This window comes from Adiantum capillus-veneris, chromosome 17 (assembly GCF_014529385.1).
Source record: "Adiantum capillus-veneris isolate H3 chromosome 17, ASM1452938v2, whole genome shotgun sequence".
NCBI classification, from domain to species: Eukaryota; Viridiplantae; Streptophyta; class Polypodiopsida; order Polypodiales; family Pteridaceae; genus Adiantum; species Adiantum capillus-veneris.
Genome location: NC_140947.1, coordinates 81,540,274 through 81,684,452, shown reverse-complemented (window position 1 = coordinate 81,684,452; position 144,179 = coordinate 81,540,274). Strand labels below are relative to the sequence as shown.

General features: G+C 43.2%; 2 protein-coding genes across 2 annotated transcripts; both read left to right on the top strand.

Moving 5' to 3' along the window:
• The first annotated feature begins 38,522 nt into the window (after positions 1–38,522).
• ELO1 (Paxneb protein-like protein) lies at positions 38,523–111,883 on the top strand. Its single transcript, XM_086487087.1, has 9 exons — positions 38,523–38,657; positions 38,738–38,969; positions 68,828–68,933; positions 69,010–69,166; positions 70,515–70,584; positions 103,476–103,635; positions 110,667–110,758; positions 110,848–111,082; positions 111,243–111,883. Exons 1-8 carry the CDS (start codon positions 38,530–38,532, stop codon positions 111,025–111,027), a joined length of 1,125 nt encoding a protein of 374 aa, XP_086343213.1. The 5' UTR covers positions 38,523–38,529; the 3' UTR covers positions 111,028–111,082; positions 111,243–111,883.
• An 8,368-nt stretch (positions 111,884–120,251) lies between these two features.
• LOC147437568 (galactinol synthase 1-like) lies at positions 120,252–124,231 on the top strand. The gene is made up of 6 exons (XM_086487085.1): positions 120,252–120,983; positions 121,959–122,279; positions 122,854–122,991; positions 123,340–123,499; positions 123,598–123,645; positions 123,781–124,231. Exons 1-6 carry the CDS (start codon positions 120,678–120,680, stop codon positions 123,864–123,866), a joined length of 1,059 nt encoding a protein of 352 aa, XP_086343211.1. The 5' UTR covers positions 120,252–120,677; the 3' UTR covers positions 123,867–124,231.
• Positions 124,232–144,179: the final 19,948 nt, after the last annotated feature.

The following is a 144,179-nucleotide window of genomic DNA, read 5'->3' as shown; positions in this document are numbered from 1 at the left end:
ACAAGAAACATGTACATTTGCTTACTCTAATGTAGCATTGTAAGGATTGATAAGGTTCATACTATCATTAAGTTGTACTCCTTGCATCCATCTAGCATCTTCAAAAGGATAATTTTTTAACATAATAAGATATCGTCGGATAATCTTACTAGGTTGCAGCCCTGGGGAATTCACCATGGAAAACTTACTGCACCACGTAAGTGCAAGGGAGGGGGGTTTTTTTACAAGTTACATAAGCGTATAAGTTAGGGGCAGGCCCCCAATAATCTATCTCCCAAGCTTAAAAATAAGGGAGGGGGGTATCATATTTGTTTTTCTTTGGGGGGGGAGGGGGAGGAGTGAGAAAAGGGAGAATGAGAGGAAGTTTTTGTATTTCAAAATCATGGCTTCCCAAAAGATTCTAACCTCAAACTTGTGAGTCAATAGCTACAAAATACATGCAAAAACTAACAATGCTTTGTATCAATTGCTTGTTTTGTGATTATAGTACATTTCTTGAGGGATGAAAGCTATAAAGAGTTTGTATAGATGCAAATTTACACAGAGAGCCTAACACAACTTTAGAACCATGTTTTTTGAGTAATTTAGATGGGTTAGAATTGGACAAGTAGCAAAAGTGTAGGCTGATCGGGCACATAGTTTGAAAGTCAAACTAAGACACATTGAGGGTACATCTAGTTATCAAAAGAAGTGGTTCCTTAGTACGTTGCCAGTCACTATGCTAGACACTCTTTAACTAGTTTTACTTAGTTAGATCATGTGAGACCTAAATTTTATATGTAAGATAGGGGTATCATACTTTTCTTCATTGATTGTCGTATAAGCGTAGAAAGGAGGGTCATATTTTCTAGTATGGGTCGTATATAGGGGTTTTATCCAAGTTGTCTGCTCGCAGGTGGCGTCCCGTTTTGTATATAGAGTGAATCCCCCGCGGTTGTAGCACCTTGTCCTCATGTCAAAGGATAGCTTCGGGTTGTAGCACCTCTTCTTGGTCTTAATTTTTGGGGGGTCTTCAATAATTGGTTCTCTTGGTGGCTCTCCTTTTTAGGGCTTAAGTAGGCTCACATGAAAAGCATTGTGCATGAGCCAATGGTTGGGCAACTTGAGTTGATAATCCATGTCATTGATTGGCTTCAAGATTTGAAAAGGGCCATAGTATCTTTTTGTTAGTTTAGCATAATACTTTTGGTAGCCCATAGGACTTCAATGCCCGTCGTTTGCCTTAATCGAGCCTTGGGAAACTTGAGTAAGACCCAATAATTTTCTTTGAATGTTAAGGCCCTTCTGTGCTTATCAGCAGCAGCCTTCTGCCTTTGTTGAGAGATGGATATGGCCTCCTTAATCTTTTGGAAAGGTTCTTGTAGGTCACGGCTATACTCATCAGCAAACAACGAAGATCTTCCCATGTAATTTTATTAGCAAGAGACTTTTAGATCTTCACTCTATGATCTCAAAAGTTGCCTTTCCCGTAGTAGTGTGAACAGTATTATTGTACGCATACTCTACAAGGGGATAGTACTTCTCCCATTGTGAGTGTTGATCTACTTCTGTAACATAAGTCTTTAGTAGGTCGAGAATCGTAAAATTGGCTATCTCACTTTGGCCATCCGTTTGTAGGTGATAGGACGAAGATAAATTCAATCTTGTACCTATATTTTCAAAGAGACCTTTCTAGAAATTACCGGTCATCCTAGGATCTCTATCTGACACAATGGATGTTGGCAATCCATGTGTTTTAAACTCTGTAATATGTAGAGGGTTGGCATTTGTGTGCCTTAATAGTCTTTTTGATAGGAATAAAGTATGCTTGCTTGCTAAACCTATCGACTATTGTCCATATTCCCGTATTCCCATGGATAGACTTGGGTAATCCAAAGCTAAAATCCATGGATATACTCTCCCATGGCGAATTAGGGATTGCCAATGGCTAGAGTAAACCAAGTTGTTTCCCTCTATCATACTTTGTCTTTTGGCATATCACACATTTTGAAATATACTATTGTATGTCTACTTTCATGGTAGGCCAATAGAAGTACGTCTCTACTCCTCGAAGAGTAGGTTGAATGCCTCTATGCCCCGCAAGAAAGGAGCATGGGATTCATACATGACTTTCTCACAAAGAGAGTGGGTAACACATAGCCTATTGCCATGGAGAAGATAACCATCCTGCAATGTGAATGGTTCTTCTTTCTTCGTTAATGCAAGGGCTGACATTATATCTTTAAAGTTAGGGTCAGTAGCATACTCATCTATCATAGAAGATAGATCATTGTGAGTTGCTATAGACACCGCTTTGACTCTTGGTCGTTTTGAAAGAGCATCGGTCATTTGATTATGCTTACCAACAATCTAAGCAATATGGAAATAAAATTGCGAAAGAAATTTTCCCACCTCATTTGTTTGTCGGAAAGCTTGGTTTGCGTCATGAAGTACTTGAGACTTTGGTGATCCATTCACAAAATAAATGGAGTCCCCCCAGTAGATAGTGCTTCCATGTGTCTAGGGCATATAGAACATCTTAAAGCTCTTCTTCATATATGCCCAAGACTTGTTCATCGGTATTAAGTCTTTGGCTCTCATATGCTATGGCATGCCCTTCTTGAAGCAAGACTAGTCCAAGGCAATCACCACAAGCATAACATTGGACCTCAAATGGCTTTGAGAGATCCGGAAGCATAAGTATTGGTTGGGAGGTAAGCTTCTCTTTGAGCTTGTCCAAAGCATTGTTCTCTTTAGGAGTCCATGAGTACTTAACATTCTTCTTTGTTAATTCATGTAATGGTCCTACTATTTGAGAGAATTTTGCTATGATGCATCTATAGTATGCACAGATCCCAATAAAGCTTCATAGCTCATGTAGACTCCTTTGATTAGGCCATGCCTTATTACCTCTAACTTAGATGGATATTGATGTTTGTGGACCTATGAAAACTCCATCCCTAGGCAATTACCTGCACTTCATGACTTTCATTGATGATTACTCCAGGCATGCATGGGTATCCGCTTAAGCCTAAGTCTGAAGTGTTCATGTGTTTCAAGAAATTTGTGGCTATGGCTAAAAATGTCTCTAAATGTACTATGGGAACCCTTTGTTTAGATCAGGTGGGGAGGGGGGGGGGGAGTATATGTCTCATGAGTTTAATGCATTTTTGGCTAATCGACACCAATTTAAAGTGCCATATACACCTCAGCAAAATGGAGTTGCTGAAAGAAAAAACAAGTTGCTTACAACATTGGCATGATGTATGGTCAAGAATCAAGCTTTGCCACATTTGTTTTTGCTTGAGGCTATCATGTGTCTACTTATGTACTTAACAGGTGCCCTACAAAAGCTTTGTAGTCTATGACTCCTATGAAGCATGGCATGATAAGAAGCCATATATAGATCACATGCGTGTTTTTGGTTGTTTAGCTTATACTATGGTGCCACCAACACAACATAGAAAATTGGATGATGATTCTATTAAATGCATTTTTGTTGGTTACAAGACTGAAAGCAAAGAGTATAGGTTCTACCGTTTGCAGACATAATGTATCTTGGTTTCATGAGATATTATGTGTGGGACGCATGTCTAACCTCACCATCCTATCTAATTGCGGTATTAGCGAGAACCACGATTAATTTGTCAAACCATGAGATGAAGCTGACTCGACTAGTGCATGGAGGCTACAAGAGGGTGTCAATCTCTTGGAAAACAACTAACAACTCGCATCTAACTCAAGCTACACTCAAGTGACTGAAATCACCAAAAGCCAATCGCACATCGGCAAGCAATTCACATCCGTTACAGCATCAACGACATCTAAACGTAACAAAACTTATAGGACCAGTTTATAAGATCTAAGCACACATGCCTATGGCCTCAAACCTTACTAGGTCAAGTTTCAAAATTGCGATTATTAACAGCAGTGTATTTTTGACCTAGTGTTTTTGACCCAGAATGCATCTAAATGCTTAGCAATGATGCCCCCATACCCCGCCTATGCTTAGTTTTTAATTTAAGCATGTAAATTCCTAGTCATGATGAGATTAGGCCACCGTTCGGCGATGCCAAAAGCTACGGAATACAGTGAATGGCTTACGTCAATGCGTAGTGCTCTTACCTGCGGTTGCAGTGCAACAAACGCGAATGCAATGTGACAACCGGGGAGGGAGTAGGAAGCACGAGAAGAAGAGGAGTGAGCGCCGTTAGCTCACGCTGTGTTTCTATTATCCAAAACTTGTAAAAAACTTACAAAAATTGGCTTTTATACTTTAGCCAAGGTTTTTGGGTGGTCAAAACTAATAATCTCGAGTTCTACCAAAGCTGGGAAATGACTGGCTGATACAATCTGGGAGCTTGTAGCCCCGGCTCATTAATTACAGAGTTTATCCGAGAAAATAAGAGTTACAATATTCTCGATTTATCAAAATAATAAATGTTTTACAAAGAGAACTCCAAAAAATGGTGTCCGTATTAGCTTGCTGCTAACATTCCCCCCTCCTCGCCTGTGTCGTCCGTTGACACAACTTTATGGGCTGAAATAGTCTTTGGGTTGACGGCTGGCGAGGTGGTCTTTAAGCGCATCCAGTGCCTTCTGGTATCTATTTTCTTTCTTTGTCTGGCACTTGCAGAAATCTCATTGTCACTCTATTCTTCAGCTCCACCGCTGAGTAGCCTACAAATCTGGACGTGAGGTTGCTCACCGGTGCAAATATCTTCATTCGCCAGGTGAAGAATCCAGTGTAGAAAGCTTCCTCAAATGCCAACATATTGCTTGATGGTAAGAACATACGTCTGGCATAGAAGGCGTAAAGGACTTCTTCTGAAGGTTGACGACTGAGGTCATAGCATAAGCCTTTGTTACCTTCTAGAAATGACATCCAGGGGGCTCCTACTTGCTCAGGCTCATTAAAAACTTGGATGCATGTGAGAAACATTCTGCAGATTTTATATAACATGGCGCGGGATAGGTCTGGTAGACTCTTGAAGAAAGACATGGTGCCCGTTAGGGTTTTAACCATGTATTCCTTTGTTGCTTGTCCTTTCTCTGGAGCTCGAAGTCTTGGGTAGTTAAGCCAGGTTGGCCTCTTCTTTGTCAGTGCCTCATGCTCTTGCCATGTCCTTACTCTAGGTACATGACAGAAAGTTGGATCTCTTTGAAGGGTTGCAGGTGCTCTTGTGAACAGAATCAGATATCTCGGATTCTTGTTCAACCACCTTAATCTCCACTTTGGGTGGTCTTTATCTGCGCCATCTTCTTGCATATCTTTGTACAGCCTCTCTTTTACTTGTAATAGTTTCACTTTTATGAGAGGGTATGGCAGGGATTGTGTATGCCATTGCGCATTTATCCGATTGGGAGTGAGTTGAGTGACATTGACAGAGTGTAAAACTCTCAACTCCCAATCCATTGCGGCTTTCCCCTGCTCATCCACATCTTGGGTGATCTTCTCTTTCAGTGCGTCCTCAGCTTTTGATAGTTGGACCATAGGCACTGTGTCTGCATCTGTGATGTTAATCTGAAAATCCTCTTCACCACTCGGCTCTATTGTGGACTATGTCTCAAACTCAGCAAATGAGACCGAGGGTATGTCTATCTGCAGCGGCTCTGAAGTGCCTGCCTCATCCTGCGTTTTGGCTTTCCATCTCTAAGGAGCTGATTAACTCTCTTGAGCTTAGCTATTTCTATGAGGAGCTCTTCTTCTCTCTGGACCCGCATCAAAGCAAGGTCCCTGCGCTATGATTGCTCTAGTTTTAACTCTAACTCAAGGTCCTTGTTCTTTTTTTCTAGTGCCTTGTACACTTCATCAGTCCCTTTGATCGAGGCCACGGTTGGATTTTCTCTTATTTTTCGTAAGAAGATTGCCTGATCATTGATTCGTTGCACAAAGTACTGTAAAGAGGCATTTGCAATATCCAATTGCACTTGAATTTTTTGCGCTCACAGAGATGTCGTAAGAAGTTCATTTGTAACTTCTGTCAACTGCTCGTCTTTCGCTTTGCAAGCATCAGATAACTTGGTGAGCAGATCACCTAATTCCTCCATTTCCTTCTGTTGTCTATCTCTAGCTAGCTGATGCTGTTCAGCTTCTGCTCTCATCTCCTGCACTTTCCTCTCAAGATCAGTGATGACAGTCATCCTGTCTTCTAACTCTCCTTGGAGAGCGTCAATGTCATAATAATCAATATCTAATTCTCCTAAATGATTTTCTCATATTAAACTGATCATTTAATGTGGGAAAGTGCCAGGGGAGAAAAAGCTAGAATATTGGTTAAGCTAGCAGACCGGCCACAGTAGGGATCCAAAGGGGGGGCCATCTGCAAAAGAGCCATGTGCAACAATGGGCTAAAAAGACCCTAAGGTTCAGCCCATTAAGACTTCCAAAATGCTAAGGTTCCAAAATTCAAAGGTTGTGTCCAAAGGTCAAACCTAGGGGAAATTGGATGCTTTGTGTGTACCAAAAAAATTCTTTGCAATCCCTACATGGGAGGGGGCGAGCCCTTCTTCTAGGGGATGAGAGAGAAAGTCACACACACACACACACACACACACACACACACACACACAGGGTCCCTTTACACAAAGGGAATTAGGGACACATGTCAGCTCCCTAGCCCAGATGCCCACAAGGTGTGCCCAATTCCTATTGGATGGCCTTGGAGGTGGACCAATGAAATTTAAACTAGAGTAAATCTAGTTTAATTAATTTAAAAAAACACTTAATAAAAGAAGCAATGAGAATTAAGTCTCCTAGAAGACTATTGGGCAGTCTCCCAAGGGGTCCAATGAGCATTCAGGAGCCCAATGGCTTGCATGATTCCTATTGGCCAGGAGGCAAAGGGGTCCAATGAGAGTTTAGTTTAATTATTTAATTACCTAAAGCTCTCACAAAAGGGGACAGGGGGACACATGTTAAAAGGCTATCACTTATGCTGCTTAATGGTGATAGGCTAGCCCTGGGGAGGGCCAATGAGGCTGCAGGAAGAGCAAATAGCAAGGGGGCTCGCCCAAGAGAGAGAGGGGGCTGATTTTTGCAAGGCATTATCACACACACACTCACACACAGTCTATGTGTGAAGCAAAGAAGACTATCTCTTCCCAAGCTTTAATGGAGAGCTCATCACCTACTCCAAGCTTGTGAGATAGAAGCCTACATCAACACTCTCTTGGCATGTGGATGCAAATCCAACCAAGAGTCAAGCTTCAATGCATGCTCATCTCCTCTACCAAGATAATTACAAAGCTAAGCTATGCTAATATGAGTGATTATGTGAGGAGATGTACATCTTTCTCGTAAGATACTCCTTCTTTCTCTCAATCTACTCTCATACCCTGCTAACTCTCACCATCTTTGAAGGTGTGTGAGGTCTTGGGTCTGAGAACGGGGATAATTAAATTTGTGTTTGTTAAGTGTTTTGCTTAGTGCATGAAGCTTTCATCTTCATTGCACTAGCTAGTCTTGAAGGAACACAAAGAATTGTATTGTACAATGTCTCTCTTGATGGGAGAAACCATAATACAAAGCCTTTTGGAGGGGGGACCGGCTCCATGCAAATCCGGTCCTCAACTGTTGTCATTAGCTTAATTTCTCTCTCTTTTGAAAGTATTGTCGATGCTATCTAACTAGGTGTTATGATTTTTTGTTGCTCTCTCCACCCAAGCACTCTTGTAATTCTCATTAGGAATCTATTCTAATGAAATGCCCACTATGTTCATGTTAATTTCCGCTACACATAAGTTATTAGGCCATTAAATGTTACAGTCAATCACCATCTCAAGCTCTTTAGCTTTTGTACTACAGCTAAGTGCTGCTGAATGGAGTCTCTCCGTCATGTCTTGCATCTGCCTTGCATATTCATTTACTTGCAAAATTACCTCGTTGTTTGACCGCCAATCCTCCTATCTTGTCAGCTAAGATCTGCCTGCAGCCTCATGTGTGTCTTTCTGCTGTGTCGTAGCTGCTGGTTCTTCTTGCGTGGAGGTAGAGGGCTGGTCTTTTTCTTTGTCATCATGAGTCCTTGTTGCTTCGGTGGTTTATTGCTGAGTGGAAGTAGAGGGTGCTCGCCCAGACTGTGTAGTCTCTTCAGGTGCAGGGCTCACTTCCTTCTCTCGCTCTGGTTCTTTCTGTTGTTGTTGCTCTTGTGTAGCAGTGGCCTCTTTTGCAGTGGTAGTCTCTTGTTATGGCTCTACATCTTTATCTTTTTCTTTCTCTTGCTGGTCCGTCTCTTGTGCAGATTTTGCCTCTTTGGTGGACTCAGATTCTGTGGCTTTTTCTTTCTCAGGTTCAGCTTCTTTTGTTGGTGATGGTGGTGGGCTTGGCATTGGATGGTCCTGTTGCTCCGTAGGCGGTGAGGTGGGTCTGGGAGACTTGTAACCTTGTTCTTGTGCTTCTTCTCTAGCCGTCTCCTCGGCTTGTCTCTATTCCTCCACCTCTTTGGCCTTCCTAGCCGCTTCTTCAGCTTCCTTAAGCTTGAGGGCTTCGGCTTCTTGGTACATTTTCTCCAAACTCTCTGTCAAATCTTCAACCTCTTTTCTTATGTGATGCTTCGTTCTTGGGCCTTTAAGTCCACTTGGTACCCATTTCTCTAGATCCTTCCCTTGTGCTTGTCTACTGCACTGGTAGGCGTGTTTTTCTCTTTCAAAGCACACTTGTTTTTGTATTGGCTCCTTCTAGTGGAATGACATAGCTTTTCTTTTCATTTCTTTAATTCTTTGTCTCCTCTCTTCGTTATCAGAGTTGTTGTTGTTGTGCCTTTCCGGTGAGCTGTCAGCTGATTCTTCATCGGATTTATAAGATCTTTTTCCTCACCTTGTAGCTCTCGGAGACGGTTGTGCTGCCAATATCCATGTGTTCTAGTCAGGAGCAGGTGGCAGATTGTCAGCCATGCCAATGGCATGGTACGCAATTCTCGTCAAGACTTTCAGCGCACCCAAGTAAGTGATCTTGCCTTCTTTCTTGGTGCCCTTCAAGGTGGTCAGGACATATTGGGCGTGGTCCACCGGTTTCCTGGTTGTTGACTTTAGAACTTGGGTGAATGTGGTGGCAACCGCGTGATTTGGTGTAGTGTACCTTGGTGGCCTTTTTGCCAAGAAGTGGAAGTGCTGATGGTACAATCTGGCTAGCTCCTCCACCTGTTTGTGAATCAAATCCGCAAAGGTAGCCGCGGCTGTCTCTTTGGTAAAGGTTCCTGCTATTTTCCGGTCCCTTGCTCTCATGGTCATACCTTCTGTAGGCAGTCTGAGTGCCTCTGCCACTATATCGATAGTGATGACCACCTCGACCTTGTTTCCTTGAGGGTCAGTGATCTGTGCGGTCCCATCTTCTTTGATTGTGGATAGAAGCTCGTAAGATTTCTAAAAGTCCACTCCGCAAGGATCTTGTCCGTAGAAGTCTCTAAGTCCTAACCTACGGTTGGCTTCTTTGGTCTTTGGCTTCGCAGCAACATCGTATACTTCTTAGGTAGGAGTTTCAACTCCACCTAATGTCCCTCTTCACTCTTGAATCTGCCGGTGAAGACTGTAGTGTGATGTTCTTCTAACTGTTCTCTGGAGAGGTATGCTGCCTTGGCTACTTTAACTGAATCAGGGTCTAGTTGATAAGCTGGCAGTTCTTGCAACTTCTCCTTTTGGTTGAGCTTCTTCTTGGCCTTCTCTGCAATTTGCATGGCTCCTGTTCAATGAATAGAGTGCAAAGTTTAGCAGATTTGTTGGAATTCTCTCTGAAATGTCCTTTAGTCTGAAATGCTGAAAATTTTGGTCCAATTTGCTTCAAATCAATTTCTTAACAAGCATATATGCATAAAAACATGCAAGGAACAAAGCTGTGAAGTCAAAATAAATTTTTACAACCAAAGTAAATAATCGTGATTATTTACAGCTGAGCAAATTTTTCAACTTTTTGCAAACTTGGCTTCATAGGCTTGAAGTATATACCAATTACATGCTCTAAGTGAAATATGGGCTCATTTGGATGCATAGGGTGAAAATGGTACCAAATTCTAGCTTTAGGTCTTTGAAACAGTAGATATAAAGGAAATTTGAGATTTTGAGCTTCAAATTGGTTCAAACTTGGCTAGTGGGCTTAACACATTGAGGCAAGCTTTTCCATGCATGGGAACCCCCCCATATATTTTTACCCTTTTACCAAAATATTTCCCATTATATAAGTTACTTTTGATTTTTTCTTCCTTTTTCACAAACGTTTTAGCCTTTATTAAATAAATAAAACTTATGCTAATCAATCACGATGTAGCATAAATAAGTAAGCTTTCTTTGTTGATCTCTCTTTTGACCTTAAATATTAAATATATATAAATTACATTATATATTTTAGTATTTTCTAATATATTTTTCATGTATGTATATTATTCCACCCTACCAAATATTTTATCCATTAGTTTTCATTTTCAAACCTCAATCCCACTTTCAAATTTCAATAATACCTCCATCTAGATGATTGCCAATCTTTTCAAAACTCTAGGTCATGTTTTCATACACATGAAGGAGCTTACACTTGAAGGCAAGAGAGAAGTCCACTCAAAGGGGACCACCAAAAGACTTTTCCAGCCACAAATAATACATTATTTGGCTGAATTTTTTAAGTAAAGAAGAACCCCGAATCTGAAGGAGTGTTCAACATGAAAGATGTAGCTCGTGATCTCAACTTTTAGCTCAAATTTTTTCAAAATTTTTGGAGTTATGAACGCGGAGCTATGATTTTTGTAGTGGACCCCAGTTTTCTCATGTAATGGTGACACAAGCCATCCCTAGTTTTCTTCCCTCTAGAATGGCTATGGTTCTACAAGTCTTCAAGCATGATTACAAGAGACAAGGCTCTTTTAATGAGGTCCTGGCAAGTCTAGAGTGATTATATCACCATTTTTGGAGGATCCATCCTCATCAACAAATATCCACCTTCGACAACCTCTCTTATAATTTTCTTACCTCTCTCTTCTCTCCCTAATAAGCTTATGTCTAGCCAAAGCTAAACTATTGTAAATATTTCCTATCCTCTACATCCTACCCACATTCTCTCTTCTTCTCTCTCTATTGACTCTGGTATTTTAAATAATGAGGAGACAAGATGGGAGCCACAGTCACATGCACCCCATTTTCCTAGTCACCAGAGTGGGACACTCACTTCAATTAGAAATAGAGTGAGGAATCGCCACCTAGTCTTGTGTTTGGAGTGAGCTTGTGTATGTGTGAAGGGTGTGCGGATTCGCCATCCTTCTGTGGTGCCTAAGTACTAAGCCGCAATACCCCCTCCCTCACTCTCTCTCTCTCTCTCTCTCTCTCTCTCTCTCTCTCTCTCTCACTTAATCTCATCTCCCTTCCTCTTCATCATTACTCCCAAGCATCCATCTCTCTTGGATGAAAACTTTGTTATGGTGGTGTGTTGTTTGCGTCCTAGCCGTTGAAGCTAGGTGGTGCCCCCTGTTTGCTTTACCATGACAGGCTCGAGGCGCGCCATTCGGTCCCCGGTGTTTTAGAGGCCGCCGGGGTTCGGGGTTCGCTTTGCTCCCTTCAACATCATGTACTTTGGATGTATGATGGCAAAATATCCAAACTTCCCAATTTTGGCTAGAAAGTAAGTAATCGCGATTATTAACTTTTCTTCCAAAATTAACATTTTTTGGTACAAACTGGTCCTAAGCATTGTATAGACCCTGTATATGAGATATAAGGTGATTTGGATATATAAAAGTTGTCCATAACCAAGAAATTGGCTTGCAAAGACTTCTTTGCGTTTTTTGACAATTTTCCAAGTAATGGGTGGTCATTTTGGCTCATACTTGATTTTTTGGCATGTAATAGGTGTGTACACATGATAGGTGAGGTAAGGTGACAATTTCCAAGCAAAAACGATGCAAAACTAAATAATCGTGATTATTTACTACATTGACAAATTCTTTGCAAAACTTACCAATTTTGACGTAGACAAAACAAGTCCTAAATTGAATATGGTCAAGTTTGATCATGCCGACATCTTTTGTGCTTTGTCGACTCTGAAATCACCGTATTTTGTGACTACACTGTCGGTTGAATTGGTCGGTCAACTTTGAGGCTTTGGACTTGTCCCCAACATAGTCGTGAAGCAACCTGTCCAATTCTGGCTCATTTGGAGTCAGTTTGACCCCGCATGTTGAATTTGACGCATTGTAACCTTCAAGCCGTTTTCTGCTTTTCGAGGGCTTTGCTTGATTGATTCACCAAACCAATGTAAAGTGTGAGATTTGTCTTAAGGTGTGAGTCAAGGAGAGGAGAGTGGATTTATCCCACATACTGTGGAGCAAGGCTGTAGAGCTACTTAAAGCTCATCTCTTGAATAAGTAAACAACAACTCATTTTGCACTACATGCTTGTCTATGGTGAGCTTGTACTAAGCTAAGGCAATACTCAAGATTGTGTTTATGAGTCCAAGCTAATCTATCTTGGAACCTAATTCACTTGAGTGATAACCTTGCTTACACACACTCACACACTTGCACCATGTTTCTCTTTCATCCACCATAGCTAGCACGATCCAAATCCTAACATTTGGTATCAGAGCTATGGTGTGCTAGCTAGGATTGTCATTATGCATTAGTGTGTGTTAATCATTAGCATCTCCATTAGATTGATTAGCGTTCCATAATTGTTGTCACGGCCCATTAACAGTTTCATAGTTAAGTTGCATATCTCACTAATCAAGCACTAATCTAGCTATGTGTGGGCATGTCCTTGACACACCCAAGAGGCCACTACCCCCCATGGCTAGGTAGACTTGATTAGGGAGAGAATTAGCATTAGATTGCATTCAATTTCCATCAAGAGCTTGCATTTTGCATTCAACGGCTACTCCTTATTTTAGTAGAATTGGCATTTACGATCTATGTGTGTGCGAAGGGCTTTCCGACGCCTTTCCATAGAGCCATTGATTGCTTAAATCGCACCTCATTTGGCTTCTCAATTAATCTCACCAAAATCAAGCTTTGTAACCTTTAACCCACTGTTTTGCAAGCTTGAATTCCACCCAATCAGATTTCTATGTGTGTGTGTGTGTGTGTGTGTGTGTGTGTGTGTGTGTGTGTGTGTGTGTGTGTGTGTGTGTGCCTCAAAGAGCATTTAATGTTCACCCCACCCTTGTGGACAAACAAGCCCAAAAAAGGCCTCAAAATTGCCTTGCACGTGGTGGGAACACCTTGCTTAAAAGGGGCCTTTCACCACTATTAAAGGGCGGCCACATTCAAATCGGGCGCCCACTGGGCGGACCTCAAAAACGCGCTCAATTTATTTGAAAGCCAAAGTCGGGTCCGAACGACTGCAGCTACCGGCCGACCGCGCACAGCCTACGACGCGTCCGTTCCTGCTCCGCCGGCGCCCGCACCTGATTCAATCGGCCACGAATGACTGCCTAGAAACCTCCCCTTTGCCTGCCCGATCAGCTTCAGTCACTTGCCCAGGCCATCCGGTCATGGGCCTGACCTCCGCGCGCTCAGCTGCCTTTAAAGAAAATTTGGGATCCGCCCCTACGGGGCCCCCCTTCCCACAGTGATGCCTCAAAGCCTCAAGGGCCTCAAGTTTCCAAGGGTTCCTATGCTGACCCCCGGCCTCAAATCTCCAAGGTCTTCAAAACTTTTGTAAGCCGCCCTTCCCACGCTGCTGAAGCTTGACCAAGCCACTGCTTGGGACCGCTTCCCGTGCTGCTCCAAGGCAAATTTCTGAGGGCCAACTTCCAATTCCCACAAGGGGATGCTCCCACCCTACAAGCAAACGGGGACTCCAAGGCAACCTCAATATCCAAGTTTATCCTTCGAGCATCAAGGCAAAAGCTTCAAAAGGATTCATTGAAGATTGCTCAAAGGCATCAAAGTCTGTGTGGAGTGGGCAAGTGGATAGTCTCTCTCCTCTCACTCCAGAGGTGTGTTCCCTGTCTCGGCCAGGTGTGTTGTGAAAGCCGAGTGGTGCCCCCTAGTGTGTGTGTGTATCTTTCCAAGAGTGTGTGTCGGGTCGTTATAGAGGCGCTGTGTGTGTTTTCATCCCGCTCACATTCGTTTGGCGCCCCCACGGAGGATCTTCTTCGAGTACCTTCTGCTTCGAGCTTCGAGCTTCAGGATTACAGGTTACAGGTTACAGGTTACAGGGACAGGGACAGGTACACGTACAGGTGATTCACACAGGTACAGGTAGCTGGAGTACAGTGATATACTAGCAGTGATGTCACTTGCAGTTGTTGTGGGAATGCATCACTTGGCGCCTATTTGAGCGCATTGTCTGTTGGATTGTACGTTACTTGTGGAAACTGCCATTGTACGCATTTGTGGAGCCATACTTGGTTGTATTTGGCAGTCCCAGCCATTTCTGAGACTTGGTCTGGAAGATAGTCATTTCTGAGACTTGACTATATGCGATTTGCATTAGCCTTCGTGTGAGGGTCGATAGCGTGAGGTTTTTATTGAGCTGGGGGATTCTCAAATGTGGAGATCCTTTCGGTGATACAGGTAGCTAGAGCACCCTTTTCGTGACCTCGCCATAGGCTATGTACTAGTGAGTCCTACTTGATGCTCGGGTTCTATTGTTGACAGTTTATGCATACATAGACTGTCTATATTTTGGGTTCCTACTGCTCTACTTCTGGGGAAACTCGGTCGAAATTTTCCCAAGTTATGATGGCTGGTTTTTTGGTATTTTGAGCCATTTATGCTGTTATGCTGCTGAAATTTTGGCAAAATCAGAGGTTGAGTCAGGTGTGCCTTCTTGGGAGCTTCATGGTTGGCTTTAATGGATGATCAAAATGGCCCTCAGTTCACTCCTTTTCATTTAACTCAAAGAATTCAGATTAATGTTCATGTGTCCAGGAAGATCTTTTTCCAGCAGCGCATAGTCTTTATGTTTGGGCCAAGAAGATTGAGAGAGATCCTGGAATGTCCTTTGCCTGTTGTCATTCCGATGATTAACTATGAAAACTCATTTGATGTGCATGTGTTTGTCCTTATCTAAAGTTGAGCTCCATTGAAGTTTCTGGGGATTGGGTAGTGAAAAGTTTTGGGTTCTTGCACGTGTGTTCGAAGGGGTTCTCAAAGCATCATAATTTGGGTAGCCATGGCTTTCTCTTATCCCGAGTTTCATGGAAGAAGTGATGAAGATGTGGAAGAATTTTTGGAAAAGATGGAGGTTGCCTGCATTAGCAACCAGATTCATGACCCTACGCAAATGTTACGCCTTCTCCAAATTTGTTTGAAGAGTGATGCACGAGTTTGGTCTAAAGCATTTGAAGAGGAGTTGCGTGTGGCTGATCCACCTGTAAGGTTGAGTTGGGACAATCTACGACATGGGTTGGAAGTGGAGTTTGTGAAGATAGAAGATCCTGACAAGGTGTGGCAAGAAGTACAGGCTTTGGTGCAAAAGGAAGGTGAGCCAGTAGATGCGTACATACGTAAGTTTTCATTGGCATGGGAGCGAATGTGCAAGGCTTTAGCACCACAGGTACCCCCGCCTGACATGATGAAGAAGGACAGGTTCTTGGCTGGTCTTTGGGAGAATATACGTTGGAGAGTGGAGCTAAAGAAGCCTAGGACATATGAGGATGCACTAGAGGTAGCAAGGAACAAAGAGTGGAAGCTGAGGAAAATGAGTCAGTTAGGGGTGGAGTCTTTGCCAATGAGGTCTGAATTTCAGCCTATAGAGTCTTTACAAGGGCGCATGTCAGGGATTCATCATGAACCAGTGGTTCCTGTTACTACTCAGTTTATGCCAGCAGTGGTCACTACAGCAGTGCAAGATGATGGGCTAAGGCAAGACATGAGGCAAATGGTAGATTTGATGAAGAATCTCAGCCTAAACATGCTAGGTCAAGTGGGAAATAATCGAGGTCGAGGGAGGTTTGCAAGTCAGCCAGGAGGTGAAGAAAGGCCTAGGAATGGTGTTGGACAAAGCAATGGTAGGTTTTGGAGGCAGACGCCCACATGTTATAATTGCGGAGAGTTGGGCCACATCAGCCCGCAATGTGATAAGCCACCAAGGATGGGGGGAGACATGTATCCATTGCCAAAACAGGTGCTAACTAGGTCGCATGATTATGGCATCGAAATTAAGGGAGACGAAGGAACCAGTGGACTGACCCAGGAGGAAAAAGGGAAGACAAAAGTGCTAAGTGTAGTCACCTTGGAGAAGGCATCAAAGCTAGAGGATACATTAGTGATGCCTATTGGGAAGAGGACCACAGAGGAAAAGGAAGGAAGAAGTGCCCCAGGTCCTAGTAAGAAGAAAGGAAAGAGCCATGAAGGCGAGGATGTCAAGGCCAAGAGGAAAAGGAGAGCTCGTCGAAAGTTTCATGTTTCAGATTTTCCACTAGGGGATGGGCAATTAAGCTATGACTTGAAGGAGGATCTGACGAGTAGGAAGGCAGATGTTACTTTTGGGCAGCTTATAGAGATGGTGCCTAAGCTAAAGCGACAGTGGAAGAGGATGGTTAACCCAATGGAGAAAGAGCCAGAGAGAGGTTCAGTGAAGGTGTTGGCAATGGACGAGCTACCAGACATTTGTCCAATAGTAGATGTGTGGCATAAAAGGAAAAATTTGGGACAAGGTTATGTGGATGGCGGAGCCCAAATATGCGTCATAACGCACTCATGTGTTGGGAAGATGGGTCTCACAGTGGCTGGGGTGTCAGGTTTTTGGATCAGATTGGCAAACCATCAAAAAGTAAAATGCTTGGGTGTTGTAAAGAGCTTAGAAGTGGAGGCATATGATGCAAAGGCAGTGGTTGATTTTCATGTGATGCCAGCAGGGTTGGGAGCATATCCTATTATACTGGGCAGACCATGGTTACGTGCAGTGGGAGCTGTTCAAGATTGGCAACATGGTACGATTAGCCTCTATGGAAAGACAGGTACCAAGAAGCTTTATAATATGGACACAAGGAAACAATTAGAGGAGATTTATGAAGATGAGGATGAGTCTAGTGATGAAGACTATTCCACGGTGACAGATGAGGACAGTGATAGCACTACCAGCAGTGATGAGGATGATGATGTTGCATTTCTTTTGATGGACAAAGGAATCCATGAGTCTGGTTTAGTCGCATTTTCAAATGAGGTTGAAGATGAAAATGAAGGGCCTTATGAAGCGATTGAAGGGTTGATGCAGACCAAGGTTGAATCGTCAAAGAAGCACGAATTGATGACACAAATGATCGGTGGAGACCTCTCAGCTATGGAAAAGAAGATATATTTGCACATGCCGGTCTATGCCAAAGTAATTGATGGTTTTCTTGATGCAAGGTTGATGTATGGTTTTCCTTGGGAACCAGGTGAAACCTTGATTAATCTTTTGATGCAGGGAATGCAAAGTGTTTTTGTATGGGATCCAGGTGGCACGAATATCTCTTTTTGCTGCTGCTGATCATGAATGATCTAGCAGGCTAGGGGATGGGCAAATTATGTCAGGAGTTTTTTGGAGCAAGGGATTGCGCATATGTACATATACATGCATGGTGCATCAAATAAAGGATTACCCAATTTCCATAGCCAGGTGGTTACGTGGGGCCCACATGTGTACAGGTAGGACAACATGTACATAGTGCACCGATTTTCACTATTATCAATACTAGTGTGTTTTTTCTACTATAAGGAGGAGTTGGTAGCGCGTAAAACTTCTCCAGGAAGCTATCCGCGGGCCGACGACATGAGGTAAGCAGGTGCGTCAGATGGCATCTAGTGGCATCAGGAGGTCGAACGGGGTCAATACTTGCACGCGGATGAGTACGGACACAACGTGGATGTTTTCTTGTGATAATTATGCAGAGAGGTCATCATGAAGACCATATTTTGGGGCCACTTCATGTGGTGGCGGGATGCATTATTGAAAAAAGTCGAGTGACAGGTGTGCGTATGGATGCAAAAAGGTGACAACTATGCACTACGAGGTCAGTTTTTGGCCTGTTCGGGGTCCATTTGAGGTCATCTAAAAGGCCAAGGGTGCCCAAATAATAAAGCTAAGTGTGGGAACTGAAAAAAGAGAGAGAAGACCAGAAAAAACGTGGAGAAGAGAGGAGGAACAGCCGCAGGTGTGTTTTTGCTCATTTTGGAGCCTGTTTTGGCCGTAAACTGCTCATCCGAGGTCGGATTTGAGCACTTTGACATTGTAGACTGGGGTTTTGGGCCATTCCGGACGCGATGGCGCTGTCCATTTTGCCAAATTCCTCACTCTTTTTCTGCTGTTTTTCTGTGTAATCTTCTCCGGTGAGTGAAGCTTCTTCTCCAATTTGTGATTGTATATGGTATCTTTTACCCATATTGTGTGAGTTGTTTGCCCCATTGGTGTTGGCCCAAGCTCATTTGTATCTAAACATAAGAAATTCTCCTCTTTTGAGCTGAGTTTTTTGGGTGTGTGTGTGTGTGTGTGTGTGTGTGTGTGTGTGTGTGTGTGGAGTGGGCAAGTGGATAGTCTCTCTCCTCTCACTCCAGAGGTGTGTTCCCTGTCTCGGTCAGGTGTGTTGTGAAAGCCGAGTGGTGCCCCCTAGTGCGTGTGTGTATCTTTCTAAGAGTGTGTGTCGGGTCGTTATAGAGGCGCTGTGTGTGTTTTCATCCCGCTCACAACGTCAATGCGTAGAGCTCTTACCTGCGGTTGCAATGCAACAAACGCGACTACAATGTGACAACCGGGGAAGGAGTAGGAAGCACGAGAAGGAGAGGAGAGAGCGCCGTTAGCTCATGCTGCGTTTCTATTATCCAAAACTTGTAAAAAACTTACAAAAATTGGCTTTTATACCTCAGCCAAGGTTTTTGGGTGGTCAAAACTAATAATCTGAAGTTCTACCAAAGCTGGGAAATGACTGGCTGATACAATCTGGAAGCTTGTAGCACCAACTCATTAATTACAGAGTTAATCACAGAAAATAGGAGTTACAAATATCCCGATTTATTAAAATAATAAATGTTTTACAAAGAGAACTCCGAAAAATGGTGTCTGTGTTAGCTTGCTGCTAACATTATGTTTGTGGAATATTTATTTCAACCTTTGTTATCATGTACCAGAGACAATAATGTAAACTCACATAAGATTTATGACACTTTATTGCCTCTTTTTCATGGTGGAAGCTTGAATGCAAAGTCCAATGATGCAAATGTACAGTCTATGGGGATTTTTAAAATGTTACGGATGAGCCTATTACTGATGCAGATGTACATGATGTACTTGATGTGGAAAGGGCTGAGAATGAGGAGGCTAGAGGTATGCCAAAATGGCTAGTGCATACCTTGTGTCACATTAAATTGGATGCATCTATGTCTAGTTGTACCCGTTCAGGATCTTGCCATGCACCTTAGGTGTCAGATTGTCATGCAATCAGAATATGATGCACTTATAGAAAATGACACATGAAATTTATGTGATTTACCTCTTGGCAAAAAGGCCATTGGTACAAAGTGGGTTTACAAGTTGAAACATAACACGGGATGTGAGATTGATCACCAAAAGGCTCGACTTGTTGAAAAAGGTTATGCACACAAAAAAGACATAGAATATGAAGAGAGCTTTGCTTTCACTTGTTGTATGACTATTGTTTGTTTTCTATGTGCATTGGCATCTCACTTTGGATGGGATATCAATCAAACATTGTTACTGCTTTCTTGAATGGTGATATATTTGATGAAGTTTATTTAACGCAATATTGCAATTTTGTTAAGAAAGGACAAGAAGCTAAAGTGTGCAAATGTAAGAAAGCTTTGTATGGGTTGAAGCAGACTCTTGGAGCTTGGTATGAGAAATCATGCTCTTGTTTGGTTAAACGAGGCTTTTGTAACACTCCAACAGAAAGCACTTTGTATTTAAAGTGTGAGGATGATGTATTCCTCATCGTCGTTCTCTATGTAGATGATTTACTAGTTATTGGTCCAAATAAGACACACATTGATGAATTCAAGGCTGATTTGAATTTTACTTTCAAGATGAAAGACTTGGGGATTTTGCATCACTACTTGGGAATACACTTTAAGTAGTGTGATGGTGGTATTGCCTTATGTCAAACAAGCTACATAGAGACATTACTATGTAAGTTTTACCTTGAGGATTGCAAACCTATTGCTACTCCAATGGAAATAGGTTTGAAATTAAGTCTTTATGATGCTGGTGATCTTGCCAATGTCACTCTTTACCAAAACTGTTGTTAGTTGCCTTATTTATGTATGCATTACAAACCTAGATATTTAATTTTTAGTCTCACAAGTTAGTAGACTTATGCATAACCCAGGGTCTAAGCATTGTTAGACTATTAAGAGGATTTTTTGCTACTTGAGTGGCACTTTACATCTTGGATTATTTTATTCCAAGGGGGGATCATTGTCACTAGATTTGCAAGCTTTTTTGGACTTACATTGGGCTGGTTGTTATTACACGCGAGTGTCCACAAGTGGTTTTTGTTTCATGCTTGATAGTTCATGCATATCATGGTTGAGCAAAGAGCAACCTACTATGGCCACTTCCAATTGTGAAACTAAGTACAGGGTAGTCTTCACAGCTACGGTTGAGTGTATATGGCTTAGACACCTTATCATTGATTTGGGTGTTGGACAGGACACTACCAACATCATCTATGCTTACAATCAGAGCGCATTCATGGTTGTGAGAAACCCAGTATTTCATGCTTGCTCAAAGCACATTGAGGTGCATGATCACTTTGTTAGAGAGAGAATCTCATCAGGAGAGATCGGCTTGGCATATGTGCCGACATAGGACAACATTACAAATATGTTCACAAAGGCATTGCCTCGTGAAAAGTTTGAAGCTTTACGCAAAGCTTTGGTATTGCTTCCCTTTGTGGATTGATCATCTCCTCAGGGCATGGCACTTCATTATACACTAGGTGCCAACTCTCATTCATCACATCATTCCCAGGGGGATGTTTGTTATCATATATGTGGTAGTGATGTGTGTGAACACTCTTAGGACTGTTGGGGCATTTTTTCCCTCACTAGGAGGTTTTCCCCCCGTGCATTGTATTTACGCCCATCATTCTAGGGAAAACTTATCTTTCCATTGTGCACTAAGCAATACACTCTCTCTTGTGTGCCTTGAGCTTCTTCCAACGCTCAAGAGCTCTCGCTTCACCTTGATGACCATGTTGGCTTGCTTAAGTTGTGGTGACTTTCAACTCCTTTGGCCCCCTCGTGGTGCCCCTTGCTTGTATATGGGTTGAATGGCCACTTGAGTTGGCCTTAGGGATTCCATGGGCACCCAAGGTTCACCAAATGTGAAAGGAATCCAAGCTTCAATGCCGACAATGCAATAGGTAGCAGCAAGTGGGAGAAGATACTTATAAGATTGCCAATGATGTCATTGTTGCTAAGTCAAAGATTGCTTCCCACAGGCTGATGATCCCATCAATTTCATTTGCGGTTGAACTAAGCTAAACATAGAAAATGCTTGAATTACGTCTAAAGGGCATCCAATGTGAACAACAACGTTATTGTCTCCAATTGAAAGGATGCGGAAATATCCACAAGCAATTGTAAGGTCCTTTAATTACTTGGATGTGATTTAAAATAAGTAAAGGGCGTTTTAAATAATGATATCAGGCGGCTCCAAAAGATGGAATATGATGAGGAATCCCAACTCTACAAGATAGCCCTCAAAAGGAGAGGACAATCAAAATGAGAGAAACACAGGTGGAAGGGAGCCATTTTCACCAAAAAGCAAGAGAATCTTCTTGATAGGGAGCCTCCTCAACAATTTAGTGTCATGCTAATACTATTCTAGGTACGACAAGAAGATACGCGGCATCCGAAAAGTGATTCAGAGAATTTATGCACAAAAGCACTTAAAGAAATGATCCTTTTTGGCATGTTTGATGTTATTTTTTCATAATTGATCATTTTATAAGGGATAAATTCACATATCACAACCCTCATTATGGAATTGGTGTCTCATGTTGTTATGTACCATGCTTTATGACAGCCTTTACGACTTCATTTTATAAGGGATAACTTCACCTATCACAGCCCTAATTGGGGGATTGGTGTCTCATGTTGTTATGTACCATAGTTTATGACAACCTTTACAACTTTTCGAATATTTTGTGATTAAAGGTTAGCTTTCCATGTGACGATTGATCCAGTAGAGATTCCTTTTATGTACCATTTGTCAATTGTACTTGCAACTGTTGTTTATTAACCATTGCGAAATATGGCTCACTAGTAGATCAAATATGTCAAGAGAAAAATGACAAAGAAACACACCATTAAGGTATATCCTCCTAGAATCAAAATAAGAGGGACTTGGTTTAGGAGTTCCTCTTATCCTATCGATGCCATCTAGTAAGTATGTCTTCCCATACACCCTAAAGTAATTGTTTGAATTAGGTTTGCAGGAAGGCACACACAGTGTGGAGATGAGATAAGAAGCTCAAGGCACACAATCAAGAATGCAATACTAAAAGTGCGTATACAAGATAAGATAGCCCTAGGGTGATGGACATATATACAAAGCAGGGGGGGGGGGGGGGGGGGGGGGGGGGGGGGAGAGAACCTCCTAGCGAGGTGAAAAGTGCCCAGACGGTCCTAAGCGATTCCACACACAATGCTACCATATACATGGTAACAAACCTCCCTCTAGGAGTGATGTAGTGAACGAGAACTAGCACATAGAGTATAGGCAAGTGCCATGTCCTATAGATGTGATTAATCCACAAAGGGAAGCCAACACAAAGCTTTGCCTAAGTTTCAAACTTCTAACAAGGCGATGCCTTTATGAATAGATTTACAAGTTTGTCATGTGTCAACACATAAGCCAAGTTGATATCTATAGTTGAGAATCTCTCCCTATCATAGGGGATAATACACCTCAATGTGCCATGTGCGAGCATGAAAGATTGGGTTTCTTGCAGTTGCCACTAGGCTTTGACTATCAGTGTAGATTCTTGTGCTAGGCTCCCATCCAACTCCCAAATCATCCAGAAGGGGTCTGAGCTACACACACGCAACCATACCTGTGAAAGTTGCCCTCTTGTACTCAACCTCACAATTAGAGGTGGCTAAAATAGGTTTCTTCTTGCTCAACTATGATATGCATGAACTACTGAGCATGAAACAAAAACAACTCGTAGACATTTGTGTGTCATAGAAACTAGCCCAATTCAAGTCAAAAAAAGAATGTAAAGCAGATAGGAATGATCCCCCCCGGGATAAAACAACCCAATATATATAGTGTCATGTAAGTAGCGAAAGCTCCTCTTAGGAGCCTATGAATGCTCAGACCTTGGGCTATACATAAATCTACTTGTGAGATTGGAATTCTTGGCCTTGTAATGCATACATAAATAAGGCAACCAATAGTTGTTTGGTAGAGGATAACATATGCGTGATCTCTAGCATCACGTAGACTTAACTTTGAACCTAATTCAACTCTAGTATCCGTAGCAGTGGCAATTGCTTTGCAATCATCAAGTCCAAGTCTGCTTAGCAAGTTTTCACATACTTTGTACGGGATAATGCAATACCCTCATCACACTACTTAAACTGAATGCCTAAATAATGATGCAAATTCCCAAATTTGATGTCTCAAATGCGACATTCAAATCACCCTTAAATTTAAAAAATCATCCGCACATTTTACATACAAAGTGCTCTCAGTTGAACTATTTGAGAAGCTACATGTAGTCAAATGATTATCCATTTTCTCATACCAAACTCGAGAAGATTTCTTTAAACCATACAATACTTTAATACATTTGCACAATTTCTTCTCCTATCCTTTCTCGACAAAACCATGAGACTCCAATACATACACTTTAGTAACCATTCAAGAAAATAGTTTTAATGTCTGAGGATGTACATCCCATCCAAAATAAGCTACCAATGCACAAATGAAATGATGAGTAGTCATACGACAAGTGGGAGCAATTTTTTTTCATAATCAATGCCCCTTCGCTAAGCATAATATTTTGCAAGAAGCCTTTCTTTGTAGCGATCAATGCTACCATCCCAACTTATGTTTGACCCACTTTGTACCAATGGTCTTCTTGCCAGGAAGAAAGTCACATAAAGACCAAGTATTTTTCTTCACAAGTGCATCATATTCATCTTGCACAACAACCATGCAATTCTTTGAATTTTGTGCTTCATCAAACATAAGAGCTTCATCTTCATCACACATACTTGACACAATCAAAGCATAAAAATCTAATGCACAAGAAGCAACAAGATAAGAATACTAATGAGTACGATTGGACAAAGATGCATCCAATTTATTGTCACGCAAAGTATACACTAGCCTATTTTGCATACCTCTAGCTTCGTGATTTTCAGCCTTGTCCTCATGAAGTGCATCATTTACATCTGCATCAAAAATAGGTTGATATGTGACATTACTTGAAATCTAAGTGCATTGAATATTTAACTCATTTGGAGTTACATTTGCATTCCCACCATTAACACAAGGTATCAAAACTGTCATGTGAGTTTATACCTATGTCTTTAGTACATGACAAAAGGGCTGATAGAAACAACATCTTGGGAAGTCAAGATACATTTCAACTGTGGATGATGTAGCTTTTAGACCTTGCTCTCGGCACTCTGACCAACAAAAATGCATTTGACAGCCTTATCATCTAGTTTCTTGTGTTGTTTTTGTGGCACTAAAGCATAAGCCAAGCAGCCAAAAACACGCAAGTGATCACTAATGGTTTCTTATCATACCATGCCTCATATGGACTCATATACTAGAAAACTTTGGTGGAACACGTGTTATGTAGGCAACACATGTAATCGGTTGTAGCCAAAAACCATGTAGCAAAGCTTGGCTTTTGACCATGCATTGTGCCATCTCCATAGGTGACCTGCTCTTCCTTTCAACAACACCATTTTGTTGAGGTGTATAAAGCACTGTACATTGGTGTTTTATCCCATGAACAACCAAAAATGCATCAAATTGTTTTAACATATACTCCCCCCCCTATCAAAATAGAGAGTGCCCACAATACAACTAAATACGTTTTCAATCAATAGCAAAAACTGTTTGAAGCACATAAATACTTGAGACTTAGCCTTAAGTGGATATAACCATGTGTGCCATGACTAATCAATAATGAAAGTCACGTTGCGAGTGTGCATTGAGTCGCAAACATCAATGTGAACAAGCTACAACTTGCCAGTAGCCCACATTGAACCATCTTTCAAAAACCTAAAATGTTGCATTTCCCCCAAAATAGAGCCTTTGCAAACATGCTTAGATGGTGCCTACGGAGGGGGCAATGAGACAAACCATATCGGATTTTTGCAAAGGCATCAAACTAGCAAAATTTAGATGTCCAAAATGTGGATGTCATAGTTTACCATCTAAAATAGCTTTAGAATATGTAACTACTCTGCAAAGTTTTCCACATACTTGTCATAAGAATTGAGCTTGTATAGCCCATGAGACTAGGTACCTAATACCACAATGATATCCTTTAAAGTGAAATCGTGAACAGAACACATGTCATCCACAAACTTTACAATAAGACCGAATCTTGCTAATGTAGAAATAGACAACAGATTCCTTTTTATGCCATGCACAAAAAGTACATTAGATAACATGAAGAAACTGCCATTAACTATAGCCAATACAATAATTTTGACTCCCTCAACTGAGAAGAGGCACTGATGGCACAAATGATAATATTGCCATTGGGGACAACATCAAGAGAAGCGAACAAGCCACGATGAGATGTAACATGCTTCTATAGCACCACTATCAAAACACCTCACATCTGAATATGAAGCCTCCATCATGCACACATCATGGTCCATAGAAGGGTCATATTGAGACTGCACACTAAAAGCCCATTTTGCATCAACAACAAAATTTGCATGTTTTGTAGTGGTTGCATTTGAAGAATATTTAGTTTCTTTCTTATGTGCCTCTCTAGCATTTAGCTTAGAACATTGCTTTATTATATATCAACAACTCTACAATAGCTACAATGCAAATTTTTATTTTCTCTCTCAACAAACTAACTAGATGCATTGCTGTTATGGAAGGAATTTTTCACAGCTGGTTTGCTACCTGAAGAAGGAACATTGGAAGTAGTAGCATTGTTATTGCTACCTCTTCTTTATGCATCAACAAAAGCTTGATCAATAACATGTTGCTTAGTCCTTTTTTTTTTGGCATAGCCTCTTGTAATAGCAAAGTGACCAACCCATCAAACTTAACAATTTTCTCATTGCCCTATGCAACAAGCCTCAAAATAGAAGAAAAAATTTATTACATATGTGGTAATGCATTCAAGACAATTTGCATAAGGGAAAGTTCAAGAATGACTTCACTTGTAGCAATAGGTTTCTCAATGATATCTTTGATTTCAATAAGAAAAATATCAATTTCATATTCCTCATACATGATCTTTGATGCTATTTTTGCCTCATTGCCACGTCGTGCCGCATTGTGGGCACCATTGGAAAATCACAAAATTAGAGTCTTTTGTATACTTTCTCAGGTTTGGTTCAATTTGAAGACTACAATGTTTGCTAGACATGGTCAGAGATGATTAACCAGCTGCTTTGTTTAGGATAACATTGTGTTCGGCACTGTTGTAGTCAAAAAATATACCAAATGTGGTACTCACAGGAAAGAAATGCTCCATGGGATTTCCATCCGGGATGTCATCAATGCATACATTGATCGTAGATAAACCCAGTATAGCTATGGTAGGAAAGTTTCAAGCTATTTTAATCAGATGCCATGAGAGGGATTTTCTCCATATGATTTCAATTATGTTTGGGAGAGTTAATGGCGATTAGAGAAAATTGTTGTGCTAGGCAATGCTTTGGACGATATGGGGAATTTAGAGATGGGATTGACCGCCCAAGAAGGGAATGCAAGAGGTGGCAACCCACAATGGAATGCAAGAGATCGCCATCCAAATGATGTGGGGACGATGCTAAGCAAAAAGCTTTTTTTAAATGGTGAAGCTTAATTTTTTCTAGCTATTATTCTTTTTCAACTTAAGGTGGCAATAGCCATGCAGAAAAAAGTTCTATCTGCAGCGTTACATGGTCAGAGATGATGAACCAGATGCTTTGTTCAGGATAACATTGTGTTTGGCACTGCTGTAGGTACCAAATGTGGTACTCACAAGAAAGAAATGCTCCATGGATTTTCCATCCAGGATGTCATCAATGCATACATTGATTGTAGATAAACTCAGTATAGCTATGGTAGGAAAGCTTCAAGCTACTTTAATTAGATTCCACGAGAGGGATTTCTCCATATGATTTCAATTATGTTTGGGAGAGTTAATGGCGATTGGAGAAACATGTTGTGCTAGGCAATGCTTTGGACGATATGGGGAATTTAGAGATGGGATTGACCGCCCAAGAAGGGAATGCAAGAGGTGGCCACCCACAATGGAATGCAAGAGATTGCCATCCAAATGATGTGGGGACGATGCTAAGCAAAAAGCTTTTTTTTAATGGTGAAGCTTAATTTTTTCCAGCTATTATTCTTTTTCAACTTAAGGTAGCAATAGCCATGCAGAAAAAGGTGCTATCTGCAGAGTTACTGGGTGCATGCAAAGGAGAAAGGAACAGTTGATGGTGCATGGGGGCGGCGCTATTGGTTGTAAGCATGATGAGTTTGAGGCGGCATGGGAAGTCCGAGTGGGGGAATGCAAGTACTGCATGAGGAGGTCAAGGACCATGATAAAAAAAGAGGGGGCGGCAGAGGTTTAGAGGATATACTGTATAGGTAGCACTACAGAAGAAAGGAGAGGGAGGTTGTCAAGGGGGCATAAGGAAAGCATTGCAGGGGGAGAGCACCAATTTTGTGTGTAAGGCATTTGGATGTTGAGCAAGAGGGCTCAAGTGATGCACACAACATTACAGAGGGTCTCAAATTTTATGCAACGATTGTTTGCAAGATGACTGGTGCTCCATGGAAGCGTATGCTCAATGTCTTTGAGTTCGCGTTTGGATGCAAGCCGCAAAGTACGGAGTGAACTCCCATCAGCAAGAGGGATCCAAAGTGTAGCACTGTTTGGAGGGAATGGAGGCCTTTGGGCACTTTAAAAAGGGTCACCAGTTGAAGGGAAACCTGCAAGGTGCAGCATGAGTATACTAGAGAGGCCACTTGGTAGCGCAAGGACTTGTTGTGGCTAAAAATCGAGCTGAGGAGAAACTTTTCAATGGCAGCCCCAACATGCAACGATGGAAAGCTTATATCTACAGAGATGCTGAAGCAAAAGCTCCCCAATAAAGGATTAGGGGTATGAGGGCTAACATCAAGTGGAAGGGGGTGCAAAAGAGTTTATGAGCAAAAGTAAATGGTGGGGTGTCATGAGAGGGGAGCGACCGGCCATGGAAGTGGCTGCCAAGAGTATTGCAGACGGCCAGCCTATAAGCTAATTGGGAAGGGGAGATAAAGTTGAAGGTTTGTAAATTGCAAGGGCAAGGCAAGAGCCCTGCAAGGGTTTAGGGTATAGCCTCTCACACTGGGGAATCTCCCGCCGCTCATTTTCATTAAGCCATGTGCTAATTAATCTCTCATGCTCCCCAAAAAGCTTGGGCTAATAACTCCATGATCCCAAACTCTGAGAGCTTGATCGTCATTAAGCCGTGTCTAATTGCTCCTTCTTTCCCTAATATGTAATCCTTATCTCTATCAAGCTACCATAATCTGATTATCGCTCTTAATCGAGCACCATAACCCAATTTTTGCCCTCAATTGAATCAAATTTTCCTCTATTTCTCTCTTTTAGCTTGATCACTCTCAATTAAGCCCGCAAATTCCTTGTCGCCCTAAATTAAATCGTTTATTTCTCTAAGTATCTCAATTAAACCCGATTACAACCTGTTTATGTCTCATAGCTTGACCTATCTCACAATTAAGCCCGCTCATAGCTGGATTATCTCTCTCTCAAGCTACCATAGCCCGATTATCTTAAGCATCATAAGCCCCGTAGAGCTCTCTCTCCCTCGTGCTCAAGAAGCATAGTTTTTCGACCTATAGCTTGAATTATGATCTTGTAACTAGAAAATCGGATGGGGATACCTCCTACGGATATAAGTTGCATGTGTGAGCTATGCAATGTTGCGAGTCTATTGGGGTTCACTAGAGTGCGTCGCCTATAGAGCACACTTAATGAAAATATTTTCTTTGTACAAGCTATAGGGTTTTGTCAAATTGTGTGCCCCAAGCATATTTATTTATGGTGAATCTTGTCTCTCTCAGCAAGGAGCCCTATGCTCAGCCTGTCCCACTCCAAGAACTTCTTAATTCCCGACAACTTGGTGAATGTGACGTGAAACTTGGGATGAGGTGAGAGGGTGCAAGGATAAGAACAACTCGAACTAGGTGAGAGTAATGAAGATGGAAAACCAAAAAGATGGGATGATTGTAACTCGAAACTATGCAAAGATGCTAGAGCTGGTACAAGGGTATCTCAAGGAGATGAAATCCAAGAAAACACAACAGAAAAGGATAGACGAAGCTATTGACATGGCACTAGATGCTATGTATGAAGAATGGAATGTTTTTTCAGGGTATGATCCCAAAGGTTACCTTGCATGTTACAAAGCAAAGATGACAAGTTGAGGTGTACCCGAGGACCAAATGATTTTGACTTTTGGGCAATTTGTTGCTTCAAATTTCAAAGAACTGTACCAAGAAATAACAAAGTATTTTTCTAGCAATGGAGTGAATTTGCAAACACTTTGATCCATGCAAGTTTTGCGGAACTTGAACTTGAAATTGATTAGCTTACATCCAACAAACCAAGATAATGTGATGATGACTTAATGGATAAATTGAGTGTCTCCACAACGGTGTGGACCCAGCTAGAAGCTCTTCTAGATTTGAGTGATTTGGGGGATGACCAATTGTTGGACAGTGAACACATGGGCATAGTTGGAACTGGGTATAGTAGCTTCGGATTGTATGATGGAAGTAGTGAGCCTAAAAGCTTTCAAAGTAGTGGCCAAAACTCTTTCATGCAACCCAAGGAGATTTTCAAAGACGAATCATGTGAGTATGGATTAACTTGGTTATTTGAAGCTTAGGATGAAGCTGATGTGAAAGATGTCAAAGATCCACCACATGATGTGTGTGAGAAGATGTCTCTGCATGAGAATGTTGAAGAATACATGGTTACAGATGAAAATGTTTTAGGTTAAAAAAAAACTTTTAAGCTTAATTGTGATAGCATTGAAGCTTGTTCACAAATGCTTAATGCTATAGATGTTTTAGTGAGAAATTCAATTGATGTTAGGATCCAAGTTGATTGTTACTGCGTGGTGGGTATAAAAGTGATATCATGCACATGGACTGTCACCCATTTTTTGATTATGACTCATATCTGTGTGACTTTCTATTGGAGGATGGGTATGACTTTGAACAAGCGGGAGTTCGGGTTCCTATGTAAACTCTTGATATTTCAAGTGACGATGATGATCTAAACAGGTAAATAAAAACCATCTTTTGATGCATGGTAATGGAGGGTGTCATGGATGGAGAGTTGCTAGCAAACACAAGACTTCTTATATACATCTTACTGGTGATGATGCTTCTACTGATGAGCTTATAGGGGATTCACAGGTTTCTTTAGATCCTCAAGAGTGCAATCCGCAAGAACCTTGGCTAGAGCAGGCAGATGTAGAGCTTATGAGTCTTTTGGATGATTCCTTTGTGGAGTACGCATGAGTTTGGATGCGTATATGCATAGGTGCGTAGGTGCACTAGCAAGGGAGAGTGTGTAAGGGGGAATTGGGGAAGAAGGAGAAGTTGCACAACACAGTGGGTTAGTGAAGAGGAAAAGTGAGAGAGTGGTCAACTCTCTCACTTTCTCTCCCTATATTGATTAGGAAGAAAATAGTGTAAGGGTGGTTTCCAATGGCCACCTGGCCTACATCCCAACAACCTCCCACTTGAAGGTCATGGTGGCCAATAGTGGCATCAATATAGTTAGTCTATGCAAAGTTGATGAAGCATCACCTAGGCTTCATCCTACACCCATAAGTTCTATGCAATCTGTAAATTGCTCCGAGGCTAGGCTCTTTGTGAAAGCATCTACGGGGTTGTCGTCAGTGTGAACCTTGACAAGCTCAATGTGCTTGCCAGCCAATGCATCTTGTGTGACATGGTATCTGACCTATATGTGTTTCGACTTTAAGTGAAACATCGGATTCTTTGTCAAAGCAATGGTACTCTGACTATCATAATGTAGTATTGGAACCTTGTGAACGCCCAAATCTCCCACTAGACGAGCTAACCATATGGCTTTCTTACTTGCGTCAGACGCAGCAACATATTCTTTGTCAAAGCAATGGTACTCTGACTATCACAATGTAGTACTGGAACCTCGTGAACGCCCAAATCTCCCACTAGACGAGCTAACCATATGGCTTCCTTGCTTGCGTCAGATGCATCAACATATTCTGCCTCAGTGGTAGATGAAGACGTACAGTCTTGGAGACATGATCTCCAAGAGATAGCTGCAACCAGATGTGGATCTTCTACGATCCACACAACCCGCATAATCCGCATCCATGTAACCTACAATAGATGCATCGCTATTTCCAAAGCGTAAACACTTGCTAGTTGTACCCTTCAAGTATCTGAGGATTTTCTTCACTACTTCCCAATGCTTCTTGCTAGGGCTTTCCATGTACCTACTAACTACTCCCACTGCATGTGCAATGTCTGATCTTGTGGCTACCATAGCGTACATTAAACTATCAACTACTGAAGAATATGGCACTTTTGCCATTTCCTCTTTCTCAGCAACTGTCTTGGGAGAATCTTCCTTGCTAAGTTTGGAGTATTCTTTCATTGGGGTACTCAGTGACTTCCCCCCTTGCATACTAAAATGTTGCAAGACTTTGTGGATGTACTTTTCTTGAGATAATTCAAGAATTCTACATTGCCTATCTCTCTTTATTTGCATACCAAGAAAGTGATTGACATTTCCCAAATCTTTCATGGAAAACTAAGTGTTTAGCATCTTTTGCAACTGATTGATCTCATCAATTGATTTGCCTGCGATAAGCATATCATCTACATACAAGATCAAGATGATTAAAGAACCATCGTTCAATCTCTTTGTGTATAAGCAGTGATCCTCTTGACTTCTTATGTAACCCTGAGACTGCATGAATTTGTCACATTTTTATAAGACTCTCTTTTTCTTTATTGTGCACAAATGTGAAGTAGTATGCATACTTAGAATCAAGTTTGTGGAGACGACGTCTTCCAAACACCAAGTAGAGCTTGTCACTATTCTATGGAAGATTGATAGGACTAATGCGTAGACATGCTTGAGGCATCTTAGGCTCTCAAGCGCCAAATGGATTAGTCATCCATTCTAGAACGATGTTGTAGGGTAAGATAGGGATCCTCTACCCGCTAGAAAAAGGACTAATGAATACGCTTTATCTTCTCTACCCCATAGTCAAGGACAACTATGATTTCAAGAGAGAGGTAATGTCATAATAACTAATATCTAATCCTCCTAAATGATTTTCTCATGTTAAACTGATCATTTAATTTGGGGAAGTACCAAGGGAGAAAAAGCTAGAATATTGGTTAAACTGGTAGACCGGCCACAGTAGGGATCCAAAGGGGGGGGCCATCTGCAAAATAGCAATGTGCAACAATGGGCTTCAAAGACTCTAAGGTTCAACCCATTAAGACTTCCACAATGCTAAGGTTCCAAAATTCAAAGGTTATGTCCAATGGTCCAACCCTAGGGAAAATTGGATGCTTTGTAGTGTGCCAAAAAGTCTTTGCAAGCTCCTACATAGGAGGGGGCGAGCCCTTTTAGTAGGGGATGAGAGAGAAACACACACACACACACACACACACTCATGCAAGCCCCTTTACACAAAGGGCATAGTGGATACATGTCAGCTCCCTAAGCCAATTGCCCACAAGGTGCACTCAAATCCTATTGGATGGCCATAGAGGTGGACCAATGAGAATTAGGCTAGAGTAAATCTAGTTTAATTCATTTAAAAACACTTAATAAAAGAACCAATAAGAATTAAGCTCTCTAGAAAACTATTGGCTAGTCTCCCAAGCGGTCCAAAGAGCATTCAACAGCCCAATGGCTTGCTTGATTCCTATTGGCCAGAAGACAAAGGGGTCCAATGAGAGTTTAATTGCATTATTTATTTACCTAAAGCTCTCACAAAAGGGGAAAGGGGGACACATGTCACAAGGTATCACTTATGCTTCTCAATTCCCATTGGCTAAGCTTTACAGGGTCCAATGGGGTGCCAGCATGAGTATTTTGCAAGAGGGGTCGACCAAGAGAGAGAGGGGGCTGATTTTGGCAAGGCATTATCACAAGATCCCTCTCAAAGAGAAGGGTTATACACACGGGGATGCACCGAAGCTCGAGATCCGTCGATGCCGCTAATCCTTGCACCGTGAAGCTCAAGTTTGGTCTCCGAGTTCCACCATAGTCGGTGAGCTCACCGTCGCCGCTACAATCATAGCTCTAATACCAATTGTGGAGTACGCGTGAGTTCGGATGCGTATGTGCATAGGTGCGTAGGTGCACTAGCAAGGGAGAATGTGTACGGGGGAATTGGGGAAGAAGGAGAAGCTGCACATCACAATGGGTTAGTGGAGAGGAAAAGTGAGAGAGTGGTCAACTCTCTCACTTTCTCTCCCTACATTGATTAGGAAGAAAATAGTGTAAGGGTGGTTTCTCACGGCCAATTAGCTTACATCTTAGCAGCGTTAGATGGCTTTGTTGTCTCATATGCACATGACAGCCAATAACTTGCTCTACCATGCAAATCAATGCAAGAAGAAGTGGAAGTTGATGAAGAACTTCTATTAATTCTTGACGATGCTTTAGAGGATTTTGTGCACAATATGGACAATGTTCATGTCTCAAATGTTGATGAAGTTGTTGAAGCACAAGACGTGCACTATCAGCATGCTTTGACCTCCCATATTAGAGGAGGTGATGAAAGTTTAGTCTTATCTATGCTAGTGGAAATTGTTTCTAGATATCTATACACATTAATGATCCAAGGAGATCATGTGACCATCAGATGTTACCTTATGCTTATGGTTTGCAACCAAATTTTGACCAAGGAGGGATTTCAATTAGTTATGAGTTCATGCAATTATGTGAACACGTGTTAGGGTTTTTCTATGGCTATTTGAGACCATTTGATCCATAAGGATATTGTGTTGCACGTGTGTGGGGATGGCTTGGATTTTGTGATTTCTTTAAGTGGACCTACATGCCGTTTACGTTACGATGCAAATACTGGGTGGAATCACAATCTTTATTTGTCTTGTGCTTCATCAAGAGATTGTCATGTTTGTACAAGGTTGTAGTGTTTCTATCGGGTGTGGGATGCAGGTGGATATGGAGATCCATGTGAGCAATGCCATAGGAAGTTCATACCTTGGGATCCAGGAAGATGTTGTGATAATGATAAGGATGGAATTTCAATTGCTATTTGAAGTTGGTGGATGGCTAGTGTATGAATGCTTTTGGGTTGAATACTTCATGCCGATGACTATGATGGCATAGAACATTGGTTGGCATAGACTGGAGGTTGTGTAGGTTCAGAGGGGGTGGATGTCGCATTGTGGGAACGATTGGAAAATCACAAAATTAGAATCTTTTGTATACTTTCTCAAGTTTGTTTCAATTTGAAAACTATAGTGTTTGCTAGACATGGTCAGAGATGATGAACCATAACATAGTGTTCGACACTACTGTAGTAAAAAACTACACCAAATGTGGTACTCGCAGGAAAGCAATGCTCCATGGGATTTCCATCCAAGATTTCATCACTGCATGCATTGCTTGCAGGTAAACCCAGTATAGCTATGGTAGGGAAGCTTCAAGCTATTTTAATCGGATGCGATTGGAAGGATTTTCTCCATATGATTTCAATTATGTTTGGGAGATTTAATGGCGATTGGAGAAACATGTTGTGCTAGGCGATGCTTTGGACGATAAGGGGATTTAGAGATGAAATCAACCGCCCAAGAACGAAATGCAAGAGGTGGCCACCCACAATGGAATACAAGAGATCGCTATCCAAACGATGTGGGAACGAGGCTAAGCAAAAAGCTTTTTTTTATAAATTATAGTGAAGCTTAATTTTTTCTAGTTATTATTCTTTTTCAGTTTAAGGCGGCAATAGACATGTAGAAAAAAGGTGCTATCTGTAGGGTTACTGGGTGCATGTAATAGTCGTTGGTGCATGGGGGGGGCGGCACTACTGGTTGTAAGCATGAGGAGTTTGAGATAGCATGGGATGTCCGAGCGAGGGAATGCAGGTACTGCATGAGGAGGTCAGGGACCAACATAAAAAAAGGGGGGGCGGTAGAGGTTGAGAAAATACACACTACTGGGTAGTTGTACAGAGGAAAGAGAGGGAGGTAATCAAGGTGGCATGGGGAAAGCGCTTTAGGGGGAGAGCACTGATTTGGTGTCTAAGGCTTTTGGATGCTGAGCAAGAGGGTTCAAGTGCTGCACAAAACATTATAGAGGGATCCAAATTTCATGCAACGATTTTTTGCAAGATGTCTCGCGCTCCACGGAAGCGTATGCTCAATGTCTTTGAGTTTGGTTTGGATGCAAGCCACAAAGTACGGAGTGAACTCCCATCATCAAGAGGGATCCAAAGTGTAGTGTTGTTTGGAGGGAATGGAGGGCCTTCATACAACTATCCATTTTGGGCATAGTGGAGAGGCCACTTGGTAGTGCAAGGACTTGTTGTGGGTGAAAGTGAGCTTCGAGGGAGCTGAGGAGAAACTTTTCATTGGAGGCCCCAACATGCAACGATGGAAAGCTTATATCTATAGAGATGCTGAAGCCAAAACTCCCCAATAAAGAATTAGGAGTATGAGGGCTAACATGAGGTGGAAGGGCATGTAGAAGAGGCCGTGAGCAGGACTAAATGGCGGGGTGTGCATGAGAGGGGAGCGACCAACCATGGAAGTGGTTGCCAAGAGTATTTTAGACGGCCAGGCTGTAAGCTGATTGGGAATGGGTGTTAAAGTTGAAGGGTCATAAATTGCAAGGGAAAGGCAAGAGACCTTTGATTATTGCAAGGGCGAGCTCCCATAGCCTCTCACGTTGGGGAATCCTGAGCTCATTTTCATTAAGCCATGTGTTAATTAATCTCTCACGCTCTCCCAAAAAGGTTGGGCCTGTAACTTCATGAGCCCAAGCTTCGAAAGCGTGATCGTCATTAAGCCATGTCTAATTACTCCTTCTCTCCCTAATACATAAGCCTTATCGCTATCAAGCTACCATAATCCAATTATTGCTCTTAATAGAGCATTTTAACTTGATTGTTGCCCTCAATTGAGCCAAATTTCCCTCTATCTCTCTCAATTTGACCTGATCGCTCTCAATTAAGCCTGCATATCTCTATATTGCCCTAGATTAGCCCTTTACTTCTCGAATTATCTCAATTAAACCCGATTATAGCCCATTTATGTCTCATAGCTCGATTTATCTCACAATAAAGTTCGCTCATAACCGGATTATCTCTCTCTCAAGCTACCATAGCCCGATCATCTTAAGCATCATAAGCCCCATAAACTCTCTCTCCTCATGCTCAAGGAGCATATTTTCTCAACCTATATCTCGAATTATGCTCTTGTAACTAGAAAATGGAGGGATACCTCTGCATGGGTGTAAGGAGCATGTTGTGAGCTACATAGCGTTGCGGTCTATTGGGGTTCACTAGAGTGCGTCACCTACAGAGGCACTTAGTGAAAATCTTTTCTTTGTAATCAGGTTCTGTGAATTAAACAAGCTACAAGGTTTTTTTAGATTGTTTGCCCCAAGTGTATCTATTGAGTGGGAATCTCATCTCTCTCTCTCTCTCTCTCTCTCTCTCTCTCTCTCTCTCTCTCTCTCTCTCTCTCTCTCTCTCCTCTCATAACAAGGAGCCCCGTGCTCAGCCAGTCCCACTCCAAGGACTGCTTAATCCCAGACAACGACATGCATACAATCTAGCTAGAATGTCCCAAGCCTATTTTGTTGTTTGGTCAAAATGAATGTAACGAATTAAGGTGCGCTTGACAAACAACACAATCAATGCATGCACCCATGCATCTCTATCCCCAATGAGCCTGTTTAGATGTAGGTAAGACAACACTTACAGTGGGAGCATAACTGCTAGAACCTGTAATGTCCACCACGAACATGGATCCACAAAACCTGGATGTAGATCAAAACCTTTAATAATGTTCCACACACCCTTAGAAACAATTACATGCTACATCATGTAAGCCCAAAATGGATAGTTGTCTCCATCCACTTTGTCATCAATTAACAACATCTTGAAAATATCATTGCTCTTAGCCAGAATGAAAAACTAAAGCTGACGTAGAAACTGCCCAAACCGAGTAGAAATTGTATGTGCTATAGCACAAAGCACAATAGACCATCGAATATGTGTTATGTAGGAATTTGCAAGGGACAAAATTCTACACTAAAGGACAAATTGCCTACACAATACCTGTAGTAGTGGAAACGGAGGCCAAAACGTGTCTTAATCAAAATTCTGAGCACACACAACTCTAGAAGTTATCCCAAAGTATTTATCAACTTGTTGAGCTTGTCAAAGCTCACCAAAATTGGAGAAAGTGAGCAGGGCGTGCTGACGATGTTGGCAACTATGCTTGGGAGGATGCAACCTACTATGATACTCAATTGTTGGAGTTAGGATTGCAGGAATACACATGTAGCTTGGAGATGGAGCAGAAACACACAATTGAGAATGTATGACTCAGTGTAAAAATACAAGATAACATAGCCCTAAAGTGATGGACATATAAACAAAGCACGAGAAAAAACACCTCTTAAAAAAGTGCCTTGACGGTCCTCAATGTGTTCACACACATCACTGCCATATACATGGTACATTGCCGTATACATGATAAGAGCAACAAGCCCATGTTACCTTGACGTAGCATGGCACCTAATTGTGCTGCGTTTGATTTTCATCGAGCCAAATGTCCCAAATCAGCTATGACCCTCTTTCATGCATTTAAATATTTCCAAGAACATATTTTGTTTGATTCAAAATAAACTCAATCAATGAGACATCCCACACATCAGTCTATGCTAAACATGCATTTTTAAATTTAGTTTGATTCTATTTTCGTTTGAGGGATAGAAAGATACTACTACTTTACCTTTTGTCCAAGGAGCTAGCTTGATCGTTGAGCACTCAACCGCTGTGACCCGGGTCATGGGTTTGAGTGCGGCCAAGCGACCCTGGTCGCGCTCATGGACGATTTGTGACACCCTGAGCGGGAATGCTACAAAAAAGAAAGACAATTAACAATAATAGGGGCCATTAACAAGTGGAAAATGATACATTACATCCAAAGATTCTAAATAGATCTCCCTTGGGCCTTCATCCATGTGTTGTTTTGCTTGGAAGTTTTCAATGAACACGCTTACACTATCAGTAAGATTTTTTGAAATTTTGACCTTTTAATGATTATGTGCACCAGGCTATTTTTTGGGATTTTCATAGAAACTTGATTAAAATTATAAATATTATTTCGAGCCTAAGTTCTGCATATTCAGCAATGGCGTTGCGGGGCAGCTCAAGTTTTACAAGAAGAGGAAGTATACCGGGCGCGTTGCCCTCTCCTTTTATCAGACTAGGTCCGCATGGAACCTCTTTAGTTTCCTCGGGATTTTCCGATCTTGACAATATCCTTACCTGCCTATGTAGTTTTTGCAGAAGAGGGCAGCGTTGTATACATGTTTTATTGTTTTCTTGACATGGACACAGATTCTAGGTGGCGGTATTCCCGTCGGAAGCTTGGTGATGGTAATGGAAGACATGGACTCCCCTCATCACTTGCTGTTGATGAGGTACTTCATGGCACAAGGTTTGGTGCATGGCCAACCCCTTCTCTTTGGGTGTCCTCTGCCTTCTCCGGAATCATTTCTCGGTACCCTTCCTGGACTTTCCAAACCAAAAGAGGGTCTTGATGATAGCACTAGCGGCAAGAGTTCTGAGGTGAGTGACCCACTGAATGTATTTAATTATTCCATTTTTGACTCACGCAGGATGGTAGTGTTTATGTTCAGTGAGTTCCTGCAATCAGTCTTTTTCTTTTTGGTTTTTATATACGGAATATTTGTTGGCTCTTAATGGATCAGAGGTGCTGCACATGCAGAACAACTTCCTTGTTCAATCCCTATTTTGTTCACTTTACTGACTCAACGTAGCCATGTGATTGAAGTACATTCAGAAAGCATGCACTAGCACATTCTAATCCACACAATCAACAATCACATGTTCCACACAATGGAGGGGGAGAGATTGGCAAGATCAGCAAAGGTATGCACCCAAGTGGTAGCGCTGCCCCCTCTCCAAACAAAAACACGGCAGCTCCATGAAAAGGCAAGGACTAGCCAAAGACATTAGGAAACGTAGGTGTATGGAGGGGGTTTCCGAAGAGCCATCAGGCCAAAGAGGCCAGCACTAGGAAAGGGGAGAGAGATCACAGCTTTCTGATGCAAAAAGGCAAGAGGGGAGAGAGGGTTGCTGCTGCAGACTCCTCCCAAATGTCATGGGGTTCTTGGTATGCAAAATGCACCGATCGGAGCACAACCTTGGGTGATAGAAAATACTTGAACTTCAGAGAGTTGGAGCTGAGACATGGAGTGACAGACTCCACTCCCCGCGGCATTGGCCCTAAGTCAAGCACCCCTTACGGTTGTGGCCTAAAAGCAACACTGCTAACAACTGTTGCTCCCAAAAGCTTTGGTGCCTGAAAAGTCAATTGCTATCTTTGGCTAAATAGCAAGTGCCACATCAGCACCCGCAATTTGCGGCACAAATCGTGGCACGTTTTGCAGCGAGACATTTGGCAAAATTTCTGGTGCTTTTTTGGCCACCTATCTACTTTCTCTTTCAGTCAAGTATTGCCGTGTTTGACATACCCCCCCCTTAAGAGAAAAGATACCGCCCTTGATTATGCCTGAAAAGTAGACAATAAATAGTCAACAACTCAATAGACACTGAGTCTATGTAGACATGCAGTTTGACCACTCAAACCATGCACTAGCACAAAGAGCACTTGTCATTTAGTATAATGTAATGCCTTCGAATCAGCCTTTGTAAGTGGGAAGCCCCCCACATGGGCCTAGGGCAGCAAAAAAAGAATGCGTAGAGAAAATTCTAGAGAGAGGAGAGAGAAAACACTAGAAAAGAGAGCGATCCCAAAAACGTTGGCTCATTGGTATGCATCATTAGAATTTGAACAAGAGCTCCGGGGGGGGGGGGGGGGGGGGGGGCAAGGATTCCTATATAGATACTCCCTCAACTTGCCCGACCCACCTCCAAGAAACCCCACGAGTGGTGCTTGGAATAAAATGCCTCATCACCAAAATTGCAAGTACATGGCATACTTATGCCAGTTATTGTGACAAACTGCTGACGTGTCGAAACTCTAATTCTGCTGAAACCCTAACCCTAAAATAAAAAACCCTAATTTTGCCCGAAACCCTAATTCTGTTGAAACCCTAACCCTAAAATAAAAAACCCTAATTCTGCTAAACCCTAACCCTAAAATCAAAAACCCTAATTTTGCCCAAAACCCTAATTTTGCTGAAACCCTAACCCTAAAATCAAAAACCTAATTCTGCCCGAAACCCTAATTTTGCTGAAAGCCTAATCCTAAAATCAAAAACCCTAATTTTGCCCAAAACCCTAACCCTAAAATCAAAAACCCTAACCCTAACCCTAACCCTAACCTTGACTGCTGACGTGGCGGGCTGACACGTGGCTTGTTGTATGGACACCAGCGCGATTTACGAAAAGCTGGCAGCTTTTGGCATTGCTTTTTAGACCGGGAGCTTTTGAGTTTTGAAGGCTTTTCACTGTAATTGCTTTTTAGGCCAAGGGCCTTTAAATATGAGGTTAGGGCTCATTCTCTGGCATGCTTCCTGGAGAAGGTGCAGAGTTTGGAGTACCGGCTTGTACTGTGTTGATGCAATATAAAGAAATACCGAAAGGGACGCCAAGGTTTGGGGCCAATACTCTCTGGGATGGAATTCCGTCACTCCGTGTTGCATGTTGTCTCTCTCTCTCTCTCTTAGTTCAATTGTTAATGAAGTGCTAAAAGTCTGTTCAGTCTGTTCTTTTCTATTGGTACGTGGTGCCCGTCTTGTGACAGTGGTATCAGAGCATCGGGCGTGTGCTTTTCTGAAAGCATACCGGTCCTACAAAAGAGCAGACAGAGCTATTGGAATTTTATTTGAGGTATCTTCGTCCTCCAACCTAGACGTATTAGCCACTACCATCCTCACTTCATCGCGCATCGGGCACGCTCCCGTCTTCACCGCTCATGTCTTACAGGGCATAAGCCATAAAGATCACTTGCAAGAGAAGGATCCAGATTTGTTTCAAGTCATTGTTTTTCTTAGAAGCAGTGCCATGCAGATGTTGATGTCTATAGCTACCAAGCCGGACACTCCAAGAACTTGGCAAGCTTTCAAGAAAAATTTTGTCCGAAGTTATATGGTTTCTGACATCTTCCTTCGGAGTGTAACTTCTGGCAGAGTGGGGTATCCTAAAATGCTTGCCATGGAAACCCTAGCAGATTATAACTTGAAGTTTCTCGACATCTCCCAGTAGATGTCTCTTCACGATCAGATGACCTTGGAGGTCCAGTGCGATTGCTATCTTGGGACTACCATCGCCGCCAAAGAAACAATGTTTGTCCAAGAGCTGATGGACCATGCTGTGGTTCTCTACAACCTTATGGAAGGAACCTAACCCTAATTTTTTATGCAAGTTTCAGGATGGAAAGTCATTCGACTTTTCGAGCTTGACTAATGTCGAGATTGCTTTTTAAGTTTGAGTTTTGTTTGATCTTGTTTAGTGATCCTGTTTGGAATTTGTGGTATCTGTTTTGAACCTGTTGTGGTGCCGATTTGAAATATTTGACTCTGGTTTTAATACTGGTTTCAATAATTGCGAGAAATACTTTTTTGGTATTGTTTGAACCTCGCAACGACGCAGGCCGATGCTTGGGGAGCGTTTCATTGTATGTTTGAGAACCTCGGAACGACGCAGGTCGATGCTTGGGGAGTGTTCCGTTGTATGCTAGAAAACCATCGAACGACGCAGGCCGATGCCTAGGGAGCGTTTGGTTGTATGCTTGAACCTCCAAGCGACGCAGATTGCGGTCTGCGGAGCGTTTGGTTGTACAGTCCTCTGAGCGCCCGAACCTTTTTAGATTATTTGCGGGGGGAGTGACGAGGTAGTTTTTGAGTAGCTTCATACCGCAGACCGTTTGTCTCAGGGGAGTGCTCAGCGGCGCTGTTTGTTGTGTTTTGTAACATGCATATGTAAGCATTTGTGTTTCATTGTGATGTGCCAATTATTGAATATTCATAATTGGATGAGATTGCCTTGGTATGTAATTTTAGTGCATCAAGACACCCGTGGAAGATCAGTACGGTTTGGGTGTGATGGCTAATTTTACTACACTGGAATATCAAGAGTTCCGATCTGGACGAAAGGAGAAGCTAACTCCTTGATCAAAACAACAGAAAGGAGAAGCTAACTCCTTGATCAAAAGAGCAGAAAGGAGAAGCTATCTCCTTAATAAAAAGAGCAAACTGATTGTCCCTCGGAATGACCCTCGGAAATTTTTGAGCTAACTTGAGTTGTTTTGCAGATATGCTGTAATCATGGATGATTACTCTCTTTCAAGAAGGGGAGATGTAACAAACTGCTGACGTGTCGAAACCCTAATTCTGATGAAACCCTAACCCTAAAATAAAAAACCCTAATTTTGTCCGAAGTCTAACCCTAAAATCAAAAACCCTAACCCTAACCCTAACCCTGATTGCTGACATGGTGGGCTGACACGTGGCGTGCTGTACGGACACCAGCGCGATTTACGAAAAGCTGGCAGCTTTTGGCATTGCTTTTTGGACCAGGAGCTTTTGAGTTTTGAAGGCTTTTCACTGTAATTGCTTTTTAGGCCAAGAGACTTTAAATATGAGGTTAGGGCTCATTCTCTGGCATGCTTCCTGGAGAAGGTGCAGAGTTTGGAGTACCGGCTTGTACTGTGTTGATGCAATATAAAGAAATACCGAAAGGGCCGCCAAGGTTTGGGGCCAATACTCTCTGGGGTGGAATTCCGCCACTCCGTGTCGCGTGTTGTCTCTCTCTCTCTCTCTCAATTCAATTGTTAATGAAGTGCTAAAAGTTTGTTTAGTCTGTTCTTTTCTATTGGCACGTGGTGCCCATCTTGTGATAGTTCTCCGCCATTTGATAACCTAACGATCAACTGTAACCGTAAAGGGTGCATCATCATAATTGGTATAATTGAGCTAGTTGGCACAGCTATGCCACCACTAGATAACCCAATGGTCAAATGTAACCAAACAGGGCACCACATGTGCACTGGAAAGAACAAAACTAGGACAAAGTTCAACACTTCTAGAGAGAGAGAATCCACACAAAAGACGGGGAGTGGTAGAGTTTCACTCTCAGATGCATTCAAAACTTTGGTGCCCCTTTTGGCATATCTTTGATATTGCTATGACAAATGTGTAGTTGTAGAGGAGCACCTCCTTTGCAATTTGCACACGCTAGAATGCCAGAGGTCTGCCAAGGTTGGTTCAGAGGCTATCAAACAACATTGAATCCAATATTACAACTAGAATCAAACAAGTTCAATAGGCACCAAAGCTTGATCAAAGAGGTACAAACAAGATTTAATCTTGTTCAAACAATTTCCATATCTGAGTCGACCTCAAACAAGTAGTTCTTCTTGGTGCTTCTTCATCTCCCACGCTCTCAAATGCGTGTAACTCCATCTTCCTCCATCGTGCTACTTTTGTCCGCAAAAGGCACCCAAAACATATTTTTGATACATGTTGCAAAAACCCTAATTTGTTGCTGGAAGCCCTAATTTTTTGAAATTGTCAGTATCAAAATCTGCTTGCATCAATGTGTAGGGCTTGTCGAGAGGATCACCTTTGACTTCTGCCATAGATATCAATTTTCATCTGTTGAAAAGATTTTTAGAGGTCTTTGCAACACAGGAAAGCGTCAAAAAGCATGTTTTTAGATCTTTTTAGGACAAAAAGGAACTCCCGGTTTTATCTCCTCTTTTTGTTGTTGTTTCTTCCTCTTCCAACTCCATAACTTTTCACTCTAAGTTGGTAGGGCCAGTTTGCTTGTTAGACAACAAACGACTAACGCTCTTATACCATTGTAACCATAGAGGACACTAGGTGCTAACTGAAAAGAACAAAGTCGGAACAAATTTTAGCCCTTCAACGCAACTAGAGAGAGAGAGAGAGAGAGTTTACACAATAGACACGGAGTGGACAAAGTTCCACTCCTATATGCAGTGGCCCCAAAACCCTGGTGTCCCTTTCAATATTTCTTTTATATTGCTTTGACAAAGGTACAAGTGTCGGGGAGTACCTTCTTTGTCAATCTGCCCAGGCTAGAATGCCAGAGAGGTTCCCCAAGGCTCATATTCAAAGGCCCCTGACCCGGAAAGCATCAGATACAAAAGTTGGCTCTGAGAGAGCAATTTTTGTGATTTCCGTATAATTTTGCCATTGGTGGTACAATTTTTGGGATCTCCGTACAATAGCCTCGCCATTACTTTTTACGTGTCCTAACTTGGCCTCTTCGATTTGGCCATGTCATCACTTTGTGATATGAAAATTGTAATATACAAAGATTTTGACCCCGAGAAACATAGGAACAAGGCTAGTGCCCCCCTCCAGAGAGGGAGCGAGTGTTGCTTTTATAAGTTCCGAGGACCGACAGGAATAGTTGGTCCGAACCCGTGGCCAAAGGTAGGAGAGAGAGAGAGAGAGAGAGAGAGAGAGAGAGAGAGAGAGAGAGAGAGAGAGAGAGAGGAAACCTAGGCTGGCTGTTTTTTCAGCCGTACAGAGAAAAAACAGCCGTACAGAGATCGCTGGTGCTTCTTTTACGAGCTCTTGCTTTATTTTTAATGGGCTGCCCACTTATTAAGTGGACGATCGGTTACTTTTAATAAAAAATGTGAACTTGTACAAAACTCCATAAACCTCAGTGAGCTGAAAATTGATGCTTTGCACTTACATTCGAGGTGTCCCCGGGTGCAATTCTTAGGCACATATGCAATGCAAACACAGATTCCTCGCGGGAAAGCGTTTGCTTTTCTCGGAAAACACTTAAAATATTCCGCTTTTAAGAAAAAGGTTCTCAGAACCCATCTTTATCCTTGTGCTTGCATCTTTACGCGTATTCTTTTTCCAATTCGGGTTTCCTGCTAGACCAATGGAATATTCCCTTTTCGATGCTCCCGTCACCCATCACATGATGCATTAGGAATATCCGTTTTCCCGACCTCTCCTATTGAACTAACGGTACAACCCCTTCGCGATGCTCAAGGTAGGACCGATACGTACGTACAGTACGGATCTGTATGGACGTTCCGTACACATTGTACTGTGTACGTACGGATCGTACCGTACGTGCATCAAATTTTTTTTTTTCTTTTGGGATTTTTAAAGCCGGTTGTCTTCGCTTGGGGCCCATATGTTCATGCGTGGCCTAAATTTGCCTGCCTTAGGCCCGAATCCCAAAACGCCTAAATTTTGATGTCATGACTCATGATAGCAGTCTATAAGTGATGAGTCTAATAGGTAAACAGGTACACCGTACAAGTTCAAACTTCAGTGCCCGTAGGCGCATATCGCACGTCAAGTATGCGATTCTCGAGTCTCTAGCTGTGGTATATAGAATTTAGACATAATCAAAGTTGTAAAACATCAAATTGACAAATTCTATAGCTTTGTCTCTGAAATCGACAGTTATTTTTGTGGTTTCTATTCTTTTTTACCAATGCCACGTATTTTTCCGTACATAAAAAATTTACCCATACGGGACTACATACAATACGTACTTCCACGTACCGTACAACACGTATGGTTCCACCTTGGTGATGCTTAATGTCACCCATCATATGACACATCAAGGTTGTTCGTTCCTGATGGCTTTTTAATAATTCCAATAGATCTACAGTTCCCAACCTTACGGTTCAAGTGCACACATTTAAATATCTTAATTTCAATAAAAAGAAATTACTCGAGAAAATAAGAAAATAGTCCATTTAGCAACAGACTGTGTCACGTCAACAATCCTTTTAGAGTTTTTTCATCTTTAGGTTTTAGGCTCCTCGGCCATATTCTCCAAGTTGGGGGTTTATGAATAAAAACTTTAACCAATCTAGTGCCACGTCACTAACGAGAGAGAGAGAGAGAGAGAGAGAGAGAGAGAGAGAGAGAGAGAGAGAGAGAGAGACGAACGGCTCCCCACCTTAAGCAATCACTGTACTTCTAACTACGATGGTCGCTTAAGGTTTATAGAACCGCAGGCACTCTACTTGGCCGGCTTCATGAGTTATCTGTTCCTCTCTTATGTCACTTGTGCTGCTTGCAATGGGTCGTTTTGTTTACTGTTCTTATGCAGGTATTTTTATTTGTTTCTCATGGTTTTTGTTTGTTTAGCTTGCTTGCTTGTATGTGCCTTATTTCTTTTCTGTGTTATGCTTGTGCTTGTGGATCTGCATGTGCTTGGGGTGTGTGTGTTCTGCATGTCTTTGCAGTTGAGGTGTGTGTGCGTGTATGTTTGCTTGTTTTGCTTGTTTATTGCTTGTTCTTTTTTGTTTCTTCTCCTGTTTGATGGGCGATTTAGGTTTGGAATAGGTTTGGTGGGTGTGTTGGGTGGTTCCCGTCTCCCCTTCAGATTTGCACCATATATTGCTTTTGCTTGCCGGTTGAAGAATGTCATAGCCCTGGTAATGATTGCCAGGGATAGCGTGAGGCTATCTCTCTTGGATTTTTGTGCAGAGTCTTCTTGTGCAGGTATTTTTCTTTGTTTCTCATGGTTTTCTTTTGTTTAGCTTGCTTGCTTGTATGTGCCTTATTTCTTTTGTGTGTGATGCTTGTGCTTGTGGATTTGCATGTGCTTGGGGTGTGTGTTCTGCAAGACTTTGCGGTTGAGGTGTGTGTGCGTGTATGTTTGCCTGCTCTGCTTGTTTATTGCTTGTTCTTTTTTGTTTTTTCTTCTGTTTGATGGGTGATTTAGGATTGGAATTGGTTTGGTGGGTGTCTTGGTCGGTTCCTGTCTCCCCTTCAGATTTGCACCATATATTGCTTTTGCTTGCTGGTTGAAGAATGTCATAGCCCTGTTAATGATTGCCAGGGATAGCGTGAGGCTCTCTCTCTCGTGGATTTTTGTGCAGAGTCTTCTTGTGGCGGTGATGTCTTGTCTGTTGGGATGCGCCATTGTATATGGCCTTGGAGATTCTGAGTTGACTATCAGAGATTCTTTGTTGGAGTTTTCGGCCTCCTCTCAATTTAAGGTGGCTTGCTTTTGCTTCAGCTCTCTGCTACTTTCTTTCCTCATTCCCCTGCTCCTAGCTTTTGTTGTATCACCCATCTTTTGTAGCTTTGCATCATTGGTAGTTTTTCTCCCATGGTTTGTAATCATTGTATATTTATGGGTTTTTTTCACTCTCAGATTGGTTATGTGTGTTGCCTACGAGGTACCAAGCCCCACTTTTTTGCATGAGAGAGAGAGAGAGAGAGAGAGAGAGAGAGAGAGAGAGAGAGAGAGAGATGAAATGAATGAAATGAATGAAATGCATATTAAATGTCTTCAAATGGCTGAAACGACCGATGAGACCAAAAGTTAATCCCATTAGAATCTGATAGTTTGTGTAGACAGCTATGAAAATAGAAAATGAACAGAAAATCAATGTAGGTCTATCATACATGGATGGGTAGGTGGGAGGGGTAACAGAGTAAACATAGTGAACAGGGTAGGGAAGATGAAAGCTAGAGACTATCGTATACATGAGATCATATACATGAGTATATCATTACATGGGAGGAGTGGGGGAATAGGAGGTAGAGGCTCAAGGTGTACAACAGCTCATTTCAAGAGATCGAGCATTTGTCTATGTTGTAGGGTGTCAATGTCCATCATGTCACGAAGCCGGAGAAGTCGTGCTGGATGTCGATCAATGATGATCCTGCTCTGCCTATGTATGTGTGTCCAATCATCAATGATGTGAGAATCCTCGTAGCCTGGGGCATCTAGCTTGTCCTAGTTGGACAACTCTACCAAGTGATGTCCCTTGTCTAGTCCTCTCTGTCGTCCTGTTGCTGAGCGGGGGCTCTAAAGAAATTCGTGATGTGTCTTTGTGTAGACCCTCTCTCAGTGGGGTGTCCATTTCTTAGGAGTCTCTCTGAATCTATCACAAGTTGGTGACGTGGCATGGCCCCTAGGTGGATAGGACACTTAAAGCCCAACATGGCCAAGAAACCGAGCATTAGAAAGTGTTGACATGGACGCCCATACAGACTGGCCCACAAATCGTAGAAATTGCTGACGTGGCAATATTGTATGGAAGAGCTCGCAAAACGCGGAATAGCCCTCTGTGCGCTTGTTTTTGGATAGGAAACCTGTTGGGGAGCTCTACCTTTGCTTTTGCACACGCAAGAATCTTAGAGTGAGGCCCCAAGGCACATATTTGGTCCCAAAAGCATCATACATGAAAAGTTTCTCCTCCAAAAGCTTCCTGTTCAAAAGCAAGCACCCAAAGGGCTTTTCCACGTTTTGTGGGCTTTTCTGTACAATATTTGCCATGTCAGGAATTTCCGCGATTTGCAGGCAAGTTCGCACGAGACTCGAGTGTCCATGCCAACACTTTCTAATGCTTGGTTTCTCGACCGGATGTCCCATGTTTGACTTTAAGTGTCTTATCCCCCCTAGGGGCCATGCCACGTCACCAACTTGCGACAATTTGCGTAGCTCTAAGAGGTACAACCCCAAACATCTCTGGGCACAGTAATCCATGACATTGGCCAATGGTCCAAAGCCCTCTCTGAACAATTAGTGGAAACGTCTTCTAAACTCATAAATTATAATAGAGACATTCACATATATAGTGCTCCTTTATCTCTGGCTCATGCTGGTATGCCTGACAAATCCTCTCCTCTGGTGATACTCTCTTGGATTTGCCTATCTCTATCTCAGGCTGGTGTGAAAAAGTACAGATCTGGCCATCGACTTATGTAGTGCTTCTCTGCCTGTGGCTCATTTTATTATACCTAACAGATCCTCCCCTGGCTTTGCCTATCCCTATCTCGAGCTGGTGTGAAGAAGTGCGGATCTGGCCAATGGCACATCTTAGGTCATGTGATAGGTGTGTGTCCATGTAGCTGGGTCGTACTATGAAACCATCATCTATAGTATGAAGAAAATGTTCCTGGTAGAAGCCATCTGCGTATGTAACACGTGTGAGGGCTCTAGCCATATTTTCCTAGTGTCCAGCTGGATGAGGTCTTGTCTAATGACTAGTAATCTCTTGATGTGTCAGAGTGAGGGAGGGTGCATTCAAAGAGTATTGAAAGGGGGGTAGTTTGTCTATGCTGAACCCGTGAAGCTCAAACTATGATGTCATCTGCGCATACCAGCATGATGCGTCTCCCTCCATGGTAAGCTGCCTAGAAGACTCGAGAGTAAGTCAGGCATATCTATCTCGGGGCAGCGCCCATATATTGTGGAGAAACGATACTGATCTAGCTGAGCCCTCAACCACGATCAGTATTGTTGCCATTCTGCTCTTATTATCTCATGCATGACTGAGGCCTTAGCCCTAGTCATCCTAGAAATCATGGATATCAATGGTCTCTGCATCAATCTCCATCCCTCATATGTGCATCCTGATCTGTTGTGATGATCTAAGCTGGGCCACCATATTTGTCCACCATTAGAGTATGGCTGCTGTGACGAGAGTGTCAAAAGGCCATAGCTTAGTCCGTGGCTTCTGGAACTGCACCTGTGCACACATCCTCTCTAGTCCACTCGATGTTGCATATCCTTAGTTAGCCCCCTCGAGGAGAAAACTAGCCCACTAAAGACCACTCCAAGGTAGGTATTTGAATCCACATATAGCATCTCTCTAGATTGGTCCAATCCGTCTCGATATCTCCCAGGGACATGTAGTAGGGAGTGGGGGTTGTTTTGTGGTTATGCCCGGCTAGAGAGGTAGTTTAATCATGTCAGGATGTGTTTAGCCATATGTAGTTCAGGGGGTTTTGGCTTGTTTCTATGGCCAGTAGGCTCTTGCCGGCTGAGAGTTTCTCCCAGCCTTGTCGGTATTTTCCCCATAGCCCTAGAGGAATTGTTTGCTTCTTTTCCCTATTTTCCCCCATTATTAGGTCGTAAGGGCTGCCTCAGATTTGGCTGACTAGCATCCTATAGGGTATTTAGGAGTGGGCTGCTGCCCTAGGTAGGTAGTGGGCAGATGCTTGCATTTTTGAGCAGCCTCTTTAGGCCAGCCCATATATTGTCACATGACACATCCAACCCTACGTGTCTGTGGACAAGCTACAACATGACTAGGGTTCAATTCAGTCAAGTCAGCCTAGAATAGGAAGTGATCTGACACTTTTGTGAGTCTGTTCCCAGACCGTGCATGTCCAGACACTTAGATCAGATGCATATCCTCTGGTTGCATACAACATGATCATCAGATTCCCATCAGAACCCATCAGGAGCATTTTTACAGTGCATAGACCTATTTTCCCTATTTTTGACATTTTTCACTTATTATTTTTAAGTGACTTTTTTGTTGGAAACTAGGTAGGGCAATTTTGCTAAGTTTGTATATATATAACCCTAGTGCTAGCACTTTCTGGCAGAAGAGGTAGCAGGAACTTTGCGTTCCACAGGCACCTTCTTAGCAAGACCCCCTACATCAGCAGAGCTAGCATTTTTGCATCTGCAAGGACCTAGCGTTTTCATCCACAGGCAGCTTGGCGTTTTGTGCATAGCAGATCAGTCCCGGTAGCAGCAAGACAGATCAAGAAGCCTAGCATTTTGCATTTGCAGGACAACCGGCAGCAATAGGATAGTTTTCAGCCCTAGCGTTTTTGCATCAGCATGACCCTTTAGCGTTTTGTAGATTCATCGCAACCGAACACCAAGAAGCATCAACATTTTCAATTTTCAGTAGTCAGACATCGTAGTAGAACCCTCGAACTTCGCAAATCTCATCTTCTCGCAACAGATCCTCGCCGCACGGTCAGATCTAGCGAAGTTTGCAGTTTCAGCCCGGAAAACGCAGATTTCAACATCTGCGTTTTCAGCGTCGTCACATCGTCGCCACCGACATCGTCACCGACATAGAGTCATAATTCAACAGATAAAGATTTGCAGATTTCAGCCCTTAGCGTTTTCAGATTTCAGCCCGTCTCGTCGTCGTCCTCATCGTCACCGACATCGACATTATCGGCAAGTCCAAGTATTGTAGAGATTTGTGTAATCAATAGTAGACCGCTCTCTCCATAGAGGGTGGGGCCTTCGGAGGAGGGTTTCGACGACATTCTAGTGTTGTATTCTTCTCTCCCTATCTCTCAGTCTCAACACCTTCATTCACATTGTTTATCCACTTTGTTTGTGTTCATTGCACTCTCTCACTAAAGGAAAGGAAGGCTCTCCCTTCCGTAAGTAAAAGGAACCTTGAGCACAGTTCGGAGCACTCATCTTGAGCAAAGTTCAACATTCACTTCCGTTCCACCTTACATTGGTATCAGAGCTTTGGCAGTGTTCTGTATCACTCAAGGAAAGAATCACAAGAACCACAAGAATTTTTTTGCTTGTTGCGGTCGCATGTAACTCAAGACCTCTTGGGCGTGTCGATTCCTAATCGTGTTTTTGAAGAGTGATAGGAAACCCAAGAAGAAGGGCTTGTCCAGCCTCCCCTTGTTTCTCTTTTCACTCATTGAGAGCGGACTGTGCACTTAGCGGCCGGCCAATCGACGTGAGGTGGAAAAAAGCAACCTTGGTGTGAGCGCAAGGCCGCCAAGGGGTGCGCTCGCGGAAAAGAGTAGAACTCAGGTGAAGAGAAGATCCTTCTCTAACACAGATTGCAAGCGAAAGAAGAACCTCAAGAACCTCAAGACCCTCAAGTACCTCAAGACCTTAAGACCCCCAAGAACCCAAGAACTCAAGACCCGCAAGTACCCAAGTTCCTCGTGAACTTTAGAACCCATGACTTTAGTGGATGGTTATCACCCGAAGCGGAATGGATACTTTGCATGAGAGTCGTGAGCATAAAAGTGGCAAAGAAGAATTTCCCCACCAAGGAGGTTTTTCTAACCCTCTCCCTTTTCCATCTACGACAAGGATTGCACTAACTCCTATGGAGGAGTTGAAGCAGTTGTTTATGGAAAGGAAGTTAGAACGCGAAGAAAGAAAAGCAGAGAGAGAAGCAGAAAGGAAGGCCTACGAAGAAAGGAGGGCAGCCATAGATCGTTAATACAAAGAAAGAGTGGCAGCCATAGAGCGTGAGCATGAGCAAGCACGCTTGGAAGCCAAAGAAAGAAAAGGAGAATTTGATCGCGAGAACAAAGCACAAAAAGACAAGAGTGACCAACACATGAAAGAGTTCTTGCGACTCTTTTCAATTGTGCAAGCGCCGTTTGAACAGAATTTGGAGAAGGAGACTCTTTCCGTCTCTTCTTTTCCAAAGCATGACACACAGGATTTGCATGTTGATTTGAATGACAATGATTTGCATGATGATTTGGATGATAATGATAAGCATGAGGATTTGGGTGACAATGACAAGCATGATGATCAAGATGTGATTTCTCACGAACATGATGACTTGCATGATCAAGATGTGATTTCTCACAAGCATGATGATTTGCATGAAGATGATGTGATTGTTCACAAGGATGATGTGTTTGTTGATACTTTTTCTAGTGAAGCTAATCTCATTACAGATTCGATCAATCACGAAGAACCGATCTTGGCTCTCGAGCTTAGGTCCAAAGAACCCACACAGGAAGTATTATGTGTTCGCATGATTAGTCAGCACGCATTGTTTGAGTGTTCATTCGTGATCGTTTCCTGTATTTTAGTCAGCGTCTTTATGTGATCCCTTTTCCTAGGCATGCCATATTGTATATTGAGCACGATTCACTCATGAATGAGCACGGATGTATGCAGATGATTCATGAAAAGATGAAATGTTTGCATTCAAGGAAGTCACATTCCATGTCTCTTACTTGGCACGACCAAGTCGTAGAAAGAGCACAAGAAGGATTGAGCATCAAGCATGGGCATTTCCATTGTGCTTTGCCACATTTAATTAATTTAGATCAGAAAGACAAGTTTCGATCTCATTGTTTGCGTGTCTGATGAACGGTTTGGCACTCGGTCTCTATGTTCATCTACATTGCATGCATAATCTTAAAGGAAGACTAGAATTTTTCCAGTCACTTTACATGGAATGGGTATGTTCATGTTTTTGTGTTGGAAGTGGTTTCAAGAATTTTCATCCTCGGAGATTCTTGAAGAAGATAGACGCATCACTATAGACGAAGTTGAAGCATTGAAGGAGCCACATATGACTTTGTGTTGCGTTCGGTGTGGCCCAAAGAAGAAGACTTTGCAGACCTTTATGAAAGTTCAAGTATCGCATGACCCACACATCAGAGTGGGCCAGGGAAGAGTCCTTTCGAGGATTCCGGATGTTGTTGGCGATCTCCCTCGACGCCATAATGTTCACTTTGAAAAGGAGGGGATGTCACGTGACACATCCAACCCTATGTGTCCGTGGACAAGCTACAATATGACCAGGGTTCAGTTCAGTCAAGTCAGTCTAAAATAGAAAGTGATCTGACACTTTTGTAAGTCTGTTCCCAGACCGTGTATGTCTGGACACTTAGATCAGATGCATATCCTTTCGTTGCACACAACATGATCATCAGATTCCCATCAGAACCCATCAGGAGCATTTTTATAGTGCATAGACCTATTTTCCCTATTTTTGACATTTTTCACTTATTATTTTTAAGTGACTTTTGTTGGAAACTAGGTAGGTTAATTTTGCTAAGTTTGTATATATAGAAACCTAGCGCTAGCACTTTCTGGCAGAAGAGGTAGTAGGAATTTTGCGTTCAACAGGCACCTTCTCAGCAAGACCCCCCAAGCAAATGACCTAGCGTTTTCATTTACAGGCAGCCTGGTGTTTGTGCATAGCAGATCAGCCCCGGCAGCAGCAAGACAGATCAAGAAGATTTTCAGCCCTAGCGTTTTTACATCTGCAGGACACCTTAGCGTTTTTGCAGATCTTCGCGAGACAGATTCAGCCCTAGAACCAGTGTTTTCAGTTTTCAGCAGTCAAGCATCACAGTAGAACCATAGTTACCGGGGAACGCCCCCTAGTCCCCGTTCCGGCGTTCCGGGGGGGCAGTTCCCTTCCCGAACGTTCCGAAACGTCCCGAAACGTTTGACGTTCCGGGTGGCCAGTGCAAACCGGAACGGCCGTTCCGGAACGTTCCGAACGCCCCCAAAACGTTTCGGAATGCCCCTGGAACGGCCAACGGCTACAAACAAATTTGGCAAAAATTGAAAAAATTGAAGTAAATGTTTTGGCTTCTTTTTGAAGTGTGCAAGGCCTCAAGGACTCATAAAATGCACCCCCCTCCCCCTTTCTCTCCACAAGCTAATCCTCAAGGCTCAAGCTCTCTCCCTCTCACACTCTCAAGATCTCTCCCTCTCAAGACTCACTCTCTCAAGGCTCAAGGCTTTAAGCCTTCAAGCTCTCTTCCTCTCCCTCCCACTCTCTCAAATCTCTCCCTCTCCCTCTCACTCTCTCGAGTCTCTCCCTCTCTCTCTCTCTCTCTCTCTCTCTCTCTCACATCATCTAGTCATAGCAAGATTGAATGGTCTTCAAAACGAGTTTTTTGTGAGTATTAGAGTCATAGCACTCTAATACTCCTTGTATTTAAACACAAGAAGCTAAAAAATGCACTATTTGGGTGTTTTTTATACCTCCCGTTCCGCGCCGTTCCCGTTCCGAACCCCCAGCCGTTCCCCCGTTCCGCGGGGATCCCGTCGCCGTTCCCGTTCCGCGTTCCGGGTAACTATGAGTAGAACTCCCAAACCTCGCAGATCTCACCTTCCCGCAGCAGATCCTCTTAGCACGGTGAGATTCATCAAGGTTTACAGTTTCAGCCCGGAAAACACAGATTTCAGCATCTGCGTTTTCAGCGCGCTGTCGTCACTTCGTAGCCATCGACGTCATCACCGACATAGAGTCAGAATTCAGCAGATAAAGATTTGCAGATTTCAGCCATTAGCATTTTCAGATTTCAGCCCGTCTCGTCGTTGTCCTCATCGTCGTCGACACCGTCGGCAAGTCCAAGCATTGTAGAGATTTGTGCAATCATAAGTAGATCGCTCTTGCCATAGAGAGTGGGGCCTTCGGAGGAGGGTTTGATAACATTCTGGTGTCGTATTCTCTTCTCTCTATCTCTCAGTCTCAACACCTTCATTCACAGTGTTTATCCACTTTGTTTGTGATCACTTGCACTCTCTCATCAAAGAACGGAAGGCTCTCCCTTCCCTAGGTAAAAGGAACCTTGAGCACAGTTCGGAGCACTCATCTTGAGCAAAGTTCAACATTCACTTCCGCTGCACCTTCTCAGCAAGATCCCCCATATCAGCAGAGCTAATGTTTTTGCATCTGCAAGGACCTAGCGTTTTCATCCACAGGCAGCCTGGCGTTTTGTGCACAACAGATCAGCCCTGGCAGCAGCAAGACAGATCAAGAAGCCTAGCGTTTTGCATTTGCAGGACAACCGGCAGCAGTAGGACAGTTTTCAGCCCTTGTGTTTTTGCATCAGCATGACCCTTTAGCGTTTTGCAGATTCATCACGACGGAACACCAAGAAGCATCAGCGTTTTCAGTTTTCAGCAGTCAGACATCGCAGTAGAACCCCCGAACCTCGCAGATCTCACCTTCCCGCAGCAAATCCTCTCCGCACGGTCAGATTTAGCGAAGTTTGTAGTTTCAGCCCGGAAAACGCAGATTTCAGCATCTGCATTGTCAGCGCGTCGTCGTCGCATCGTCGCCACCGACATCGTCACTGACATAGAGTCATAATTCAGCAGATAAAGATTTGCAGATTTCAGCCCTTAGCGTTTTCAGATTTCAGCCAGTCTCGTCGTCGTCCTCATCGTCGTCGACATCGTCAGCAAGTCCAAGCATTGTAGAGATTTGTGCAATCAATAGTAGACCGCTCTTGCCATAGAGAGTGGGGCCTTCGGAGGAGGGTTTCGACAACATTTGGGTGTCGTATTCTTCTCTCTATCTCTCAGGCTCAGCACCTTCATTCACAGTGTTTATCCACTTTGTTTGTGTTCATTGCACTCTCTCACTAAAGGAAAGGAAGGCTCTCCCTTCCGTAAGTAAAAGGAACCTTGAGCATAGTTCGGAGCACTCATCTTGAGCAAAGTTCAACATTCACTTCCGTTCCACCTTACATATATTGTTGTAGGCTTCGACAACTCCGAGGGAGAAATCGAGAGCAACACACGAATAGAAACCACAAAATCCTTGAACTACACTTCAGTCAAGTTTGATACTTTTGACGAAAGCGAAGATGCCCTGAAAGCTACCGCTTTTATTTGACAGTTTGAAGTTGCCTTTGCAAACTGCAATTTCTCAGAAAGGTCGAAGGTGAGGCATGTGACCAAACACCTCAAGGGGATTGCAAGTAGTTGGTGGTATACCAAAGCTCTACAAGGAACTTATAACAAGACTTGGATTCAATTCAAGGCTGCATTTTTCTACAAATTTTTTTCCTCAACGCTTTGAGGAAGGCATCCAAAAAGATTGGGATCGGTTTACCCAATAGGAACACGAGCGAGTCAAAGCAAGTAGTGGCTCACTCTTGCCAAGGTAGCTCCACTCTTGACCCTCTCTGAGGAAGGAACGATGGAGAAATTCGGGCAAAGGACTTTTGCCCGAATTTTGTAGACGCATCTGCAAGATACTTTGCAGTAGATGGTGGAGTCAGCAATAAAACCTGAAAGTGCACATCTTAGTGTACATAGAATATAATCCCCGTAGTGGGACGGGAACCATTGAACACAGAAACAACGAATTTTTGTTACCTCTCCTCGAAGGATACGTTGCTATCCAGAGAAAGTTTGGAGTAAGGGAATTCAATCTGACTTCTAAGTTTTTGAGACCCTCAAACTTTAAGTGAGAGGGCAGGTCTTTGATCAAAGTAAAATCTTTGAGGAACTCATAAACTGCGTATTGCTTTTATGCACGAGATATGTATGTGTCTAACCAGGACAATCACTCTCGAGTATTTATGAGAGTAGGATCAAGTTGCAACATTATTCTATGAGATGAATTGGTTTGCTAACCATCCAGAAGGTCAATACTTGATCTGGTATTCGGTAGTTCTGCCACAGATTACCTGCTATTGCAAGTAGGACATTATGAAGGAACCATTCCAAGATTTCAAGCAGAATAAAAGCTTTGGCTAAGCTTGAAGCCTAAACCAATTAATGGAAGCTACGGTAGTGCTTTCGTACAAGTGAATGAACACTCTCTTTACGAGGGAAGGAACAAGTGACGGCTACGGCTTGTGCTCAAGGAATTCAAGGATTGAAATTCTAGTTTATCTGATGAACGGGTTTTGCTCTAAGATCGAGCCAAGGGATCGTCAAGTTGAGCGTCTTCGCTCTTAAGGATCTTACGAAGGGAAGGTGATTCCCCAGGTTCACCAAAACTCTTAACACAGCTTAAGAATTATGTACACCTTTGGATACATGGATAGCACACGAAGATGCAGACCTATGCTGTTATGTCCCGCTCACAGGAGAGGGGATCTAGCGCAGATGTTGTCGGGATGGGCGTCTAGTGTCCGGGCGGACGTAGTGCGAACCCGGCCAGTGTGGCCGGCCATTATTATAAAAGGGAGGCCAAGGCCTCATTTGCAGTTATCGACCTCACTGACAGAGTGCCAGTGGTTAGACCGCGAGGCTAGGAGTGCGCGAGGTCACCTCGAGGAGGTGAGGCCGGGTGGTATGGGACGCCCGGTATTACAGGTGCACGCCTACGTCTTCGGACGCTGGCCCCAGCACGGGGGAGTTGCCGGATGGTGGCTATGGTCGGGTGGTTCGTCCGACACGCATCTGTAGGCGGTCCGTGTGGTCAAGAGATCCTTTCTCCTCGTTCGTTTCATGGTATCAAAGCCGGCTTGGTTGCACGAAGGACTGTGTGCACACCTACGGATCGGTTCGATTCGGGGAACCTCGAGTTTGCGTAATTTTTAGTGATTAAATTACTAAAATTACTTACTTTTCTTCTCTAAAGCATGTTTGCAGGTAAACAATAAAGTTCGATTGCTGATTTTTGATAAAATTCAGCAATTTGACAAATGGGAGTGCTGAAAATCAGAGGATTTTTCTCGAATTTACTGGTTTTCGATGAAAATCGGTGTATTTACCTTTAATTTGCTGTTTTTGTATTGAAATTCAGCATATGACATCTCTCTGTAAGTCCTTCTCTCTATAAGTTCGCACAAAAAGAGAGAGAGAGAGAGAGAGAGAGAGAGAGAGAGAGAGAGAGAGAGAGAGAGAGAGAGAGAGAGAGAGAGAGAGAGAGAGAGAGTGCTACCTCTCTCTTTGCTTGGGGGTGACCACCTGCAGAACGAAGGGCAAGGCCTGCGTTAACCCTCCAGATCATTTTGCCAGGGCTGCGTTAATTCTCCAACGTGGAGAAGTTGGTATGCGCTAGCTCCAATGTGGCACTCATGGCGTGTGCGGGGTACGGATACCCACGCGCTTGGGGGGGGGGGGGATTTTTTTCCTCCACGCGTCACGAGCGCTGCCTTCGAAGATGAACCCACGCTGCTGGCTTTCATTTTTTTTAATGCTGGCCCTTTTATTAAGTGACCACTTTGATTAATTTAAAGTGGCCAGGCCCTTTTAAGTTTCGACTTTTAAAAAAAAAGGTTTGAAGCTTGAGTTTATTAAAAAACTCACTTACAGAGACCTGTAAGTTGCAGAGAAATGAGTTTTTAGACTCCTGCTTCTCTCCCCACCCTGCTCTCTCTCACCTGCTGGTGCTCCCGCGCTCCCGCCATCACCTGCTCGCGTTCCGACGCTCACGCCGACGCGTAGAGCTCTCCAACCTTCGACTTTTTGCGACCGAAAAGTGCAGAAAAGGCTTGATTTCGTGTGAATTTTCATGTTTTTCACACACTTCGCTATGGATTCCTCTAGCTCGGATGTACAACGTGACTACGCGCCAGGTAACATTCAAATTCCATTCACGCATGCTCTCTACACATGGATTACAAGCACTTTCCAGAGCTTCGACCAGCGTGTTACCGCTCTGGAAAACGCGAATGTTCAGACGAACCTTCGCTTGGCCTCTCTCGAAGGGGTCGTACAGGGGCTCAGTTCCTGACTTTCTACTCTCGAAAATATGGCTCAGTCGACGACTGCGCGTATTTCCGAGGGCGAAACCCATCTCCAGCATTTGTGGACGCAGATTGCTGCTTTTGGGCGTTCGCAGGGTGGTCCGACTTCCACAATTCCGTACAAAACTACAAGTTTCTCAGGTGAAGAGAAGGAGTGTACGGAATTGGCTGTAAATAACTGGCTGCACCAGTGGACCACATACTTTGATCTCCATGGGGAGCATGATGAACGGAGGATTCAGACGATTCCTCTTTGTCTGCGCAGTAAGGCGCTTACCTGGTGGCGTGACATGACAAAAAAGCCTACGACGTGGGCTGACTTTTGTGTGAAATTCAAGAGGGATTTCGCCAAAATGGACCCTTTGAAAGCCTATGCCAAATTGCAGAGTCTTTCGATGAAAACTCTGTCTTTTGATAAGTATACGACAGCTTTCAAAGAGGCGCTCACCTTCTGCAAGGTGGATTCTACGCACGCCGTGCACATGTACTTACTGGGGTTACATGAAGATTACCGTTGGGCCTTGATCAAGGATAAAGCCCCGACTGACGTCGAGGATGCAGTGGCAAAGGCCAGGACGTTCCATTTGATAAGTGGAGCGAATTATGAGAAGAAAAGAACTGCAGACCATCAATCCGGTGAGGGTGCTTCGAGGAAGCGGCCCCGATTCCAGCATAAGTCCAAATCGCTGCCGAGATCTTCTCAGGAAAAGAAGAAAGCCAGAAATGCTTCAGTTGTGCTGATGCAGTGAAGAAAGGGGCTTGCTTCGGATGTGGCCAGACGGGTCACCAAATCAAGGATTGTCCTAAAAAGAAAAAGACGCAGAAACCGCAAGGCCGTCCTTCGGTTTAGATTCACGAGATCTCAGGTAACTCTGATGTTGTTCAAGTTGAAATCCATCATTTAGCGCACAGTTCATGCACTAATTGTACTTTTAGCACCAAAGTGTTTGATAAGCATGATCTTCTCCGTTTCCTCGGGAAGATCAATGGTCACGACGTGACCGTACTCCTTGATAATGGAAGCTCATACAATTTTGTGGATGCAAAATTGGTGCAGAAACTGAATCTGCGGACGCAGGACAGTGACCATGAGTATCGCGTGAAGATGGCTCGTGGCGTGGATACGGATGTGCGGAATCGGATGGTTCAAGACTTGTCGCTCGAGCTGGCTGATTACAAAGAGAACCTGGACTTCCACATCATGCGCCTGGACAGAGCAGATGTTATTTTAGGAATTCCATGGTTTTATGATAAACAAGACTCATTGTATATAGACTATGTACATCACTCTCTTGTTTTTGTTAAGCAGAACATGCCTCATGTATCTGTGTCGCTTTGTAATCAGAAGTCTGTAAATACATGCCTCATGTATCTGTGTCGCTTTGTAATCAGAAGTCTGTAAATAATGGTTTTGCAATACCAGTTGTTACTGCTTTGGAAATGTATAAAGAAATAAAGTCTTCTGATGTTGACTTTTATCAATGTGTACCGTCTGCTTGGTTTGATTCATTAGTGCTTGGTACTTCTGTCACTGAATTTCGTAAAAATGTTTCATGTTCTTCTGTTGAACTTGGGGATTCCGATGAATCCAACCTTACCCGAGAAATCATGACTGATTTCAAGGATGTTTTTCCTGATGATCTACCTCCTGGCTTGCCGCCTTCGAGAGGAGTAGATCATGGCATTGAGTGGTGGCTGGTAGTCAACCCTTCTCAAAGCAACCCTATCGGTTTAGTAAAAGCGAGGAGGACGAGATTCAGTGACAGCTGAAGGATTATCTCGACAGGTGTTTTGTTCGGCCTAGCAAATCCCCGTGGGGAGCGCCACTGCTGATAACACTATGCGCTTCTGTGTGGATTACAAGGGGTTGAATAAACTCACTGTCAAGAACAAGTATCCGCTCCCGCACATGGACGATCTGATAGATCGGCTCCATGGAGCGTTGTATTTTACGAAGATAGACCTGCGATCAGGCTATCATCAAATACGTATCAAATTGGAAGATGTTCCTAAGACAGGCTTCCATACACGTTATGGTCACTACGAGTTTTTGGTCTTGCCTTTTGGTTTGACCAATGCTCCAGCTACGTTTCAACAGATGATGAATGATCTGTTGAGACTATTTTCAGGCAACTTCATTGTTGTATTTCTCGATGATATCTTGATCTACAGTCGAAGTTTGCCTGAGCACCTAGCGCATATACGCGCCATTCTCGAAGTACTGAGAATTGAGAAGCTTTACGCTCGGGCTTCTAAGTGTGAATTCTTTAAGAAAGAGCTTTTGTACTTGGGTCACATATTTACTCGCGATGGAATTCGCGTCGACCTTGAAAAGTTGGATAAAGTGCGAAATTGGCCCATTCTGAAGAATGTACGCCAAGGAAAGTCCTTTTTAGGCTTTACTTGATTCTTTCGCAAGTTTATCAAGGATTACTCTAAAGTTGTTGCTCCGCTTATGCAACTTTTAAAAGGAGGGGTGAAAGGGCCGAAGACTTCGGGTCCTCATCGTAAAGGTAATCCCTCTGTTGTTTGGAATGAGCGTCTCGACGAGAGCTTTCGGACACTAAAGCACTTGGTGACTACTGCGCCAATATTGTACATTGTGGATCCTAGCAATCTGTTTGTGGTTGAAACGGATGCTAGCGATTATGCTATTGGTGCGGCATTATACCAGGATGGACGTCCTGTTGCGTTTGAAAGTAAGAAGCTTTCTGACGTTGAGATGCGTTATCCAACGTATGAAAAGGAGCTTTACGCCGTAGTCCACGCCCTGAGGAAATGGCGGCACTACTTGTATGCCTCTACGTTTGTTGCATGGACAGATCATCAATCCTTGCGCTATATCTGTGATCAGGGTGATCTCAGAGGCCGGAAGGCTAGATGGGTTGAGCTTATGCAAGAGTTTGACTTTTGAGATCCGTTATAGAAAAGGATCCAGTAATCGAGTTGCCGATGCGCTCAGCAGGATTCCTGAGGTCAATGCCTTGTCTATGGCTGATCTCGACGGATTTCTCTCTCTCTCTCCAAGGGCTATGTTGTTCCGATGGCCATTTTGGCAAGATATGGAACAAGGTCGAAGCGGGGCATGACTCGCATATAGGCTTGGGTGGTCCGGAGACCCAAGTGAGTCGTGCTGGAGAGATGAGATAGCGACAATATTCCATTAGAGGGGACTATTGTTTAGAAATGGTAAAGTCTGCGTGCCGGAAATTGATGAGATTCGACAAAAGATTTTGTGCGAATGCCATGATGTTCCTAGCGCTGGGCACCCTGGCATCCAGAGAACTTTAGCTTTGGTCAAGCGATATTTCTATTGGCCAAGAATGCGCTCTTACATAGAGACCTATGTGAAGAGATGCGCTCAGTGTTAGGTCAATAAGGCAGAGCGCCTTAAGAAAGCTAGCCTGCTACACCCATTGGAAATTCCAGATGCCAAGTGGCAAAGTATTTCCATGGACTTCATTGTTGGTTTGCCAAATACTAGTCGGGGCAATGACGCTATTTGGGTTGTGGTCGATAGACTCACAAAAATGGCAAAGTTTATACCAACGAAGTCGACAGTAAAAAGCCATGAGTTGGCGGTTTTATTTGTCGATCAGCTTTATAAGCTGTATGGTCTCCCAGAAGATATCGTCAGTGATCATGATACTAAGTTCACTGGCCGATTTTGGCGAGATGTGTTTGCTCATCTTCCGACAAAGTTGAGTATGTCGTCTTCTGACCATCTTGAGTCCGACGGACAAACTGAGAGGATGAATCAGACGTTAGAGGACATGTTGAGAGCCTATGTCTCTCATAGGCAATCTGACTGGGAAAGGTATCTTCCACAGTTAGAGTTTGTCTATAATAGTAGCAAGCACTCTGCTACTGGATTTAGCCCGTTCATGCTGATGTATGGATTTGAGCCTAAATCCCCAATTGCTATTGGCTTAGAGAAAGTCAAGGAACGCCAAGCTCGCGATTTCCTGTATGACATGCAGGAAATGCTCGAATTGGCTAAGGATAGTATAAGAACGGCTCGTGACCGAGTTACTACTTATGCTAATCAAAAGAGATCTCCAAGGACTCTAGATGTGGGACAATGGGTCTATCTGAAGATACCAAAGGATTCCAAGACTATGCGAACAGGAAAGCATTATAAGCTTTCAGCTCGATATTGTGGTCCGTTCTTGATCACAAAGAAAATTGGCCAAGTTGCCTACAAACTAGCTCTTCCTTCGGATGTTAGTATACATCCAGTGTTTCATGTCAGCCGCCTTAAAGAGAAATTGGGCGAAGCCGACGTTGTGGTGCCTATTGAGGAAAATGTATGGCAAGATATGCAAACTGAGTATATTCCTCGAGAACCAGAAGCAGTTTTAGATCATCGTACACGTCATTCGCGCCAAAAGGCTTATGACGAATACTTAATTAAATGGAAGGGTCAATCTGAAAGGTTTGCTACTTGGGAACCTGTTAGAGCTTTGAAGGCTCAGTATCCCCACTTCATTGATGAGGACATCAATGGTTCTTAAGGGGGGAAGTATGTTATGTCCCGCTCACAGGAGAGGGGATCTAGCCCAGATGCCGTCAGGATGGGCGTCCAGTGTCCGGGCGGACGTAGTGCGAACCCAGCTAGTGTGGCCGGCCATTATTATAAAAGGGAGGCCAAGGCCTCATTTGCAGTTATCGACCCCACTGACAGAGTGCCAGTGGTTAGCCCGCGAGGCTAGGAGTGCGCGAGGTCACCTCGAGGAGGTGAGGCCGGATGGTATGGGATGTCCGGTCTTACAGGTGCATGCCTATATCCTCGGACGTTGGCCCCAGCATGGGGGAGCTGCCGGATGGTGGCTATGGTCGGGTGGTTCGTTCGACACGCATCTGTAGGCGGTCCGTGTGGTCAGGAGATCCTTTCTCCTCGTTCGTTTCATATGCCAAGGTAGGTCATCTATTAGTTGAATTTTTTTCTGATGAACGGAATGAGATGAACCACAGGAACTGGATGGGAGTTTGTTATACTCTTTTGAGCCCCTTTTTGCGCGCAAGGATATTCCGACACGAGAATCTCTATTTGAGGTGTGTTCGGTAAAAGAAATTTGACGGAGAAGAGGTTTTTTGATGGTCGTTGATCATTGAGTACGCTATGTGCTTTACCAATACAATAGCAACTTTTGGTTGCGGTATATGTTTCTCCATGAGCAGGTCAAGTAGCATTTACACGCTGCTAGAATAAATTCGAACTATTATGTTGTAAGAGTATAACTCGCCAACCGCTTTAAAATGGTAAGAATTACCTTATCCCCATATGGAAGAACATCATTGAGATCTACAGCGGGTTCGCCCTTAAGTGGGCTGAGTTTGAACTTATGTTCACAGAATGGTCTAGCTAGAATTTTATCTGCTTAAGATTTTGCGAGCAGTCCTAGGATCTGTTGGAAAGACACGAATGACGAGTTCTTTCATCTCTCATAAGTTTGATAATTAGTGAAGGATATCCTCGAGGTACTAGAGGAAGGACATGAACCGGTAAGGTAAGTTTTGAATTACTGAATTTTTGTTTAATTTAATTTTTAAGTTCTCTTTTGAGAAAGGACTAGCTCAATTCATCATTGAGCAAGATTTGGAATTTTTTCGGTTTCTCCCCGGCAGTTCAGTTGGACCTCTATAATTGAGGACAACTGTTTATAAGTGAAGAGGGATGTTACTAAATTGGCTTTATCTGACAGGAAAATAATTTTAAATGAATTATTGGATTTATAAGTGAGAGGGTTTTCTCGCTTGGAACACCAAGAAAAATAATTATAAATGAATTATTGAATTTTAAGTGAGAGGGTTTTTCTCACTGGAGACATCCAAGTACAGAGTATTCCTAGTACATCATTCAAAGTAATGACGGGAGCACTGTGAATGGGAATATCTGTAAGGCCACTATGAACGGGTACTTTTGATGCGTCACATCGGATGGGTGACAGGGAGCATCCGGAAGAAGTATGCGACCGTCTGGGAATGGACATATCTGATGCGTCATAGGATGGGTGACATAGAGCATCGCGAAGGGGATTGTACCGTAAGTTCGGTAGGAAAGAACTAGGTGATGGGTATTCCTGATGCGTCACAAGGTGGGTGAGGGGTGCATCGGAAAGGGGATATCCATAGTCGAGAGGAAATTCCGAACCGTGTTAGAATTGTGCACAAGGAAAAACAAGCACTTGAATGAAGATGGGTTCATAGAAAACTTTAAGGAAAAACAGATGCTTTTTGAGAAAGTGGGTTTGCTTTGCGGGAAAGCAGATGCTTTCCCGCGAGGAAGTCTATGTTTGCATTGCAACCGTGCATGTGATTGCATCCAGGGACGCCTAGGAAGTGCTGTGAAAGCATTGTTTTTAACTTACAAGGTTTTATTGAGTTTTTGGACATATTCAGACCATTTTTAAAAGGTGACCGGCCGCCCACTTAATAAGTAGGCAGCCTATGATTAAATAAAGCAGTAAAAACCAGCCAGCGATTTTTCTCTCTCTTTTTTTGGCAAAAGAGCCCCCCCCCCCCCCCCAAAAAAAAAAAAACCGGGCTGCGATCTCTACGTGGGCAATTGTGCTCTGCTATCTTTGCCGTGGCGACGGAGCTATAAAAGCATCACACACCCTCTCCCAAAGGGAAGACCAGTTTTTGCAAGGAGAAGATGCTGCTACAGATTTCAGCCGCAAAGAAGACGTTGCCCATGGCTGCCCCAAGTGTACCAGATGTGGCCAAGACCAAGTGCGCGAGTTCCCTCGGAAAGAAGTGCCTATGGAGCGTGTTTCCATCGCGACAAGCTGCTGTTTTTTCTCTGTTTCTAGCCCATAAACGTCGTAGACGGGGCTGATTTACGAGAAGGAACCCGGGAACACACCTCTTATGTGTGTAGGATTGGAAGAGAGGATTTTCTATGTAGAAATCTCTTCCGGGGAATTGCTTTTTGAGAACCGAGTTGCGTTTCAAGCGTCGAGACTTTGAAGGTAACGATTTTCATGTTATGATCTCTAAGTATTTGTTTGCATGTGTACTTCCTCTTAGTGAGGGAATAGGAGCTGAGGAAGGCATGAGCCTCTGCAGGAGAAAGCGCTCTGAGGAATTAGAGCTAGATCAGCCCAAGGGTTTTGTACCCGAGTTTGGGAAGTAGATCCACGAATCCAAGAGTGGTAGACTTTCGAGATGTGATCCGGAAGTTGAAATTCCCAAGGGAAGGACTCCGTGTCCACGAAAGCAGAGTTATTCTGCAGGAAGAGGACTCTGGAAACAGAGTCGGAAAAGAGTTGCAGGGATGCCATGCCGTGAGTCTGGAAGGTGAGATCCAGAGGCGAGACCCTTGATTCTCGAGGATTTGGATTAAGGAACGGAAGTTCCTTTGGAATAGGGTTTTGCCCTAGGAATAGGAAGTCGAAGCTTCCAGGAACCAAGTCTTATTCTAGAACGAACGTGGTAATATGTTCGCCTCAAGTGGTTGTATAGACTTCTCCTCAATAATAAAGATACTATTACGTGGGGGGACCAACCCATCTTCTGGTCCCTAGTACTGTGGCGATCTTCTCACTCTCTCTCCCTCTCTCTATCTATTTCTCTCTATATCCTCTGGCTTCAGTTAACTGATAAGTTCTATTTATCCAAATATATTCTATATTGCTATGCGCTTCCGTTTATGACAAAGACTCCTACAGCCTTTACCTATTCCTGATCGATCTTGGGAAAGTATAACGATGGACTTCATTTATTGATCTTCCAAAGACTCAGAGTGGGCATGATGGTATTTGGACCACAATCAACAGATTCAACAAGCAGGTTCTTGTTACCAATAAAGAAGATAGTGAAAGCCAACCACTCGGCGAAACTATTTCTCACAGATTTTTAGACTACATGGCATGCCTACTTCTATAGTGTCAGATAGAGACCCTAGATTCACGAGTTTGTTTTGGAGAGCAGTGTGGGAGAATATAGGTACTTAACTTAAATTCTCATCGTCGTTTCATCCATAGATGGTTGGGCAATCAAAGATAGCCAATTCAATGGTTTTGGACTTGTTGAATTCGTACTTCTCTGACAACAAGACTGAGTGGGAGAAGTATTTGCCTCTGTTGGAGTTGGCTTACAACGACATTGTTCACACGTCTACAGGGAAGGCGCCATTTGAGGTTGTTGAGGGTGGTAGAAAGGTTTAGTGCACCAAGGACAAGATTTTTGAAGCAGATCAATGCACACAAGATATGGAGATTGCTTTTGCCAAGGTAAAGGAGGGTTTGCAGCCACTAATGTCTCCATGAGATTTGTGAGTCTACTGACAGGCGGATAGTATTCTGTGGAATAACTTTACGAAAAGATGTACATTGAAATGGGAATTCGTGAAATGAACTTCTTACATGAGCTCTTTAATGTGTGTATAGTTTGAGTATGCGTCAAAACGATGAAGTGATTGCAGCATTTTATTTGTTTCACCTGACGCGTGATGTGAATGTGATAGTAACGAGATCAAGACATCCGTGAAAAGATAAACGCGGTCTGGATGTGATTGCTAAATTAGTTACAATGATCACAATTCGTATACGAGATCTCGATGGGGAGAATGATCATTGATGTGATTGTGATGTGACTTTAGTGATGGTCGTCTTTGGGCAAGTGCTAGATGTGTGTAGTCTAGTGCATGGGTACATAGGCTCAATGTCTACTGAGCTAGTTTCTATACTTTGTTTGTTTTACAAGCGTAATTGACGGCGATTATGCCCTTCAAGAGGGGGTTTTGTCACAAGTGTGATGGTGGACCTTAAATGGACCTTAAAGGGCCCATTCAAAGAGGCTGAACGATTTAAAATAAAGTGAGGCTCAAAAATTGCGTGGGCAAGGGCTGGTGGCAGCCTTTGTAAAATGCACGTTAAAATACGGACTGCCATGTGGCAGTCCGTACGGCCAGGCAGGGGAGTTTTTCGCGTGAGGTTTTGGACGCCCAGCTTTTGGCTGTGAAAAGCAACTAAGGGGCACCCAGTTTAGGGGCCCCTTGTACTCTTTATAAGTGTGGTTAGGGCTCTTCCTCCGACGGATAAGCTTGGGAGCATCGCAGAGAACAGACTTTCAGCTATTGTACTTTGTGAACCATCGATCAAGAAAGAAATACCGAGAGGGGCGCCAATGCATCTGGAAGGCAGAACTCCGTTTTGTGTTGATTTCTTGCTTGGGTATCCAAGCCTCTTACAGAAGGGCTTTGCCTGAACTGCTAAATTTGAAAGAGTTTGGATTTATTCAGACAAGATGCATCATTTCCCTGATCTATTATAACCTTTATCTATTTCTGTTTAGAAGTATTTTGCTTCCTTCATTTGTAGTATTGTTCGTGCAAGGGTTAATAACTTGGATGGGAAAACTTGTTGGTCTCGTATTGCCCTTGTTAACGTTCGACTTAAGTCCTATTGATAGCTCGGCTCTTTTAGTCTTGTGAGAGGTGTTAAGAGTTCAAAGGTTGTATTATGGTCCGGTAATTCATGTTGTAAGTTTTGCGTTTCCTTGTTCTTTCTTATGATAATGATCAATTAGGTAGGAGGTTTGAGGATTGCTTGGCAATATCGCAAGTTTATCAATGAGCAGCAGTCTCTAGAAGACCGCCGACTTCAGCAGCAGAAGTTGCTCAATCAGTCACTTGGTAATTGTTGTGTTTGTTTCTCCATTTATAATATAGAACAGATATTTTTTTAAGGATATAATAATTCTATGAACAGGGGTGAAGCAGGAGTATTGCGATTCATTTGACGTGAGGAAGCAAGTGGAGAGGGCACTTTTAACATCTGGGCATGTCGAATGCGTAAATTTTCAGTCAGAGATGACATTGACACAGCTGCAAGAACGGTGCCAAAACTTTTGCACAAGATTATTAAGGTATGCTGTGTATAGTTGTGTGAGATGGCTGTCATGGTTTTGCAGTGCAATTGTTTGAGTGCTACCAAGCTTTATTTAAATTAAAGCGCTTTGATGATGGGTGATAAGATCACATTTTCAACTGTTTCTGTGGTGAGTACAATCAATTTCGTTCTTATTGATGGTTCAAGCAGATAGCTGAATCCAAGTCAATAAGAACATACTAATTATCTTAAAAGTCAACAATCCAGCTTTGTGGGAGGGTTTCCATTTTTATCCTGGTAGATTGTCTAATTGTCCAAGGCTGGGAGTAAACTTTGTAATGGTTAGACATTGTTGTTTGTGCTGACGATGTGTCAATATTAGGAAATTTTAGGCAAAATTAGATTGATTGTTATTTTTGGTCTATGGGTTGTATAATGAATATTCAAGGTCTTCTATTCAACCTTTCAAGCTTGGAGCTTTTCTTCGTCTGTTTCAAGGTTTGACACTGAGAAGTTTCTCTTACAAGACGAGTACACAAGCTTATTTTGCATCTTTTGATGAGGTTTCTTCTTCCCTGCATTGTTTATTGGAGCATGCTGTTTCTTGTGCAAATACTGGAAGTATACAGGTTGTGAAATTTGGAAAGGTGGAGTAGTTTCTGACGAAACAAAATGGCAGGTTGGCCTGAACTAGTACGAACTAGTACAAGATGTAATAGTATTAGCAGGAAATTTCTCATATTCTAGCTTAATTTATTAGCTCTGCGTGGATTTTTATTGGACAATGATGTGCCTCAATCATCATAATATGAAACAGTCCCTTAGTTATTACAATCCTTGGTTTCTTTGAATCCTACCTATGTGGCTAGTTTTTCCTCCTTGAATATGTCTGAAGCTCTGTATTGTGGTTCTCAATGCTGCTTCTCCTTAAAATGTCGAGAGGCCTATGGTGTGGTTGTTGATGGATGAAATGTTTTTCTTGTTACGATTCTTCTGTCTTTTTATTTTTTGCATTTTGGAATTCATATCTTTTGTTTCAACATGCTCTATTTGGACCTAGTATTTCTCGAAATTGGTGTTACTGGGTCTATCTGCTCGACGCTCTGTGAATTGAGGCCCTTAATCTTTGTTGCTATTATCTCTTTTGATTCATCCTGTTATTCATAGAGCGAATGTTTTGGTGTTGACTGACCTGCTAGCTGCATGGTTTGTGTAGTAGGAGAATAAACTGGGATAGCTCATTAAGTTTCCTTGCAATATATTGTAGTAGATATACTTTTATCTTGTTGTTGATGTTTGGAATGGCTTGTGCTCTTGAGTTTGATATTCGACGTTCGGAATGGCTTGTGTTCTTGTGTTTGATGTTGCAATTATCCTGTTTCCAGGCCTCAGCAACAAATGGGCCGTATCGTTTTACAATCTTTGTGCGCTCCTCAAGGATTATTCTTTGACAAGGTAAAATGGCTAGTCACCCTTTTTTGAATGTTCATTTTGCTGTACATACATTAGATGGTATATGCTTTTCTAGGTTAAGTGAGGAACTTGACTGTTGTTATGTTGAGGGGCATATTCCTACAACATGCCATGGCATTTGCGTAATGGTGTGCACATATATTCTTGTCAAGGCTTTTGAATCTTGGCCCTTCTCATGCCTCTCTCTCTCTCTCTCTCTCTCTCTCTCTCTCTCTCTCTCCACTAGACAATCAGAGGAGCAGCCACTAGTGCAAAGCTCAGCTCATACTCACACTTGCAGTACTCTCATTGAAATCGAGCATCGGAGCTAGGGAGATGGTCCAATCAGTAGCACCTCTAGTTTCACTTAAAAATCCCCCCTCTTTTTTGTACCTAGACATGGTATCAGATTCTCCTGTCTGTATTGGTTTGGTCTCATAGGTCATTTTGGCCTTTTTCAAAGACGTTAATATATCATGTCATTTCTGTGTGTGTGTGTGTGTGTGTGTGTGCGTGCGCGCGCGCTTCATGAGTGCCCCATGTTGAGGTCATCTCATGATTCATAACTGATCTACCCTTTCTCTTGGTGTGACACATTGCCCACTACATTTGTCACATCATGTCTAGTTTGTACGTCAAAGGCTTTTTCATATTTATCTATCTTGAAGATGTTGAACTTAACTCTCTCTCTCTCTCTCTCTCTCTCTCCACCCCCCATGTCGTGCCCTCCTGTCTGTCGAAATTTTGATTTTTTTTTTGGGAAATTCTGAAATTCAAGAATTTTGCAGAAATTTTGCGAAATTCAGAAATTCAGAAATTTAGGAATTTTTCAGAAGCAGAAACAGAAACTCGAAAATGGTGTTCTGAATTGCAGAGATCGTAGACAGGTGTGGAATAATCATGTATGCATGATGTGGGAACACCTATATGCATAGTATGGTTCATAATTGTTGAGATTCTAAACAAATGTGGAATAATCTTGTATGCATAATGTGGAAACACCTATATACATGTTACTCAAGAAGGATGCAAAAGTACGATCATGAAACACACTTGAAGAGGGAGAGCTTCAATCCTCAGTAATTGAAGAACTCAACATGATTAAAGAACAAGTGCGGGCCATCAAAGAAGGGGAGAAGCAACACAAAGAATGACGATTTTTGGGGTGGATGTTATTACAAAGACCCAAGAGAAAGCGAACGAGGCCAAGAAATGGATCAAGATCGCCAAGAAAGGAAAAGACAAGGAAACAACCCCCACACCCCCTATCATTAACTTGACACTAGAAGAGGAGCAAAGGAGACGTGTGCGTGCCTTACATGGGGCCAAGATAATGTTGATGAATAGGTAAAAAGAACACATGACTATGATGGGGGTTAATGAGCCGACGTATATGAGGGCTTGGGAGAGTGGGAAATAAGTAAACTGGAAGCAAGGGGGAAACCTCAAAGGAAAGGGTACTTATCCTTCGTTTCCCCTTCATGGAAGCGAAGGGCTTTGAAGAAGAGACAAACTCTTAAGAAGATTGGTATCTTTCTTGGAGATGACTTCACGCTCTCGTAGATTGCTCAAATGCAAGAGGTAATACCGGGTATTGGAGTGGCAAGGGAAAAAGGTAAGATTGCTTTTTACCCGGTGCAAGACCTATGGGATGTAACAGACTTGGACACTCCAAGTCATGTCTATCACGACAGCACCAATAACCACTTCAAAACAGTTCACAGTTCACAATTTATTCGACACTGGCCCGGCGGAGCTCTGTGCCTAGAGATATTGGCCCCAAAGACTGGTGCCCCTTTCGGTATTTCTTTTTGTATTAATCTGTGTTCAAAGTATAAGAGTGCGGGCAGGCGCTCACACTCAGACTCTGCGTCCAGATGCTCTGAGTTGTGAGAGGCCTACCCGTGTATTTAAAGGTTACAAGGGTTGCCAAAAGCAGAGCCCCAAAAGTTGAAAATCAAAAGCTTAAAGCTTGTAAAAATAAAGCAGTATTTTCTCTCTCTCTCTCTCTCTCTTGCAAAATAGAGCAAAGAGGCTTTCTCTCTCTCTCTTGCTAAAAACAAAGCAAGAGACTCTCTCTCTCTCTCTCTCTCTCTCTCTCTCTCTCTCTCTCTCTCTCTCCCCCCCAAAGCGTAGGAAAAAGCAATGCCAAAATCTGTCAAGAGCTGCCAGCGCAATCTGCGCCGCAAAACGCGGGCTGCCATGTCAGCAGTGTCACCGCCAGCCAAATCAGCAGGTTAGGGTTAGGGTTAGGGCAGAATTATGGTTAGGGTTTCTGCAGAGCGGGCAGCCACGTCATCACTTTGTGACATACCCCCCTCTTGAAAGCATTGTAATCGCCCTCGATTACGCCTGCAAAACAGATAGAGGCCATAAACCATCTTAGCAGACACTGATTGTTAGTACCTACGTACTAGGAACACACATCTAGCACATGTACCAATCGACAGTCACATCACACGACATCATAGGACATCACCAGACATCACATGACATTCAACATTCATTCGGATCTTAGACCATGATTTATCGGCAATGTAGCTAGCAATCGCATCTAGATCTAGTTGGGACCTCATAGATGTCCGATTGACTAACCCCTATTGCAACCATGTCTGTTCGAGATCATTTAGACCAAAATGCTGCAGTCATTTTGTCTATCAGTTCCTGCACTTAAAAACAAGTCAAGAACAAATCAGTTTCATTTTTAGGAATTCCGTTTCATAAAGTCATACAGCAGAATACTATCAGCTCTCAGTATCCCTGAAGCTCAAAGAGACATCAGTGACTCTAGTATCAAAATCGAGGCATCTATTGACAAAGGAGCTTTCCCCTCTTGTGCATCCCACTGCACCAGATCTTCGGCCAAGCTGAATTCTGGGTTCCATTTGGAGTAGACTATGCTAAACCAAAAGTTCCGAGGTAAAGTTTCACAATTTGAGGAGTATCTGCTAGGTCCTCCTCCTCCATCCACTTCGCATCCAATGCAGGATAGTTCTTGAATTTAACCAAGAACCGCCTTCGGACTTTACCTTTATTCTTTGTGTTCTTATGTGCCAAAATCTGTTCAGGAACAAGGATTGCCTTATTTTCTTCCACTTAGGGTTGCTTATCAAGCTCCCCATCATCAGGCACATCACCTTTAAAAGGTTTCAAGAGACTCACATGGAGTGCATTGTGAATCCTCCAAGTGTGAGGCAGTTTCAGTTGGAAGGAGATCTTTTCAGAGATCTGGAAAGGTTCGTAGTATCACATACTAAGCTTTGGAAAAAGCCTCTCCTTTCCCTTCGTCTTTCTCAGGCGTGCCTTCTCAAAACGTAAGAGAACCCAATCATCCTCCTTCAGTTTCAAATCGTGACGATAGCGATCCGCTGCCTTGTTCTCTCGTTTCTTGAGATTTCTGCAAAGCCTCGTGGACCTTGGCAAAAGCCGTATCTAAGTCGCGCGTATACTCATAAGCTTCAAAAATCTCATCTTTCGTGCTTAGGAAGGATGGAACTTTCGCAGCACCTTCAACAATCTCAAATGACGCCTTCCCCGTCGAAGAGTGTATCGTGTTATTGTAGGCAAATTCTACCAAAGGTAGATACTTTTCCCATTGAGTCTTTTGATCCGAGATATAAGACTTCAAAATATTTAAAACCACTGAATTGGCAATCTCCGATTGCCCGTCAGTCTGCGGGTGGCTCCGGGTGGAACGATGACGAGAACTGCAACCGCGTGCCAGTGTTCTCCCAAATTGCCTTCCAAAACAAACTCGTAAATCTGGGGTCCCGGTCGGACACAATCGTCTTTGTAATCTGAAGATCTGGGCCACAAACTCTCTCGCTAAGTGATCCGGCTTGACTGTTTTCTTCACTGGAATGAAATGAGCGTGCTTGCTAAATCTGTCAATAACAGTCCAAATACCATCGTGACCACTCTGTGTTCTAAAAATGAAATCCATTGCAATACTTTCCAAGGGGTGGGTGGGTATGGGCAAAGACTGTAACAATCCCTGTGCTTTATGCCTGTCAAACTTGACCTTTTGGCATACCAAGCAAGTGCGCACAAACTCTTCCACATCCTTCTTGAGTCTGGGCCAAAAGAAGTATCTCTCTACTCCTTTCATGGTGGTAGCAATGCCACGGTGACTCGTAAAAGGTGGACAGTGGCATTTGGTCTTAACCTTTTCCCTCAACGGCTGTGTAACGCACAACATGGTTTTTCTCATCAAGTAGCCATCCCGAATGGAATATCCCTCTACTGTCTCCCCATCCCGTATCCGTGTGAAAACGCCTGCAAAGTTAGAATGTGTGGCATAGTGGTCGACCATATCCTCGAAGCTCCTATGATGTATCGCGGAAATAGCCAGAACCAACGGCTTCCGAGACAAAGCATTTGCCACCACATTCTTTTGTCCTTGAACATGGACAATCTGGAAGTGAAACTGTGACAAGATGTTCGCCCATCGCATCTGCTTTTCCGATAGCTTCTTCTGTGACTAGAAGGAGCGCAAACTCTGATGGCTCTCGTAAGCATGACATGGCCTTCTTGCATTAAGACCGCACCCAAACTACGACCACAAGCATCACAATATACTTCAAATGACTTCTGCAAGTCTGGCAAAGTCAAAACTTGTCCCGTAGTCAATTTCTCTTTCAATGTCTGAAAGGTAGTCATCTCTGTGGGTCCCCACGAAGAAGGGACTCCTTTTTGTGTCAAGATATGCAAAGGGGAGCAACCTCTGCAAACTTTCGAATGAAGCGCGTGTAGTACGAACACAGTCCCAAGAAGCTTCTAACTTCATGGACATTCTTTAAATCGGGCCAATCACGGATAGTCTTTATCTTGGCCGGATCCATTTGCATTCCTGTTGCTGATACAATGTGTTCCAAAAAGTGTATCTCTGGTAGGAAAAATTCACTTTTCTTTGCATAATCACTAACTTGTGATATCGTAATGCCTGAAAGACCTGAAGCAGATGATCTCTATGTTCTGCCTCATTCTTGGAGAAAACAATGATATCGTCAAAGAAAGTGCCAACATATAACCTGTACTCTCGGAAAATCCTGTCCATCAGCCGTTTAAATGTCGCCGGAGCATTGGTTAAGCCAAAAGGCATCACCAAAAACTCAAATAACCCAAAAGTTGTCCGAAATGCTATATTGTAGACGTCTCCCAGCACGATTCTGATCTGATGATATCCACTCTTCAAATCAATCTTGCTAAAGCACGAGGATCCCTGTTATATCATCGATCCTAGGAATCGAAAATCTGTTCTTGATGGTGATTTTGTTGAGAGCTCTATAATCAATGCACATTCTCCAAGATCCGTCTTTCTTCAAAACCAACAACACTGGAGAGCAATACGGTGAAGTACTAGGCTGGACAAGACCCTTTTCCAAGAGGTCTTTCACTTGGTTCATAATCTCTTTTCTGTGCTCGGGTCACACGGGAAGGTGGCCGGTTCGGTGGTGTGCTTCTAGGTATCAGATCAATGGTATGATCTTCAGGACGAGTAGGTGGTTACTCGCCTGGCAGGCCCTCTGAGAAGCAATCGGCATGAGTGTAGAAAATCTTGGCGTTCTTTATCAAGTTTAGACATATTTGTCCTATCCTCATCACTCAACTCTTTCATAAAGATCGAGTAAACAACAGACTGGATTTCATTAATTTAGAAATGGCCGAAGTCGATACAATAGGGACAGACTCGCCCTTAAGTTTGATGTCAAGTACAATTGTTCTGCCCTTCTTTGTAGTCAATGTCGCTTTCTTCGCCCGATAGTCGACCACAGCGTTGTTCTTCTGGTACCAGGGAATTCCCAAGAGGACATCACAACCTTCTAAAGGCATTATGTAAAAATCCTCGTGCCCCAAATACGCCTGGCAATGCAACCGAAGTTTGCCAATGACAGGTGTAATGGCTACATCCCTGCTAGGTGCCGCTAGAACAGCCTCCGCAAGTGGTCCCATCCGATCGGGAGTGATCTCGAGCCGCGCCGCCAATTCCAGTGAAATGAAGTTGGCCTTGGCTCCTCCATCAAAGAAGATCAAGGCTTCTTGGTCCTTCACTTTGCAAAGTTCTGTACTCTCGTCCATCGTGCTGGAATCGGTACCCACGCAATCTGGAACCAGTCCTGTTTATATCTTGCCTTTTCTTAGACGTTCCTCAGTTGCTCTCGAACTCTCAGGCCTTTTGTCGTCCTTGTCGTTCTGTTCTTTTTGTGCCTTTTTAGGGCACTTCGCGGAGATATGTCCAAATTCCCCGCATCCAAAGCACTTCCCCTCCCTGATGAAGCGAGCTCGCTCCTGAGGAGTAAGCTTGGGTCGTGCATCTTTCTTTTCTGAGTTGCTCTTTCTCTTTCTACCTTCATTTGCTGAAGTCTATTCGGCTCGTTGTGTCATGACCTCATTGGTGGGATAGGTCAGACTGTCAGAGTGAATGGCAAAACCCCGTTTCGCATGACTCATCAGCTCCTGAATAGAAGCTGACTTCTGTTCCAAGCAATGATCTCGGATCTTTGTAGGTAAACCCAAGATAAACCTCTCAATCTGCTCCTTGAACGAGATCTTCTTAAATGAAGATGCGGGTAGAATCTCTCGCAATAAGCATCCACTGTATCTTTCTTGGTCATCCGAAGATGGTTCCAAGCAGTTCGAATATCATGTTCATATTTTCGAGTCAACCAAGAAGAAATAAAAAGCCTCTTGAATTTCAGCCATTTAACTGGCGCAGTCTTGCTTAATAGAAGCGTGGATCACCAAGTTCGAGCATTCCCCTTAAAGTAAGAGGCAGCTCTCCGAATCTTAGAGTGCTATGAGTAACGCGCTCCCGCGAAAGCTATGTCAAACTGCTGTACAAAAGACGAAGCCTTCGAAGCATCTCTATAACCAAAAAGAGTGTCAAATTTAATTGACTATCCACCTTCCTTAAACTCTTGGACTTTCTTGCTTTTGTCTTCCAGAAAGTCATACTGGTTGGCTTTGTAAAAATTCTTCTTTGCGTAAGAGTAGTTGTCATCAGAGTCCGAACTGTTTGTAGACGAGTCCTCTGTAGAATTGTCAGTCACGTGGCGAGATTTAGACTTCTTTGCCTTTTTCTTGCCCTTTCCAATGCGATGCTTCTTTCTTCGCTTTTTGCCTTTTCTATCTTCTTGGCTTGAGTCAGATGAGCTAGAAGAACTGTCAGAAGGAGAAGAAGAAGAAGAACAGGGTACTCCTTCAAATCGAACATGCTTCTTCTGTTTCTTTGCCTTTTCAAATGTTGTTCGACGACCAAATAGCCCGGGAAGTCGGTGCCTTCTTCTGCCTTTTGCCGTGCTTTTCAGCTTTGTTTTGCGTGTCAAAAAGTTTAGCAATTCGTGCATCAACCACCTTTTCTAATTCCTTCTCTGTGTACATCCTGGGAGTAGGAGGTTTCTTGGGTGGTTCTGTGGTCTGCCGCCACTTCGTCTGCACCTCCTCGAAAGAGGTCTCGCTCATATATTTTTGCAAATTTTGGGTCCTTCGCAAAATTGAGCATCATCTTTGTTGCGTCGTCGATCAATTGCCGGCGCTCCATCTCTCGACGCTCCCCTGAGTAGGCCAAGGCGTGCCATACTCGCGTGAATCTTCGTTGTGATCCCTTCCCGCATCTTCGGATGCAGAGGGAGTCGACCGATCCTTGCCGGAAGCCATAGGTGCCGCGGGAAAAAAATTGGGATCGGATTTTCCGTAGAAGAGAAATCGACCGTGCTCTGATACCACTATAACAGACTTGGACACTCCAAGTCAAGAATCTACCACGACAGCACCAATAACCACTTCAAAACAGTTCGCAATTCACAATTTATTCGACACTGGCCCGGCGGAGTTCCGTGCCTAGAGATATTGGCCCCAAAGACTGGCGCCCCTTTCGGTATTTCTTTTTGTATTAATCTGTGTTCAAAGTACAAGAGTGCGGGCAGGCGCTCACACTCAGACTCTGCGTCGAGATGCTCTAAGTTGTGAGAGGCCTACCTGTGTATTTAAAGGTTACAAGGGTTGCCAAAAGCAGAGCCCCAAAAGCTGAAAATCAAAAGCTCAAGAGCTTGTAAAAATAAAGCAGTAATCTCTCTCTCTCTCTCTCTCTCTCTCTCGCGGTAAAATAGAGCAAAGAGGCTTTCTCTCTCTTGCTAAAAACAAAGCAAGAGACTCTCTCTCTCTCTCTCCAAAGCGTAGGAAAAAGCAATGCCAAAAGCTGTCAAAAGCTGCCAGCGCAATCTGCGTCGCAAAACGCGGGCTGACAAGTCAGCAGTGTCACCGCCAGAGTTAGGGTTAGGGCAGAGTTAGGGCAGAATTATGGTTAGGGTTAGGGCAGAATTAGGGTTAGGGTTAGGGCAAATTAGGGTTTCAGATTTTTAGGGTTAGGGTTGGGCAGAATTAGGGTTAGGGTTTCTACAGAGTTTGTGACATGGGACCACACTAAAGATGGCAGCATGGAATTGTAATGGGTGTCACAAACTGATGAAGTGTCAAAGCCCTGAAGAATGGAGTCAACTTATAGATGCCGGCAGAGGGGCCTAAACCCTAGAAGAAGCAAAAGCAACAGAAGAAAAAAGCAGCAGATTTCCGTCGGCCTATTGACGTGGCAGATTGTATGGATTTCCAGATTTAATGTTGAACCGATGACGTAGCAAACTGTACGGATTTTCACGTTTTGCACTGACTGCTGACGCGACAGCTGTAAAGAAATTCCGGATTTTACGCTAGCAGCTTTTGAGCATTGCTTTTGGACCAGAAGCTTTTGAGTTTGAAGGCCTTTCATGTAAACTGCTTTTCATGCTAAGTGCCTTTAAATATGAGGTTAGGGCTCAATTCTCTGGCATGCTTCCTGAACAAAGTGCAGAGTCTGGAGTGCCAGCTTGTACTGAGTTGATGCAATATAAAGATATACTGAAAGGGACGCCAAGGTTTGGGGCCAATACTCTTTGGGGTGGAATTCAGCCACTCCATGTCGCGTGTCGTCTCTCTTTCAGTTCAGTGGTTATTGAAGTGCTAAAAGTTTGTTCAATCTGTTCTTTTCTATTCGCACGTGGTGCTCGTCTTGTGAGAGTGGTATCAGAGCATTAGGCGTGTGCTTTTTTGAAAGCATACCGGTCCTACCAAAGAGCAGACAGAGCAAGATCGCACTTCCAAAGTTCATTGGAAATATTGGGTTCGTCCTTCGACCTCGGACTTATTAGCCACTCCCACCCTTACTTCATCGCGCATCGGACGCGCTCCCGTCTTCACCGCTCATGTCTTACATGGCATAAGCCATAAAGAACCCAATACATTGAATTCATGGACTGAGCAGAATATTTGCAGTTTCTGCTCAATGAGCTTCATGACATTCTTTCGCGGCATTCTTAGCAGAATCTTCTAATGCTGCAAAGTTTTCAACAATTTTTGAACTACATGTTACCCCTTCTGATACCCCAGGTGGTACCTCCTCCAGGTGGACTGAGCAGAATATTTGCAGTTTCTGCTCAATGAGCTTCATGACATTCTTTCGCGGCATTCTTAGCAGAATCTTCTAATGCTGCAAAGTTTTCAACAATTTTTGAACTACATGTTACCCCTTCTGATGCCCCAGGTGGTACCTCCTCCTCCGGCATCAGAAAGTACGAGAGCCTCCAACCGGCAACCTTCTCAGCCGTATGTTCCGATCGGGGGAGTCTTCAAGAATATGGTGCAGCCATCTGACCCTGATCCAGTGCAACCACCTTTGCCACCGCCATTGCCCCCACCTCCACCACCACCACTACCACCAGGCTACAATGGTTGGAGCCCATATGGATACCCTTATTATCCATACCCGGGATATGCACCTAACCAACCCAAAGATTTCAAAGATGGCGGCACGACAGTCAAATTTTTCACTTTTTCTGGGGTGAAAGATCGCAAGAAAGCATTGCAGTTCCTACAGCAATTCGACAACATCTATGCTTTGGGAAAATATACAGAAGAATCCAAGATCTCTCGAGCAGCTGGATTTCTTAAAGATAATGCTGTGCAATGGTGGAGTTCAATCGCTACACAACCGCATGCTCCAAGGACCTGACAAGCTTTCAAGACAGTTTTTGCATGTAGTTACACGACTTCGATGTTTGAAGTCTGGATTTTGGCAGAGTGGGGCAACTTGAAAATGCTTGCCACCGAAACCATGGACGACTATAACCAAAGGTTTCTCGACGTGTAGCATCCGGTGTCCTTCTTTAAGTTTATTTCCTTGGAGGACAAGTGCGAGCGTTACACCATTGGACTACCATCACCGTTGCAGGAATATTGTCTCTCCAAGCAAGTCTCTACCATGCAAGAGCTTATGGACCATCCCGCGATCGGCTACAAGCTCATGAAAGGAAAGTTGGAGTTTACTACAGAAGAACCTCCGGCCACTAACCAAAACTCTCGGCAACAATGAACAAATTCATGGGAATCTTGTGAAAACCAACCTCAACGGCCTCGTCTGATACAACGTCAACGAGACGCCTTGTTACAAGAAGGCCGATCCTTTGAATGTTTCCAAATAGGGCATACGTTCAATACATGTCTTGAGCGAGCCTCGACGTCCTCAGTGCAACCTTCTGCTCTTACGTCAGACGAATCCCCGGGGCCACCTCCGGCCAAGAAGACTAGACCTGCTATTGGACTAGTACCCGATATTTATGGTACACACCTCGAGAGTTTTAATGAATTATGCATAGCTTTTGGAAAAGTCAACAGGCTTTGTGTCGCTTTCGGCGCGGTCCAAAGAAGCAAGCGTTGTAGACCTTTATGAAGTTCAAGTATCGCACGACTCACACCTCAGAGTGGGCCGGTGAAGAGTCCCTTCCAGGATTCTGGATGCTATTGGTGATCTCCCTCGACGCCATACAGTTCGGTACTAGTACCTCACTTTGAAAAGGAGGGGATGTCACGTGACACATCCAACCCTATGTGTTCGTGGATGAGCTACAACATGATTAGGGTTTAGTCAGTCCAGTCAGTTTAGTTTTAGAAGTGATCTGGCACTTTTGTGAGTCTATTCGTAGACCGTGCATGCCCAGTCACTTAGTGTAGATGCATATCCTCTGGTTGCACACAGCATGATCATCAGTATTCCCATCAGAATCCATCGGGTTCCATCAGGGGAATTTTCCAATGCATTTAGCCTATTTTATCTATTTTTGGCATTTTTCACTTATTAATTTAAGTGACTTTCCAACAAAAGTAGGTAGGGCAATTTGGGTAAGAAAATATATAAGCAAACCAAAGCTAGCACTAAATGGCAGAAGAGGCAACAGGAGCTCCCGCTCAACAGGCACCTTCTTAGCAAGAACCCATCAGAACCGTGGCGTTTGGGTATTTCCTCATCGCCCACACCATCATCCAGCCTAGCGTTATCAATTTCTCACCATCGCCCACAAGCCTGGCGTTTGTCAGCATTGCAGGGTCGCATCCTTCACAGACAGGTCAGCGTTTCACTAACGCTAGGAGAGGCAGCCCAGCGTTTTGGTTTTCAGCCCATTCCGCGGTAGAGGCAGCCCAGCGTTTTTGGTTTTCAGCCATAAATGCAGCAGGTACAGCAGCGTTTTCAGCATCCCCCACAGTAGCAGATTCAGTCCTAGATGCATGCAGAAGACCCCCATTTTCAGCCCTCGAAAACGCAGCCAAAACAGTCATTTTCAGCCACCGAAACAGTCCCGAAATTCAGCAGATAGAAGACCACAGATTTCAGCCCTAAAGTCGTCGTCGTCACCACCGTCGTCGTCATCGGCATAGTCCCAAGTTGCATCAGTCCATTGCATACGCATTGTACCATTTTGTGCAATCATAAGTAGACCACTCTCGCCGACAAGAGTGGGGCCTTCGGAGGAGGGTTTTACAACGTCTCTGGTGTCATATCTCTCTTCTCTCTCTATCTCTCAGTCTCATACACTTGCACGCACACTGTCCATTCACTTTGTTTGTGATCATAGCATTCTCTCATTAAGAACGGAAGGCTCTCCCTTCCATAAGAACAAAAGGAACCTTGAGCACAGTTCGGAGCACTCATCTTGAGCAAAGCGCAAACATTCATTCCGCTGCACCTTACACAACGGCTTGAAAGCCCTTATTTTCTTTGACCCCGGAGCTATGGAGAACTTCATCCATTTAGAATTCTTGAAACAGATGCACTTTGATTATGATGTAGAGGGTGGAGAAATTGAAGTTGAGCTAGCCACGAGGCAAACTCAGAAAGTGGTACTGTTCATTGGTGCACTTCCAGTGACTATACAAGATTATCATGGAAAAGCCGATTTCCACATTATGAAGTTGGGCAATTGCGACGTTCTCTTGGGTATGCCCTGTCACGAGAAGAATGATGCAACTCTCCAGGTCCGGAACCGAACCATCACCGTGATGGAGAAGGGCAAGCCAATTGTCCTCAAAGTTCGGTTGTGCGAACAAAGCCCTGAATGACCTCTCTAGTTGTTTTTTAGTTAAATATTTTTGAACATTGTAAGTATTGTTTAATTTTTTTTTGAAATGAATGCTGTCTATTTTAAACCTGTCTTGGTGCCGATTTGAATTGTTTGACTGTGGTTTTAAATACTGGTTTCAATGTTCGGTGATTTTACTCCCGAGTTGAGAAGTAAGAAATAGTGTTTTGGTATTGTTTCAACCTCGGAACGACGCAGGCCGATGCCTGGGGAGCGTTCCATTGTATGCTAGAAAAGCTCTGAACGACGCAGACCGATGTCTGAGGAGCATTCCGTTGTATGGTTGAACCTCCAAGCGACGCAGACTGCTGTCTTGGGAGCGTTTGGTTGTACAGTCTTCTGAGCTCATGGCCCAGACCTTTTTAGGTTCTTTGCATGGGGAGTGACGAGGTAGCCGTTGAGCAGCTTCACACCGCAGACCGTTTGTCTTTGGGGAGTGCTCAACGGCACTGTTTGTTGTATGTTGTAACTTGTATATGTAAGCATTTGTGTTGCATTGTGATGTGCCAACGACTAAATATTTCTAATTGGATGAGATTGCCTAGGTATGTAATTTTAGTGCATCAAGACACCCGTGGAAGATCAATGTGGTTGTGATGGCTAATTTTACTACGCCAAAATATCAAGAGTTCTGATCTGGTCGAAAGGAGAAGCCAACTCCTTGATCAAAAGAGCTGAATGGAGAAGCTAACTCCTTACAAAAAGAGCAAATTGATTGTCCCTCGGAATGACCCTCAGAAATTTTTGAGCTAACGTCAGTTGTTTTGCAGATATGCTATAATCGCTAACGATTACTCTCTTTCAAGAAGGGGAGATGTCACAAACTGATGAACTGTCAAAGCCCTGAAGAATGGAGCCAACTTACAGATGCCGGCTGAGGGGCCTAAACCCTAGAAGAAGCATAAGCAACATAAGAAGAAAGCAACAGATTTCCGACGGCCTACTGACGTGGCAGATTGTACGGATTTTCGGATTTCACGTTGAATTGATGACGTGACAAACTGTACGGATTTCCGCGTTTTGCACTGACTGTTGACGTGGCAGCTGTACGTAATTCCGGATTTTACGTTGGCAGCTTTTGAGCATTGCTTTTTGACCAGAAGCTTTTGAATTTGAAGGCTTTTCATGTAAAGTGCTTTTCAGGCTAAGGGCCTTTAAATATGAGGTTAGGGCTCATTCTCTTGCATGCTTCCTGAAGAAAGTGCAGAGTCTGGAGTACCGACTTGTACTGAGTTGATGCAATATAAAGAATGTCACAAAGTGATGACGTGGCGGACAACAGAAACCCTAAAATTCCTGCAAACCCTAATTTCTGCCAAAAACCCTAAAATTCTTGCAAACCCTAATTTCTGCCAGAAACCCTAATTTCCGGAAATCGCGGAGGCTGTTTTTTTTTTTTTTTTGTGGAAAATGATGAGCGACGCAAATTTCGCTTTTTCTCTACTTAAATGAGAAAGAGAGAGAGAATGCTTTTGCTTTCATGTTTTGACTCTCTGTGAGAGAGAGAGAGCAATTGCTTTTGATTTGAAGCTTTTGGGGCTCTGCTTTTGGGCATCCCTTGTAACCTTTAAATTAGTGGTGAGGGCCTCACTTCTCAGAGCATCTGGACGTAGAGTCTGAGAGTGAAGCCCTAACTGCTCTCTTGTACTTTGATGATTGATTAATATAAAAAGAAATACCGAAAGGGGCGCCAGTCTTTGGGGCCAATATCTCTAGGCACGGAACTCCGCCGGGCCAGTGCAAATCTATTGTGATCTGTGAATTGTTTTGAAGTGGTTATTTGGTGCTGTCGCGGTTGATTCTTGACTTGGAGTGTCCAAGTCTGTTATAAAGAAATACCGAAAGGGGCGCCAAGGTTTGGGGCCAATACTCTCTGGGGTGGAATTCAGCCGCTCTGTGTCGCTTGTCGTTTCTCTCTTTCAGTTCAATGGTTATTGAAGTGCTAAAAGTTTGTTCAATCTGTTCTTTTCTATTGGCACGTGGTGCCCGTCTTGTGACAATGGGTCACTTCGTCTTGATGTAGGAGCATTTGAGGATAGCTTTACCGGGAGAGACATTGTCTATTACTCAGAGACACACCAGACTCCGAGACAACTTATGCCACAATATTACCCAGCGGCCATGAGGTGCAACACCTACTTGATATAATTTTACCTCAGAGACTGATTCTATCCCCATTGATGGGGTTTACAGATGCTTATGCACTGAAGAGCCGGGCCGCCCTCTAGATGAGCTCACCTACATATTGACAGACTTTGCATAATGTAGCAAGAGAGGCATACCCACACACTCAGCCTGAGCAGAGACGGCCTTCTAGGAGTATGCGGTACGATGAGGAGTGTAGAGCACGACTCGAGAGAGAGATACTCCTAGGAGTCATCACCCTTAAACATTCACAGATTGCCTTCCAATGCCTAGTGCGACGAAAGAAGCGGGCTTTCTTGGCTCAGTTAGAGTATGATCTTTACTTGTTGTTCTTAAGCGAGGACTCAGGGAGGCATGGAGACTCTTCCATGAGCACTCACCTCCTCGTGGCATCACTTCTACGGAGGTCTGGGTCAATATGCGACATCTTTGCACATGACTCTTGGACAGTCACCGCTTCCAGATCCATGCCCACATAGTTGTGCTTTCTTTACTGTAGAGATGGTAAGGAAAACCATTGACCAGATCAGGACTGGGAGAGCTTATGATCATGAGGGCTTAGTAGTAGAACATTTTATACATGCTAGGGATATGCTTGCAGAGCTTCCAGAAGTGGTGTTCAACCGTGCAATGTGTGAGGGTCTACACGACACTTGGAGCTGGTCTACTATAGTACCTATCTTTAAAGCGGGGACTGTCACGGGGACGTGGCAGTTGTTAACTATGTCACGAGGACGTGGCAACTGCTAACTTTAGTTGTTGGTTTCTTTCCAATGGGTTTTGTTTTATTTTTGAGACCCTGTTCATGAAGTAGCAAACAGTCGGACATTGTATGGCCAATGTGAACGGTAGTTTCACCCGCAGATGGGTAGTGGTCGGCACTGGAATTCGTATGGTAAGAGGATGTCTAGGCTCAGAGCAAGATCATATAGGTCCCCCGGTCACACTTAGCAAGTTGGTGGATACTAGGAAGTGAACTCAATAAAGGCCTAAAGTCAAGGTGTGACTATCAATAGAAAGTATTCGATAGTTGGGCCACATTGCACTTTTGGATGCTGTCCTAATGAGGATAGATGGTCAGATGACCACAGGGAGCCCAACAGAATCATTTCCTAAAATTTAGGGAACTGCTATTTTGGGCCGTAAAATGTGTTCGCGTCATTACCTCCGGTATGACTAGGGGAACATTTTACAACTCTGCCGCGAAGTCAACTGGGCGACGAGTCGGGAGATTTTTAAGCGGCGAACCCGAAACGGGAAAATGCTTGTAAATGCGCCAAGTGTCAATTTTTCATGCACTTTCCTCCTACAGAAAAAAAGGGTGCTGATTTTAAAGCTGGGAAGAGGGCTCATTTGCTGTCTGTCTCACAGGTTAAGAGCTATGGAGTGCTTCCTTTCCCTCTTATGTACAGTGTGGTGCCAGCCCCTCTAGTAGGCTTTTCATTTGACCAATGTACAATTATGTGGGTTCATGCGCGATTGCCGAGGCAAGAGCCTTTTGCACAGGTATTGGATTAGCTAGCGGCTAATCCCCCGCTGGTACAGGTGAATTCAGAGAGGTTTCATGTGAGAAATCTCGTCCGATTCAAAGGGCAAGTAGCCCTACAGCTCGAGGTTTTGCTACAGATGCGATCGGCACGCGAAACGGAGCCCAAAACAGGGAATTACAGCCTGCTGTGTATTTTTGCAGGTTTAGGGTTTCGGCCCTAAACGGACCCTAATACCCCCAGGAGGTTCAGGGACGCAAGGGGACCGTTGTACAGGTGATCTGGTGCAGTTTCGGGGCAGAAAACAGAGAATTCAGAGTGCTGCAGATTCTCGCCAGGTTTTGCAAAGTGTCCGTATGCGTCGGGAAAGTCATCTATTGCGTGCGGATACTGACTGTGAAGCGTCCTAGTATAGTTATGCTGCCGAAATCGGGCCAGAACAGGTGTTTCTTAGCCTGCATTGTGCGGGGCAGCTTGTAGGAGATCACAGGTTTTATTCCCTCTGTTAAAGAATAAAGAAATACCGAAAGGGCGCCAATTTTGGGGCCTACAGGTTGTCGGCGTTTGCTCGGAGCATTCTAGCTTCCGAGCCGTGTGTGTACTTAGGTGTTAATCCCCGTTACATGTTATCTTTGCAAAGTACTCTGTGTGTGTCTAAAGTAAAGAATTTCGGGTGAAAGCCAACTTCTACCGCCCCACGGGCTGGTTTCATGGTTCCATTGCCGGGACATCAATCACTTTTTCCTTAAAGAGTGAGCCTGGACTGTTTTGGGTAAAGACACAGAGTGCAAGAATGTGGGATTACACTATGGCCGACAAGGGGAAGGGCATTATGGAAGAGGGCTCCTCTTCAAAGGACAGGCAGGAGATCCCTATGGTTTTCGAGATTGGCGAGAGCTCACGGCCACGTCAGTCTGTACCTCCTGTCAATGTGAATGTCCCTTCAGTAGTACAGGGCTTTATGACTGGGCAACTTGAGGATGATGCGTTCAAGACTCAGTTAGTTGCCGCGGTGAATGTCTTTTCGCAGCTGGTGTAGAATCCAAGGTTTATGGAGTTCTTGCAAGCGCCACCAGTGCAACAACAAAATAGACAACCTACGCTGCATACGGAGCTTATTGAGGCTCAAGCCCAGGTACTTCATGCGGCTCAGGAGGATAGGGAACACTCGCATGTTGTGGAGTCTCTCTTATGCTTTAATAAAATAAAGCAAGTCAACTCTAGCCTTCTTTAGTAAACTAAAGCAATTCAATAAAGCTCCAGCGTAGCCAGCCCTGCGTAGAGGAAAAAGCAACAGGTTTTTTCGTACGTTGCCTGCCATGTCATCAGCCCTGTACGGTTCCGCATTTTTCGCCGCTCGTCTGCCACGTCAGCTTCGTAGCGCAATCTATGGCATTCTGCAGCCATCAGTATGTGTGTATCTGGGCTGCCACAATGTGTGTGTATCTGGGTTGCCACGTCTCTGGGTTGTGACATACCCCCCTCTTTGAAAGCATTGTAATCGCCCTCGATTATGCTTGCAAAACAGACAGAGGCCATAAACTGTCTTAGCAGACACTGACTGTTAGTACCGACGCACTAGGAACGCACATCTAGCACATGTACCAATCAACAGTCACATCACTCGACATTAGAGGACATCACATGACAAATCACATTCAATATTCATTCGGATCTTAGACCATGATTTATCGGCAATGCAATTAGCAATCGCATCTAGATCCACTACGGACCTCATAGATGCCCGATTGACTAACCCGTATTTGCAACCATGTGTATTCGAGATTATTAGACCAAAATGTTGCAGTCATTTCATCTATCAGTTCCTGCACTTAAAAACAAGTCAAGAATAAATCAGTTTCAAATTCTGGAATTCCATTTCATTAAGTCATACAGCAGAATACTGTCAGCTCTCAGTATCCCTGAAGCTCAAAGAGACATCAGTGACTCTAGTATTCTAAAATCAAGGCATCTGTTGACAAAGGAGCGGAGTAACTCCCCTCTTGTGCAACCCACTGCACCAGATCTCCGGCCAAGCTGAATTCTGGGTTCCATTTGGAACAGACTATGCTACACCAAAAGCTTCAAGGTAAAGTTTCACAATCTGAGGAGTATCTGCTAGGTCCTCCTCCTCCATCCACTTCGCATCCAATGTAGGATAGTTCTTGAATTTAACCAAGAACCGCCTTGTGACTTTACTCTTATTCTTTCTGTCCTTATGTGCCAAAATCTGTTCAGGAACAAGGATCTCCTCAATTTCTTCCACTTCGGGTTGCTCATCGGGCTCCCCATCTTCGGGCTCATCACTTATAAAAGGTTTCAAGAGACTCACATGAAATGTATTGTGAATCCTCCAAGTGTCAGGCAGTTTCTGTCGGAAGGAGACATCGTTGATCTTTTCGGAGATCTGGAAAGGTCGGTAGTATCGCATACTAAGCTTTGGAAAAAGCCTCTCCTCTCCCTTCTTCTTTCTCAGGCGTGCCTTCTCAAAACGTAAGAGCACCCAATCATCCTCCTTGAATTTCAAATCGCGACGATGGCGATCCGCTGTCTTTTTCTCTCTTTCCTAAGATTTTTGCAAAGCCTCGCAGACCTTGGCAAAAGCCGTGTCCAAGTCGTTCGTGTACTCATCAGCTTCAAAAATCTTATCTTTCGTGCTTAGGAAGGGTGAAATCTTCGCAGCACCTTCAATAATCTCAAATGACGCCTTCCCCATCGAAGAGTGTATCGTGTTATTGTAGGCAAATTCCAACAAAGGTAGATACTTTTCCCATTGAGTCTTCTAATCGAGATATAAGACTTCAATAAATCTAAAACCACTGAATTGGCAATCTCAGATTGCCCGTCAGTCTTCGGGTGGAAAGATGATGAGAACTGCAACCGCGTGCCATTGTTCTCTCAAATTGCCTTCCAAAACAAACTCGTAAACCTGGGGTCCCTGTTGGAGACAATCGTCTCAGGCATGCCATGTAATCTGAAAATCTGGGCCACAAACAGTCTTGCTAAGTGATCCGGCTTGACTTTTTTCTTCACTGGAATGAAATGAGCCTACTTGCTAAATCTGTCAATAACAGTCCAGATACCATCGTGACCACTTTGTGTTCTCGGGAGATAAAAAATGAAATCCATTGCAATACTTTCCGAGGGGCAGGTGGGTATAGGCAAAGGCTGTAACAATCCCTGTGCCCGTCAAACTTGACCTTCTGGCATACCAAGCAACTGCGCACAAACTCTTCCACATCCTTCTTGAGTCTCGGCCAAAATAAGTATCTCTCTACCCCTTTCATGGTGGTAGCAATGCTGCGGTGACTTGTAAAAGGTGGACTGTGGCATTCGGTCATAACCTTTTCCCTCAACAGCTGTGTAACGCACAACATGGTCTTCTTCATCAAGTAGCCATCTCGAATGGAATATCCGGCTACTGTCTCCCCATCCCCTTATCTGTGTAAAGATATCTGTAAAATCTGTATCTGTGGCATACTGGTCGACCATACCATCAAAGCTCCTATGATGTATCGCGGAAATAGCCAGAACCAACGGCTTCCGAGACAAAGCATCTGCCACCAAGTTGTTTTGTCCTTGCACATGGATAATCTGGAAGTGAAAACTGTGACAAGATGTTCGCCCACCGCATCTGCTTTTATGATAGCTGCTTCTATGACAAGAAGTAGCGTAAACTTTGATGGTCTGTAAAGACAGTAAAATCCGCTCCGAGTAGGTAATGCTACCACTGAGTAAGAGCATGGATAACCGCCAAAAGCTCTTTCTCATAAATCTGTGCTCCCAATTCCGGCCTTTAGAACAATCGACTCTCTTAAGCAATGACATGGCCTTCTTGCATTAAGACCGCACCCAGACTACGACCACAAGCATCACAATATACTTCAAATGACTTCTGCAAGTCTGGCAAAGTCAAAATTGGTCCTGTAGTCAATTTCTCTTTCAATGTCTGAAAGGGAGTCACCTCTGTGGGTCCCCACGAGAAAGGGACTCCTTTCTGTGTCAAGATATGCAAAGGGGAAGCAACCTTTGCAAACTTTCTAATGAACTGCCTGTAGTAAGAATACAATCCCAAGAAGTTTCTAACTTCATGGACATTCTTCAAATCGGGCCAATCAAGGATAGTCTCTATCTTGGCCGGATCCATCTGCACTCCTGCCGACACAATGTGTCTTAAAAAGTGTATCTTTGGTAGTAAAAATTCGCTTTTCTTTGCATTAATCACTAACTTGTGATCTCGTAATGCCTGAAAGACTTGAAGTAGATGATCTCTATGTTCTGCCTCATCCTTGGAGAAAACAATGATATCGTCAAAGAAAGTGCCAACAAATAGCCTGTACTCTTGAAAAATCTTGTCCATCATCTGGTTAAACGTCGTAGGAGCATTGGTTAAGCCAAAAGGCATCACCAAAAACTCAAATAACCCACAAGTCGTCTGAAAGGTTGTCTTATAGACATCCCCCGGCGCGATTCGGATTTGATGATATCCACTTTTTAAGTTGATCCTGCTAAAGCATGAGGATCCCTGTAATGTGTCGAGTATATCATCGATCCTAGGAATCGAAAATCTGTTCTTGATGGTGATTTTGTTGAGAGCTCTATAATCGATGCACATTCTCCAAGATCCGTCTTTCTTCAAAACCAACAACACTGGAGAGCAATACGGTGAAGTACTAGGCTAGACAAGACCCTTTTCCAAGAGGACTTTCACTTGGTTCATAATCTCTTCATTCTGGGCTCGACTCACACGTTAAGGTGGCCAGTTCTGTGGTGTGCTTCCAGGTATCAGATCAATGGTATGATCTTCAGATCAATAGTATGATCTTCAGGTCGAGCGGGTGGTAACTTGCCTTGCAGGCCCTCTGAGAAGCAATCGGCATGAGTGGAGAAAATCTTGGCGGTCTTTATCAAGTTCATACATATTTGTCCTATCCTCATCACTCAACTCTTTCAAAAAGATCGAGTAATCAAAGAGACTGGATTATTAATTTGGAAATGGCCGAAGCCGATACGGTAGGGACAGACTCGCCCTTAAGTTTAATATCAAGTACAATGGTTCTGACCTTCTCTGTGGTCAATGTCGCTTTCCTCGCCCGATAGTTGACCACGGCGTTGTTCTTGTGGTACCATGGAACTCCCAAGAGGACATCACAACATTCCAAAGGCGTTATGTAAAAGTTCTCATGCCCCAAATACCCTTGGCAACCGAAGTTTGCCAATGACAGGTACAATGGTTACGTCCCTGTCGGGTGCCTCTAGAATTGCCTCCACTAGTGGTCCCATCCGATCGGGAGTGATCTCGAGCCGCGCCGTCAATTCCGGTGAAATGAAGTTGGCCTTAGCTCCTCCATCAAAGAAGATCATCGCTTCTTGGTCTTTCACTTTGTCCCAAGCTCGGCAAAGTTCTGTACTCTCGTCCATCGTGCTGGGATCAGTACCCACGTAATCTGGAACCAGTCCTGTTTTCATCTTGCCTTTTCTTCCACGGTCCTCAGCTGCTCTCGATTTCTCAGGCCTTTCGTCGTCCTTGTCGTTCTGTTCTTTCTGTGCCTTTTTAGGGCCCTTGGCGGAGATATGTCCAGTTTCCCCGCATCCAAATCACTTCCTTTCCTTGATGTAGCGAGCTCTCTCCTGAGGAGTGAGTTTGGGCCGTGCATCTTTCTTTTCTGGGTTGCTCTTCCTCTTTCTACTTTCGTCTATTCAGTCTTTTGCGTCATGATCTCATCTGTGGGGTAGGTCAAACTGCCAGAGTGAATGGCAAAACCCCGTTTCGCATGACTCATCAACTCTTGAATGGAAGCTTACTTTTGTTCTAAGTAGTGATCTTGGATCTCTGTAGGAAGACCCGAGTTAAACAACTCAATCTTGTCACGTGACACATCCGAACCCTATGTGTCCGTGGACAAGCTACACCATAGTAGGGTTCAGTCAGTTTAGTCAAGTCTAGATTAGTAGTGATCTGGCACTTTTGTGAGTCTATTCGTAGACCATGCATGCCCAGTCACTTAGCATAGATGCATATCAAGGTTGTACCATACGTACTGTACGGGTCGTGACTGTACGTACTGTACGTCGTGCCGTATGGATAAATTTTTTAGGTACGTAAAATACATACCTTTGTAAAAAAACAATAAATGAGAGGAAATTTAAGAAAATTTTGTTTTCCTCGTTAGAGGGTTAACCAATCTATATCATGCAAAGTACTTAGGGACACATTACTACACACATTATCCACTAGAGATTCACTTAACTTCAATTACATTGGTGTGCTCTTTCCACAAAGGGTTCATAGGTTTCGTAGTAGGTACCTGGTTCTGCACAGTTTGCAAATGCCTTTCTCTGTAACGCTCGGCAGCGGCATTGGGCAGCGAAAAAATCATGCAAATCGATATCCAAATAGCCTAAAAGGGCTTTAATTTTTTTTTTAAAAAAATTACCGTACTGTACGATCCATACGCGTACTGTACGGATCAATATGGACGTACCGTACAGTACGGCTCCACACGTACGTATTGGTACAACCTTGATGCATATCCTCCGGTTGCACACAGCATGATCATCGGAATTCTCATCAGAATCCATTAGATTCAGTTAGGGGAATTTTCCAGTGCATTTAGCCTATTTTCCTATTTTGGTATTTTCACTTATTATTTTTAAGTGACTTTCCAACAAAAGTAGGTAGGGCAATTTTGCTAAGTTAATATATAAGCAAACCCAAGTTAGGACTTTCTGGCAGAAGAGGTAGTAGGAGCTTCCCGCTCAACAGGCAACTTCTCAGTAGTAGCCCCTCAACCATCTAGCGTTTTTGCATCTTCACCCATCCCTGGCGTTTTGCATCTACACCCCAGCCCTTGCGTTTCCTCCCACAGCAGGACATCGCCATCGACTTTTAGCACCCTAGCGTTAGCAGATTGTTGCCATCGCCAGGAATTCACAAGCTTCCCTAGCGTTTCCCAAAACAGCCCAATCAGCGTTTTTGGATTACAGAGTCAGATCAGCCCAGCGTTTTTGGCTAGCAGCAGGAACCATCAGCGTTTTTGTTTTCAGCCTTAACCCGCAGCAGATACACACAGTTTTCAGCCTATGACATAGTAGCAGATCAGCCCCAAGACGGTTGCAGATGTTCCCCCATTTTCAGCCATAAAAACGCAGCCGAAACAGTCATTTTCAGCCACCGAAACAGTCCTGGAATTCAGCGATTAGAAGATCTCAGATTTCAGCCATCAAGTCGTCGTCGTCATCACCGTCGTCGTCATCGGCATAGTCCCATTGCATTAGTCCATTGCATACGCATTGTACACCTTTGTGCAATCAAAGTAGACCACTCTCGCCGACGAGAGTGGGGCCTTCGGAGGAGGGGTTTACAACCTCTCGGGTGTCGTATCTCTTCTCTCTCCTCCTCTCAGTCTCATTCACTTGCACGCACAATCCATTCACTTTGTTCGTGATCATAGCACTCTCCCTAAGACGGAAAGCTCTCTCTTTCCCTAAGAACTAAAAGGAACCTTGAGCAATAAAGATCACTAATCTTGAGAAAATACAACATTCATTCCGCTGCACCTAACAAATCTGTTCCTTGAACGAGATCTTCTTAAATGAAGAGGCGGGTAAAAAAGAGCTCCAGAATCTCTCGCAATAAGCGTCCACTATATCCTTCTTGGTCATCCGAAGATGGTTCCAAGCAGTTCGTATGTCGCGTTCATACTCTCGAGTCAGCCAAGAAGAAATTAAAAGCCTCTTGAATTTCAGCCATATAACTAACGCAGTCTTGTTTAATAGAAGCGTGGACCACCGAGTTCGAGCATTTCCCTTAAAATAAGAGGCAACTCTCCGAATCTTAGAGTGCACTGAGTAACGCCCTCCTGCGAAAGCGATGTCAAACTGCTATACAAAAGACAGCTTTCGAAGCATCTCTATAACCAGAAAACGTGTCGAATTTAATTGACTGTCCACCTTCCTTAAACTCTCGGACTTTCTTGCTTTCGTCTTTCAAAAAGTCATACTGGTTGGCTTTATAAAAATTCTTCTTCTTTGCATAAAAGCTGCTGTCGTCAAAGTTTGAACTATCTGAAGACGAGTCCTCTGTAGAACTCTCAACCCGGGGCGAGATTTAGACTTCTTTGCCTTTCTCTTGCCCTTTCCGAAGCGTTGCTTTTTGCTTCGCTTTTTGCCTTTTCTGTCTTCTTCGCTTGAGTTAGATGAGCTAGAAGAACTATCAAAAGAAGAAGAAGAAGAAGAAGAAGAACTGGGTACTCCTTCAAATCGAACACGCTTCTTCTGCTTTCTTGCCTTTTCAAAAGTAGACTGATGACCCAAATAACCCGGGAAGTCAGCGCCTTTCTTCTGCTTTTTGTCGTGCTTTTTAGCTTTGTTCTGCGCGTCAAAAAGTTGAGCAATTTGTGCATCAACCACCTCTAGTAATTCTTTCTTTGTATACTTCTTGGGGGTAGGAGGTTTGGGGGGTGTGTTTGTGGTCTTCTACCACTGCGTGTGCACCTCGTGGAAAGAGGTCTCACTCATATATTTTGCAAATTTTGGGTCCTTCGCAAAATTGAGCATCATCTTTGTTGCATCGCGGATCAATAGTCGACGCGCCATCTCTTCGAGCTCCGCCTGAGTAGGCCGAGGCGGGCGATACTCCTCGTGTGAATCTTCGTTGTGATCTCTTCCCGCATCGTCGGATGCAGAGGAAGTCGACTGATCTCTGCCTGAAGCCATCAGTGCCGCGGAAAAAAATGGGGATCGGATTTCCCGTAGAAGAGAAATCGGCGGTGCTCTGATACCACTGTAACAGACTTGGACACTCCAAGTCGAGAATCTACCATGACACCACAAATAATCACTTTGAACAGTTTACAGTTCACAATTGATTCGACACTGGCCCGACGGAGTTCCGTGCCTAGAGATATTGGCCCCAAAGACTGGCGCCCCTTTCGGTATTTTTTTTTTGTATTAATTTGTGTTCAAAGTACAAGAGTGCGGGCAGGCGCTCACACTCAGACTTTGCGTCCAGATGCTTTGAGTTGTGAGAGGCCGACCCACATATTTAAAGATTACAAGGGGTGCTAAAAGCAGAGCCCAAAAGCTGGTCAAATCAACAGCCCTGATAAAATTAAAGCAAAGGCTCTTTCTCTCTCTTTCTCTTATGCTTTAATAAAATCAACCAAGTCAACTCTAGCCTTCTTTAGTAAACTAAAGCAATTCAATAAAGCTGCAGCGTAGCCAGCCCTGCCTAGAGGAAAAAAGCAACAGGTTTTTCCGTACGCTACCTGCCATGTCACCATCCCTGTACGGTTCCGCATTTTCTGCCGCTTTTCACGGGTCTGCCACGTTAGCTTCGCAACGCCATCTACGGAATTCTGCAGCTAGCAGTATGTGTGTATCGGGGCTGCCACAATGTGTGTATTTGGGTTGCCACGTCACTGGGTTGTGACAACAAGTTTGCACCCCAGATGGGTTATCTGATGTAGTTCACTCCATTGGGGTGAAGTAGGGATGGCCGCTATCTCTGACGCTCTTTGGCACGTTTGCGGATTAGGTTTCTGATTACATTGAGAGGGGAGGTGATATAGGAGCTGAGTTGGCTGGGACGTGGATTCCGTTGTTAGATGCTGATGATATTGTGCCGATTTCTGATTCCTTAGAGGGGTTGCAACATCACTAGGATGCTTTACATGCGTTTTCCCACGATAGTGGATTGTTTGTTAATTGTGACAAAACAAAGGTTATGGTATTTGATACCACACCACAGTGGGTTAGGAGATCAACACCCACATTTTCTTATGAGCCAATGTTTTCATTGAGGAGAGCAACTGAGACTAGATTGACCAAAGCTTATGCTAGCCTAGGCAAACCAGATTGGATGTATTCACAGGTTCAAACCTTCAGTGGACCACCACAGGATCTGGTAGCATTGATGGGTGGAGATGTATGGAGAGGCCTTTGGTTTCTCTAATCTCTCGGATGATTAGAGCTAAGGCTTCAATACCACATAAGATTATTAGAGCAAAGCTGGCTGCAACTCCACTCGTGGTCAAGGCACTCACCAGATCAGTCTCCACTATGCACGGGTTATGGGACCTCCGTAGACATAGATATACCGGCTTAGCTCTTGAGTCTTCCCAACAACTAGCACTAGAGGAGGATACGAGCTGGTATGGACAGATGACATCATGGTTTTAGTTACATGATTTCAATATGGATAGATTGCCTCCTTTCCAGTACTCTTTGGATGCACCCTCTGTCTATTACGTGCACAAAGATTACCAGGCTCATTCGTCTGGACCTGTCTCAGCTTGACACTAGGACTTGGATTCAGCCGACACGAGAGCTGGGCACGAAGATGTCTTTCTATAGAGATCATCTTCTCCACTGACGGAGGACGGATTTGTGACTAGACCTAGTTATATGGATACACATTTATCTTTGGGGATACCGTGCGCTATTGGTGAGCTACGCACCTCTTCTTATCAGCTTGAGCTTGAGACTGGCAGATTTAGGGGGAGACCTATAAAGGCCAAGATATGCCAGCTGTGCCATTTGGAGTCTGAGACAGTTGCATTACATATGCCACTGTCCGGTGTACAACGAGGTACGGGGGCGATTTCATTCTCACTACAAAGAGGGTTTTGGACCACTATCCAAGGTCATGAGATATAAAGATCAGAGATGTCTTGGGCTATTTGTACTTGAGCTATGCAGACATAGAGAGAGCCTATTGTGGAGACTAGCAAAGAGACAATCTCAGAGGGAGATCACATATGGTTTTAGACCACCTATTGGGTAGACAGAGGGGCAGACCACTCAACAGAGCCTAGATATCACCCACACTAGAGGTACGTTGATCGATCGGGCTATTGAGCTAGGGAGATCTAGACGCTCGCGATTGGGGCATATCTCACAGCATCGATGGAGACTACGACAGAGGATATGGATTACTTTAGCTTGACATGCGAGACGCCCAATACAAGTACTTACCATGGTGGACATCGACGATATTCTATAGTGACCGATGCGGTACATCCTCGGACAACGCTCGATGCGGGACATCCTCGGACATTGATATTCATACACTGAGATCGTGTCACAAGACGGGCACCACGTGCCAATAGAAAAGAACAGACTGAACAGACTTTTAGCACTTCAATAACAACTGAATTGAAAGAGAGAGAGAGATGACATGTGAAACGGAGTGACAGAATTCCACCCCAGAGAGTATTGGCCCCAAACCTTGGCGCCCCTTTCGGTATTTCTTTATATTACATTAACTCAGTACAAGCCGGTACTCGAGACTCTGCACCTTCTCCAAGAAGCATGCCAGAGAATGAGCCCTAACCTCATATTTAAAGGCCCTTGGCCTGAAAAGCAGTTACAGTGAAAAGCCTTTAAAACTCAAAAGCTTCTGGTTCAAAAAGCAATGCCAAAAGCTGCCAGCATAATTTACGAAAATCCGTACAGCCTTCCATGTCATCAGCCAACGCAAAACGCGAAAATCTATACAGCCTGCCACGTCATCATGTCAGTGCAATTTTCGAAAATCTGCCACGTCATCAATTTTTGCGCGTGTGTGGGTCTTGCTTTATTTTAATCCCTTTATGTCACTGGGGCCCTATCGGACGGGGTCCCCATAAGTTGGTAGGACTTCTTCTTCTTCTGCTACTTGTTCTTCTTAGGGTTTAGGTCCCTCGGCCACATGTGTAAGTTGGCTCCATTCTTTAGGCTTTGACACGTCAGCAGTTTGTTACAGATTGTCTACCCAGTGTTTCATTGTCACACACTTCATAGTGCTACACAACTTTGAGCTGCTTAGATTCATGACAGTAGCCATTAGTCTTTAACTTATTTCATATCATTTTATTTTTGTACCCTGACATTGTATCAGATTCATCAAGATTGTACCGGTTTGTTCTCATAGGTCATTTTGGCCTTTTGAAGACATCTAATATAACATTTCATTTCACCGTCACACACTTTATAGTGCTACACTGCTATGAGCTGCTTTAATTCATGACAGTAGCCATTTAGTCTTTAACTTATTTCATATCAATTTATATTTGTACCCTGACATTGTATCAGATTTATTAGGATTGTACCAGTTTGGTCTCATAGGTCATTTTGACCTTTTAAAGACGTCTAATATAACATTTCATTTCTTTTCTCTCTTTACTGGTTCTATCAAAAACACCTCAAGCGCACATAGCTCAAGGTAAAATATACGAGATCAATGAAAGTCAACTACAACCGAGGTGTAGTCCTCAATACAAAACAAAATAAACCGTGTCTAACTTTTGGTTTCGTTGAGTCAATAGATCTTATCAACCAGTGTGACATGAAACGTTTCGGCGTTTCGTGCGTTTTTGGGTTTCGAGGTTTCTGAAACGTTTCGTTTCGAGGCTCAAAGAAAGCGAAACACATGTTTCGTTTTACATGTATGTACCTATAGTTATACATTGAATATACATTCAAATTTACCTGTCAAAACATGTGAAATAATAAAATTTGGATGTGAGACTTGAGTCACGAGTAAACAAGGTATCGGTTTTGTGAAGCGGCATGGCTTTAAAAATCCCCAAATGGGTGGTTTAAGGTCAACTGGTCAAAAGGGAGCAAAAAAAAAAAGTCGACTCATCTCTAATATCATCCTAAGCTTTGCATGTGCAAACAAAGTGCTCCTCACTCTGATGATACTTTGAGCTGATGTGACCAATCGTCACATGAGAGAGAGAGAGAGAGAGAGAGAGAGAGAGAGAGAGAGAGAGAGAGAGAGAGAGAGAGTTGAAATGTTATATTAACGTCTTCAAAAGGCCAGAATGATCTGTGAGACCCAAAGTTACAACGCGGTGAATCTACAATGTCTGAGTACCAAAAATAAAAAGGTACTGAAAAAGGGGTACTATAGTATCCTAAACTGCTAGATGTGAACTAAGCAGCTAGCTTGAATTGTATATATGAGTAGGGAGGTGAGAAAGAGAGAGTCTAGAGAGAGAGAGAGAGAGAGAGAGAGAGAGAGAGAGAGAGAGAGAGAGAGAGAGAGAGAGAGAGAGAGAGAGAGAGAGAGCCCCTCTATCCTTTTTTGAGTACTTTGTTTCCCTTGGGAGAAGATTTCTTCTGCAGACTTGGCACCCTTCTCAGCGTCCACGCTAGTGAAAGGTTTGGCAGGATGAGTACATCCTCGGCGCCTTCCAAATACAGTTTTGGTCATGGATTTGGAATCTGGAAGCTCCACATCAGCTATAAGATATGTTTTTTCATGCGGAAGATATCACATGTTGGTACTTGGTCGGCAATCACTGGTCATGATCCGACTTGTTAGAGATGTACTTCAGAGCCCGAGTCTTTGAGGCACTGTTTTTGGGTTTGTCCTTTGGCGCAACCAATGTGGATGGTAGTTTGTTGTTTGTTGATTCGAGTGGGCATCTACGATGGGTTCGTGACGTGGGGAGAAGTTGCATGACACATCTTTTTCCAGGGTTTGGCCATAGATCTGGTCTTCCTGCTTACTTCCTTGGGTTATAGAGGGGGCACTCTACAGATGATCCTAGATGCAGGTCACGAGTTAAATTTATGCCAGCGAGACACAGTATTCACCACGATATGCATCATCAGGCTTTGGACCATGTGGAAGGCTCGATGCGCCCACATTCTGAGCGCACAGTAGTCCCCTATGTCCACCATTTTGACATCCATTTGGATAGAGCTGCTGCATACTCTTCGCAGTCAGTGGGATTCTTCAGCCGGCTCCTCTAGGGTAGCGGAGCAGCGTCGATGCCTCTTTCTCCGCAAATGGGCAAGGTTGTCAATCTTTTTCCGTTGGGATGTAGGTCACATCACATGGCATTATGCACCCCCAAAGTGGTTCATTCTACAGTCATCGTACAGACCACCTTGATGTATACATAGCCTAGGCCCTACACATTAGACCTCCTCTTTTGTACTTCCTCTAGGGGATAGGCCATTGAGCATCTCTCGAGGTCTCTTACGTACACATAATACAACAATTTTCTTTCCCCCCCCCCCCCCAAAAAGAGAGAGAGAGAGAGAGAGAGAGAGAGAGAGAGAGAGAGAGAGGAGGAGGAGGAGTTGACATGAAGCAGTGGAGTCCCACTCCTAGAAGCACTGGCCCCAAAGATTGGCACCCCCTTTCAGTTTTTCTTTCTTGATTGATGCTTCACAAAGTACAATGGCTGCGGGCTCTCCACTTTGCATCAAAAGCAACTCAGTGCTCAAAGTAGGTTCTCCCAAAAGCTGCTCCAAGAATTTACCAAAATAGGCCAAACTGCCACGTCACTGCCAATGCGATTTGCGGATCTACTTGCCACGTCATCAATGTGCAATTGCAGGGTTTTTTTGTACTTAAGCCGGTTGTTGTCCACTACAAGTTTCTAGTAATGCCCAACCCCCCCCCCCCCCCCCCCCCCCCCCCCCCCCTCCTTCCCCCTTCTTGAAAGAAGAGTAATCACCCTCGATTACACCTACAAAATAGACAAAGGACAAAAACTAGCTCAATAGACATTGACTCTATGTTCCTATGCACCATACATCACACATCTAGTACTTGCACAAAGACACTAGTTACGTCGAGAACTTGGATATGAATCATGATCATTGTAACATATTTGCAATCACATCCAGATGGTATTGATCTTTTCACGGGTGTCTTGATCCAATAAATCTAGTACTATCAGATTCACATCCTTTCTCACATTTTATGCATCCCCATAAACAGTGCATTCACAAAACATGTATTCCACAAATCAATGAGTTACTCTGAACACTCAGATGCAAACACTCAAGCTAGTCATTTCATCTAGTCCAGAACTAATGATGCTCCTAGATCATTGTCCAGCCAGCTCATCCCTTCAGAAGTCTTGATGCACTAAGATCAGTATCCCGTCATCTCATCCAAACAGAACTCTTTATGCACTAGGATCACATTCATGACTAATTTAGCCATCACATGCAGATCTTATCGATCTCTCGCAGATGTCTAGATGCACTAAATTCATTGTATTAATCATCAGACAAAATACTGCAGACATTTCATTTTCAACATATACTCGAACAATATAAAGTGTTTTTCTTATTATCACGCTGCTGCGTTATTTTTTAATGCTAAGGTTCTCACAACGTTGTTTTATTACGCTACTATTGCAGCGTTTTACAGAGGCAACATTCCTGCTGAGCCACCTTGGGTGCCTTCGGCTTGTTCTTTCTCTACCTAGCCTTGCTGACAGGAGTATCTCCCCCTCCCGTTCCGGCTCTCCCAACCTCGGCATGGTTTTTTTGTTCCGTTCTGGTCACCTTCTCTCTCCGTGACCTCGACATTGTCGCAATCCGATTCTCGTGTTTGCAGATTTCAGCCGGTACTTCTCTCTACCTTACTGTTCAATCACACTTCAAAACATTTGCTATGGAATTGCTGCCACCACAGGTTTCTGTTGTGCTATCAGACCCTTCTCCTGCTGTGTTGCCTTGTCTACAATTTCTCGATGGTTTTCCGGTCACTTCTCTCCTTTTGCAGCGGTTTTGGTGCTTCATCAGGCACGGTTTTCTGATCTCCTTTGACCCTCGCTTCTACAACTTGAGACATGAGACTCCTGGACTTTGGTTCCTGGCATAATGGACGGATTTCCTCGGTATTGCAGACCTTCTCTTTGTGCGGCTTCACTCAGAAAGATGCAGTATGTGGTTTTGCAGAGGCATTTATTATCTGGATGTGACCTGGTGTGCCTTACACCGGTACTCCTCCATTGGTGATTCTTGCTCCCTCTTCTTCGATGTCTACGTCTCCACGTGGCATTGCCTTGTCCAGCTCATGGATCGGTTTTCTGTCTGATCAAAAGAAGCATCTGATGTTTCTTGGCACGCCAGATACTTCTTTTGGACACATTCCTCTCGAGTTGAGCATCCTTTGGATGCTTGCTTGGTATTCTCCTATGCCCGGTTGCTCTATAGCCTCGCCTCTCTTTGTGGGAGCTTTTGTCTTTGGCTTGTGGCTCACACCTCTGCAGTTTGGTTGTACCAATGTAACCTTGATTTGGTGAAGACGATTCCTGCTTTGGTGATGATGTCTCTCCATCTTGGTGTTAGCCTCTCCCTTTGCACTTGCATCATGCTTGCTTACCCTCGCGAATTTTGGCAAGATGGTCTACTCCGAGGCCATGGCTTCTTCATCGACAGTCATTCTTCCCAATGCATCCTCTCAGCTGTTCCTTACCTAATGGCATTCCATTACTGTTCGAGGGGGGGAGTTCTCCTATGCAGTCTGCCAGCTGGTGTGAACCAGGCCATTAAGGTTAGGGTGTTTATGAAGTCTTCTAAAGAGGACCATGGTATCTGGTGTGATCACCACACTTGCTTGTTAGTGCTTGCCTGGACACCGAAGCTAGGGCATGGGCTGGTTGTATGGGAAGCCAGTCCCTGATGAGGCACTAGGCAGGAGTAAGTGCAGGATCCCAGGCTGGAGGGGCGAGCCTATTGGGCTCTATGGCTGGGAGGGGAGTTGGATGTCTATCCATAATGTTGTTTTATGTGTGTGTTTAGCTTGTGTCATGTCATGTGTGCAGGATGGATCCTTGGGAATCACCAACAGATGGGCAGGGCCCGTCAAGATCATAAACCATTTCAAAACATGACAAAGCTATGTATATTGCGAAACACAAGAGACAGGACTATAAATGAGGAGGCACAAATTGTTGCAAATTCTAGAAAGTGCGTGTAAATAGCATAATGGAGACCATCAAAACTGAGTTAACTAACAAGATTGTCCATCTTCAGATATAATTGCGATTTTGGCTGATATGGGCTTGTGTATCTACAGGATTGGGAGTTACTGAATTTTTTGCATGCCCTAAAGGGGCTGCTTCGAACCTCCAACACAATAGCATTTATAACCTTCCCTCCAGCACTCTTGACACCGTCTTTTTCTGTTAGATGGCAGCATATGGCAGACATTTTATTGTCAATAGAAGCAATTGCAGGTAATTCCCCCCAGTCCCCTGCTTCCCTTTCCCCTTCTTCCCTTCCTTTTTTCTATACTTTTATATTCTTTTTATCAGCTTGAAGTTTGACAAGCACATCTGTGTTGTCAGACTGCAATTGTCTCCTCTTTTACGTTGTCAGATTGCATTCGTTTTCTCGTTTATGTGATGACATTCACCACTTGTGCTTTGTCTGATAATTTAATTACTTCCACCTCCTTTGGGCCTTTGAATTTCCTGTTTATAACTGCTATGTAGTAGATGAGTGTGATGCATGCCGAAGGAAGAAGATAATAGAGATCAATATTGAAGAAATCTGCACATGAACATTTTGCTGCCTTCAGCTATCTTCTGAGGACACCTTTAAAACGGGAAAGCTCTCTCTGTTCTTAATGCATACCAAGACATTGTGGTTTGCTTTCCGGCCACAAACAAAACAAGAAAGCTCTCTCTGTTCTTATTGCATACCAAGACTGTCAGCATTGCGGTTTGCAAACCAGCCACAAACAGCTCAAACAAGCCACCTGATGTCCTGAAGAAGCGCCATCCCATACAAGGATGTCAAAATATTGCTGAAGTGCTCCTAAGAGGATAATTAATTCCGGCCATAATGTGTTCACAGTTTCTGTTCTGCGGCTGTTACTTCTTCTTGGGGTTTAGAATGTGTTGGTAACAATTGAAGCAAGTACAAAGTCAGAGTAACAAAATAACAACAATACAAAACAAAGATATATACTATGGGATCCTAGACTGGTCGATGTGAACTAAGCAAAAATGGGCGGCTTGCTGGGATAGCTGAATCACAGGAGATCTAGCATCGGTCGTTGGCGGATCTCATCAATCTCCTCCATGGTTAGTAGTCTGATCGGGCGTCGTGCATGCGTGCTCCGAATCTTCTGACGTAGCCTCCGTCGATGCTGTGTAGTCCTCCGCAGTCGTGGGCGCCCGGATTTCCGCAGTTCAGTCGCTCGGTCGATCAGTGTGCCTCTGGTGTGAGACGAGGGGGAGCTCTGCTGTGGGAGTGGCTCTTGCGGCTGTCCTGTGTCTACTTTGAAGAAGTGTGTGATCCGTCTTTGAGACTGGCTAGCCTCGCCACTCATCAAGCTATCTCTGTGTCTGCAGAGCTCGAGCAAGAACAAACCCAGGCATCTCTGATCCTCGTATCCCATGACTCTTGAGAGTGGTCCAAAACCCTCTCTGAACAAGCAATGGAAGCGGCCTCGTATCTCGTAGTAGACGGGGCAGCGGCATGTGTAGTGCAACTCTGTCTCAGGCTCCATGTCACACAAGGGGCATGTCCTAGCCTCTGCTGGTACTCCGCTGTATCTCCCAGTCTCAATCCGCAGCTGGTGAAAGATGTGCGTAACCGGCCAATAGCACATCGTATCCCATGAGGCAAGTGGGTGTCCATGTATCTGGGTCTCGTCACAAAACCATCCTCCGGAAGCTGGAGAAGATGGTCTCTGTAGAAAGCCATCTTCGTGCCCAATTCCTGTGCTGGCTGTATCCATGTCCTCTTGGTGTCTAGCTGGGTCAGGTCTTGGCGGATGAGCTTGGTGATCTCTGACTGTGTAAGAGTGAGAGATGGTGCATCCAATGAGTATTGGAATGGTGGCAGCCTGTCTATGCTGAATCCATGCGCCTGAAACCATGATGCCATCTCCCCATACCAGCATGTTGTATCTCCTTGCATGGCTAACTGGCGAGAGGACTCAAGTGCAATGCGAGCATATCTGTCTCTAGGAAGTTCCCATGTGCGGTTTATGCAGGAGATTGATCTGGTGAGCGCCTCAACCACTAGTGGGGGGGCCGCTAGTTCTGCTCGGATAATGGCCGTGGTACTGATGCCTTGGCTCCAATGAGCCGCGAGATCATAGAGACGAGAGGTTTCTCCATGTTCCCCCATCCATCTGTGCGACCCGGCCTCCCGTGGTGATCCAATGAAGGTCCCCATATCTCAACTTCATAGAGCAATGCTGAAGCCACCAAAGTGTCAAAGAGCCAGAGCTTCGTTCGGGGCTCCTGAAACTGAACCTGCGAACACATCTTCTCCAATCTACCCAATGCTGTGTGGGCTCTAGTCAGTCTGGTCTCTGCTGCTCTTCTGAGTGAGAATGCAGGTCTGCTAAAAACCACTCCAAGGTAAGTGTAAGCATCTGTGCTCCACAGTCTCCTGGCCGTATGTGAATGTAGGTGCTGACCTCCTGATCCACTGTGGGTGGTATTAAACACCATAACCTTGGTTTTACCAAGGTTGATAGACAAACCACTTTCGTGGGCAAACCTATGCGAAGCATCCAATTGACGTTGCATTCCCTCTGGAGATTCGGAGATCACACAATATCATTAGCATATAACAAAAGTGGAATCCATGTCCCTGCCAACTGCGCACCTCTATCACCATCGCTCTCAATGTAGTCAAAAACCTCATCCACATACATAGTAGGAGAGAGCGGGCAGCCCTGCTTCACCCCAATAGTGGAGTGAACCGGTGTAGAAAGTCCCTCATGGGTGCGTACATGCCCTACTACTGATCTGTACAATGCCATGATCCCCCAAATGAGCTCTGTGGGTACTCTCATTTCCTGTAATCTACGCATCAATCTAGCTCTGGGTACTGTGTCAAAAGCTTTGCGGAAGTCCACAAAGCTACAATAGATCCGTCTCCCATGAGATCTGCCCTCCTCGATGATGGCCCTGAGTGTCAAGATATGGTCAAGAGTAGAGAAGCCTCTCCTGAACCGTGCCTGCCCAGTTGCACGCATTCCTTTCTCTTTGCCCATCTACTCAACTGTTGCTCAAGAATGGATGCATACAACCGTGCCAGTGTGTGTCCAATCATGATAGTGCGATAATTCCCAGGCTCCATGGGGTCTCCTGACTTGAAGATAGGTACAATCGTAGATAGGCTCCAAGTGTTCGGTAGGCCCTCACACATGGCACGGTTAAACATAACTGCTAGAAGCTCTGCTAGTAGGTCTTTGGCATGCATGAAATGCTCAGCGACTAAGCCATCATGATCATATGCTCTCCCAGTCCTCATCCTATCAATGGATTTCTTCACCATCTCAGCGGTGAAAAAAGCACATGTGTGTGGACATGGATTGGGGGGGTTGGGAAGGGGCGGCTGTCCAGGTACTGTGTACAAAGATGATGAGTATTGACCCCAGGTCTCTGTGGAGGTAAGAGCAGGGGGGGGGGGGGGGGGGGGGGGACTGCTCATGAAAGAGCCGCCACACCTCACGCGAGTCCTTACTCAAGAATAGCTGGTATAGATCCTGCTCGAGTCGAGCCAAAAAAGCCCTCTTCTTCCGCCGCACCAGGCGTTGGAAGTCAATCTATCACTGTCTGTGAGTGGCGTCCCCCAAAAGCACCTCCCTCTGAAGTCTAGCTCTAGTATGGCGGCACTCCTCATCGTACCAGCTGTTTTGAGGCATGCTCCCTGATCGGCGTCTCTGCTCAGGCTGGGTGTGTGGGTATGCCTCTGCTGTTGCATCATGTAATGTCTTTGTCAGTATAGTAGTTAGCTCCTCCAGAGGTCGCCCCGGGTCCTCAGTGCATAGGCGTATGTAGATCTCGTTTATGTATACAGAATCCGTCTCCCGTGTGAAGGTGTAGCGAGTAGGGGCTGCTACCCGTGGCCTGTGTGCTACACTGAACTGGAAGGAGATGGTCATCGACACAAGAGCATGATCCACTGCCACCCCCACCGATCTGGGCCCAACTGTGAGATCTTGGATACTAGAGATGAGATTCGGCTGTGCCACGACATAGTGCACTGTGCTGGCTCCATGTCTGTGTGGGAAGCATGTAAAACCTCTCGCAGGAGGAAATCTCTGTAGGCCATTCAAGACGGCCAATCCACGTGCGGTGCTCATGTCTATCAGGTGTCGCCCATACTTAGTATATTTCACATCGTGTGATAGTCTGGACAGGCCCGTCTCTACAACATCTAGCTCTCTCAGCATCTCCTCTGAAGTATCATAAAACACTGTTTGGTGATGGGCAGTCCTAGCATTGAAGTCCCCTAGAATGATAATGTCACCATCTGTAGAGAACTCCCATATGTCATCGTCCAAAATAGAAAAAGGGGACTGTCCTCTGGGTGATGCATAGACTTATGTACTCGAGGGAAAGTAGCAAATAGCAATGTAGAGATATCTGCCTGTCTTTGCTTTCAATCTCACCCACATGTACCTAGCCTGCGCATCCTTACGGGCTATATGTATCAATGGCTGCAGATCCTCTCTAAATAACATTGCCACTCCCCCCAAGCCCCGTCCTCTGTGCTCTGAGCGTGTCTCCTGTCTGTAAGCTGTCTCCCACTTGTATCCACTGATGTGAGGCATGGATTGCCCAGGGGCTTGGTGTGTCTCAGAGTAAAAGATGATGTCTCTTCCAGTAAAGCTATCCTTAAAAGCACCCACATCAAGACACATAGATCCATTACAGTTCCAAGCAGCCACTTTGAGTGTGGTCCCATAAGTCTCGCACCGTCATGTGGAGCATCGCTCTAGTATTACCACTCTTCCATCTCGGTAAAAGGCAATGTTGCCTTTTCCCCTTGCCGCTCTAATCTCCGGCATTACTTCCTGCATATGAGCGATCTGCGAGAGGGTGAGATCATCCCCGAGAAAGATGCCCGTCTCTTTAAGAGTTGGTCTTTTCTTCAAGAAGGACTTCTTCGCTTCCATGGAGGGAAAACGGAGGATGAGTGCTCTTTCTTTTGAGGTTTCCCCACTGCTTCCATTTTTCTTTATGTTGCCCACTCTCCAGGCTCTTGTGTGCGTCGGCTCATGCCCCCATCAAGGCCATGAGTTCTTTTACCCCTACGTCCACATTGCCTTTGTCTTTAAGACCGCAAATTCTCACATGTAAAGCGCGCACCCGTCTTCTTTGCTCCTCCTCTAGTGTCTGATTAATGATAGTGGGTGTGGACGTGGGCGTTATCTCCTTGCCTTTTCCTTTCTTGGCCACCTTGATCCATTCCTCGTCTTCATCCGCCTTCTGTTGAGTTTTGGTAAGAATATCCACCCAAGAAGTCGTCATCTCTTTGTGTTGCTCTTCTCCCTCTTTGATGGCCCGCACTTACTCCTTGATCGTATTGATTTCTTCGATTACTGAGGGTTGCAGTTCGCCCCCTTCCAATGTGTTTCTTGATCGTGCTTCGGCGAGATCTTTCTTGAGTGACGCAATCTCTTCATCCTGAGTCGTCACTCGATCTTCCAGTGTATTTATCTTGCTCTCCTGGATCAACACGCGTCCTTCGAGCATTTTTATTGTGCCCAAGAGTAGGGTTGTCCACGTTTGACGTACGAGATGTTCCGTACGACTCGTACGTTCCGTACATGACTTGTCCAAGTTTTTTGTTTTTTTTTTTTGTTTTTTTGTTTTTTTTTTTTGCGGAGGCGATTTTTGGTGTGGGATCGTTTTGCATTTCGACTGCATTTGACCAAGAGCCCAATGGTTGCATTGGCTCAAACAACCATGACCTATGTGCGATGAGGCTCGGGTAGCGGATCTACTATGGCCGCCACCACTTTGGAGATCATGATTCTTCTTTCTTCGGACATTGCCGTTTCCAATGTCTTTCTTCGAACATTGCCATTTCCAATGTCCATGAACAGATCTTTCATGTTCTAACTTGTAAGATTTAAGTTACAAGTATTTAGTACCAAGTACTAAGGTCTATGTCATGACTCATATGATCTATCATGTGTAAGAGGCATGATTTTTTTTTGCATCGTGCGTTACGTCACTCTACGTCTAATTTTTTTTAGTTCGATTAGTACCGCACGTCTTCGTACGTGACCGTACGTGTCAACTATGCCCAAGAGATTGCGGTTCATCTTGGTAATGGTCTCCGTCATTTCCTCTTTGCACTTTTGAATGGCATCCTCTAGGGGGTCGGCTTTATCGTTCAGCTTCCTCATGCTTGATCGTCGTCCGAAAAAGAGTCACTAAGCGCACGTGTGCATCCACACTAGCAGCGGGCGTGGTAGCTGGGCGAGTGGGGGAACGCGAGGAGGTATGGCAAGGGAGGGGCAGCGCAAGGGCGGGGGGGGGGGGGGGGGGGGGGGGGGGGTGAAGCGCGTGGGCGGGGCTAGGCAGGTGGGGGCGGCGCGAGGGACGCGGGGAGCTGGGGAGGCGAGCAGGAGGGCGCGTGGGGGTGGGAGGGGGGGGGGGGGGGGGGGGATAGCGCGCGGGGCGGGGGACCAGGCTACAGAGGGCAGCACGATAGAGTTGAGAGGGAGAGAGTATGACAGAGTTGAGCACGAGCAGAGGGCGTGGTAGGCAGGCGGGCGGGCCAGCGCGCGGGGCAAGGCTGCAGGGAGCAGCACGGTAGAGTTGGGAGAGAGAGAGAGAGCGTGATAGAGTAGCAAAAAATTAAAAAGAGAGCGCGATAGAGTTTCAAAAAATGAAAAGAAGAGAGAGAGAGAGAGAGAGAGAGAGAGAGAGAGGGCGAGCTGCAGCGAGCAGGAGAGAGAGAGCAAGAGAGAAGCAGCCCTGCGTGAGTCTCCTTCAGCCCTACGCGATCCCTCCAGAGGACTCCCTGCAGCCCTGCGCGCGTTCTGCAGCGCTGTGCTGCCCCTGTTCTGCTGCGTGACCCCTCTGATCTGCTCTGCGCCTACTGCTGCGAGCACTCCTGCTCCTGCGCCAGACAGTCCTTGGGACCAACGAGCAGAGCCATCAGCTCAGCTCAGCTCAGAGAGAGAGAGAGAGAGAGAGAGAGAGAGAGAGAGAGAGAGAGAGAGGAGAACTGCTGTTGTTTGACTACTCCTCAATGGTCTCCTCCTCTTGAGGCAACTCTTGATAGGGAAGAAGTGTGTTTGAGAGAGAGAGAGAGAGAGAGAGAGAGAGAGAGAGAGAGAGAGAGAGAGAGAGAGAGAGAGAGAAAACTTCCTTTTTATTCGTGCAGTGTGCGTATGCACATGTGCATATTTGTTCTTTTGAATAAGTTTAATAGGTCAGAATGTTCTCTAAATTTTTAATTTCCCTAGGCATAGAAAGCTCATTTTTATTCTTAACAGACGACGACAAAAATATGGCAGCAATGATAACGGATTATAACGATATTATTGGTTTTGTTCGAGTATTGAAGCTTCCATGCATCAATACACAGGTACAGAATGCTTAAGTTTCTGCATCAAGATCGCCCACTTGCTTATATCCTCATCTTCCGCTTTCATAAACAAGAGGTTTTCTTGGTAGGTGCCCAGCGTTCCAGAATCATCAGTTTATGCATTAAAATTTGTACGGAGAAGAACACTTTCTCTTGAACGATTAAATCAGGCTCCTGTTGATGCTTCTGCTGGTGAATCAAGTGATAGAAGTGCCAGTAGTCTTCTATGTGGTGGACCTGCAAAGGCCGCCTCTCCTTTGGACTTTTAATACATGGTCGAGTGCCAAAATGGAGGGAGATAAGAGGCGCCTGTAATCGTCACAGGTTAACTTTCACTATTTGCCTTGCTCATCCCTCCCCCCCCCCCCCCCCCCCAACCCCCCCCAGGAGCTTGAAAATTTGAGCATACCCACACTCTGAGGGTTCTCTTTAGTCCTGGTTTTGTTTTTACATCAAATTAATTCTTGTGTTTTTCTACTGATAGGTCTTGCATTGACACAGCTGGAGGAGAGTAATAAAGGCAGAGTGCATATTGTTGATGCTAGAAAGAGAGAGTACATCGAGAAGGTTTTATCATGGTCCGAAGAGCGTTATACATGTCTCGCGTCGTTTCTACAGTTCATCAGCCTGTGTGCCTTGAGCATAGGATTGATGTTTACTTGCCGGAAAGCAGAGTATCTCAATCTGGGTTTGATAGCTGGTGTTTGAGTGCATGTAGTCAAATGCACCAGCATCTACTCCTGGAGAAAATGCAGATATGAGATGTGGTGGCTTCTTTGCCTGTTTTTGTAGTGAGCTTGTTTTACATGCTGTGAAGAATACTGGGTTATAGCATTGTTGAGGATGCTTGGTTTCCAAGCTCTTGTAGTGCCATTACCGGTTTGGAAAGAGAATTTTTGGCATTCACGATCAACATTCGTTTTGGCACTACACCAGTATTGCACAGTAAAAAATTAAAATGCCGAGTTCACAGGAGTATATCACAGCACAAATCTTGTGAGGGAAGTGTTGAATTTCCTTGTAGAACTTTGGAAGCCTATTGGATATCTCCAGAGGCATGGTCCAAAACTGATTAAAAACCTTTCATGGGCGCACTAGAAATAATAAGATAATTCGATTAAGGTCTTTTGATTAGCATATTTTGATTAGACTGTCTTATCTCAAGCAAAAGAAAAACAATGAAGCTAAGTGCTTTTCATTAGAGTTCACGTAGAAAACCACTGGCCATGACATGTCAGCAAGTTATAGGGCCCATTTTGACAAAAGTGTTGTAACATAGTGTTGTGCAATGGAGGAATGATGTCCAAAATGCTGATTGAGGCTGCTTTTTGATGAGCGTGCTTGCCTGCCAAGCTTCGTAGGTTTTACGCATATTTTATTGTTTCTTTTGAAGGGAGGTTCACATTCTTACCATTAGGAAAGTGAATAAACTACTTGGATGCTAACAATAACCAACTTGGCTATACGAAATAGGCAAGACTTTCAGATCCCACGATAAAAGTTAATACCATTGCTAGTTCTCAATTTACGATAATCCAAATTGTTAGTCCTAGAATGAACAGCCTTGCTTCAATCAATTATATCCATGCATTAGGTTTAATTACCCCTCAAATGTTTGGTTTCATAGGTATTTTGCAAATGAGTTGTGCACGGTTTCTCAAATTTTGAAGGGCCAACCTGTAGGTAGAAACCTTTGGCGAAGAGTACAAATACGAAATTTTGGTACGTTCCATTCGTTGCCACTACTTTTATTGTTTGTGTATTTTATTCCTTCAACATCACATAGGTGGCAAGTCAGAGAGCTTGAATGAAGAGACGGGAGTTTTGCAATCTCTGACCTTAGCTTATCGAGCCATGTAGGATGGAAAGTCTGAGAGCCCAAACAAAGTGAGGAGGGGCAGTTTTACAATCTATGACCTTAGCTTATCACAATCTGCATTAGGGGAAGTGGTAGAGCCCAAATGAAACGAGGAGGGAAAGTTCTACAATCTATGAATTTTGCTTATCACACTGTGTTGGATGGAGAGTCGAAGTGAATGGGTAGCGAGGGGACAAGACTGGAGGAAGTGAGGGGGTTGCTACATTCTTTGAAAGCCCACTATAGTGCCATGAGGTACAGAGTAAGAGATTTGAGAGGGTGAAAAATTAGCACATGTATGTACTTTCATATGATTGGCCATTCGTACAATTCATTGGTGCATGTACCACTTGGCATACAGCCATTGGTGCCACATGAAACCAATGGTCTTTTTTTCCTACACACACACACACACACACACACACACACACACACACACACACATATATACATATATGTATGTATGTAACCTTTTCCCCCACGTGCACGTGTAAAACCCTAGTTGAATATAGTTTTCTCCTAGTTTCATACCACACAATAAGACCTGTAGATAAAATCTGTAACCTCCACTTATCACTTCTTTCAATCACCTATCCACATCCCATCATGTATTTTCTTCCTCCTTGCCCGCACGACGCAATAGAGTCCTATGATATACTTTCTTCCTCTCTCGCTTCCCGTCATTTAGGTCACATGTCCCCACCCCGTCGTTTCTTTTCTTCCACCTCTTCACTCTATAGAGTTGCTATCATTTAGTTTCTTCCTCCCACCTCCCCACAACAAAAGGTTGAATGAGATTCCCGAAGGTTGAGAGGAGATTTTAGAAGAAAGCCCAAGTGAAAATATATTCGATGCTAACTTGAAGGATGGTGGTGACATGGGCGTCTACAAAAAGGCATTTTAAATATTTATTCCCAAATTTGATCTTGCAGCCATGTTGGACAAGTTGAAGGACATTCTAGTTGCTAGTAGAGGAGGTCAAAGAATTTGAAGAGGCAATTGAGCTAGTGTTTTATGCCAGAGGACAAGAATTACTATCATATGATTGAATTTATTACCAACTCAAATGAGAAGAGCAAAGTTAGAGGGAGACCAAGAAGATTTTCCAAGGAGTCTTCTTTTATTTGCCCACCTATCATTTCTTGTCTTGTCCATTTGAAGCCTTGTATAGACAAAGAGGGAACAAATTCAAATGTAGCCACAATCTTACATCTTGAGAAAAGTGAAGTTCTAGAGGAGGAAGAAATTGATGTTGTGGATGAAGAGAAGGAGAGTGCAAATCTTGATTTTGCTCAATTTAGATATAGTACTGTCATTGATGAGCACATAGAGGAGGTAGAGGTATCTGAGGCCTCTCTTATTATTCCAAGCCTTTCCTTAATTTTATATCAATAGGAAAGAGTATATCCCTCTCCACCATATTTAATGCCTACTTAATATCAAGGCTGACTACTGTATTTCAACCATATTCGAGGCTTTTGAGGTGGCCAAAAACTTTATTGATACATAAGAAGAGTCAAAGGAGGAGTTTTTGACACTTGATCTGCAGAAATCCATAACTCATTTCTTCCTAGTCATGATGCACTTGTTCTATGCATGTAAGAGGATAAACGTACTCTTAAAGATGAGGATTTTAAGAAGAAGCTTGTTGAGTTTGATATACAATCTTTTGGTAGAGATTTTAAATTGAAGGAGGTAAAAAAGGATGATTCAAGAAAAATTCATTGCTGAGGATGAGTTGCAGAAGGTAGTTTCACTTTGATCTTCCATTCCCCAACTATCTTTTTTTTTTCAAGCTTTTGTTAAACATACATTTTTGTTGTTTTGCACATTGAACTCCTTGACAATGATAATTTTCTTGGGAGAGCTAAAGGCTCTAAAGGGAAAGCAACAGAGGTCACTTCTAGGAGGGATCCCTTCTCACTCATGCACTACTTGCCTTCCTTGGACAATGTCACCTTTTGTGCCTTTCACATATTAATCTGAAGAGCCTGAGTTACCAATATTTGCCTTGATGATATTGTCGGTTCATGTTGTACATTTCCCTTCAAATCAATTCTAACAAGGCCCTGCTTCTTGAGAGAGCTGTTGCACTTAGAATATTTGGGTATGCTGTAGAATTCAATGCATCAAGGGCGTAATAATTTTTCTGCTACTCTAGCTATGTAGTTGCCATTAAGGAGACAAATGTCAACCTCCTTGGGGGTTATAGAAGAAGAAAATTTCTAAAATACAGGGATGACATACCAAGTGATGCTAAAAGAATAAAAAACTGATGCAAAATCGACATTATTTTTTGCCAAAGGTATAATTTTTGAATTCGGATCTTTTTAGAAAGAACTACAAAGTTTTGAAGTGAAGCATAAGTCTTCATCTTGAGGTCTTTGTATGGTTGAGCAGCATGGTTGGTGGTTGTTTGATCTCATTCTTTGTAATTACCTCTTATAAATTCTTTTAGTGTATTGCTTATTCTTTTCCCCCCTTCCTTTCTTGTACATATGAAAAATGAAGTCCTCGCTTGATAGTGGAATTTTTCCTTCCTTGGGAGTCCTTGTTTTGAAAAATATGGTCCCCATGCAAGTAGAAGCTACAAAATGATATTTTTTATTAGTTGCTCATGAGATGCAATGTGAAAACTATTTTGGCCACTCTAAGAAGTGTTTGAACACTCACCAAGTAATATGTGATGTCTTTTTCTCCTCAAGCATCTGTGATAGGATTTATTAAAAGCTTTATTGCCTCTTGAAGTCATCTGCATAAGTAGTTGAACTAACTTGTTGTCTCAATATCTTCAAAAAATTATCAAGTTTCTTCCACACTTCCATGCGTTTGTTGGCCACATCTGGTCTCCTTTTGACATTTGTAGTTATGACACAGAGATCCTTCCAGTAGCTCCATATAGTTTTGACTTGTTTACTATCATGGTTGCTCAAGAATCTTCTTGCTCCATTGAAACATCATGGAAAACATCACCAGTCCCTTTGGAATGAGTAGGATCCTTCTTTAGATGCATTTGATCACCATGGAAACCCATTCAAGAGAGTAAAGCACTCATCTGTAAGTGTACTCAACTTAATAGAGTATGCAAGATGCAGTCGAAGCAGTTTACCCAAGATTCTAATCTCTATGTACTCATATGTAAGTGTACTCAACTTAATAGAGTATGCAAGATGCAGTCGAAGGAGTTTATCCAAGATTCTAATCTCTGCATGCAGTGAATATATATGTACATTTTTTTAAGGTCTAATTCTAGAATTGGATCCCAAATCGTAAGAGACGATGGGTAGCCAACGACATTCACATTATTTCTCGATGGTGGTTTTCCAACCTCATGTTTTGCAAGCCATCCTCTCATTCCAATGCTTGCCATGCAATACAAACATGGATACTTGGTATTGGCACCCCCACATACACCAACTATGCTCTTCAATGCCTTAAGGTCGGCACTCAAGTGCCATTCCACAGTGAAGTCACCTATGCCATCTACATGGAGGGATTAGAATCTGCATTTTGGCTATGTATACCAGCAGGGATGTTGATATGCAGAAAGAGCCATTTTAACACATCATGGTTCTCTGCTAGCACTTGAGCCGATCCAATCCACCATAGATCCATTTTTGATTGAGTTTTATGGTATGGGGAATCTAGCTTATCTTGACTATAGTTTAATGCTCTATTCATTAGGGATAAAGATACGTTTTTCATTTTTTGAATTTGAGCCTCATCCAGTTTCATAAAAAATACAAGTTTTCCTTCACAATCTACTTCTCGCATTTTATAGTCTCTCACCATAGCAGATTGAATTTTTTTTAAATCTATCCAAATATTACTAAATTTTTTTACTCAAAGGTGGATTTCTGCTCATGTTTTTTGTATGCCATCATTTCCTCTATATGGTAGTATTCTCCAAAATGTTTGGGTATTTCTTCATTTAAGAGAGTTCTCACTTTTCCAACATTGTGAGGCTTAGGCAAACCCAAAAGCTTTAATCTTATAATACTTAAGGACCTGGAACCAGGCTTTAGAGATGGCTCTATATCCCCTTCTACTCACTCCCAGTGTGTCACAAACTTCTTGCATTTGGGAAGGTTGGACCAATAAGTCCATATCTTTCAGTAGCTTTTTAAAGAGCAATTTCTCTTGGGTTCGATTTTTGGGAAGTTTTAGAAGCTTCAAAATGTGAATCCTATTTATTCGCTCATTCAAGAATCTCACCCTTTCTTGAGCATTAAGACATGTCAAATCCTAAGGCCGGTTACATGTTTTCTAGCAATTTCAACCTTTTTTTCCTTTGACTAGATCCTTATGTCAAGTTTACCATATCTCTCATTCGTTTACTCGTGCTCTTAATCCTATTGGGGTTTCTTTAGAGAGGCTATTTTGTTTTCAAGCTCTAAAACTCTTGATGCATTCATAGACAAGTTAGTTTGGAGATGATGAATGTAATGTGCATGGTTAATGTGTAACTGAAATAGCTTAGAGCTATATCCTAGTAGGCCATCAACCCATCTCCAACAAATCTCATCAAATCATGGGATGTGTGAAGGGATTGATACCTTCTAGTTTTGGGATCTGATGGATAAAAACGTCCATTTGTTCATAGGTCAATGTGCTTCTTCCTCTCGTTGAAGTTGTTGAGATTCATTTGCATACGTAAGTGGTCTTTGATAGACACTCCGTGCAGTTCCATACACCTGGTTGAGGTTAATGTTCAACTGAAACTTGCAATTACCACCAATGGAAGATGTATCACCATTTCAAGGGGCGAAGAGCACAAAGTAAAGGGAATAATGGAACTAGCAGAGCTATTAGCATCAGAAGAGGGGATGGAAAGCTTGCGAAAGTGAGTAGACCACCCTGAAAGATCATGGGATAGTGAGAGAGAAAAAGGAAGGATTGAAGTCATTCAAAAGTGAAGAAACAGCTATTTGCCGCCAAGTCAGTTGAATGAAAACAAAGTTCAAGGTGAACTACAAAGGAGTAGTATGAATATGATGTCTATTTTGATATTTAGAGATATGTACTTAGATACGCTTTAAATACCCAGTACAACCAAATTTGGAGCCATTTTGATTGTCAACGACTCTGCTAATCAGCAAGTTAACCAATTTCCACGATATTACACTTGTTCTTCTCAATGTGCAGACAAAGTTTGGATGGAGTGACACTAGCATCACAACACTTTTCAGGTGATCTATTACAATGTGTCTACTTCAATAAAAAACTATAAATGTATATTGTACCAAATTACGTACACAAGTGTTTTGCGTTTTTCTCTATGTAGATTGCTCAAAGAGCACATACTGCCAGCTCATAATGTGATGCCATATTCCAAAGAGGAAGCAAGAAAAAATCTTGCAAAACTTGGGGATGGATTACAATTTCATTTACACTTGTTCTTATGACCCTATTCTTTTCAAAGGGGAATAGATGCACATGTAGAAGTGTCCAAAATGTGATTCCGAGAGATATCGAATAGATCTCTATGGACAAAAACTATCGCAGGAGGTGTTGTGACACTTTCCTCTATTGCCTCACATCAAGCATTTCTTTGAATGTAAGTCCATGGCTGCTCTAACATCATGGAGTGAGGAGAATAGATCTTTGGGGACGGTGTGCTACAGATCCTTGTAGATTGCGCAACATGGAAGCATATAGACGACACCTGACCAGATTTTGTCAGGAAAGCTTGAAATTTACACCTCGGCCTGACTATGGATGACGTAAATCTATTTGGTCAGAGGTCGACATCTTACAATGTATGGCCAGTTGTCATTGTCAACTATAACATTCCCCTGTGGTTGAGGACCAAGAAGGGGCACCTATTTCTAAGTTTGATTGTGTCATGGCGGTATAAAGTGAAGAATATGGATGTGTATCTTTGTCCACTATTGGAAGAGATACATCAATTGTGGATTGGCATAGAAGTGGTGGATATGAGCCGACGCACAAGTCGATGCAATGCCTTGATCAAAGGCATTCTGATAAAGACCATGCATGACTATCTCGGACTAACATAATGCTCAGGTGATACTCAAACTCACACATTAAAACTTTGTTTTTCTCGTGTGGATTTATTGTCATGTGTATACATGTAGGGCTCCAGAAAAGCGGATACAAAACATGCATCACATGTGGCCCTATACTTAATGTACATCGGACGCGAAGCAAATCTACGAAGGTCATATAGCGCATCTTCTAGAGAATCACAAGTTACGTGACGGTTTTTTGGGTAAGAGAACGCCAAGGATGTCTGCTCGAGCATGGTTAGAGCAGAAGGAGATGTGTGATGTCAATTTGCCCCCAGGGATGAAGAGATTCTCTCTACGGAACAAGTTGTCATATTGGCTAGACTCATGATCAATCACTTGCTCGATCCAATGCACATATTCAAGAATATGGGTAATTTGATATAGGACCATCTCATTGGCAAGAAAGATACTTTGGGAGCTAGAATTGACTTTAGGAATCTGGATCATATGGAGCAATAGTGGCCGTAGGCAGCACCCGATGGATCTATAAAGCTCCCTAAAGTACCATGGATTTTGACAGGAGCCCGGGAACGCAAAGTAAAAGAGATTATTTGATTCGTGCATATGTCCACTGGTGTAATGCACTCGCTTCGAACATGTATTTCTAAAGGAGGGAATCATACTGGTTTGAAGTCACACGACTGACATAAGATGTCTTAGGTATGTTTGAAGTGAAATAGATCATAGTGGGAGTTGCGTAGCATACCCGTGTGTGGACTTTAATACCATTGCTAGACTTATTTTACCGGTGTCCATTGAGGATTGTTTTTTCTGTAGCATCTAGACCACAATCTACAAACTTGCGAAGTTGGTGCAATGGATCTTCCAGGTTCCATACCATCCACCAAACTAAACACTACAAAGGTTGTTTGCATGTTCGAGAAACAATTTCCTACTGCCATACCATTCAAGTGCATCTTCTTGTTCACATATTTGATGAGGTGGAAATAGCAGGCACAGTGCATTCCAGATGGATGTTCTTTTTAGAATGTTTCATGTAAACGCTCAAGGGATATGTGCGTCAGAAGGCACGTCCGGAGGGTAACATGGCAGAGGGTTGGTTGGTTTCAGAGTCCCTTGTTTACATTGAAGAGTGGCTCTCTGGAATTGATCGTGCCCGAAATACGCTTTGGCACACCATAGACGATAAGCGCATATCTGAAATTGTGATGTGCAATCTCGGTGTTGAACTAGAGGGTAAGATAAATCGATTTTGCATGCTTCACAATCTAGTGATGCAAACGTTCTGGAGTGACGACGAGTCTCTCTCTCTCTCTCTCTCTCTCTCTCTCTCTCTCTCTCTCTCTCTCTCTCTCTCTCTCGTCCGTCGTGCGCTCTGCAGAAGACGATGGGGGCAAATAGGGGATGGTTTTGCAGTTGCACACAGAGATGGTGCAGGTGGTGGAGGATGGAGAGTAGTGTAGGGCGAGGTTGACGAGCTTGTTGCCTCTCTCTTGCTCTATTGTGGAGCGTGAGCAAGGTTCGTTGGGCCGAAGCCAAGTGCCAAACAACCTACGCGGCTCTAGGTATCCTTGTCGTGTGGAAGGGGACGGAGCTGTAGGTGTGAACAAGGACGGTAATGTTGCAAACGGAGATTTCCAGTGAGGGCCTGCTGCAAGGTGAGGACAGGCCTTCAAGCCCCTCGCAGGGCAGGTGGAGCCAAGGGAAGAGGCACAAACGAGCTCTCTCTCTCTGCGCCATCTCATCTTGCCGCCCTGAGCTGGATTTTGTCAGCAAGAGGTTGCGTGAAGGGAGAGAGCAGGAATCTCACGAGGGAATCTCGAAACTAAGGTATAGCCTTATGTAGGATTTCAGTCGTCCGTGGAGTCAAAGGAAGTGCGTGCTCAAGGGATCCTAGCCTGGAATTTAGAAATCATGTGCATGAGATCGTCTAGAGACTTCTACTGCGAATCCAGATACGCACTCACGGACGCCGACGCTCCTATATTTTTCGCTCACAAGGCAGCTAGCACTGAGCAGCTCCTCAATCACAACTACGCACAATCAACTGTGTTTTCCCTCCTCCGCCATGGCTCCTTCCTTGTCCTCCCTAGCCTCCCGCCCCAAGCGTTGTGCCTACGTTAGCTTCCTTGCGGGTGATGGCGACTACGTCAAAGGTGCTGTCGCTCTTGCCAAAAGTCTGCGGCGAGTGAGGTCGGCTTACCCTCTTGTTGTTGCCGTGCTGAATGATGTGCCTGAAGACCACTGCCAGCTTCTGCGCTTGCATGGCTGCATTGTTCATCCAATCGAAAAGATACAACTGGCTGGAAGCGATCGTGTTCGCTATGCGGCGGCTCATTATGTTATCAACTACTCCAAACTCAGAATCTGGCTGGTAAATATAGTCTACTTGAGCTCCTGGTTATCGCTCTTAGCGTTCAAAACTGGCAGAAAAGCTGCATATATAGCTCGAGCTATGGGCATAGCTCAAGTGCACTTCTGTTTTTTCTCATGCTGCATGGGGTTGGGAGTTCTGGTGATTGTCTCTTTTTCTAGCCGCGCTTGCAACGGTGTGTCTTTTCACAGTGACCTCAAGCTCCATTACCTTTGCGAGAACAGCATTTGTACTGACCTGAAATTATGCGTGTTGAAAATGCTGTTAAAGGCAAAGTGAAGTGGGTGTATTGTTTAATTCTGTACTTGGGACATCTCTAGGCCATAACCAGTGTAAAAAAGTAAACAATAGCATCAGAAAGATGCACAACTCGCTGTGCAAATTTGTAAGTGTATCGTATGTTTGGCTGTAGATACTTAAAAGTGTTCCTATAAATCTCCGTTACAAGGTGTAGGTGTGTGTGTGTGTGTGTCACAAGAAGGTTTAGAAATTTTCTCATGTAGGAAAACGGAGTTTGTTACAATGTTTTTCATACAATGCACAACATCATGAACTTCTGCTCGAGAGGCACCGCATACCTAGCTAGGTACGATTAGGGGCAGGGGATCACCGGCCTACCCTCCGGGCCGGCGATCCCCTGCCCCCAATCGTACCTAGCTAGGTATGCAGTGCCTCCCTCACTGAAGATCATGATGTTGAGGTAAGTCACAATGTGGGAATTATTGTGAGAATTTGTTTAAAAATTCTTTTGTGTGTGTGTGTGTGCGTGTGCGTGTGTGTGTGTGTGTGGCTGTGCAAGGTTAGAGGAATTTAGAGTGTTTCCTTAGAGTCTGCTATGGAAAGTGTATATGTGTGTGGTGTATATGTTTGGCTGTGCAAACTTAAGAGTGTTTTCTTAAAGTCTAATTCTATGCAAGATTTGAGACTCCATAATATATGCTTTATTACTTGTGGGTTCTGGTTTGCTTGGAGCAGCTAGAGGAGTTTGAGAAGATGGTGTACCTCGATGCAGACGTAGCTGTGTATGACAACCTAGATCATCTAATGGACCTCCCGAATGGACGCTTTTATGCAGTACCGGACTGTTTTTGTGAGCGCACTTGGTCGCACTCTTTACGGTACAAGGTAAAGTATTGTCAGCAATGTCCTGACAGAACCCCTTGGCCGCAGCACCTCGGGCCGCCTCCCCCCAAGTATTTCAATGCAGGGATGTTTGTGTTCGAGCCGAGCAAACTCATTTTCAACCAAATGATGAGTGCATTGTTAGCCACTCCTCTCACTCCCTTTGCGGAGCAGGTAATATAGACCTGCTGATTTCTCTTTGAGGTGTTCAAAAGAGGACCTTCTTTTGTCATTCACATGTCTGTTTTCTCTATGTTTCCTTTCTTTTTTGGGTCTGGTGTTTTGTAGCATCCAGAGCACTCCCATGCGCGGAATCGCCATTGGGTTTGATGTTTAGCACAAAGTATTTGATCCCCTACGCGATAAAGGGGTACGGGTTTAGTAATTTGCGCTATAATTATATCTCTAAAGCTTTACTATTAGAAGGGCTGAAAAAGGAGAAGCATCCATTGCAGAAAGCACATTTCTGAGTATGTGATCCAAGAGGACGGAAGAACATGTGCCTTTTGAGTTCATCCGTGTCGATGCGCCCTTCCAAAGTAGGGCGCTATGTATTTATTATCTTCTGAAACTGTCGAATTTGCGGACCATTCATGTTTTGTGATGCTAGGTTTCAGGTGCAGAGATGGTAGACTATATTCACCAGATATACAGTCATATACAATTACTTGAGTTTTTTTTGAGTTTTGACATACCTCCTGTCTACTTTGATAATTTGTGGGTCTTCTTGCATTGTACTGTCCGGCAGGATTCTTTGAATGCATTCTTTAATGAAGTGTTTTCACCACTACCGCTGAATTACAATTTAATACTGCCTATGCTTTGGTGGCATCCGGAGAACGTGCCGGAGTTGGAGACGGTGAAAGTAGTCCATTATTGTGCACCGGTAAGGCCCATGTAATGATGGAATCAAATAATGAAGTGGAAGCTTGTCGAAAATTTGAGTTAGCATAACGCAGTTAGTGTGTTGTATATGTATTATGTATGTATATGTATACACAGGTATGTGTGTTCATGTACACATGTACATGTATATAAATATGAATATGTATGTATATGTACGCAATACATAAGTGTTTTGTGTATAAATATGTGCATGTATATGTGTGCTCATATACACATGTACATAGGTACATTTACATGTATATGTGGGCGTGTATTTGTGTGTGTGTGTGTGTGTGTGTGTGTGTGTGTGTGTTTGATGTCCTCTGATGCTACCCTTTTGTTTCCACAGGGCTCAAAACCTTGGCGTTTCACCGGGAAAGAGGAGCACATGGACATGGACGCAGTGAGGCGGCTTGTTGAGAAATGGTGGAATGTATACGAGGACAAACCTATGGATTACCCTGCCTTGAGTAATATGAGTGGCGGCCATGTGCAGCAGCTGTTGTCAGGTTCTGATCATGGGTTCATGTCTAACAAAACTTTCAAGCAGGATGTTCTTGTGGAAACATGCAGCTCTGAGCAGTGTAATTCGACAGTCCCGGTCCAGCGCATCTTACCCACGGCATAGCACTCTCCTTTCTTTCTGTGTTTCCTTGTATGTAAAGTAGCACTGTTTTTTAATCTAAAGTAGTGCAAAGTACTTCTTCTTTAATAGAATGTACATACTGGTAGGTTCCATTCAGCCTTACACCCATCAAAACTGAATAGTCTGGATTCGAACATTTGGCAGATCGAGAAGTAGAATTAACTGATCGCTGGTCTAAGCCATCCCAACACATGACCCCATTGCTCCATTACAGCCTCCTCATTCAATAAAAAAACACATCCAACCCCCAATGCACTAATGGTCAACCTGCTCGTGTCCCGCTTGTCCTCCCTCCGCCTTGCGTCTGCATCCCCAACTGCTGGTGTCGACGACTGCATCCCAAGTGCTGTCCACGCAGTTGATTAACATATAAAACTCTGCATGCCCTGTTATTTGTGTTTTCTTCCGATAGGGAATCACCCACGTGCGCGCCAGTGGGAGCAGAAGGAACATAGGCATTGCGAGAGAGAGAGAGAGAGAGAGAGAGCATCGTCGCTCCACGTGCGCAGTACATGCGAAAGAGAGTTGAGAGCTGCCATGTAGAGTCTCGCCAGATTCACGTCAATTCAAACTTTTTCCAGATCGTGACCACATACTTCTTCTTCTTCTTCTTCTTCTCTCTCTCTCTCTCTCTCTATAAGATCTCTTGGGATAGTTTCCTACGATGTTAAAACTCTTCTTCTCGGGGGTGTGGGTGGGTGTGGGCTCAAACTCTTTTCAAGCAGGCTTTGAGATGCTCCCATCCCACATTTCAACTCCATAAAGGAAGAACTAATGTCACCAATATGTTAAAAAGGTACTTCTTGAGAACCAAACACTAGATGCTTTCTACATTACACATATTTTCAAATGCATAGTACGTTCTCTTCCCAGCTTTTCAACGACACACAACACATTCATGCCACTTGTGATTGGCCAAAACCTCAAGATCAAGGTACTCAAAGCTCTCAACAACTTCAGTTGTTTTATTGCTGTACACAATACATGGATTCTCTTTATGTTTGGTTTTCACAAGCGTAATCTTTGTTTAGATTAATTTAGAATCAGTCCACTATGCAAGCAAAGTTCTCAAAGGCAATAATAAGCTTTTGTGTATCTTGTCAAGCGTGCGCTAGAAGCATTACATCATCCGCATACAACAAAAGCATGATTACCGCATTGCAAATACTGACCTCTTCAATGCCTTCTTGCATAAAGCCAACTATCATTTATTCTAGTTGATCGTTGCATGGACCAAAGAGATTTGCTGACAACGGACATCCTTGTTTGACAACAATAGTGCTTGCAAAAAAGTTTGAAATTCTTCTTCCCATGCGCAATTGACACACCACCTTCTCATAGATTTGAGAAACCACAAGCATAAACTCATTTTGCACTAGGAGTTCTTTCATCCTTCTCAGCAAATTGTTATTTGAAATCATATCAAAGGCTTTTTTAAAGTCCACAAAGTAACAATATGATCGCTTGCTTTTCAACCAACTTTCCTCCATGAGAACATGAAGAGTGACAAGATGATCAATAATGCGATGGTGTCAACAAAAATCCGATTGTCCTTTTGCACGCTTGCTATTCTCTTCTGTCGAATCACTCAATTTTGCCTTCATTATGCACCTCAAACAACTTTTTCATAAGAGACCCAATCATTATAGTCCAGCCATTATTTACATTCTTTACATCCCCTCCTTTATGCAAAAACTTGACCCAACTAGTACTCCAATCACAAGGCATATCATGTTGAAGTGCACGATTGAACATATTACACATTCACTCACGTGTAAAATCTCCCATCCATTTAATTATTTTCGGCTTGATACCTTGAAGATCTCCCACTTAGTGAGTGACCAACTTTTTGAGCCTGCCGTACACATCTTTAATTTTAAAAAAAAAGAGAGCATACATGGAAGAAAAACACAAAATGACATATTTCTAGAATTTGGTTGTTCATATAGTTTCCTACAATGTGTGTATATATCCACAAGACTTGAGTTACCAAAGTCTCAATACATTTGCGACTCAAGATTTTTCAAAATCTTCCACATGCGCATGTTTTTCTTTGGACTAGAGAATTTTGATGCTTTACTTTTGGTCTTCTTCTCTTCTTTCGAATCAATGCCTTGTATGTATGTAAATGACTTTGATATTTGTCTTTTTCTAGTTGCATCATGCTTTATTAAGAACTTTTGAGCATCTTTACATTCTTTATCAAACTACCTTTTGCGTTATCTATATTTGTTGATACCATGGACATGCTTTATGGCAAAGCTTTCTTCGGCACACGAACAAAAAACTTCCTTGTAAGCCTCCCATTTAGTTTTCAATGTTGCGTCATATTGAAGTTTTGTCATTCTTAACTTTTGCTCAATCATTTCAATATACATTGTTGCCTGTTTAAATCCATACAACATGGTGACTTCTCTTCCCTTTGACTAAAATTTTTATGCTTAGTTGCTTCTTCACAAGCAAAGTCAATACATAAGGTCCGATGGTTTGATTATGGGGTCCACTAACCAAGTGTAAAACTCTTTATGCGATACAATGATGGTTTTGGAGAGTAGAATATAGCCAATCACACCATTCCCATTATGTTTTTTACATGTAAATCCATTCTTTTCACTCCACAAAGATACACCATTGGCCATGAGCATACCTCTATTATTGCACATGTGCAAAAGTAACTTTCCATAGTAATCCGGCTCTTTCTCATCCATTAAAGTATGATCATGCAAATGAACTTCTTCCAACTCCCTTGAAATGTATGTTATATCAAATTGTTGAGTATAATGTCGCAATGTTTTTGTGTGAGCATTTATATCCCCAAAGACAATACCATCACCTTCACCTTATTTAATAACAATGGCAAGAGAAAGAGGTATCCCTAACTTCTCTTTGAGAATTCCATGAATAACAATGTTCTTAATACATCGCTTCCGTTCTTTGAATTTGTTACCATATACATGTGGTAGTGATGTGTGTGAACACACTAGGACTATCGGGGCATTTTTTTCCTCTTTAGGAGGTTTTTTTCTCGTGCATTGTATATATGTCCATCACTCTAGGGCTATCTATCTTTCCATTGCATACTAAGTAATATGCTCTCTATTGTGTCCCTTGAGCTTCCTTCATCTTCTCCAAGCTGTGTGAGTTTCTTTACAACCCTAATTCCAACAATTGGTACCAGAGCAGGTTGCGTCCTCCCGAGCTTAGTCACCAGCGGCTCCAGCGCACGCCTGCTGACTATCTCCGATTTCAATAAGGTTTGGCAAGCGTTCGCAGGTCGACAAATATTTTGGGTCAGCTCGTAGAGATTAGTCTGCTCAGATTTTTTATTCGGATTCATTTCAGCCTCGGTTTCCACTATAAGCAGTACTACACATGCTATTTCGTCCTTTTGTGAAAAATTTCTATCAGTGCCGTTTTCTGCATAATAGGTGCCTTATAGTTTTCTATGGTTTGTGCTATATAGCACGTGTTGTTCCCGCTTTTTTTGTCCTCTTTTTGAGCAGTTTTCACATTAGGTGCAATATTTATCATGGTCCATGGTTGACAACAACACAGATGTGTTCAAGATGCTTACTGCTGAGGACAGATTGGATGGGGACAATTACCCTATGTGGGCTTATATGATGCACTATGTTCTTGTGTCAAAGGTCATCTGGAATATTGTGTAGGGCATTGATGTACATCCTGATTCTGAGGATGTAGGCGATATTGAGGATGTTGCAGCTCTTGCTGCAAGGATTGCTGCTATTAGAGTTGTTTTACCTATGGAAAAACAATCTCGTTGGGATGTAAAGGATGCGTAGGCTCATGCATTGATTGAGTTGTCTATGAAGCGCACCATTGTTCCTCACATTTTTTCAGCAAAATTTGCAAAGCAGGCTTGAGGAAGAGCTGGAGTCGAAGATTATGCATGAGGAAGATGATATGGATACTTTTCTTGCTGGTGTCCAAGGATATCAATGAGCAACTTATTTCTGTAGGTGAAGTCATTTCAGATAGTTTCCTTGTGCAGACTATTCTTGATGTCTTACCAGATTCTTAATAGATTTTTGCCAGTACCTGGAGACGTATGACCCAAAAAAATCTTGAAGTTGTCAAGTTTGACGCATTATGTACATTGCTGTTGCAAGAGTCACTTTCCAGAAAAAACAAAACTAGACAGCGTACAGTTGAACAGGTTTTATTGCTTCTCAAAGAAAGGGTGATAACAACAATGCAGCCACTTCTTATGGTTCTGCGAGTGGCAAAACTTATGCTCCCAATGCTTCTGCTGGTAGCACTTCGTCTGGAAATTCTGGTGATGAGGGAAAAAAGAAGATGTGTTGCCATTATTGTAAAGCTAATGATCACTTGATCAAGCAATGTCCTAAGTTGAAGGCCAAAGAGGCTAAGAAGAAAGAGGGTGGTTCTAATGCAAATGCTACCTCCACTACAAATGCAGCCATTGTTGAGTCTTCTATGAAAGGAGACTGTGATGCTGATGTTGATGCAGAATGGGCTTTTAGTGCAGAGTGCACTTACAATCCTGTTGTCCATGATGCATGCATGTCAGTTGCTGCAGATTCACATGTGTGGTATTTCGACAGTGGTGCTACAAAGCACATCGTGAATTGTTCACCTCTATCGAGTCTTCAATCACTTGTGCCCACAATGCCTCTTATCCAGTTCAAGAGTTGGAAAGATTGTGCTTACTGTTGCAAATGGCAGTTCTTGCACACTTGCTGATGCACTTTATGTACCTGGGATCAAGAAGAATCTTTTGTCTGTATCTACACTTGCTAGACTTGGAATTGTAGTCAAATTTGTGGATGACAGATGTACAGTTCATGATCTCAGTTTTGGTGATGAAATTGTTGCATCTGGGCTTTTGTGCCGTGGGCTGTATAAGCTCACTTTGTATGACAAGTGTGGATAAAATTTTATAAATGTAGTTACAGATTTAAGGGCTATTTCATATGCAAAACTTTGACATACACGTTTTGGTCATCTGAATTTTGTCAGTTTGCTGTGTTTGCAAAAATCTGATATGGTTGCTTCTTTGCCGCCTCTTGAAGACTGTATTTTGGGTAAGATGAAGCGTTCGAAGTTTCCAAAGTATGGTTCAGTTTGGGCCACATGCTGGTTGAAGCTTGTGCATAGTGATGTTTGTGGACCCATGCAAACTCTGTCCTTGGGCAATTACCTTTACTTCGTGACTTTCATTGATGATTACTCCACGCATGCATGGGTATTTCCGCTTAAAGCAAAGTCCGAAGTTTTTATGTGCTTCAAACAACTTTTGGCTATGGCTGAAAATGTATCGAAATGTACTATGGACACCCTCTGTTCCGATCGAGGGGGGGAGTATGTCTCATGAATTCAATGCATTTCTGGCTAGTTGTGGGATAAAACACCAATGTACAGTGCCTTATACACCTCAGCAAAATGGTGTTGCTGAGAGGAAAAACATGTCACTTACGGAAATGGCACGATGTATGGTCAAAAATCAAGCTTTGCCGCATTCTTTTTGGCTTGAGGCCATCATGTGGACCACTTATGTACTAAATAGGTGTTCTACGAAAGCTTTGCAGTTTATTACTCCATATGAAGCATATTGCATGATAGAAAGCATTCTATTGAGCACATGAAAATTTTTGGTTGTTTGGCATATTCTTTGGTGCCACAAACACAACGCAGAAAATTGGATGATAAGACTGTCAAATGTATTTTTTTTGGTTATAGTGCTGAAAGCAAAGGTTACAGGTTGTATCATCCACAAACAAAGCGTGTTCTGGTTTCATGGGATGTAGTGTTTGTGGAAGATTCTGTTCAACCCTTGTTGTCATGTACTAAAGACAGTAATGTAAGCTCATAGGACATTTATGACACTTTGTTGCCCTTTTCAGTGGTTTCGAATGTAAATTCCAATGTGGCAAATGTACAACCAATGGGGGTTTCTGAAAATGTTATAGATCAGCCTATTACTGATGTAGATGTACGTGATGTACTTGATGAGGAAAGGGCTGGAAATGAGCAGGCTCGAGGTATGCCAAAATGGATGGCGCACACTTTGCGTGACAATAAATTGGATGCACCTTTGTCTAGTCGTACTCGTTCAGGCTCTCGCCATGCATCTTATGCATCAGATTGTTATACTTTGGTTGTGTCTAGCTTACATGATGTTGAGGAGCCTCTGTCTTTTGATGAAGCACAGAATTCATAAAATTGGATGGCTGTCATGCAATCAGAATATGATGCACTTATAGAAAATGACACATGGACTTTATGTGATTTGCCTCCTGGCAAAAAGGTCATTGGTACAAAGTGGGTTTACAAGTTGAAACGCAAGCCGGATGGTGAGATCGATCGCCATAAGGCTCGACTTGTTGCAAAGGGTTATGCACAACAAAAAAGCATAGATTATAAAGAGACTTTTGCTCCCACTTGTCGTATGACTACTGTGCGTTTTCTATGTGCATTGGCAACTCATTTTGGTTGGGATGTACATCAATCAAACATTGTTACTGCTTTCTTGAATGGTGAGATATTTGAGGAAGTTCATGTAACACAGCCTCGCGGTTTTGTCAAGAAAGGACAAGAGGACAAAGTGTGCAGATGTAAGACGGCTTTGTATGGGTTGAAGTAATCTCCTTGTGCTTGGTATGAGAAAGATGACACTCATTTGGTCAAACAAGGCTTTCGTAACAATCCAATAGAAAGCACATTGTATGTAAAGCATGAGGGTGATGTACTTCTCATTGTGATTCTTTATGTGGATGATTTGATGATCACTAGACCAAATGAGAGACATATTGCTGAATTTTAGGCTGATTTGAATGCTACTTTCAAGATGAAAGATTTGGAACTGTTGCATCAGTACTTGGGTATATAGTTTAATCAGTGTGATGGTGGTATTGCCTTGTGTCAAAAAAGTTACATAGAGACATTGCTATGTAAGTTTGGACTTGAGGATTGCAAACCTATTGCCACTCCTATGGAAATAGATTTGAAGTTGAGTCTACATGATGCTGGTGATCTTGTTGATGTCATTCTTTACCAAAATGTTGTTGGATGCCTCATTTATGTATGGAACACGAGGCCGGATATTCAATTTTCAGTCTCACAGGTTAGCAGATTTATGCATAGCCTAGGGTCTAAGAATTGTCAGGATGTCAAGAGGATTTTTCACTACCTTAGTGGCACTTTACATCTTGGATTGTTTTATCCCAAGAGGGGATCATTGCCGCTATACTTACATGCTTTTTCACACTCATATTGGGCTGGTTGTTTTGACACGCGAGTGTCCACAAGTGGTTTTTGTTTCATGCTTGGGAGCTCATGTATATCATGGTTGAGCTACTATGGCCACTTCGAGTTGTGAGGCTGAGTAAAGGGCAATCTTCACAACTACGGTTGAGTGTATATGGCTCAGACGCCTGATTCTGATTTAGGTGTTGGATAGGAAACTGCCAACACTATCTACACTGGCAGTCAGAGCGCATTGGCAGTTGCAAGGAACCCAATTTTTCATGCTCGCACAAAGCACATTGAGGTGCATTACCACTATGTCAGGGAGAGGCTATGATCATGAGAGATCAGCTTGGATTATGTGTCAACACAGGACAACCTTTCATATCTTTTCACAAAGGCATTGTCTCGTAAGAAGCTCGAAGCTTTCTGCAAAGGTTTGGGCTTACTCCCCTTTGTGGACTGATCATGTCCTCAAGGCATGGCACTTCCCTTTACTCATGTGCTAGCTCTCGTTCACCGCATCACTCGAGGGGGGATTTGTTACCATATTCATGTGGTAGTGATGTGTGTGAACACACTAGGATCGTCGGGGCATTTTTTTCCTCTTTAGGAGGGTTTTTCCTCCATGCATTGTATATATGCCCATCACTCTAGGGCTATCTATCTTTCCATTGCACACTAAGTAATATACTCTCTATTGTGTGCCTTGAGCTTCCTTCGTCTTCTCCAAGCTGTGTGCATTTCCTTGCAACCCTTATTCCAACATAACTCCTCTATATCCATGTTCTTAACATTCTTTGCTTGAGCCGTAGCTTGCATGAGGGAGGAATTAGGAACCACATTATTATCGCATACATCAGCCCAAGACTTTTTTGTGCATACATTTTTTCATATCACATGCATCCCGGCTCATGGTGTCGAATTTCTCATCTTTCAATACATGGTCATACTCCACTTTGGTCATCTGCTCCTTCAAAGCATTCAAGTTAGAGAGCGCTTACATTCCTTGACTTCCTCTTCAAGTTTCATCAAGTTGTTATCTGCATCTCAAGTGTTCTTTTGAGATTCTCATTCTCAATCACAAGAACCCTTAGCATTCCATTCTCCATTGGAAGTGTACGTAAGTCTTCACATTGTTTGTTTACAATCTCTTGCAAAAACGACACCGAATATGCCATGATCATGGCTTTCAATGTCGTTAGTTGAGTGGTTGTGTTTCCATCTCCACACTTAGGAGATTTTGGATCATTTTCTGCAATGGTTGTGAACCTTGTTGAAGAAGAAGAACACTTGCGAGTACAAAAAGACATTATATATAAACTAAGAGATGAGAATCAAGTTCCCCAAAATTGTTCACTTCAAAAATGCCGTTGCAAAAAATCCTTCCATAACTTTGAAAAAAAAAAAGCATAAATACATAGAGGGCATCATGCTCTTCTTTCGAGCCTACTCTTCACATCAGCTCCTTGTTTGGGGGATTGCTATGCGCATTAAGTGCCTGCCTCCATTTTGAGGTGCTGTGCCGTTGAAAGCTTTCTAACCTAATGCCACATCCGTGGAGACAAAGAGAGGGAGAAAGAGAGAGATAGATAGAAAGAGAGAGAGAAAAATAGAGAAGGTAGAAAGAAGAGAGTAGAAAGTCATTTTTGAACTCCATATTTTTTTACGTAAAGAAGATCTTTTTCAAAGCACTCGAAGCGAGAGCACTCTCACATTGTGCATCCCACAAAACGATGGCTTCACTTACAACCATTACTCTTTACTTGCTTGCAAGCTTATAGGCACAAACGGCTTGTCCGCAAGCCGTTTGCACATGTGAGCTTGCAAATAACTATAGACCTAAACTCATGTGAGCTACAAGCAAACTACTACGAACATAACCATAAATCTAACTCTAATTTAAACCATAATCATGAAGCTAAACTCAAATATAAAACTAAATCCAAAATCTAATCTTAAATCTAAACCTAAGCTCTAATCACTAACTATCTTTAAATATCCCTAACTATGCTCTAAAACTTAAATATGCAGTTAAATCCTAAATCTAAACCCACATTAAATATAAAGCTAAACTCTAACCTAAACTCTAACTTGAATAGAAAAACTAAATCCTAAACCTATGACTCTCTCTCTCTCTCTCTCTCTCTCTCTCTCTCTCTATCTATATATGTTCTCTATCTCTCATTCTCACTCTTTCTTTCTCCTTCTCTCTCTCAATGTATGTGTGTTTGGAGTCTACGTGTGTATCTCTCTCTCTCTCTCTCTCTCTCTCTACACACACACACACACACACACACACACACACACACACACACACACACACACACACACACTAGTTGAAAGAGCCATTGAGCTCGGGAGAGCTAGATGTCCATGACATCGACTGAGGCTCCATCAGAGGATCAAGACTGCTCTAGAGCAAGATAGGAGATACCCATTACATCTATTTACAAAGGTGGACATTGACGTTGCTCTTCACCGATCGATGCACTTCTTTCTCGGACAACGCAGACATTAGATTAGATCCACAAGGAGTTTATCAGATTCATCTCATAAATCATTTTGGCGTTTTGAAGATGTTTAATATAACATTTTATTTCATTTCTCTCTCTCTCTCTCTCTCTCTCTCTCTCTCTCTCTCTCGCACGCAATGTGTGTGTGTGTGTGTGTGTGTGAGAGAGAGAGAGAGAGAGAGAGAGAGAGGAGGCAGGTATACTTGTTTCATAAAGAGCGTCAAAACTCAGATCTACAGATCTGAGTTTTTGGCACTCTCGGATTATTTTCACAGGGTCGATGTTACTATAAGCGTCGTTTTAGTCTTTGTTATATAGCGACGCCGAGACTTTTGCACAATTGAGCATCGCACTATGAGTGTTGCTACGCTCAAGAACCTCTTGTAGTGACCTTGGAATGGGATGGCTCATTTGGCCACCAAATAATCCCCCAAAGGAAGACCAAACGGGCAACCTAATGGAAAATAAGGCTTGTAGCACTCTCAGTAGAGCAAAGAGAGATAAAGATACTTGTGTGTAGTGTTCTGGACCTCAACATGGCTCTCTGTCTCTCTCTCTCTCTCTGCAAGTTGCGTGGTCGGCCTTCAAATTCTGCATAGAGGTTGGCATTCAAATTACTTGAATATATCCTAAGCTCCAATTAGTAAATGATCTTTGAGAGACCATATTGGAACTCAATTGTAACAAGTATCCCGTCTTAAGGCCCCAACACTATTAGGTTTAATGGCCATGTGGCCGACTTCCCGTCACTAACTGCTACTAACCCTAAGAGTACAACTATACACTTGTGTGAGCCACTAACACAAAAGTAGAGTGTGTATTGTGCCTAGGTGCATAAGTTAGAGAAGAAAGAAAGGGGGCACACAGTGTGTGTCGGCTCTCCCCCTCCAACCTGTGTGTGTGGCTATGTGTGTGTGTGTGTGTGTGTGTGTGTGTGTGTGTGTGTGTGTGTGTGTGTGTGTGTGTGTGTGTGTGTGCATATTTAGCTTCCTCTTCCGCTGTGCTCCTAGATCCTCTCCTTCATTTGATATCATAGTTGTTTCATTCTGAACTCATTTCTACACGCTCACGCACTTTCAAGAGTGCAAATAGGGTTTCAACTTTGGCATCGACAAATCAACATTCCGAGAGCGTTTCCTCAGGCATCCCTAGGCGTCCCGTTGTTTTACCCCCCTTTCAAATCCATTCGTACCATTAGAAACCTCATTCAAGCTGCGATTTATGAGCTGCATTTTCAACTCTCTTTTGGTAGTTTGTGATGCAAAGCTTCCATAACCATTACAAGCACCATTGTTACAGTCTCTTCCATCTACGAGATCCCACGACTCATTTGAGAGTGTGTAGCCTCCTCATATACACACATAGAGTGGGAGTTTTATGGCAATGTCTTCTTTGACTATAGGTACATATACAGGAACATGTATAGGTACATAGAGCGGCTTGGTTAGCTTCATTTGTGCTTCCCGTCCTTGATTTTGCTTCAACTATAGCATGGGCCATCAACTCACAGGCTATAGGTATCAGTGCTTTCCATATTCTAGTTCCAGTGAGAGCAAACTTTTTATGCGTACATGCACATGTTGGCACTTTTGAGAGTGTTTGAGCTCTTTTGAAAGTAGTTTGACTCCCCGAAGGGATATTTCTTTGCATGCACATACTTTTGGCGTCTGTTTGAGCGTCATGACAGACTTGTACATCTCTGTGGATACTACCATTGTACGCTTTTGTGGAGCCATCTTTTGGCTAGTACAACAGTCCCGGCCATTTTTGAGACTTGTTCTGGATCATAGCCATTTCTAAGACTTGGCTATACGTTTTGCTGCATAACCCACATTGTTGAGGGGTTGATAGCGTTAGGTTTTCATTGAGCTGGGGTATTCTCAAATGTGTAAATACCTTCGGTGATACAAGTAGCTAGAGCATCCCTTATTACGAGGCTTCTCCATAGGCATGTATAGAGTGGTATAGGTGCTTTTGACGCCGAGTTGGTGGTCTATGGTTAGTTTGATAGTTCATGCACCTCAGTTGGTCTCTATACATTGTGCTTTTGAGAGGCATTTCCCTCTTTTATGATTTGTAAGTGACATACTTGGTCATTTTGTCTTGTATTTTGGTTGACATAGTCCCAAATACAAAGGAGACTCTACCAAATTTTCCCAGAATCTTTTGGTAGTTTTGTCACCATGTCTATTAGAAAAGACCCTGACATTTAGGATATAAAGAAGTTTAATGGCACAAACTTTGAAAGAACCAAATGCATGATGTGCTTGTCCAAAACAAGAAAAAGTTACCTATTGTCTATGCGGCTAGAATTGAAGATATGCACATGACTCAGTTTCAGTGGGAGGAGCTTGATGAGCTATGCAGGTCTACGATTAGATTGCACCTGCGAGTCAATGTACTTTTCACTCTTAGAATGCAAGACTGCTCATGCTTTATGGTAAAAATTACACTACGAAAAGGATACGGCTAGCAATAAGTTTTTCATGATGGAAAAACTTTTCAACCTTTGTATGAAGGAGTCAGATAGCATTGCTAGCCATATCAATGATTTTGATTCTCTTTTTTCCCAGATTCGTGCACAAAGCATGACTATTGATGATGAAATGAAAGCAATCTTTTTGCTTTGTTCGTTGCCACCCTCTTGGGATATCTTTTGCACAGCTCTTAGTAGTTCTACTCCTAATGGTACACTAAAATACAATGATGTTACTAGTGCACTTTTGTCAGAGGAGATGCATTGAAAGACCATGACTAGCTTGCATTATGGTGAAGCTCATTATGTGCAAAGGTATGATAAGAAACGTAAGGGACTTTCTTTGCAACGTGAGTCCAAGAAAGAGGACAAGAGGGCAATAGAGATGCATCAAAGGGTAGATCGAAGTCTCATGGTCGCCAGAATGAATGAATAGGACCATCCAAGAGTGGATTATGTCTATGCTGTCACATGCTAATTTACCGCAAGCGTTTTGGGTTGAAGCATTATACATAGCCATGTACTTGATCAATAGATCACCACATGCTTCACTACAGTTTTGTGTACCTTTAGAGTTATGGTCATGAAATAAATTTTCTTATGAAAAACTTTGCACTTTTGGATGTCAAGCTTATGCACATGTACCCAAGGAGTTGCGTGCTAAGCTAGATCCCAAGTCCAAGAAATGCATCTTCATTGGCTATGGTGTAGATGGTCAATTTGACTACTGTTTATTGGATCCGAAAGTCGATCAATGATCCGTAGCAGTGATGTTGTCTTTAATGAGACTAAGATGCATAGATAGCCAGTGAAAGAGGTCGAATTCCAAAAAGTGATGTTTTCCAATGTATCGACTCCTGTCCAGACAGCTCTCGAGCCACCCACTGCATAGGCTAGTACAAGTTCTGATGAGCCATAGAGAGCTCAAAGAGTCACACATCCGCCAGAACATTTTATTCCAGGCGTGGATTTTGTTTTGCCGACAGATAGTGGTGAGCCTTCTTGTTACAAAGAGACTATGATAGCCAATGATGAGGTTCAATGGGAACATGCTATGAAGAGGGAGCTGTCTAGTATTGCAAAGAACAAAACATGGGAACTTGTTTCAATGCCAAAAGGTAGGAAAGCATTGCCTTGTAAATGGGTTTACCAGAAGAAGATTGACAATTACAAAGCTCGTCTAGTGGCCAAAGGTTTCAAGCAGGAATTGGTGTCGATTTCCAGGAAATCTTTTCTCTACTGGTCAAGATGACCACACTGAGAATGTTTCTTGCTTTGGTTGCCACTGAAGATATGGAGCTTGATCAAATGGATGTCATTACAACGTTCTTACATGGTGAGGAAGAGATTTATATGCAGCAACCTGTAGGGTTTGTGATAAAGGGCAACAAACATTTGGTATGTAAGCTTCTAAAAAGTCTCTATGGCTTGAAGCAATCATCTAGACAATCGTATCAAAAGTTCGATGCATTTATGTGTTCCCTAGGCTATAAGATCACTAATGAGGATCCATGTATTTACGTGAAAAAACAACCCAATGTTTAGCTTATTATGCTTATCCTTTATGTAGACGACATGCTTATTTCTGGCCATTCCAAGAAGGACATTGCTGACTTGAAAACCAAGCTGAAAAGTCAATTTGACATGAAAGATTTGGGTGAAGCCAATCACATTTTGGGTATGTACATTACTCATGACCGTAAGAAGAGGTTGTTGAACCTTTCTCAAGAAGAGTACGTGCACAAGGTTCTTGATCGTTTCAACATGCAGAAGGGGAAGGCTTTGAGTACTCCATTGCCTGCATTTTTGAAACTTAGCAAGAATGACTATCCCAAATCTACTAAGGAAAAATCTACGATGGCTAAGGTTCCTTATGCTTCAACTTTTGATAGTCTTATGTATGCCATGATCGCTACAAGACCTGACATTGCACATGCAGTGGGAGTTGTTAGCAGATTTATGTCTAACCCTGGTAAAAAGCATTGGGATGCTGTCAAGTCGATTCTCAGATACTTGAGTGGCACTACAGATAGAAAGTTTTTCTATGGTCATCGAGAGTTATCCATTTAGGTATTTGCAGACATTGATTATGCAAGCTATGTTGACACTCGTAAATCAAGAATAGGTTGGATTTACACATTTATTGGTTCTGTTATTTCTTGGAGATCTGTTCTTCAAGATCGTACATCCATTTCTACCACAAAGTCAAAGTAATCAAAGTGCTATTACCTTGGCTAAGAATCCGGTTTTCCATGCCAGAACAAAAGACATTGATGTGCGTTATCACTTCAGTCACGAATTCCTGGCAAACAAGAGCCTTGATTTAGTGAAGATCCTATGTCACAGAATACAACAGATGCACTCATTAAAAGTCTCTCCAATCATCAGCGCTAGCACTGTCATGAGTTTATGGGCATTGGGTGAAGCGTGGTTCTCTTCCATTCTTATGGTCTCCCACATTGGCCATCAAGTGGGAGAATGTTAGGTTTAATGGTCATGTGGCGGACTCCCCATCACTAACTACTACTAACCCTAAGTGTACAGCTATACACTTGTGTGAGCCACTAACACAAAAGTTAATTCAAATGGTTGTTCATGGTTGTGCTAGAGAGAGAAATGATATTGCACATGGGTAGAATAGACTCTCCCATTCCTCTAGGCTTGAGGTGGAGATGGAGATGTGTGTGTGTGTGTGTGTGTGTGTGTGTGTGTGTGTGTGTGTGTGTGTGTGTGTGTGAGAGAGAGAGAGAGAGAGAGAGAGAGAGAGAGGAAAATAGAGTGGCAAAGAGTGATCATATTTGCAACCTTAAGAGATCTCCACTTTTTGTCAGATCTAGGCAGCAAAGAGTGTCTCTTCAATGATTGGGAGAGGGAAGTGATTTTGATATGCAAGAGAGAGAGAGAGAGAGAGAGAGAGAGAGAGAGGTTTAGAGAGAGTGTGTATTTTAGCTCACATTTTAGAGAGAGATTGTGTAGAGAGAGAATGTGGAAAATATATTTTTTTGGCAGGTGGAGGGCTAAAACGTTCTTCCTTTAATAACCTCAGAGAGAGAGAGAGAGAGAGAGAGAGAGAGAGAGAGAGAGAGAGAGAGAGAGAGAGAGAGAGGTGGGAAAAAGACAATTAAAAATAGCAAAATATAGATTTTAAAATTAAGTTTCACCTCTCTTTTTAGTAAAAACTTTGCCTATTCTTAAAAGCCAAAATATAGAAATAGTTCTTAATAAAAGCCTAGCATAACTCCCCAACATCATATTAGGGAATTAGGGAATTTTCCAAATTCCCACTTTCAAAACAAGCTTAAAATTTGACCACATGGCCAAATCTTAAACAAAGTTTTGAGAGCATGGCTTGGAAGAGATTTTCAATCACCACCTTCTGGATGTCTTTGGCCTTGAAAAATAGTTTCAGATTTGTCCATATGGCCAAATCTTCAACATATTGGTGATTTGCAAATTGGATCTAAAATGTGAAGCACTCTAATATGGTGTTCTCCCTCTTTTAGGCTTGGTCAAACCTGGCTTAAGCCTTAAGCATGTCCTTAAATTGCCAAATAAAGAGACCCACCTATATCCCTTTCACTTTCTAATGGTTGCATGGACTTCAACAGTCTCAATGTATTAACACAAATGATTTGAGTCCTTCAAGGGTTGGAGAACCATCAAGAACCTCTTTGAGATATATTTTTAGGTTTACCAAGAACAATGGTGTGGCTTTTTCTGTGTCACTGTTGGGTCATATGACAAAGCCATTCCATTTGAAGTATCACTAATCTTCCACAATTAGTTGGAATCAAAGTTGAGAAAAAAAAGTACAAAGCATATACCTATGCATAATGGACAACTAAAAGCAAAGTCAATCGTACAAAAGTTATCTGCAAAGTCCCATGTGTAGCTACACAAATGCACATGAATGATGAGCGAGGGACATCACTCTACTTTATCCTAGAGCTAAAAACATTTTCCTCTCTCTAGTGTATGAATTATTAAATGCTAGTTGTAAAGGTAGACGGGCCATTTTTCTCGTTCAATTTGTTGTAGAGTTCACCAGATTCCAAACACATAAACAACATGAGAAAAACAGAGAAATTAGAGGCAGCCTTGCCAACAAACAACACGAGTAGAAAAAGGAGAGCAGGGGAAACATTGCCCATGAGCGTGAGGATCAGCTTCCAAATTTGCATCCCAATATCCCTTGTGCAAGAAACAAGTGTGTGATGCTCACCTTGTTATCCTTTTTATCTCTAATTAGAATTCTTTTCTTTATTGTGCCTATGTGGTTTTGATTTGTAGTAATCACTTGTAGGTATGGCCTTAGAAGTGGTGTTGGAACATGGCTTGAACACCTGAATTGTGGGAGGGAATGGACCAAAAAATGCAAGAAAATTCTAAACTCTAAAAGTCAACATCAAAGTGTTCCTGTATTTTACATCAAAGTTATGCTGAGTGTTGAACAATGACGAGCATTTGTGTGATGGTCCTTGCATGAACTACAGAAAGAAATGGGGTGTTGGGGGCTTAAGACGTGATATTTGTTACAATTGAGTTCCAATATGGTCTTTCAATGATCATCTACAAATTGGAGCTTAGGATCTATTCAATTAATTTGAATGCCAACACCTATGCAAAATTTGAAGGCCAACGATGCAAGTTGTAGAGAGAGAGAGAGAGAGAGAGAGAGAGAGAGAGAGAGAGAGAGAGAGAGAGAGATTTTAGTATCATCCTCAAAGGTCAAATATAACTTATAGGTGCAAAGCTACATGTCATGTACTATCAAGACAAAGGTAGGACCAAGAGATGGAAGGCCTTGGTACGACCGACAAGGAATGCAAGTTAAGGGGTCTCCTAAAGGATTCCCTATCCCTTCAATTGTATTAGAAACATTCAAGTTCGTGGGGAAAGAGGGGTCATGGACAGCTCAATTGGCATGTGCATGGACACTCGAAGCTTTCATGGTGGAGAGCAAGAAGGGGAGAGGACACATGGGAAAGAAGCCTTGCACACAAGAGGAGGTTGAGTTTGACCTACACAAACGAGGCATAATTATCACCAAACGTGGTTCCGCCACTGCTCTTGTGAGATAATTTAACTTCATGAGGGATCCTTGCCAAGGTCCACAACACTGCACACAAGTCTCTTTCTCTCTCTTTTCTCTACCGCGAGTGCTACAAGCCTTGTTTTTCCATTAGGTTGCTCCTTTGGTCTCGTTTTGTTGGTAGCCAAATGGTCCATCTCATTCCAAGTTTTTTTTTTCCACCATGTACACAGAGAAAGTCTTACAATATCCATACAAGCAAGCTAAATGGATTGTTTCTTTTCCCCTTCTCCTCGTTGGCTTTTGTTGCAGATTGGTAAGCAGCCTCAAGCAGCTTCAGTGGATAGTGCCGATTATTTGAGAGAGAGGTTCTTGCAGGATTTGAGAAGTTCAAGGCTCACAATTCAAATTACATTAAATTATAATTACAAAATTATACTAGTTTTTCCAGGCAATAACTTCAAAATTGCTTTGGACTTCATGGCCAAGAATATTGCAGCAGCATTGTAAGGGATACAAGACGGATACAAGCTTTGCGTTACCGGACCTCAAAAAAATTAAGGCAAGACCGACCATTTAATCATGGAGCATACAGATCTTTGCTTTGATACCAGTGTGAGGACGGGCAACTAAAGCATACTCTTCTCCCATAAGCTTCCTTGCCTACCTTTTCATAGACCCCTTGACATCCCATGCTTAGACAGTCTTGCCAAGGCTATTCTCCCCATGGTCCAATGACCATCATATCACATGTATATGCATGCATGGATGAGAAAACATACAAGATCTCCTATCAAGGATACAAGGTGCATAACTTGAGAGAGATCAATGATGGCTGGCAACAAGGATATACGAGCTCCAATTTGAGTGTAGAGTATAACTTGAAGATGGAAAGCAAGCTAGCCATCCAACTATGCATATATTTTGGACCATCAGAATCTCAAACTTGTAGTGAGAATAATGTGGATAGTCGATGTATTCTTCTTCATTGCCCCAATGCCCTGTCTTGCATCAAAGGGAGTGGGAACTAAGTAGAATGACTATGATAGTGTGCATGTTGACAATGTTATGAAATCAAGCATATAAGGGAGAGTAATGTTTCCTCTTTCAGCATAGAACATGATTTTGCAGTTGGGGGCACTATGGGTGTTGTAATGTATGAAGCATGATCTCCTACCAAGCCATATCACAATGGCATTGTAATTTATTCACTTGGGATTCTATTGAGGCACAATTTAGCAATGTAATGCATCTTGTCTCCCAAACCATTCTTTATGTCTTGCACCATCTTGTGCTCAAGATCTTGCTTTATGCATCTTGTGAACTTTTTTGCTTTCTTCCCATGCAATTGTCAAAAGTCTACATGAATGTTTTTGATGCATCTTTATCATTTACTCCACAATCTTTCCATGTCCATAAACTCAATTGTAAGAGATCAGACTCAAGAGGTATGTTTGTGGGTTGCCGCAACGGACGTCTATAGCATAGCTTTCTAGCACTAACATAATGTCAATACTCAAAGAAGCGACTCGGATGGGGCACAAAGACTCTTTGAGGGTGTCAAAAAATCAAGAAGTGAACCTAAAAAACAAAAATCTCTATCGCATGCAAATCTATCACTCTAGGATCTGGTAACCTGCCTATGTCCTATGTCACCACACTCAATCATCAACATGTTTTGTCACTTGAACGATGTCTAAATGCTACAAAACTTTAGGAGGAGATCTAAGACACTTAGGAGAACTAACCTACCAAGTTTCATTGCAATTTGAGGAGGCATAAAAATCATAATCCATCATGATCAAGGTCTTGAAAAGTGCAACAGAACATAGCAGAAAGATCGCCCTAGGGTCTAAGAACACTCTCCTATGGTCAAAATGTCAAAACACAGTCATTAACACATTCAAAACAACAAATTTATCCTACTAATGTACAATCACAAACCATCACAAAATCGACAATAAATATACTTGAATGAAAGAGCAAAGGTGTAAGGACACCAGTCCTACGGGCAAGGCCACTGACACGGCAAAAAAATGTGTATGCTAGGGGGAGGCTATAAGATAGCACAATTTGGTGGAGACTAGCACATGACATTACTCTTGCCCTTTCACTGGAGAAAGGAAAAAAGCAGGTTGCATGTGCATGTGACGCGTATCTCCTCTCTCACGATCCGTAGGCAACAGATGGGGAAGACGACGCCCTCCACAGTGCAACAAAAAGAAAGACATGCACAAAGTTCTGTAATGTGGCACAAGAGGATGGATAGGGACTTGTAGCCCCATCTGCCCCACGTACGCCCTCCATAGCGCACAACTAAGGAAAACTTGATCGACAACTCTACGACACTAAGGCTTCGTTAGCCATTGGTTGCACACTTAGGAAGGCCCTCATAACCCTTGCATGAATGAGGGTTGAACCCACCCCATGAGGGTAAGAGGCCAACACCCTACCATCCAAGCTATTGAGCCTTGTCGTATACAACAAGGAAAGATAGAACACTTGAGTTGACAAAGAAAGCTAGAAGGAAAGGAAAGCTATAAACTTCAAAGAAGTAGTTTCACCTTCCTTTTCACTCCTTAGAGAAAGGCAAGTTTTCTTCCAAAATTCTTTTTTCTTCAAGGAGGAAGCTTCACAAGTGAACAAAAGCCTTCACAAAAACAACAAGTTTTTGTGAAGAATCAACAAAGGTGTTCTTACAAAGAACAAGATGTGAAGCACTACAATTTTCACAAGACGAGGATCGCATGCAACGCAAAAGTTACCGAGCATAAAAAACACAAAGACTTCAAGCTTTACAAGGTACAAGTTGACGTTTTTTCTCTCTCTCTACATTAGCGCGTGTTTTTCATGGCCGGCGATGATATCTCACCTACACATACTTTTGATTTTGAGCACGCACATCAAAATCCAGTCACCACGGGTGCTACCGACATTAATATGCATGATGATGATGATCTAGGAGATCATGGCCTTGTAGATATGGATGCTTTCAAGACCTAAATGCAACCTCTTTGCACTAAATGCAAATGTTACAAACCTTACTGAGCTACTTGTGAAATTTATGAATTCATAGACTGCTCAAGGAGCCCCAACTGGCATGATTCAAGGAACCCAAGCTTCCACAACTCAAGGAGTCCATGAGGCAAGTGCTTCAAAAGATACAGAAGGTAGCAATGCATTACTTAAGAATATCAAAATTCTTCACAGTGAAGAGCGTGATCGCAACAAGGATGCGGTCAATACGTTCTTACAAAAATGGAGTGATATTCATAGGCTGAGACACACCCCA

Bases quoted from the DNA above. Each gene is read 5' to 3' on its own strand.
- ELO1 (XM_086487087.1), top strand. From the start codon at position 38,530: ATGGCGTTGCGGGGCAGCTCAAGTTTTACAAGAAGAGGAAGTATACCG. The intron at 38,970-68,827 runs GTGAGTGACCCA...ATGATCAATTAG, and splicing joins CTAGCGGCAAGAGTTCTGAG to GTAGGAGGTTTGAGGATTGC. The intron at 103,636-110,666 runs GTAATTCCCCCC...TATTCTTAACAG, and splicing joins GTCAATAGAAGCAATTGCAG to ACGACGACAAAAATATGGCA.
- LOC147437568 (XM_086487085.1), top strand. From the start codon at position 120,678: ATGGCTCCTTCCTTGTCCTCCCTAGCCTCCCGCCCCAAGCGTTGTGCC. The intron at 123,500-123,597 runs GTTCTGATCATG...GTCCCGGTCCAG, and splicing joins TGTGCAGCAGCTGTTGTCAG to CGCATCTTACCCACGGCATA. The intron at 123,646-123,780 runs GTATGTAAAGTA...AACATTTGGCAG, and splicing joins CTTTCTTTCTGTGTTTCCTT to ATCGAGAAGTAGAATTAACT.